Below are 136,289 nucleotides of genomic sequence, written 5' to 3'. Positions count from 1 at the left end.
GTTTCATGTTTTAATATTGAATATGGTGCAGGCGGGTTTACTTTAATTTTTTTAGCTGAGTATACAAGAATTGTTTTTATAAGAATATTATTAGCTTTAATTTTTTTAGGTGGTGATTTTTATTCTTTTATATTTTTTATTAAGCTTGCTGTTATGTCCTTTGGGTTTATTTGAGTTCGGAAGACATTACCACGTTTTCGTTATGACAAGTTAATGTACTTAGCTTGAAAAAGTTCTTTGCCTTTATCTTTATATTTTTTATTTTCTTTGTCGGTTTAAAGATTTTATTTATTTCATTTATTTAGTGAAATTTTTTAAGAAAAGTTAATAGAAGAGTTAAACTTCTAGTTTTATGTTTTCAAAACATATGCTTTTCCTAAGCTAATTAACTTATTATTCCTTAATTAGTTTATCTCATGCATTTGCAATATGTACATTAATTAAGAAGTGTGTAAAGTAGATAATTGTTAAGATTTGTCCTGTTATAATGTAAGGTTCTTCAACAGGTCGTTTACCAATTCATGTTAATAAGCATACAACTACTATAATTCAGAATAAAATCTGATGAATAGGATAGAATTGAATACCTCGAAATGGTGTTTTATTATAAAATGGTAAAATTATTAAGATTCTAATTGATAAGAATAATGCAATAACACCTCCTAGCTTATTAGGGATTGATCGTAGAATTGCAAATGCAAATAAGAAATATCATTCTGGTTGAATATGGACGGGAGTTACTAATGGGTTAGCAGGTACAAAATTATCTGGATCCCCTAGGAGGTAAGGATTAATCAAGCACAATATAATTAATAATGATGTTATTAATACAAATGTAATAGAGTCCTTGAAAGTAAAGTATGGGTGAAAAGGGACTTTTTCAATATCTCCATTTAGGCCTAAAGGGTTATTAGACCCTGTTTGGTGAAGGAAGAATAAATGAATTGCTGCCATTGCAGCAATAATAAACGGTAGTACAAAATGAAATGTAAAGAATCGGTTTAATGTTGCATTATCAACAGCAAACCCTCCCCATACTCATTGAACTAAATCTGTTCCTAAATATGGAATTGCTGATAATAAATTAGTAATTACTGTCGCACCTCAGAATGATATTTGACCTCAAGGTAAAACGTATCCTATAAATGCGGTTACTATAACTAAGAATAGAATTACTGTACCAATTATTCAGTTGTGCATGTATATGTAAGATCCGTAGTAAATCCCTCGTCCTACATGTAAATAAATACAAATAAAAAATATAGAAACTCCATTTGCGTGTAAGGTTCGAATAATTCAACCATTATTTACGTCTTGGCAGATGTGAACTACACTACTAAATGCTATTTCAATATTTGATGTATAATGTATAGCTAAAAATAGTCCGGTAACAATTTGAATTACGAAACATAACCCTAGTAGGGACCCAAAATTTCATCAAAATGAAATATATGTTGGTGCAGGTAAATCAACTAAAGAGTTATTAATGATTTTAATTAAAGGATGTCTTAATCATAAGGGTTTATTCATTAGTAAATTATCTTATTTTACGAATAGGCCCCTGGTTAATATTGGTGATTTTAACAACTGCTAATAGTGCCAAAAATAAATAAATTATTATTATTATTGTAATAATAAATGTTGGGCTATTATATAGTTTTTCTAAAGATATTGTTATTTCTTGATAATTGATTGAATTATCAATATTTATAGTTTCAGTATTTTTGAAAAAGTCTATAAATATTGTTATATCTAGAATAATTAATATTCATATAATAAATACTCATATTGTTAAGGTAATAATTATAGTAATTGATTTAGGTTGAAATATTTCGTTTGATGCAATACTCGTAATATAAATAAATAGAACTAATATACCACCAAGAAACGTAAAAAAAAAATTTATGATAATCAATATCTTTCCATTATTGTTCCTGTTATTAGCCCAACTAGAAAAGTTTGTAGGATAATGAAAAGCATTATTGATATTGGGTGTCCCAATTTAATAAAATTAATATTTATTACGTTTGATAGTGATATAATTATTATTTTGATCATTTTAGGGGTTAGTTTATTAAAAATATCGGTTTTGGGGACCGATGATGGAAAGCTCTTTCACCTTTGAAGTTTTAAAAGTGGGGGCTGGACTTATTTCCGGTTTACAAGACCGGTGTTTTTTTTTTAAACTATTAAAACTAATGTTTATATTCTCTGTCTTTACGTCTTTATTGATTTATTTTGCTGGTGTTTATGTTTTTTCCTCTAAATGTAAACATTTATTAATGGTTCTTTTGAGATTAGAATATATTGTTCTTTCTTTATTTATATTAATTATTGTTTTTCTTATTGAGTTTGATTATGATTATTTTTTTCCTGTTATTTTTTTGGTTTTTTCAGTTTGTGAAGGTGCTTTAGGTCTTTCTATTTTAGTTTCAATAATTCGTTCTCATGGAAATGATTTTTTTAATTCTTTTGATTTATCTTTATGTTAAAGTATTTATTTATAACTATTTTTTTGATCCCTCTTTGTTTGGTTAATAATTGTTGATGGTTGGTTCATTATTTAATGTTTATGTCTAGTTTTGTTTTTATGATTTGTGTTTATTCATATGCAGATTTGAATATGATTAGATATTATTTTGGTATTGATTATTTTTCTTTTAGTTTGATTTTGCTTAGTTTTTGAATTTGTTTTTTAATAATTACTGCTAGAGGTTCAGTTTATTTAAGTTCCTATCATTCTAATTTTTTTGTCTTTATAGTCTTAATTTTAATGATTATGCTTTATTGTTCTTTTGCTAGATTGAGTCTTCTTTCTTTTTATATTTTTTTTTTTGAGGCTAGATTAGTTCCTACTTTACTTTTGATTTTAGGTTGAGGTTATCAACCTGAACGTTTACAGGCTGGTGTTTATTTAATTTTTTATACTCTGGTTGCTAGATTGCCTTTATTATTAGTTTTATTTAGGGTTTATGATTTTTCTAATACTTTATATTTTCCTTAATTGGTTGATTTTGGTTCTTATTATTTTGTATTTTATGTTTTTATAATTCTTGCTTTTTTAGTTAAAATGCCAGTATTTTTGGTTCATTTATGGCTTCCTAAGGCTCATGTTGAGGCCCCTATTTCAGGTAGAATGATTCTTGCTGGTGTTTTATTAAAGTTAGGTGGTTATGGTATTTTTCGTGTTATGAAGATTATTTCTTATTTGGGTTTAAAGTTTTATTATTTTTTATTGTCTTTAGGCTTATCTGGTGGGGTTATTGTTAGATTTATTTGTTTTCGTCAGGTTGATTTAAAGTCTTTAATTGCATATTCTTCTGTTGCTCATATAAGAATAGTTATTGGAGGGTTGATGACTATGAATTGATGGGGTTGTATAGGTTCTCTTTCTTTAATGGTTGGTCATGGTTTATGTTCTTCTGGTTTATTTTGTTTGTCTAATATTATTTATGAGCGTTTAGGTAGATGAAGATTATTAACTAACAAGGGTATAATTAATTTGATACCAAGAATGGCTTTATGATGATTCCTTTTGAGCTCTTCTAATATAGCTGCTCCTCCTTCTTTAAATTTGGTAGGTGAACTTAGATTATTAAATAGAATTATGTCTTGATCTTCTTTTAGATTTTTTCTTTAATTTTTTTGTCTTTTTTTGAGGTGTTTATACTTTATACATGTATTCTTATTCTCAGCATGGTAATTATTATTCTGGTGTTTATACTTGTTCTCTTGGTTATTTTCGTGAATATCATCTTTTACTTTTACATTGATTGCCTTTAAATATTCTTTGTTTAAAGGGGGAGTATTTTTTTGTTTAGGTTGCTTAAGAATTTTAATTAAAAATGTTGTATTGTGGAATCAATGATATAAATTTTTTTCATCTTAGGCCGTGAATTTGTATTCTATTTGTTCTTTGAGTTTTTTTTTTCTTTATTTTTTTCTAGAACTATAATTTTTATTTTGGGTATTTATTATTTAATAATTGATTATAGAGTTTTTGTTGAATGACAACTTTTTAATTTAAATGGTCCTATGGTTGTTATGACTTTAATTTTGGATTGAATGTCTTTTGTTATGTATATTTCATCTTTGGTTATTTATTATAGAGAGGACTATATATCGGGAGAAAAAAATATAAATCGTTTTATTATTATTGTTTTAATATTTATTCTTTCTATAGGTTTTTTAATTATTAGTCCTAATTTGATTAGAATTTTATTAGGATGGGATGGTTTAGGTTTAGTTTCTTATTGTTTAGTAATTTACTACCAAAATGTGAAATCTTATAATGCGGGTATATTAACTGCACTTTCTAATCGTATTGGTGATGTTGCTATTTTAATTTCTATTGCTTGAATATTAAATTTTGGTGGTTGAAATTACATTTATTATTATGATTTTATTTCTAATTCTTTTGAAATAAAGCTTATTACTATATTAATTGTCTTAGCAGCTATAACTAAGAGAGCTCAAATTCCCTTTTCTTCTTGGCTTCCTGCTGCTATGGCTGCTCCTACTCCTGTTTCTGCTTTGGTTCATTCTTCTACTCTTGTTACTGCTGGGGTTTATTTATTAATTCGTTTCAGACCAATATTAGATACTTATAATTGTGGTTGATTTTTGCTGTTAATTGGTTGTATAACTATATTTATGGCTGGTTTAGGAGCGAATTTTGAATTTGATTTGAAGAAAATTATTGCTCTTTCTACTTTAAGACAACTTGGTTTAATAATAAGTATTTTGGCTATGGGTTACCCAAAACTTGCCTTTTTTCATTTATTAGCTCATGCTTTATTTAAGGCTTTATTGTTTATGTATGCAGGTTCAATAATTCATAATTTAAAGGATTCTCAGGACATTCGTTTTATAGATTCTATTGTTAATTATATGCCTTTAACTTCAGTTTGTTTTAATGTTTCTAGTTTGTCTTTGTGTGGTATACCATTTTTAGCAGGTTTTTATTCAAAGGATTTAATTCTTGAAATGGTTTGTTTAAGATGAATTAATTGTTTAATTTTTTTCTTTATTTCTTTTCTACTGGCTTAACTGCTTCTTATTCTTTTCGTCTTTTTTTATTATTCAATGTCTGGTGATAATAATTTTTATTCTAGATTTTCTTTTGATGATAGGGTTTATTATACTTCGTTTGGTATAATTGCTTTATTATTTGTTGCTGTTTTTAGTGGCAGTCTTTTGTCTTGATTAATTTTTCCTATTCCTCATGTGATTGCTTTGCCTTATTATTTAAAGTTTTTAACTATTACTGTAGTTGTTTTGGATGCTTATTTGGGTTATCTTATTTCTAATTTTGATTTTTCGCAAAATTTATTTTCTTTAAGTATACTTTCTTTTGTCAAATTTGCTGGTTCTATGTGGTTCATACCTTTTCTTTCAACTAAGTTTATTAGATATATTCCTTTAAAATTGGGTTATTATTCATCTAAACCATTTGATTATGGTTGGGGTGAATTATTTGGTGGTCAAGGTTTATATAGACTATTTATTTATTTAATTGGTTATATACAAGGTTGATATGATTCTAATTTTAAGATTTATCTTTTAACTTTTATTTTTTGAATGTTTATTTTGGTGATATTACTTTTCGTTTACTTAAATAGCTTATGATTAGAGCATGACACTGAAGATGTTAAGGAAGTATTTTTACTTTTAGGTATTTATAAATATACATATATTATTTTTACAGTGAAAATGTAATGTTTTATTTAAACTATATAAATTTTAGAAATGTTAACGGAATTTAACCGCTAATATAAAAAGTTAGCAGCTTTCATATTGGCTTTACATTTCCTTAATTGGAACTTTATAGTTCAATTAAATTATTAACATTAATATGCCTCTTTTTGGCTTCAATTAATAAGAATAAGGGTATTTTATTTACCAACCTTCCAGGTCGAAACTGACTGCAATATTTCGCTTCTTATTCTATTTAAGCTTGATTGATTATATCAATACTTTTTGAATGCAACCCAAATGTTATAGTTAACTACAACCCTTTATTCTGCTCATTGTAAGGATCCTTGATTTCATTCATGGTATAGTCCTCCTAGTAGTACTATAATAAAAAATATTGTTAATATTGTTCAGGTTATAATGTCTGAAGTTTTAAAAATAATTACAATTGGAAGGATTAGTGCGGTTTCTACATCAAAAATTAAGAAAATTACTGCAATTAAGAAGAATCGAAGTGAGAAGGGTATTCGTGCTGATCTTTTTGGGTCAAATTCACACTCTAATGGTGATCTTTTTTCTCGGACATTAATTAATTTTTTTGATAGTGTTGTTGCAAGGATTATAACAATTATTGGGATAATAAATCTAATAAAAATTCTTGTAGATAAAATTAGGATTGTTTTTCTTGATTAATATCAAGCATTTTGATTGGAAGTTGAAACGTCCCCTTAGAACAATTTGTACAATATGAAACGTCCCCTTAGAACAATTGTACAAGCCTGTGCTTAACCTGACACACAATATTATTTAGCGCAACGCACTCTGACTTTCAATAACCCCTACAAAACAACGGCCCTGACTAACTTTAACCTATACCTTTTACAAATCACTTACCTCACAAAAATCTTCGCTACTCAAGCTACTCCAAAACAGCGAGCGCCACTACTGCCAGCTAAATAAAAGATTCAAACTACTGAAGGTACTAACTACTGATAGGGATAGTTAGCAAATGAAAGATATTAATAGAGAACAAACAATGTATTTACCTTAATATTCATAATTGACATTCAGTCTTACAGATAATCAAAACTCCGCCATCTCTCTCCCCACGTCCACCACTGCTGGCGGCTCACCTCCAACTGCCCAGCGCTACGCGCTGTTCGCATCCAGCTATAGCAGTTCATGACAACAATGGCAGACAACAATTCAAACTTTTCATATAGAGAGTGCTACGTAACGTTGCCAATAAAAAAACATAAACAGCAAACTTACATAAAGAAAACATAAACAGCCTACTTACATAAAAACATAAACAGCAAACTTACATAGCCCCCATGCTCCCCACAAAAAATTTTTACAAATGGTGTTGGGCACTGGCCAATACAGATTTGAAAAAATTTTTCATAATTACAATCACAAAGATATCAAATGCACACACTTATTAATACAATGTTGGTCAACAGCTAAAATTTTCTCACAGTCCATAAAGACAGTCCAGATTGTTCATCATAATAGTAATTACAGTTTCTCATTAGTAAAAGAAATTGCACACAGAAGTAGTGGATTTCCATGTAGTATTGAAGAAGTAGTGTTGTCCTTCCAACGGAAAGACAGTGCTGACTCTTGAAATGCTGACAGGTAATGGGCCACAATGGAGCAAACCCACAGCAGAGTCATTCGAAGTTCTGACGAATATTGGTAGATAGGTCATCACAGAGCAGACCAACTGCAGTCCTGGTAGAGAGTATGGTATTGGTGGGCCACCAGAGGTGCAGACCCACTGCAGTCCTTGTAGAAACTGTGGTACTGGTGAGTCAGCAAAGGTGTAGACCCACTGTAGTCCTTGTAGAAACTGTGGTACTGGTGAGTCAGCAAAGGTGTAGACCCACTGTAGTCCTGGTAGAGATGGCCAGCAGCCATCTGCTGCGACTGTGCAGGTGCACAATCACCATCGAAGAGTCTTGCAGAGAAGATAGCAAGTCCATAAACCACCACTTGTGCACGCACAAAGTTTTTGGGAATTGTCCTTAGAACCAGCAATGCTGTTATCCAGTCCCTTGCTGAATTAGTAACACACGTGCAAACACTAACAGTCCCTACTTCTCACATATTGTCCATATACTATGACCAACAGAATGTGTGCAGTGAAATGAATGCTTACAAGTTAATAATATGATGAACTGGTGTCAATTACAATTATATAACATAAGAATGCAATTACAAAGATACAAAATACATCATTAAAAACATAACAATACAGATAATATTTGTAGTAATAGGGGCTTTACAAAAGAATAGAAATAAACATATACATCAGTGTTACAGGAATGATGACATGAGTACATACATAAAAGATCAGAATAACTTTTGAAACGTCAACTTCACACATGAGCATTAAAACAAAGCAGAATAAATAAAGTCTAAGCATCTTTACAAAGAAAATAACAGAGTATTAGAAAAATTCTACAACATAGCTCTCATCAGCTAAACACATAAAGACAGGAAAAACACAAATACACATGGGTACCCAAACACATAGTGGGATAACACCAAAAGGAAAGGACAACACACAATTACATATTGGGAAAAAACAGCAAAGAGGAAAGGACAGGGTTTGTTTTACTGCAGTATTTTGCTTGGAGATCTCCCTTCATTCCATAGATCGTTCGTCTTATTTCAACCTTTGCTTCCACCAAAAAAATCCTATCTAAGCATGCTTTCTGTATTTATATGTTCACATATTGCTTACCCCATCATTTATTTACAAGAAAATCCTACCTATACCTCGTTCCTGTATTCTATTCATATTTCTTTCAAAATAATTATTTCTGATTGTACAATACTCATTGGGGCCCAAATCTTTCTTCGCAATGCATTCTTTACCTATTCTCCATAGTCAGTTTCTTATATAGTCTACCCCCTCTTAAGCTAACTTAAATCTACTGAGCTCAGATATATATACCAAGGGACGAGGCAATGCAGCAAAAAAAAATAATTAACACAAACATCAATGACAAAAAATAGAAATGACAAAGCAAGCAGCATAAATTAGCAAAGCAAGTGCAATATTACAACTAATATAAGGCAATGCAGGAAACAAGAAAAACTAGCTTAGAAGAGTAACACAAAGTCAAATTCAGTAACACTATGCCTGACAAACAGCAGCAACTTATACCTAAACATGACATAGCTCAAGCAGAAAAAATATTACAGGAAACAACAATGCAGACAAGGGAAATGCATATTCACATCTTAATGTCTATGTAATTAAAGTGGTGCACCATAACAACTGATTGTAAAAAAATATTACCATGTACCTGAAAAGAAAATTAAGTGTTACTGTTACTAGTTACTTCTTATTGTTCTTTCCTTTCCAAGTGCTCCTTTTTTAAAGAATGTGGATTACAAAATTATCATTTAATAGATCTGTTGACAGAAAGAGTTCACATTAGCAAATGCATCTCATTTTATAAAAGCAATGCTGCAACACAGCTGGAAACCAGATATCAAATGAAATAAGCAATTACGCAAACCAAAGCATAAAAATATCATTCAGTAGTCATGTGGCATTTCGTTTCATAAGTTAATGGCTCTCAACTCTCGTAGAAAGACACTTGTCATAATCAGGTGAGCAGATGTACGAATATTTCCCATCAATTCATAAGCATTTCAATAATTAGCACAAAGTGCGAGTAATCATATGTTTTCAAGTAACGAGGGTGTCGCATTAGCGATGAAAGGCACATCCTAATGGCTTATTCTCCAGGTGTTTGACACAGCTGTGTGCCCACAACGCATTACAAAAATCATATGTTTTTAAGTGACGAGGGTGTCGCATTAGCGATGCCCTCTACAAAGGTATGTCAACAGCGAGTTTAATGGCCTCTCTTTGTCCTTCTCTTCCACCTGTGCCTCTGGCACACCCTAATGGCTTTCTTTTCTACCTGAGCGTCTGAAAAGGCTTGTTCTCCAGGTGTCTGACTCACCTGGGTGCCCACGTCACATTATGTGCAGGTGGTCACTTAACTTTCTTACGGAAATATTTACGACAGTAGTTTCCGCTACAGTGACAGTCTCATATAAAAACATTTCACAGGTCAAGAATTTTATTGACATAAACATACCTCAACAGCATAATACACATCGTCGTCGTAAAAATAACATCATAACACCTCAATCAAATGTCAAAAACGTCGTAGCTTCCTCCAATGATTTCAAAACCTAAAGAAAATTCTATGCTCATTTCAGTAGTGTCATCTACCTCAAACGTACTTTAAAAATCATGATCTCATACCAAATACATCATTCAAAGCTCTCATAGTATCACAATGGTACCAAAAAAATATGAACAGTTCACAAAGTACAGACAAAGTACAATTTCTTAAGTGTGAAGTAATCCAACTCTGTAATTGCGTAAACATGTGTCACTGACGTAGTAAAAAAAGTTTGTCTCTCTCAGTTAAATGATCAGATAGCTGTGTAATTTATGTGTTAGAGAAATATGGTACCGATGTGTAAAGTTGTATAAGCAAATACCATATTAGCTAGGGCTCCTTGTGCTTGCCAAACACATGGTACACAAAGTAGGCGTGTACCCCCCTGAGGTTTGTTGTAATTATACCCTCAGGTGTTACAGATTACAGCAATGGAATGAAATGTATCACGAAAAACTTTCTTTGTAATTCAAAAATCTTTAAAAATAAATGTTTTAAGTACAAAATTAATCACTCAAGTACGTGTCCTGTAGCGCTAAATGTGCGTTTTGCTCTAAGATAATCTCTGGGAAGTGTCGTAGTTATTGTCCTCCGAAAGCTAAGTTCTGCAGAAGTCAATGTACTTACCTCATGATAAACAAAAGTGAAATGCTTTGCGTATAGATAACTTAGTTATTATGCTTATTGTTGCGATGAAGAAATTACTGTGCTGTAAAGTATTGTTGTGCTACGGAAAAGGCTGTCTCCTTGTAGCAATAGCACAAAAGTCACCACTAAAACATGTTTTACTTTACAGAAGAATTAAGAAAAACTGTGCAGATATCAAACAGATACACCGCAAAAGCAACATTGTAAATTGTCACTCATTAGTAACGTCGTGATATAATCGTGTAGCTGTCACACAAACCAACCACTGTGTCATCTGGCATTTCACAGAAAGCACCAAATCCAGAATCCACTCGTAAGCAAACCAAAATGTTGCATGAAAATTTCATTAGCAGTGCTGGTAAATGTTCTAATCGTGCAACTAACAAGCAAGAATGTACACACACAATTACACTGTGTCGTCTGTTCGCAATAACAATGAATTCGTAATTTCTGTTTAAATAAGTTCTCTTGGTTCTTACTGGATATTTAACTTCAAACATTGTTGCATGTTAACAGATTCTCAGTGTGACAAATTGTACAAGTAGCGTGAAGTGAAAATTGCAAAGACTAAGTTAAAAAGCAGATTATCTGTCAATAAATGGTTTTACATGAGAAATGTGGTGTAAACCTTTACTCTTCCTAGTACGCAGAGTTTCAACTTCAACGCAATTATCATGTGGTATACGTCGGATTCTGTAAGGTCCATTGTAAACTAGAAAGAATTTGTGACTCAAGTGTTTCTTCTTATGTGACAATGAATGAGCTTTAATGAGAACTTTCTGACCAATATATAATTTCTTTGCATTTGCTTTACCGTGTAGTTTTCTCCTTTTGTCTGCTGCAGATTTTATATTTTTTAGAGCCAAATCAATTATGTCTTTGTGTCGAAGTTTACGTGTATTCGGGAAAGGTACAAGCTCTCTGATTCTGTTCGGAGGTTCTTCATTCTTCAGTACAAGAGTAGGTGGTAAAGCAGTGGAATCATGAGGCATTTCATTCAGCACATTTTGAAATAAGTGTAAATATCTGTCCCAATGCTGATGCTTTCTGTGACAATAAAGTCTGCAAAGCTTATTGATTTCTTTCATAATCCGTTCAGACGGGTTACAATGTGGTGAATACAATGAAATAAAAACAGGTTTGATTTTATGATTCCGAAGCATGCGTGACCAAACAGCAGATCTGAATTGCGGTCCGTTATCTGAAATGACTTTACTAACGTGTCCAACTTCACGTAAGAAATTTTTAACAAAGGCGTTGGATACAGACCGTCCAGTGGCTTTACGTAACGGAGTGAAAGAAACAAATTTTGAAGTAAGTTCAACAGCGACTAGAACGTACGAAAATCCATTCGATGTTCTGACAAGGGGTCCCAAGAGATCAACAGCAGCAAATTCTTTTAATTTAGAAGGAATAATAGGAAATAACGGAGCACGATGTGAGATAGTAGATGGTTTCGCCTTTTGACAAAGTTTACAAATAGACAAGACTCTTCGAATTCGCTTTTCCATATTGTTAAAATAACAAGTCGTTCGAAGAATATGATAACATTTTCGTGGACCAAAATGTGCGTAGCTGAAATGAATGTACCAAATGAGCTTATTAACAAAATCGTCTGGAATGCAAAGTACCCATAGCTTGTCATCAACAGTGCAGCGTTTGAAGAGTATGTTGTTTCTAACCAGGTAATAATGCCAAATCTGAGTGTGTATCTTTTCATGCCATTTACTTTTGATATCTTTCCAAATCGGATCTTTATCTTGTTCATGAGCAATGTCCTTTAAAGATGTGGTGATGAAGTTTTCAAAGGCGACTTTCTGAATGTAAAGAATACTGAAATTTTTCTCGAGGTTGCCTTCTGTGTTACTTTTCTCAAGCCCAGCCGGTGCGCGTGACAGCGCGTCCGCAACAATGTTCTCCTTGCCGGGAATGTAGACTATTGTATGTAAGTTTGCTTTGTTGCATTTGCTAAAAGCTGTTTCGCTAATTACTGAAATGGGACTGCCAGAGTCAAGTACTGCCGTAAATTTTACGTCATGTACAGTAATGTGAATCACAGGATATGCAATGGTGTTATATGTTACGTCGTGTTCCTGGAGTAAGATGTCCCTAATGTCTTCCATTTTTACGTAATTACTAGCTACGGCAGCTGCGTCGTTAGTTTCATACGTACGTCTTGTGGCTGCCAGTGGTGTGAGTCATCGCCTATTGTCTCTTTGTTGGCGCGCGTCGTTATTGGGATTTGGAGACCTAACTTCTACAAATTCATCGTGACGAGAGTGCTCTGCTCTGTTTAAATCTCGCCAGTTCTGATGCAATTCAGGTCTGTCGTTACGATCATATCGTCTGTCGTCATGTCGGTAGGTTCGATAGTTTCTTTCTTGTCGGTCATGTGGTGGAGAATTTCTCCCAGAATCGTAACTACGCGCTGGACCATTGCGTCTAAAGTTATTCTGTCTCCCTTGATAATAGTTATTTTGGTTCCCATATTGTCTGTTTCTCTGATTGTCTCTGTGATAGTCATTACCGCGGAAAGGTGATCTTTCCCTGTAACTATTACTCTGCCAGTGGTTATCATATGGGTGGTGTCTGTTTTGGTCACGATTTACGTTATAAGAATAGGTTTGTCGTGGCCATTTATTGTTTCTGTCGTCACGGAATTGTGACGGATGTGACCTGTAGTGATTGTTTTCCTGTTTTCGCATCCCGCGACTGTCTGTGTCAATTTCCAGTTCTTGTAACAATCCCTGAAAAGCTTCAATGTCGTCTTTGCAACGTCCTGCCAAAATAATATGTCGTAAATGTTCAGGCAGTTTGATTAAGCAAATGCGGATGAGTTCTGAGGGGCTGTATGGGTTTGATAGGTACTGATTCTTGTGCAACATGTCTTCAAAATATTTGACAAGACTGGAAAATTCAGATTGTTCAAAGTGTTTCATCATTATGATGTTATGTTTTACACGGTCTTGTGTAGCTTGAGACCAATATGCCGAGAGGAAGGCATGATAAAAATCTCCTTCACTGTGACAATCGTGAATGACCGATCGCATTCTTACAGCTGGTTCATTCTCCAAATAGCCACACATAAATTCTAATCTGTGTTCTAATGACCAGTTGGGAGGAAAACAATGAGAGAATTGATGGAGCCATGCTTGTGGATGAATGTCGTTGGCAGAATTCTTGAATGTTTTGAATTTACGTGTAGTAATGAACAGCTTATAGTCAAAGTCATCATGTAGGCGAGTCACATATCGCTCATTGTTACGTCGTGTCGGCGGTTCCATCTCAAAATTCGGTGCACCTTGCCAGTTCCTTTCATAATTACCGAAATGCTCTGTGTTATTATTTTGTGGCTTTTCCGTATTTATATGTCCCTCTTCCCTTATTGGGGCGCGAGTGTCCTCTGAAATACGTAATTCTTGTATTACCTGTGTCAGCTGATCTTGTACTTCCCGCATTTCTCTTTTGTATTGCGTATTAATTTGATTCTGATTTTGTTTGAATTTTCTTATTTGTTCATACTCTTCTGTGTCAGTGAAGGCTATGGGTCTTGTGTCATTCAGATCATCATCTACCTTTGTAGATAAGTTAGTGACCTGATCCGAAAGTTCAGCTACTTTCTCCGATAGTGAACACATTTCCTCAGTGTGTTTTTCTGAACCAAGTTTCAGAGTGTCCATTTGTGTTGAAATCGAATCTACTGTGTTCTTTAAGTTTTCCTAAGTTTTTGCCAGTTGCGTAACCGAATCGGTAGATGCAACTGAGTCAATTTTAGCCCACAAGGTCTCATGATTTTCATGAACAATGGTTTGCAGCTCTTTTATGGCTGCTTCGTGATTCTGTAATGCATTTTCATGCCGCGAAAAAATAGGCTGAAAATGCTCACAAATTTGTGTTTTTACGTCATTACAGACTTTTTGACATTTCGATTCAATGTTATGTAATTCAGTAGTTAAATCTTCACGTGTTTGTTCAAGTGTGGTGTCTAACTTCCGAAGATTTTGTTCCATTGTGTCTAACTTTTGCTGTGTTTGTCTCTGGTGTTGTTCCATTGTGTCTAACTTTTGAAGATTTTGTTCCACTGTGTCTAATTTTTTAAGATTTTGTTCCATTGTGTCTAACTTTTGAAGATTTTGTTCCACTGTGTCTAATTTTTTAAGATTTTGTTCCATTGTGTCTAACTTTTGAAGATTTTGTCCCATCTGTCTCTGATTTTGTTCCATTTGTTGCATTAATTGCAATAATAATGTATTAGTGTCTGGAATCTGTTTCTCTATGCTTTTTAGCAGTGCATTTTGACCGGCAACATTCACATTTTGACAAGCAGAAAATGTGTCTTGACTCATTTGAGAAAAAGGTGAGGACCCAAAACCTGAATCTACAGTATTTGCAAAATTGTGTCCTATCATTTCGGATTCCTGAGGCGAGCTGTTGCCGACCGATCGATCGATAATGCTTCCCTGTTCACTACCTGTTTGACTGTCTACGCCATTGTTTGACGCCCGCTCCATTTCCCTATGCACAGTTACCAAATTACTACTTTGAACATTAGTTAACTCATTACACAGTGGCGCTAACACATTGCTTTCGTCTTCACTGTCGTTTCTTAGTTTACTTTGGAGCCGAGTGTTACGTTTTTCACACGCCATTATTGAGACAATATTTCACACGATAACACACGAAAACACAATTTGAAGAGCAAAAATAAGAGAACACATTAACATAGCACTGAAAATAATATGTAGTTAATTACAAGCGCAGCTGCGAAATACTTGTTGCAAATCTACATGCATGCCACAACTGTTTTACATTACAACAATGAAAGACTGCAACTACAAAGGAGATTCTCTCTACAATTACGCGCTAGCAATAAACAAAAGCTACACTAAATACACAAACTACAAGAAAAAATCAGAAGATTCCAGGTTCGAATCCTGGCAGGGTCGCCATATGAAACGTCCCCTTAGAACAATTTGTACAATATGAAACGTCCCCTTAGAACAATTGTACAAGCCTGTGCTTAACCTGACACACAATATTATTTAGCGCAACGCAATCTGACTTTCAATAACCCCTACAAAACAACGGCCCTGACTAACTTTAACCTATACCTTTTACAAATCACTTACCTCACAAAAATCTTCGCTACTCAAGCTACTCCAAAACAGCGAGTGCCACTACTGCCAGCTAAATAAAAGATTCAAACTACTGAAGGTACTAACTACTGATAGGGATAGTTAGCAAATGAAAGATATTAATAGAGAACAAACAATGTATTTACCTTAATATTCATAATTGACATTCAGTCTTACAGATTATCAAAACTCCGCCATCTCTCTCCCCACGTCCACCACTGCTGGCGGCTCACCTCCAACTGCCCAGCGCTACGCGCTGTTCGCATCCAGCTATAGCAGTTCATGACAACAATGGCAGACAACAATTCAAACTTTTCATATAGAGAGTGCTACGTAACGTTGCCAATAAAAAAACATAAACAGCAAACTTACATAAAGAAAACATAAACAGCCTACTTACATAAAAACATAAACAGCAAACTTACAAAGTCAAATGTACTATTTATACTAGAAAAACAATTATCTGCCTCATCAATAAATAGAGATGTATAAGAATAATCACACTACGTCTACAAAGTGTCAGTATCATGCTGCTGCTTCAAATCCAAAGTGGTGTCTTGGTGAGAATTGATTTATTGAATGTCGAAGTAGACATGTTGATAAGAAGATTCTTCCGATAATTACATGTAGCCCATGGAATCCTGTTGAAACAAAGAATTTTGATCCATAAACTGCATCTGCAATGGTGAAGGGTGCTTCTCAATACTCATATGCTTGAAGTATAGTGAAGTATAGTCCTAGTATTACTGTGAAGATTAGTCCTTGTAATGCTTGAGTATGATTAGATTCTATTAAAGTATGATGTGCTCATGTTACTGTTACTCCTGATGCTAAAAGAACAGCTGTATTAAGTAATGGAATTTGTATAGGATTAAAAGGTTGGATTCCTATTGGGGGTCATAATATCCCTAGTTTAATAGTAGGTGCTAGTCTTCTTCTAAAAAATGCTCAGAAAAATGAAATAAAGAATAGTACTTCTGATGCAATAAATAAAATTATTCCTCATCGTAATCCAATTGATACAAATCCCGTATGTAGTCCTTGGTATGTTCCTTCTCGTACTACATCTCGTCATCATTGGATTATAGTTAGTAAGGTAATTCCAAATCCAATTATAAATAAGTTAATGTTAAATAGGTGAAATCATTTTGCTAATCCTGATACTAAAACTATTGCTCCAATTGCTCCTGTTAATGGTCAAGGTCTGTAATCTACTAAGTGGAATGGGTGGTTTGAGTGAGTTGTTAACATAGGTTTAGTATACTTCTCTAGAATGTAAAGTTCTTAAAATTGAGAAAACATAAGCTTGAATTATTGCTACTGCTGATTCTAGAATTAATAGAAGTATTTGTCCAATAATTAATAGTGAAATTAAGTTTATTGCTATAGATGGTCCTGTATTTCCTAGTAATGTTAATAGTAAGTGTCCTGCAATTATATTTGCTGCTAGTCGTACTGCTAATGTACCTGGTCGAATGACATTTCTAATTGTTTCAATTAATACTATGAATGATATTAATGCAGGTGGTGTTCCTTGAGGAACAAGGTGTGTAAATATATGATTGGTATGATTAATTCATCCAAATAACATAAATCTTAATCATATAGGTAGAGCGATTGCAAATGTTAATGCTAAGTGTCTTGTTCTAGTAAAGATGTAAGGGAATAATCGTATGAAATTATTAAATAGTATTATAATAAAGATTGAAATGAAGATGAATGTTGTTCCATTAAATGATTTTGGTCCTAGTAATGTTTTAAATTGATTGTGTAAGGTTAAGTTTAGTTTATTTCAAATAATATTAATCCGTGATGGTGTAAGTCAAAACATTGATGGGATTAATAATAATCCTAAGAATGTTCTAGTTCAATTTAATGATAAATTGAAGATATTAGTTGATGGGTCAAATGTTGAAAATAAATTTGTTATCATTTTCAGTTTAAGTTTTTATATCAATTGTTCTTTTTTCTGCTCTTTTAATAAGATTTGGTTTAAATGAAAAAAAGTTTATTTGATTAAATAAAATTAATGTAGCCGAAAATATAATGAATAGGGAGAATCATATGAGAGGGGATATTTGAGGGATTTGGATTAAATTTCCCCATCAGAAGTAGTCGTTAATTTACTATTTTTTGGTTTAAGAGACCATTACTTACTTTCAGTCATCTGATGTATTTCAAGGTGTACTAATTGTTTAGTTATTTTAGATTGACACTCTAATGTTATATATTTTAACTAACTCCTTAGATTGTCTTAGATAATCACTTGATAAATAAGTTTACTGAAGATCTTTCAATTACAATTGGTATGAATCTGTGGTTCGCTCCACAGATTTCTGAACATTGTCCAAAGAACAGTCCAAGTCGGTTTATTGTAAATGTTCCTTGGTTTAGTCGACCTGGCGTTGCGTCAATTTTAACCCCTAATGCAGGTACTGCTCATGAGTGTAGAACATCTGATGCTCTTGTTAATACTCGTACTTCCGTATTTATTGGTAGAATTGTTCGGTTATCTACATCTAGGAGTCAAAATCCGTCATTTTCTAGGTCTTGTTCTGGTGTTATATAAGTGTCAAATTCTATGTCTATAAAGTCTGAATATTCATATCTTCAGTATCATTGTCGTCCAATTGTTTTAATTGTGATTATTGCATCTACTGAATCATCAAGTAAATATAGTAGTCATAATGTTGGGAGTGCAATAAAAATTAGTGTAATTGCTGGTAGTGCTGTTCACATTGTTTCAATTAAATGTCCGTGAAGTATGTTTCGGTTTGTATAGGCAATAAATAATATATAACTTAGAGCATAGCCTACAATTACTGTAATTAATAATAATACGACTATAGTATGATCATGGAAGAATGATAGTTGCTCCATTAATGGGGAAGCTCCATCTTGAAGGGATAAATTTGATCATGTTGCCATTAATGAATTTTTCTAATAAAAGGTCAAACCTTTATTTGTAGAGCTTAAATCTACTGCACTAATCTGCCATATTAGAATCTAGAAATTAATGGTAGTTCTAAGTAGCTGTGTTCTGCAGGCAGGTTATTTTGTAGTCATTCTGTTGATCTTCTTATATTAGCTCTACATATGATTGCTCGGTTTGTAACCATTCTTTCTCATATAATTACAATAAATATAATGATTCCTACAATAGAAATTGTAGACCCAATTCTTGACACTACATTTCATGATGTATATGCATCTGGATAATCTGAATATCGTCATGGTATTCCTGCTAGTCCTAGGAAGTGTTGAGGGAAGAATGTTAAGTTTACCCAAATAAATATAATTGTAAATTGTATTTTTAATCATGTATTATTTATAGTTAATCCTGTAAATAATGGGTATCATTGAATAACACCTCCTATGATTGCAAATACTGCTCCTATGGATAATACATAATGGAAGTGGGCTACTACATAATATGTATCATGTAATACGATGTCAAGTGATGAGTTTGCTAATACTAACCCTGTTAGCCCACCAATTGTGAATAGAAAAATAAATCCTAAAGCTCATAATAGTGGTGGATTGAATTTGAATTTAGTTCCATATAGTGTAGCTAATCATCTGAATACCTTAATTAATGTACGTACAGCAATAATTTTTGTTGCTGATGTAAAGTAAGCTCGTGTGTCAACGTCTATTCCTACTGTAAATATGTGATGTGCTCATACAATAAATCCTATTAGTCCAATTGATAATATAGCATAAATTATACCTAGTGTTCCAAATGATTCAATTTTTCCTCTTTTTTGACATACAATGTGAGAGATAATTCCAAATCCTGGAAGAATTAAAATGTAAACTTCTGGGTGCCCAAAGAATCAAAATAAGTGTTGATATAGAATTGGGTCACCTCCTCCCACAGAGTCAAAGAATGATGTATTTAAATTTCGATTTGTTAGTAGTATAGTAATATCTCCTGCTAATACTGGAAGCGATAAAAGGAGGAGAAGGGCTGTAATAGCTACGGATCATACAAATAAAGGTGTTTGATCTAGAGTTATACTTTCTGATCGTATATTAATTGCTGTTGTAATGAAGTTTACTGCACCAAGAATAGATGATACACCTGCTAAGTGAAGTGAGAAATAGCCAGGTTTACAGATGCCCCTCCATGTGCGATAGCTCCTGCAAGAGGGGGGTAAATTGTTCACCCTGTACCAGCACCGTTATCTACTATAGAAGATGTAAGAAGAAGGGTTAGTGAAGGCGGTAGTAATCAAAAACTTATATAATTTATTCGTGGGAATGCTATATCTGGTGCACCAATTATTAATGGTACGAGCCAATTACCAAATCCACCAATTATAATAGGTATTACTATAAAAAAAATTATTACAAATGCGTGTGCTGTAATAATAACATTATAGATTTGGTCATCTCCAATTAGAGATCCTGGTTGGCCGAGTTCAGCACGAATAAGTATTCTTATTGATGTTCCTACTATTCCTGCTCACGCTCCAAGTAAGAAGTATAAAGTACCAATATCCTTATGGTTTGTTGAGAATAATCATTTTTGCGGTAAGATGGCTGAATTTAAGGTGGTAGACTGTAAATCTACTTATGAGATGTTTCTCTCTTACCATGTTTTAGGCCTTATATTCAATTATGATTCTAGACTGCAATTCTAGAGGTGTGAAATTTTACTAAGGCCTAAAAGATTATTCTTTTAATTATAACTTTGAAGGTTATTAGTTTAGTTAACTTAAGTCCTTAGTATAATGAGATTAAGGTTGATGTTGAGATTAATCCTATTGTAGAAATTATTACTGTTATAGGGAGAATAATTCTTGATTTTTGAGACTTTATTTTTATTGATCATGAATTTTCTGTGTATGACATAATTAGGGCTGAGAATCTAATACGTATATAATAGTAAAGTGTAATTGTAGTTAATACAACCATAATGGTTAAAATAGTTGTTATGTTATTTTCTATTAATGATTGTATTACAATTCATTTTGGTAGAAATCCAAGGAATGGTGGCAAACCACCTAGGGATAGAAGAGATAAAAATATTATGAATTTAATTTCAGTTTTTATATTTCTGGCTGAATAAATTTGGTTTATAAAAAATAGATTTATTTGCTTAAATAGTAAAACCATAATTAATCTTAATAGTGAGTAAATAATAAAGTATAGTTCTCAGATGTTTTCTCTAACTGTTAGAGATTTAATTATTCACCCTAAATGTCTAATTGAGGAATATGCTAGAAGTTGTCGTAGAGATGTTTGATTTAAACCACCTATTGCCCCAATAATAATTCTTAGAATGATAATTGTTCAAACGAAAGTTCTTAGTTGAATACAATAAGATAACACCATTATTGGGGCAATTTTTTGTCATGTTATTAGTTTAAACAGTTATTTCATCTTGAAGCCCCTATTACTTCTGGAAATCAGAAATGGAAAGGTGCAGCCCCGATTTTTAATAATAATCTAGATCTGATTATTATTGATTGAAAAAATTTTGTTTCTCATCCTATAGGATATTTCATTTGAATCAGCAAAATTTAAAATAATAGTATTGTTGATGCTATTGCTTGGACAATAAAATATTTAATTGATGATTCATTTATTATTATATTTTTATTTCTTGTTAGGAGCGGAATAAATGAAAGTAAGTTGATCTCAAGTCCTATTCAAACTCCAAATCAGGAGTTTGATGAAATGGACAGGATCGTTCCTATCATTAATGTTGATAGGAAGAGAAGTTTTTTTATAGTTGTTGGTCATTAAAAAGGAGAGGATTGATACCTCTATAAATGGGGTATGAACCCATTAGCTTGTTTAGCTTACCTTTTTACATTAAGGTGTGTGGGGCATGTTAGTTTATGATACTAAAGGAGGTATTGTAATTCTGTCTTATGTAATTCTTAATGAAGGTAATTTTTATTTAATTGATTTACCCTATCAAGGTAACCCTTTAATCAAGCACTTCATTTATATTTAATATATAAATTAAAATTTTTTTTAAATTTGTTTATGTATTATTTTGGTTATTTCTAATTAATTTATCTTGGTTCGGATAATTTGAGTATATATTATATATAATAAATAATTTATATTAACATATTACATTTAATTAAATTTAAATACTTATAATGTTATTTTATTATTATTAAGTGATTATTTTAATACATTTATTTACCTAGGATTATAGCTACTTGTGTTTTTAGCTTAAAATAGGTTATTATTTTATAAATTATATAATAAAATGTAAATTAATATTAAATATTATTATAATTGGATATAATAAATATAATTTATATTATTTAATATAAAATATTATATTAATATAGATAATTATATTAATTATAATAATATAATTAGATATATTTTCTATAATTAAATTATTTAACTAATTAATATTTAAGTTACTTAATATAAAGTTAATTTTATATTAATAACATATTACATTAATTTACATAATTGTATAAAATATATTTATTATATTATTTAATTTTTCTTTATTATTAGTGAAAAGAATGATTAAATAAGAAAGAATATAATACATTTATTGGTATACATGTTCCAATTTAATCTTTATTTATATATAATAGAGAAGTTGTTGTGGTCATTTGAGGGTGCGTTTCTTTTTTTGTCACTATTTGTGTTTTTTTCTTTTTTTTCTTTAAATATTTGAATCTTTCATTTTTTCTTAATTTTATAAATTTTTCAATATCTCATTTTGTTTCCAAAAGTTTTATTCTTGCTTATTTATTCACTTTTTCTTTGTATTATATGTAAGTTTTGTTAAACTAAATGTTCTATTTTGCAGTAATTTGATTTAATTATCAAGTGATTTTGGATTTAGCAATTGATTTAGTATCGGCATAATTCGTGCCAGCAGCCGCGGTTACACGATTGATACAAGTTAATATTATTGGTTAAAACAGTTGTTTATATTTTTAGGGTTAAAATATAAATTTGTAAGGTGAAATGTTAAAATTTATTTATAGCTCTTTTTATGAATCTGTGAAATTTAAATAATAAACTAGGATTAGATACCCTATTATTTTAAATGTTAATTATATTTACCAGGGTACTATTAGTTAAGGTCTTTAAACCCAAAGAATTTGGCGGTACCTCATTCCATTCAGAGGAACCTACCCCGTGATTGATAATACACGATTTACTCTACTTAATTTATTTGTTTGTATATCTCCATTATCAGAGAATCTTTTTAGAGATACAATTCTCAAGATTTATAATATAAAATATTTCAGGTCAAGGTGCAGTTTATAGTTAAGAGGAGGTGGGTTACAATAGATTTTTGTTTATAACGGATTTGATGGTGAAATACTATTAATGAAGGTGGATTTGATAGTAATTTAATTTATTTAATTTAACTGATATTGGCTCTGAGTGTGTACACATCGCCTTTCGCTCTCATTATTGATTATTCTATTTTATTGTTTTAATTTAGTTTCAATTTAGATGAGATAAGTCGTAACATAGTAGATGTACTGGAAAGTGTATCTAGTAAGAGTTTCAAGATATAACTTATTAGTAAAGTGTTTCATTTACACTGAAAATTTTTCTATGCAAATCAGGATATCTTGATTATTTATTTTTTTATATTTATTTTTTGTTTATTTAATTATTTCATAAAAATAATTTTGTCGAATATTGACTTAGTATATTTTGTAGAATTGACTTTTTAGATTATAGTTTATTGGTAATGTAATTGTTTTATGAAATATTATTTTAAATTTTTAAAAGTAGATTTTATTTATTGTACCTTTTGTATCAGGGTTTATCAAAATTTTTGTATTTACTTTACTTGTCTCGATTTGGGTTGTTTATAAATAATTTATAGTTAATGTATCATAATTATTATTAAATTATTTATAGAAATGAGATGTTAATCGTTTCCCAAGATATCTAGTTTCTTAAGAAAAAATTTAATTTTTTTGAAGTTAATTGTTTTATTTAATTTTTTAAGTATAAATATAAACATATTTATTCTTTAAGGTATAAGCTTTGAAGTTAATAACCTATAATTTGTTTTATAAAATATAACAGTAAGTTTTAAACCAGCTATCTCTAAGATTACATTTTAGTTCATTATTTTTTATTTTGATTTTATAATTATTTTAGGTTTTTTATTAAGATTATTTATTTATTTTAAAATTTTTGTAATAATGATAGAATTAGTATATTTATTTGTATATAATTTTTACCTTGTGATTTTATTATAAGGAACTAGGCAAAATTGATTTCCGCCTGTTTATCAAAAACATGTCCTCTTGAAAATACTTTGAGGTGTGGCCTGCTCACTGAGCAGATTTTTAAAGAGCCGCGGTATTTTGACTGTGCAAAGGTAGCATAATCATTAGTCTCTTAATTAGTGGCAGGAATGAATGGCTTGACGAGAAATCAACTGTCTCTTAATAAATTTTTGAATTTAACTTTTGAGTCAAAAGGCTTAAATTTTTCTTTAGGACGAGAAGACCCTATAGAGCTTAACATTTTATTTTTATATAGTTTTCTCTTTGTCTTTCTATATTTAATGATGATGTTTTGTTGGGGTGACATGAAGAATAAATAAACTCTTCATTATTATATCATTTATTTATGTTTGTTGTTTTGATCCATAATTTATGATCATAAGATTAAGTTACCTTAGGGATAACAGCGTAATTGTTTTTGAGAGCTCATATCGACAAAGCAGATTGCGACCTCGATGTTGGATTAAGAAAAATTTTGGGTGCAGTAGCCCAATAATTAGGTCTGCTCGACCTTTAAATTCTTACATGATCTGAGTTCAGACCGGCGTGAGCCAGGTCGGTTTCTATCCTAAGATTATTAATTCATATTAGTACGAAAGGACCATATGGTTGAAATATTTTTTATTTTATTGATTAATACTAATTAAATTACTATTTTGACAGATTAATGTGTTGAATTTAGAATTCATTTATGTAGATTTTTTCTACAAATAGTATTGATAATTTATGATTTATTTATGTTTATTTTGAATTTTCTTTTATTAGTTGATTGTGTTTTAATTAGTGTTGCTTTTTTAACTTTATTAGAGTGTAAGGTTTTAGGTTACATCCAAATTAGAAAGGGCCCAAATAAAGTAGGTTTTGCAGGAATTCCTCAACCCTTTAGTGATGCTATTAAGTTAATTTGTAAGGAGCAGCCAATTCCTATTATATCTAATTATTTACTTTATTATTTTTCTCCTGTTTTTATTTTAACAATTTCCTTGGCTGTTTGAGTAATTTTCCCTTGCTTAACTTATATATGTTCTTTTTCTTATGGATTTTTGTTTTTTTTATGTTGTACTAGATTAGGTGTTTATACTGTTATAATTGCTGGTTGGTCTTCTAATTCAAATTATTCTTTATTAGGTTCTCTTCGTTCTGTTGCTCAAACAATTTCATATGAAGTTAGTTTGGCTTTAATTTTATTATCTTTAATTATTTTAATTGGTAGTTGTAACATATTTGATTTTATAAATTATCAGCTTTATTGTTGATTTATTATTATCTCTTTTCCTTTAGCTTTAGCTTGTTTTGCTTCTTGTTTAGCTGAAAGTAACCGTACTCCTTTTGACTTTGCCAAAGGTGAATTTGAGTTAGTCTCTGGTTTTAATATTGAATATGGTGCAGGCGGGTTTACTTTAATTTTTTTAGCTGAGTATACAATAATTGTTTTTATAAGAATATTATTAGCTTTAATTTTTTTAGGTGGTGATTTTTATTTTTTATATTTTTTTTAAGCTTGCTGTTATGTCCTTTGGGTTTATTTGAGTGCGGAAGACATTACCACGTTTTCGTTATCATAAGTTAATGTACTTAGCTTGAAAAAGTTTTTTGCCTTTATCTTTAAATTTTTTATTTTCTTTGTCGGTTTAAAGATTTTATTTATTTCATTTATTTAGTGAAATTTTTTAAGAAAAGTTAATAGAAGAGTTAAACTTCTAGTTTTATGTTTTCAAAACATATGCTTTTCCTAAGCTAATTAACTTATTATTCCTTAATTAGTTTAGCTCATGCGTTTGCAATATGTACATTAATTAAGAAGTATGTAAAGTAGATAATTGTTAAGATTTGTCCTGTTATAATGTAAGGTTCTTCAACAGGTCGTTTGCAAATTCATGTTAATAAGCATACAACAACTACTGAAATTCAGAATAAAATCTGATTAATAGGATAGAATTGAATACCTCGAAATGGTGTTTTATTATAAAATGGTAAAATTATTAAGATTCTAATTGATAAGAATAATGCAATAACACCTCCTAGCTTATTATTGATTGATTGTAGAATTGCATATGCTAATAAGAAATATCATTCTGGTTGAATATGGATGGGAGTTACTAATGGGTTAGCAGGTACAAAATTATCTGGATCCCCTAGGAGGTAAGGATAATCAAGCACAATATAATTAATAATGATGTTATTAATACAAATGTAATAGAGTCCTTGAAAGTAAAGTACGGGTGAAATGGGATTTTTTCAATATCTCCATTTAGGCCTAAAGGGTTATTAGACCCTGTTTGGTGAAGGAAGAATAAATGAATTGCTGCCATTGCAGCAATAATAAACGGTAGTACAAAATGAAATGTAAAGAATCGGTTTAATGTTGCATTATCAACAGCAAACCCTCCCCATACTCATTGAACTAAATCTGTTCCTAAATATGGAATTGCCGATAATAAATTAGTAATTACTGTCGCACCTCAGAATGATATTTGACCACAAGGTAAATCGTATCCCATAAATGCGGTTGCTATAACTAAGAATAGAATTACTGTACCAATTATTCAGGTGTGCATGTATATGTAAGATCTGTAGTAAATCCCACGTCCTACATGTAAATAAATACAAATAAAAAATATAGAAGCTCCATTTGCGTGTAAGGTTCGAATAATTCAACCATTATTTACGTCTCAGCAGATGTTAACTACACTCCTAAATGCTATTTCAATATTTGATGTATAATGTATAGCTAAAAATAGTCCGGTTACAATTTGAATTACCAAACATAACCCTAGTAGGGACCCAAAATTTCATCAAAATGAAATATTTGTTAGTGCAGCTAAATCAACTAAAGAGTTATTAATGATTTTAATTAAAGGATGTCTTAATCGTAAGGGTTTATTCATTAGTAAATTATCTTATTTTACGAATAGGCCCCTGGTTAATATTGGTGATTTTAACAACTGCTAATAGTGCCAAAAATAAATAAATTATTATTATTATTGTAATAATAAATGTTGGTCTATTATATAGTTTTTCTAAAGATGTTGTTATTTCTTGATAATTGATTGAATTATCAGTATTTATAGTTTCAGTATTTTTGAAAAAGTCTATAAATATTGTTATATCTAGAATAATTAATATTGATATAATAAATACTCGTATTGTTAAGGTAATAATTATCGTAATTGATTTAGGTTGAAATATTTCGTTTGATGCAATTCTCGTAATATAAATAAATAGAACTAATATACCACCAAGAAACGTTAAAAATAAAATATATGATTATCAATATCTTTGCATTATTGTTCCTGTTATTAGCCCAACTAGAAAAGTTTGAAGGATAATGAAAAGCATTATTGATATTGGGTGTCTCAATTTAATAAAATTAATATTTATTACGTTTAATAGTGATATAATTATTCTTTTGATCATTTCAGGGGTTAGTTTAATAAAAATATCGGTTTTGGGGACCGATGATGGAAAGCTTTTTCACCTCTGAAGTTTTAAAAGTGGGGGCTGGACTTATTTCCGGTTTTCAAGACCAGTGTTTTTTTAAAACTATTAAAACTAAAGTTTATATTCTCTGTCTTTACTTCATTATTGATTTATTTTGCTGGTGTTTATGTTTTTTCCTCTAAATGTAAACATTTATTAACGGTTCTTTTGAGATTAGAATATATTGTTCTTTCTTTATTTATATTAATTATTGTTTTTCTTATTGAGTTTGATTATGATTATTTTTTTCCTGTTATTTTTTTGGTTTTTTCTGTTTGAGAAGGTGCTTTAGGTCTTTCTATTTTAGTTTCAATAATTCGTTCTCATGGAAATGATTTTTTTAATTCTTTTGGTTTATCTTTATGTTAAAGTATTTATTTATAACTATTTTTTTGATCCCTCTTTGTTTGGTTAATAATTGTTGATGGTTGGTTCATTCTTTAATGTTTATGTCTAGTTTTGTTTTTATGATTTGTGTTTATTCATATGCAGATTTGAATATGATTAGATATTATTTTGGTATTGATTATTTTTCTTTTTGTTTGATTTTGCTTAGTTTTTGAATTTGTTCTTTAATAATTACTGCTAGAGGTTCAGTTTATTTAAGTTCTTATCATTCTAATTTTTTTGTCTTTATAGTCTTAATTTTAATGATTATGCTTTATTGTTCTTTTGCTAGATTGAGTCTTCTTTCTCTTTATATTTTTTTTGAGGCCAGATTAGTTCCTACTTTACTTTTGATTTTAGGTTGAGGTTATCAACCTGAACGTTTACAGGCTGGTGTTTATTTAATTTTTTATACTCTGGTTGCTAGATTGCCTTTATTATTAGTCTTATTTAGGGTTTATGATTTTTCTAATACTTTATATTTTCCTTTATTGGATCTTATTATTTTATATTTTATGTTTTTATAATTCTTGCTTTTTTAGTTAAAATGCCAATATTTTTGGTTCATTTATGGCTTCCTATGGCTCATGTTGAGGCCCCTATTTAAGGTAGAATGATTCTTGCTGGTGTTTTATTAAAGTTAGGTGGTTATGGTATTTTTCGTGTTATGAAGATTATTTCTTATTTGGGTTTAAAGTTTAATTTTTTTTTATTGTCTTTAGGCTTATCTGGTGGGGTTATTGTTAGATTTATTTGTTTTCGTCAGGTTGATTTAAAGTCTTTAATTGCATATTCTTCTGTTGCTCATATAAGAATAGTTATTGGAGGGTTGATGACTATGAATTGATGGGGTTGTAAAGGTTGTCTTTCTTTAATGGTTGGTCATGGATTATGTTCTTCTGGTTTATTTTGTTTGTCTAATAATATTTATGAGCGTTTAGGTAGACGAAGATTATTAATTAAAAAGGGTATAATTAATTTGATACCAAGAATGGCTTTATGATGATTCCTTTTGAGCTCTTCTAATATAGCTGCTCCTCCTTCTTTAAATTTGGTAGGTGAACTTAGATTATTAAATAGAATTATGTCTTGATATTCATTTAGATTTTTTCTTTAACTTTTTTGTCTTTTTTTTAGAGGTGTTTATACTTTATACATGTATTCTTATTCTCAGCATGGTAATTATTATTCTGGTGTTTATCCTTGTTCTCTTGGTTACTTTCGTGAATATCATCTTTTACTTTTACATTGATTGCGTTTAAATATTCTTTGTTTAAAGGGGGAGTATTATTTTGTTTAGGTTGCTTAAGTATTTTAATTAAGAATGTTGTTTTGTGGAATCAATGATATGAATTTTTTTCATCTTAGGCCGTGAATTTGTTTTCTATTTGTTCTTTGAGTTTTTTTTCTTAATTTTTTTCTAGAACTATTATTTTTATTTTGGGTATTTATTATTTAATAATTGATTATAGAGTTTTTGTTGAATGAGGACTTTTTAATTTAATTGGTTCTATGGTTGTTATGACTTTAATTTTGGATTGAATGTCTCTTATTTTTATGTCTTTTGTTATGTATATTTCTTCTTTGGTTATTTATTATACAGAGGACTATATATCGGGAGAAAAAAATATAAATCGTTTTATTATTATAGTTTTAATATTTATTCTTTCTATGGGTTTTTTAATTATTAGTCCTAATTAGATTAGAATTTTATTAGGATGGGATTGTTTAGGTTTAGTTTCTTATTGTTTAGTTATTTACTACCAAAATGTGAAATCTTATAGTGCAGGTATATTAACTGCACTTTCTAATCGTATTGCTTGAATATTAAATTTTGGTGGTTGAAATTACATTTATTATTATGATTTTATTTCTAATTCTTTTGAAATAAAGCTTATTACTATATTAATTGTTTCAGCAGCTATAACTAAGAGAGCTCAAATTCCCTTTTCTTCTTGGCTTCCTGCTGCTATGGCTGCTCCTACTCCAGTTTCTGCTTTGGTTCATTCTTCTACTCTTGTTACTGCTGGGGTTTATTTATTCATTCGTTTCAGACCAATATTAGATACTTATAATTGTGGTTGATTTTTGCTTTTAATTGGTTGTATAACTATATTTATGGCTGGTTTAGGAGCGAATTTTGAATTTGATTTGAAGAAAATTATTGCTCTTTCTACTTTAAGACAACTTGGTTTAATAATAAGAATTTTGGCTATGGGTTACCCAAAACTTGCATTTTTTCATTTATTAGCTCATGCTTTATTTAAGGCTTTATTGTTTATGTGTGCAGGTTCAATAATTCATAATTTAAAGGATTCTCAGGACATTAGTTTTATAGGTTCTATTGTTAATTTTATGCCTTTAACTTCAGTTTGTTTTAATGTTTCTAGTTTGTCTTTGTGTGGTGTACCATTTTTAGCAGGTTTTTATTCAAAGGATTTAATTCTTGAAATGGTTTGTTTAAAATGAATTAATTGTTTAATTTTTTTCTTTATTCCTTTTCTACTGGCTTAACTGCTTCTTATCCTTTTCGTCTTTTTTATTATTCAGTGTCTGGTGATAATAATTTTTATTCTAGATTTTCTTTTGATGATAGGGGTTATTATATTTCGTTTGGTATAATTGGTTTATTATTTGTTGCTGTTATTGGTGGCAGTCTTTTGTCTTGATTAATTTTTCCTGTTCCTCATGTGATTGCTTTGCCTTATTATTTAAAGTTTTTAACTATTACTGCAGTTGTTTTGGGTGCTTATTTGGGTTATCTTATTTCTAATTTTGATTTTTCTCAAAATTTATTTTCTTTAAGTATACTTTCTTTTGTCAGATTTTCTGGTTCTATGTGGTTCATACCTTTTCTTTCAACTAAGTTTATTAGATATATTCCTTTAAAATTGGGTTACTATTCATCTAAACCATTTGATTATGGTTGGGGTGAATTATTTGGTGGTCAAGGTTTATATAGACTATTTATTTATTTAATTGGTTATATACAAGGTTGATATGATTCTAATTTTAAGATTTATCTTTTAACTTTTATTTTTTGAATGTTTATTTTGGTGATATTATGTTTCGTTTACTTAAATAGCTTATGATTAGAGTGTGACACTGAAGATGTTAAGGAAGTATTTTCTCTTTTAGGTATTTATAAATATACATATATTATTTTTACAGTGAAAATGTAATCTTTTATTTAAACTATATAAATTTTAGAAATGTTAACGGAATTTAACCGCTAATATAAAAAGTTAGCAGCTTTCATATTGGCTTTACATTTCCTTAATTGGAACTTTATAGTTCAGTAATATTATTAACAGTAATATGCCTCTTTTTGGCTTCAATTAATAAGAATAAGGGTATTTTATTTACCAACCTTCCAGGTCGAAACTGACTGCAATATTTCGCTTCTTATTCTAATTAAGGTTGATGGATTATATCAATACTTTTTGAATGCAACCCAAATGTTATAGTTAACTACAACCCTTTATTCAGCTCATTGTAAGGCTCCTTGATTTCATTCATGGTATAGTCCTCCTAGTAATACTATAGTAAAAAATATTGTTGATATTGTTCAGATTATAATGTCTGAAGTTTTAAAAATAATTACAATTGGAAGGATTAGTGCGATATCTACATCAAAAATTAAGAAAATTACTGCAATTAAGAAGAATCGAAGTGAGAAGGGTATTCGTGCTCATCTTTTTGGGTCAAATCCACACTCAAAGCGTGATCTTTTTTCTCGGTCATTAATTAATTTTTTTGATAGTTTTGTGGCAAGGATTATATCAATTATTGGGATAATAATTCAAACTCCAAATCAGGAGTTTGATGAAATGGACAGGATCGTTCCTATCATTAATGTTGATAGGAAGAGAAGTTTTGTAGAGTTGTTGGTCATTAAAAATTAGAGGATTGATACCTCTATAAATGGGGTATAAACCCATTAGCTTGTTTCGCTTACCTTCTTACATTAAGGTGTATGATGCACGTTAGTTTTTGATACTAAGGAGGTAGTTTAATACTGTCTTACGTAATTTTTAATGAAGGTAATTTTAATTTACTTGATTTACCCTATCAAGGTAACCCTTTAATCATGCACTTCATTTATATTTAATATATAAATTAAAATTTTTTTTAACAATTTGTTTATGTATTATTTTGGTAATTTCAAATTAATTTATCTCGGTTGGGATAATTTGAGTATATATTATATATAATAAATAATATATATTAATATATTACATTTAATTAAATTTAAATTCTTATAATGTTAATTTATTATTATTAAGTGATTATTTTAATACATTTATTTACCTAGGATTATAGCTACTTATGTTTTTAGCTTAAAATAGGTTATTATATTATAAATTATATAGTAATATGTAAATTAATATTAAATATTATTATAATTGGATATAATAAATATAATTTATATTATTTAATATAAAATATTATATTAATATAGATAATTATATTAATTATAATAATATAATTAGATATATTTTCTATAATTAAATTATATACCTAATTAATATTTAAGTTAACTTAATATAAAGTTCATTTTATATTAATAACATATTACATTAATTTACATAATTGTATAAAATAGATTTATTGTATTATTTAATCTTTCTTTATTATTAGTGAAAAGAAAGATTAAATAAGATAGAATATTAGACATTTATTGGTATACATGTTCCATATTAATCTTTATTTATATATAATAGAGAAGTTGTTGTGGTCATTTGAGGGTGCGTTTCTTTTTTTGTCACTATTTGTGTTTTTTTCTTTTTTTTCTTTAAATATTTGAATCTTTTATTTTTTCTTAATTTTATAAATTTTTCAATATCTCATTTTGTTTCCAAAAGTTTTATTCTTGCTTATTTATTCACTTTTTCTTTGTATTATATGTAAGTTTTGTTAAACTAAATGTTCTATTTTGCAGTAATTTGATTTAATTATCAAGTGATAAAATAACTTTCGTTTGAGTAATTATCACTCTAAGAATTATTATTGGGGCAATAGGTGGTTTAAATCAAACATCTCTACGACAACTTCTAGCATATTCCCCAATTAGACATTTAGGGTGAATAATTAGATCCCTAGGTGGTTTGCCACCATTCCTTGGATTTCTACCAAAATGAATTGTAATACAATCATTAATAGAAAATAACATAACAACTATTATAACCATTATGGTTGTATTAAATACAATTACACTTTACTATTATATACGTATTAGATTCTCAGCCCTAATTATGTCATACACATTAAATTCATGACCTATAAAAATAAGGTCTCAAAAATCAAGAATTATTCTCCCTATAACAGTAATAATTTCAACAATAGGATTAATCTCAACATCAACCTTAATCTCATTATACTAAGGACTTAAGTTAACTAAACTAATAACCTTCAAAGTTATAATTAAAAGAATAATCTTTTAGGCCTTAGTAAAATTTCACACCTCTAGAATTGCAGTCTAGAATCATAATTGAATATAAGGCCTAAAACATGGTAAGAGAGAAACATCTCATAAGTAGATTTACAGTCTACCACCTTAAATTCAGCCATCTTACCACAAAAATGATTATTCTCAACAAACCATAAGGATATTGGTACTTTATACTTCTTATTTGGAGCGTGAGCAAGAATAGTAGGAACATCAATAAGAATACTTATTCGTGCTGAACTCGGCCAACCAGCATCTCTAATTGGAGATGACCAAATCTATAATGTTATTATTACAGCACACGCATTTGTAATAATTTTTTTATAGTAATACCTATTATAATTGGTGGATTTGGTAATTGGCTCGTACCATTAATAATTGGTGCACCAGATATAGCATTCCCACGAATAAATAATATAAGTTTTTGATTACTACCGCCTTCACTAACCCTTCTTCTTACATCTTCTATAGTAGATAATGGTGCTGGTACAGGGTGAACAGTTTACCCCCCTCTTGCAGGAGCTATCGCACATGGAGGGGCATCTGTAGACCTGGCTATTTTCTCACTTCACTTAGCAGGTGTATCATCTATTCTTGGTGCAGTAAACTTCATTATAACAGCAATTAATATACGATCAGAAAGTATAACTCTAGATCAAACACCTTTATTTGTATGATCCGTAGCTATTACAGCCCTTCTCCTCCTTTTATCGCTTCCAGTATTAGCAGGAGCTATTACTATACTACTAACAGATCGAAATTTAAATACATCATTCTTTGACCCTGCGGGAGGAGGTGACCCATTTCTATATCAACACTTATTTTGATTCTTTGGGCACCCAGAAGTTTACATTTTAATTCTTCCAGGATTTGGAATTATCTCTCACATTGTATGTCAAGAAAGAGGAAAAATTGAATCATTTGGAACACTAGGTATAATTTATGCTATATTATCAATTGGACTAATAGGATTTATTGTATGAGCACATCACATATTTACAGTAGGAATAGACGTTGACACACGAGCTTACTTTACATCAGCAACAATAATTATTGCTGTACCTACAGGAATTAAGGTATTCAGATGATTAGCTACACTATATGGAACTAAATTCAAATTCAATCCACCACTATTATGAGCTTTAGGATTTATTTTTCTATTCACAATTGGTGGGCTAACAGGGTTAGTATTAGCAAACTCATCACTTGACATTGTATTACATGATACATATTATGTAGTAGCCCACTTCCATTATGTATAATCCATAGGAGCAGTATTTCCAATCATAGGCGGTGTTATTCAATGATACCCATTATTTACAGGATTAACTATAAATAATACATGATTAAAAATACAATTTACAATTATATTTATTGGGGTAAACTTAACATTCTTCCCTCAACACTTCCTAGGACTAGCAGGAATACCACGACGATATTCAGATTATCCAGATGCATATACATCATGAAATGTAGTGTCAAGAATTGGGTCTACAATTTCTATTGTACGAATCATTATATTTATTGTAATTATATGAGAAAGAATGGTTACAAACCGAGCAATCATATTTAGAGCTAATATAAGAAGATCAACAGAATGTCTACAAAATAACATGCCTGCAAAACACAGCTACTCAGAACTACCATTCATTTCTAGATTCTAATATGGCAGATTAGTGCAGTAGATTTAAGCTCTACAAATAAAGGTTTGACCTTTTATTAGAAAAATTTATTAATGGCAACATGATCAAATTTATCCCTTCAAGATGGAGCTTCCCCATTAATGGAGCAACTATCATTCTTCCATGATCATACTATAGTCGTATTATTATTAATTACAGTAATTGTAGGCTATGCTCTAAGTTATATATTATTTATTGCCTATACAAACCGAAACATACTTCACGGACATTTAATTGAAACAATCTGAACAGCACTACCAGCAATTACACTAATTTTTATTGCACTTCCATCCTTATGACTACTATATTTACTTGATGATTCAGTAGATGCAATAATCACAATTAAAACAATTGGACGACAATGATACTGAAGATATGAATATTCAGACTTTATAGACATAGAATTTGACACTTATATAACACCAGAACAAGACCTAGAAAATGACGGATTTCGACTCCTAGATGTAGATAACCGAACAATTCTACCAATAAATACGGAAGTACGAGTATTAACAAGGGCATCAGACGTTCTACACTCATGAGCAGTACCTGCATTAGGGGTTAAAATTGACACAACGCCAGGTCGACTAAACCAAGGAACATTTACAATAAACCGACCTGGACTGTTCTTTGGACAATGTTCAGAAATCTGTGGAGCGAACCACAGATTCATACCAATTGTAATTGAAAGAACTTCAGTAAACTTATTTATCAAGTGATTATCTAAGATAATCTAAGGAGTTAGTTAAAATATATAACATTAGAGTGTCAATCTAAAATAACTAAACAATTAGTACACCTTGAAATACATCAGATGACTGAAAGTAAGTAATGGTCTCTTAAACCAAAAAATAGTAAATTAACGACTACTTCTGATGGGGAAATTTAATCCAAATCCCTCAAATATCCCCTCTCATATGATTCTCCCTATTCATTATATTTTCGGCTACATTAATTTTATTTAATCAAATAAACTTTTTTCATTTAAACCAAATATTATTAAAAGAGCAGAAAAAAGAAAAATTGATATAAAAAACTTAAATTGAAAATGATAACAAATTTATTTTCAACATTTGACCCATCAACTAATATCTTCAATTTATCATTAAATTGAACTAGAACATTCTTAGGATTATTATTAATCCTTTCAATGTTTTGACTTACACCATCACGAATTAATATTATTTGAAATAAACTAAACTTAACCTTACACAATGAATTTAAAACATTACTAGGACCAAAATCATTTAGTGGAACAACATTCATCTTCATTTCAATCTTTATTATAATACTATTTAATAATTTCATAGGATTATTCCCTTACATCTTTACTAGAACAAGACACTTAGCATTAACATTTGCAATCGCTCTACCTATATGATTAAGATTTATGTTATTTGGATGAATTAATCATACCAATCATATATTTACACACCTTGTTCCTCAAGGAACACCACCTGCATTAATATCATTCATAGTATTAATTGAAACAATTAGAAATGTCATTCGACCAGGTACATTAGCAGTACGACTAGCAGCAAATATAATTTCAGGACACTTACTATTAACATTACTAGGAAATACAGGACCATCTATAGCAATAAACTTAATTTCACTATTAATTATTGGACAAATACTTCTATTAATTCTAGAATCAGCAGTAGCAATAATTCAAGCTTATGTTTTCTCAATTTTAAGAACTTTATATTCTAGAGAAGTATACTAAACCTATGTTAACAACTCACTCAAACCACCCATTCCACTTAGTAGATTACAGACCTTGACCATTAACAGGAGCAATTGGAGCAATAGTTTTAGTATCAGGATTAGCAAAATGATTTCACCTATTTAACATTAACTTATTTATAATTGGATTTGGAATTACCTTACTAACTATAATCCAATGATGACGAGATGTAGTACGAGAAGGAACATACCAAGGACTACATACGGGATTTGTATCAATTGGATTACGATGAGGAATAATTTTATTTATTGCATCAGAAGTACTATTCTTTGTTTCAGTTTTCTGAGCATTTTTTAGAAGAAGACTAGCACCTACTATTGAACTAGGGATATTATGACCCCCAATAGGAATCCAACCTTTTAATCCTATACAAATTCCGTTACTTAATACAGCTGTTCTTTTAGCATCAGGAGTAACAGTAACATGAGCACATCATAGTTTAATAGAATCTAATCATACTCAAGCATTACAAGGACTATTCTTCACAGTATTACTAGGACTATACTTCACTATACTTCAAGCATATGAGTATTGAGAAGCATTATGGATCAACATTCTTTGTTGCAACAGGATTCCATGGGCTACATGTAATTATCGGAACAATCTTCTTATCAACATGTCTACTTCGACATTCAATAGATCAATTCTCACCAAGACACCACTTTGGATTTGAAGCAGCAGCATGATACTGACACTTTGTAGACGTAGTGTGATTATTCTTATACATCTCTATTTATTGATGAGGTAGATAATTGTTTTTCTAGTATAAATAGTACATTTGACTTCCAATCAAAAAGCTTGATATTAATCAAGAAAAACAATCCTAATTTTATCCAAAAGAATTTTTATTAGATTTATTATCCCAATAACTGTTATAATCCTTGGAACAAAAAAATTAATTAATGACCGAGAAAAAAGATCACCATTTGAGTGTGGATTTGACCCAAAGAGATCAGCACGAATATCCTTCTCACTTCGATTCTTCTTAATTGCAGTAATTTTCTTAATTTTTGATGTAGAAATCGCACTAATCCTTCCAATTGTAATTATTTTTAAAACTTCAGACATTATAATCTGAACAATATCAACAATATTTTTTATTATAGTATTACTAGGAGGACTATACCATAAATGAAATCAAGGAGCCTTACAATGAGCAGAATAAAGGGTTGTAGTTAACTATAACATTTGGGTGGCATTCAAAAAGTATTGATATAATCAATCAAGCTTAAAAAGAATAAGAAGCGAAATATTGCAGTCAGTTTCGACCTGGAAGGTTGGTAAATAAAATACCCTTATTCTTATTAATTGAAGCCAAAAAGAGGCGTATTACTGTTAATAATATAATTGAACTATAAAGTTCCAATTAAGGAAATGTAAAGCCAATATGAAAGCTGCTAACTTTTTATATTAGCGGTTAAATTCCGTTAACATTTCTAAAATTTATATAGTTAAAATAAAACATTACATTTTCACTGTAAAAATAATATATGTATATTTATAAATACCTAAAAGTAAAAATACCTCCTTAACATCTTCAGTGTCACGCTCTAATCATAAGCTATTTAAGTAAACGAAAAATAATATCACCAAAATAAACATTCAAAAAATAAAGGTTAAAAGATAGATCTTAAAATTAGAATCATATCAACTTTGTATATAACCAATTAAATAAATAAATAGTCTATATAAACCTTGACCACCAAATAATTCACCCCAACCATAATCAAATGATTTAGATGAATAATAACCCAATTTTAAAGGAATATATCTAATAAACTTAGTTGAAAGAAAAGGTATAAACCACATAGAACCAGCAAATCTGACAAAAGAAAGTATACTTAAAGAAAATAAATTTTGAGAAAAATCAAAATTAGAAATAAGATGACCCAAATAAGCACCCAAAGCAACTACAGTAATAGTTAAAAACTTTAAATAATAAGGCAAAGCAATCACATGAGGAATAGGAAAACTTAATCAAGACAAGATTGCCACGAAAAACAGCAACAAATAATAAACCAATTATACCAAACGAAATATAATAACCCCTATCATCAAAAGAAAATCTAGAATAAAAATTATTATCACCAGACATTGAATAATAAAAAAGACGAAAAGAATAAGAAGCAGTTAAGCCAGTAGAAAAGAAATAAAGAAAAAAAATTAAACAATTAATTCATCTTAAACAAACCATTTCAAGAATTAAATCCTTTGAATAAAAACCTGCTAAAATGGTATACCACACAAAGACAAACTAGAAACATTAAAACAAACTGAAGTTAAAGGCATAAAATTAACAATAGAACCTATAAAACGAATGTCCTGAGAATCCTTTAAATTATGAATTATTGAACCTGCACACATAAACAATAAAGCCTTAAATAAAGCATGAGCTAATAAATGAAAAAATGCAAGTTTTGCGTAAACCATAGCCAAAATTTTTATTATTAAACCAAGTTGTCTTAAAGTAGAAAGAGCAATAATTTTCTTCAAATCAAATTCAAAATTCGCTCCTAAACCAGCCATGAATATAGTTATACAACCAATTAAAAGCAAAAATCAACCACATTTCCTGGGGCAGATGTAGATTCTGACCACAATCTATTGGTTATGAACTGCAGATTGAAACTGAAGAAACTGCAAAAAGGTGGGAATTTAAGGAGATGGGACCTGGATAAACTGAAAGAACCAGAGGTTGTAGAGAGTTTCAGAGAGAGCATTAGGGAACAATTGACAGGAATGGGGGAAAGAAATACAGTAGAAGAAGAATGGGTAGCTCTGAGGGATGAAGTGGTGAAGGCAGCCGACGATCAAGTAGGTAAAAAGACGCGGGCTAATAGAAATCCTTGGGTAACAGAAGGAATATTGAATTTATTTGATGAAAGGAGAAAATATAAAAATGCAGTAAATGAAGCAGGCAAAAAGGAATATAAACGTCTCAAAAATGAAATCGACAGGAAGTGCAAAATGGCTAAGCAGGGATGGCTAAAGGACAAATGTAAGGATGTAGCGGCTTGTCTCACTAGGGGTAAGATAGATACTGCCTACAGGAAAATTAAAGAGACCTTTGGAGAGAAGAGAACCACTTGTATGAATAACAAGAGCTCAGATGGCAACCCAGTTCTAAGCAAAGAAGGGAAAGCAGAAAGGTGGAAGGAGTATATAGAGGGATTATACAAGGGCGATGTACTTGAGGACAATATTATGGATATGGAAGAGGATGTAGATGAAGATGAAATGGGAGATAAGATACTGCGTGAAGAGTTTGACAGAGCACTGAAAGACCTGAGTCGAAACAAGGCCCCGGGAGTAGACAACATTCCATTTGAACTACTGATGGCCTCGGGAGAGCCAGTCATGACAAAACTCTACCATCTGGTGAGCACGATGTATGAGACAGGCGAAATACCCTCAGACTTCAAGAAGAATATAATAATTCCAATCCCAAAGCAAGCAGGTGTTGACAGATGTGAAAATTACCGAACTATCAGTTTAATAAGTCACAGCTGCAAAATACTAACGCGAATTCTTTACAGACGAATGGAAAAACTGGTAGAAGCCGACCTCGGGGAAGATCAGTTTGGATTCCGTAGAAATGTTGGAACACGTGAGGCAATACTGACCTTACGACTTATCTTGGAAGAAAGATTAAGAAAAGGCAAACCTACGTTTCTAGCATTTGTAGACTTAGAGAAAGCTTTTGACAATGTTGACTGGAATACTCTCTTTCAAATTCTGAAGGTGGCAGGGGTAAAATACAGGGAGCGAAAGGCTATTTACAATTTGTACAGAAACCAGATGGCAGTTATAAGAGTCGAGGGGCATGAAAGGGAAGCAGTGGTTGGGAAAGGAGTGAGACAGGGTTGTAGCCTCTCCCCGATGTTATTCAATCTGTATATTGAGCAAGCAGTAAAGGAAACAAAAGAAAAATTCGGAGTAGGTATTAAAATTCATGGAGAAGAAATAAAAACTTTGAGGTTCGCCGATGACATTGTAATTCTGTCAGAGACAGCAAAGGACTTGGAAGAGCAGTTGAACGGAATGGACAGTGTCTTGAAAGGAGGATATAAGATGAACATCAACAAAAGCAAAACGAGGATAATGGAATGTAGTCAAATTAAGTCGGGTGATGCTGAGGGAATTAGATTAGGAAATGAGACACTTAAAGTAGTAAAGGAGTTTTGCTATTTAGGGAGTAAAATAACCGATGATGGTCGAAGTAGAGAGGATATAAAATGTAGACTGGCAATGGCAAGGAAAGCGTTTCTCAAGAAGAGAAATTTGTTAACATCGAATATAGATTTAGGTGTCAGGAAGTCGTTTCTGAAAGTATTTGTATGGAGTGTAGCTATGTATGGAAGTGAGACATGGACGATAACTAGTTTGGACAAGAAGAGAATAGAAGCTTTCGAAATGTGGTGCTACAGAAGAATGCTGAAGATAAGGTGGGTAGATCACGTAACTAATGAGGAGGTATTGAATAGAAGTGGGGAGAAGAGAAGTTTGTGGCACAACTTGACTAGAAGAAGGGATCGGTTGGTAGGACATGTTCTGAGGCATCAAGGGATCACAAATTTAGCATTGGAGGGCAGCGTGGAGGGTAAAAATCGTAGAGGGAGACCAAGAGATCAATACACTAAGCAGATTCAGAAGGATGTAGGTTGCAGTAGGTACTGGGAGATGAAGCAGCTTGCACAGGATAGAATAGCATGGAGAGCTGCATCAAACCAGTCTCAGGACTGAAGACCACAACAACAACAACAACAATTATAAGTATCGAATATTGGTCTGAAACGAATTAATAAATAAACACCAGCAGTAACAAGAGTAGAAGAAAGAACCAAAGCAGAAACAGGAGTAGGAGCAGCCATAGCAGCAGGAAGCCAAGAAGAAAAGGGAATTTGAGCTCTCTTAGTTATAGCTGCTAAAACAATTAATTTAGTAATAAGCTTTATTTCAAAAGAATTAGAAATAAAATCATAATAATAAATGTAATTTCAAGCACCAAAATTTAATATTCAAGCAATAGAAATTAAAATAGCAACATCACCAATACGATTAGAAAGTGCAGTTAATATACCCACACTATACGATTTCACATTTTGGTAGTAAATAAATAAACGATAAGAAACTAAACCTAAACCATCCCATCCTAATAAAATTCTAATCAAATTAGGACTAATAATTAAAAAACCTATAGAAAGAATAAATATTAAAACAATAATAATAAAACGATTTATATTTTTTTCTCCCGATATATAGTCCTCTCTATAATAAATAACCAAAGAAGAAATATACATAACAAAAGACATAAAAATAAGAGACATTCAATCCAAAATTAAAGTCATAACAACCATAGAACCATTTAAATTAAAAAGTTCTCATTCAACAAAAACTCTATAATCAATTATTAAATAATAAATACCCAAAATAAAAATTATAGTTCTAGAAACAAATAAAGAAAAAACTCAAATAACAATTAGAAAACAAATTCACGGCCTAAGATAAAAAAAATTCATATCATTGATTCCACAAAACAACATTTTTAATTAAAATACTTAAGCAACCTAAACAAAAAAATACTCCACCTTTAAACAAAGAATATTTAAACGCAATCAATGTAAAAGTAAAAGATGATATTCACGAAAATAACCAAGAGAACAAGTATAAACACCAGAATAATAATTACCATGCTGAGAATAAGAATAGATGTATAAAGTATAAACAGCTCTAAAAAAAGACAAAAAAATTAAAGAAAAAAATCTAAAAGAAGATCAAGACATAATTCTATTTAATAATCTAAGTTCACCTACCAAATTTAAAGAAGGAGGAGCAGCTATATTAGAAGAGCTCAAAAGGAATCATCATAAAGCCAGTCTTGGTATACAAATTAATTATACCCTTGTTAATTAATCATCTTCGCCTACCTAAACGCTCATAAATAATATTAGACAAACAAAATAAACCAGAAGAACATAAACCCTGACCAACCATTAAAGAAAGAGAACCTATACAACCCCATCAATTCATAGTCATCAACCCTCCAATAACTATTCTTATATGAGCAACAGAAGAATATGCAATTAAAGACTTTAAATCAACCTGACGAAAACAAATAAATCTAACAATAACCCCACCAGATAAGCCTAAAGACAATCAAAAATAATTAAACTTTAAACCCAAATAAGAAATAATCTTCATAACACGAAAAATACCATAACCACCTAGCTTTAATAAAACACCAGCAAGAATCATTCTACCTGAAATAGGGGCCTCAACATTAGCCTTAGGAAGCCATAAATGAACTAAAAAAACAAGAATTATAAAAACATAAAATATAAAATAACAAGAACCAGAATCAACCAATAAAGGAAAATATAAAGTATTAGAAAAATCATAAACCCTAAATAAAACTAATAATAAAGGCAATCTAGCAACCAGAGTTTAAAAAATTAAATAAACACCAGCCTGTAAACGTTCAGGTAGATAACCTCAACCTAAAATCAAAAGTAAAGTAGGAACTAATCTAGCCTCAAAAAAAATATAAAAAGAATGAAGACTCAATCTAGCAAAAGAACAATAAAGCATAATCATTAAAATTAAGACTATAAAGACAAAAAAATTAGAATGATAAGAACTTAAATAAACTGAACCTCTAGCAGTAATTATTAAAGAACAAATTCAAAAACTAAGCAAAATCAAACTAAAAGAAAAATAATCAATACCAAAATAATATCTAATCATATTCAAATCTGCATATGAATAAACACAAATCATAAAAACAAAACTAGACATAAACATTAAAGAATGAACCAACCATCAACAATTATTAACCAAACAAAGAGGGATCATAAAAATAGTTATAAATAAATACCTTAACATAAAGATAAACCAAAAGAATTAAAAAAATCATTTCCATGAGAACGAATTATTGAAACTAAAATAGAAAGACCTAAAGCACCTTCTCAAACAGAAAAAACCAAAAAAATAACAGGAAAAAAATAATCATAATCTAACTCACTAAGAAAAACAATAATTAATATAAATAAAGAAAGAACAATTTAATCTAATCTCAAAAGAACCATTAATAAATGTTTACGTTTAGAGGAAAAAACATAAACACCAGCAAAATCAATCAATAAAGAAGTAAAGACAGAGAATATAAACATTAGTTTTAATAGTTTAAAAAAAACACCAGTCTTGTAAACCGGAAATAAGTCCAGCCCCCACTTTTAAAACTTCAGAGGTGAAAAAGCTTTCCATCATCGGTCCCCAAAACCGATATTTTTAATAAACTAACCCCTGTAATGATCAAAATAATAATTATATCACTATCAAACGTAATAAATATTAACTTTATTTAATTAAGACACCCAATATCAATAATGCTTTCCATTATCCTACAAACTTTTCTAGTTAGGCTAATTTCAGGAACAATAATGGAAAGATATTGATTATCATATATTTTATTTTTAACGTTTCTTGGTGGTATATTAGTTCTATTTATTTAATTTACTAGAATTGCATCAAACGAAATATTTCAACCTAAATCAATTACGATAATTATTACCTTAACAATATGAGTATTTATTATATCAATATTAATTATTCTAGATATAACAATATTCATAGACTTTTTCAAAAATACTGAAACTATAAATATTGATAATTCAATCAATTATCAAGAAATAACAACATCTTTAGAAAAACTATATAATAGACCAACATTTATTCATTACAATAATAATAATAATTTATTTATTTTTGGCACTGTTAGCAGTTGTTAAAATCACCAATATTAACCAGGGGCCTATTCGTAAAATAAGATAATTTACTAATGAATAAACCCTTACGATTAAGACATCCTTTAATTAAAATCATTAATAACTCTTTAGTTGATTTACCTGCACCAACAAATATTTCATTTTGATGAAATTTTGGGGCCCTACTAGGGTTATGTTTGGTAATTCAAATTGTAACTGGACTATTTTTAGCTATACATTATACATCAAATATTGAAATAGAATTTAGTAGTGTAGTTCACATCTGCCGAGACGTAAATAATGGTTGAATTATTCGAACCTTACACGCAAATGGAGCTTCTATATTTTTTATTTGTATTTATTTACATGTAGGACAAGGGATTTTCTACGGATCTTACATATACATGCACACCTGAATAATTGGTACAGTAATTCTATTCTTAGTTATAGCAACCGCATTTATAGGATACATATTACCTTGAGGTCAAATATCATTCTGAAGTGCGACAGTAATTACTAATTTATTATCAGCAATTCCATATTTAGGAACAGATTTAGTTCAATGAGTATGGGGAGGGTTTTCTGTTGATAATGCAACATTAAACCGATTCTTTACATTTCATTTTGTACTACCGTTTATTATTGCTGCAATGGCAGCAATTCATTTATTCTTCCTTCACCAAACAGGGTCTAATAACCCTTTAGGCCTAAATGGAGATATTGAAAAAATCCCTTTTCACCCATACTTTACTTTCAAGGACTCTATTACATTTGTATTAATAACATCATTATTAATTATATTGTGCTTGATTAATCCTTACCTCCTAGGGGATCCAGATAATTTTGTACCTGCTAACCCATTAGTAACTCCCGTCCATATTCAACCAGAATGATATTTCTTATTTGCATATGCAATTCTACGATCAATCCCTTATCAATTAGAATCTTAATAATTTCACCATTTTATAATAAAACACCATTTCGAGGTATTCAATTCTATCCTATTAATCAGATTTCATTCTGAATTATAGTAGTTGTTGTATGCTTATTAACATGTATTGTTAAACGACCTGTTGAAGAACCTTACATTGTAACAGGACAAATCTTAACAATTATCTACTTTACATACTTCTTAATTAATGTACATATTGCAAACGCATGAGATAAACTAATTAAGGAATAATAAGTTAATTAGCTTAGGAAAAGCATATGTTTTGAAAACATAAAACTAGAAGTTTAACTCTTCTATTATTTTTTCTTAAAAAATTTCACTAAATAAATGAAATAATTAAAATCTTTAAACCGACAAAGAAAATAAAAAATTTTAAAGATAAAGGCAAAAAACTTTTTTAAGCTAAGTACATTAACTTATCATAACGAAAACGTGGTAATGTCCCCCGAACTCAAATAAACCCAAAGGACATAACAGCAAGCTTAATAAAAAATATAAAAGAATAAAAATCACCACCTAAAAAAATTAAAGCTAATAATATTCTTATAAAAACAATTCTTGTATACTCAGCTAAAAAAATTAAAGTAAACCCACCTGCACCATATTCAATATTAAAACCTGAAACTAACTCAGATTCACCTTCGGCAAAGTCAAAAGGAGTACGGTTAGTTTCAGCTAAACAAGAAGCAAAACAAGCTAAAGCTAAAGGAAAAGAAATAATAATAAATCAACAATAAAGCTGATAATTTATAAAATCAAACATGTTAAAACTACCAATTAAAATAATAAATGATAATAAAATTAAAGCCAAACTAACTTCATATGAAACTGTTTGAGCAACAGAACGAAGAGAACCTAATAAAGAATAATTTGAATTAGAAGACCAACCAGCAATTATAACAGTATAAACACCTAATCTAGTACAACATAAAAAAAACAAAAATCCATAAGAAAAAGAACATATATAAGTTAAGTAAGGGAAAATTACTCAAACAGCCAAGGAAATTATTAAATTAAAAACAGGAGAAAAATAATAATGTAAATAATTAGATATAATAGGAATTGGCTGCTCCTTACAAATTAACTTAATAGCATCACTAAAGGGTTGAGGAATTCCTGCAAAACCTACTTTATTTGCGCCCTTTCGAATTTGGATGTAACCTAAAACCTTACACTCTAATAAAGTTAAAAAAGCAACACTAATTAAAACACAAATAACTAATAAAAGAAAATTCAAAATAAACATAAATAAATCATAAAGTATCAATACTATTTGTAGAAAAAATCTACATAAATGAATTCTAAATTCAACACATTAATCTGTCAAAATAATAATTTAATTAGTATTAATCAATAAAATAAAAAATATTTCAACCATATGGTCCTTTCGTACTAATATGAATTAATAATCTTAGGATAGAAACCGACCTGGCTCACGCCGGTCTGAACTCAGATCATGTAAGAATTTAAAGGTCGAACAGACCTAATTATTGGGCTACTGCACCCAAAATTTTTCTTAATCCAACATCGAGGTCGCAATCTGCTTTGTTGATATGAACTCTCAAAAACAATTACGCTGTTATCCCTAAGGTAACTTAATCTTATGATCATAAATTATGGATCAAAACAACAAACATAAATAAATGATATAATAATGAAGAGTTTATTTATTCTTCATGTCACCCCAACAAAACATCATCATTAAATATAGAAAGACAAACAAAAAACTATATAAAAATAAAATGTTAAGCTCTATAGGGTCTTCTCGTCCTAAAGAAAAATTTAAGCCTTTTGACTCAAAAGTTAAATTCAAAAATTTATTAAGAGACAGTTGATTTCTCATCAAGCCATTCATTCCAGCCACTAATTAAGAGGCTAATGATTATGCTACCTTTGCACAGTCAAAATACTGCGGCTCTTTAAAAATCTGCTCAGTGAGCAGGCCAGACCTCAAAGTATTTTCAAGAGGACGTGTTTTTGATAAACAGGTGGAAATCAATTTTGCCTAGTTCCTTATAATAAATTCACAAGGTAAAAATTATATAAAAATAAATATACTAATTCTATCATTATTACAAAAATTTTAAAATTAAATAAATAATCTTAATAAAAAACCTAAAATAATTATAAAATCAAAATAAAAAATAATGAACTAAAACGTAATCTTAGAGATAGCTGGTTTAAAGCTTACTATTATATTTTATAAAACAAATTATGGGTTATTAACTTCAAAGCTTATCCCTTAAAGAATAAATAAGTTAATATTTATACAAAAAAAATTAAATAAAAACCATTAACTTCAAATAATTAAATTTTTTCTTAAGAAACTAGATATCTTGGGAAACGATCAACATCTCATTTCTATAAATAATTTAATAATAATTATGATACATTAACTATAAATTATTTATAGTTATATCAACCCAAATCGAGACAAGTAAAGTAAATACTAAAATTTTGATAAGCCCTGGTACAAAAGGTACAATAAATAAAATCTACTTTTAAAAATTTAAAATAATATTTCATAAAACAATTACATTACCATTAAACTATAGTCTAAAAAATCAATTCTACAAAATATACCAAGACAAAATTCGACAAGATTATTTTTATTAAATAATTAAATAAACAAAAAATAAATATAATAAAATAAATAATCAAGATATCCTGATTTGCAGAGAAAAATTTTCAGTGTAAATGAAACACTTTACTAATAAGTTATATCTTGAAACTCTTACTAGATACACTTTCCAGTACATCTACTATGTTACGACTTATCTCATCTAAATTGAAGCTAAATTAAAACAATAAAATAGAATAATCAATAATGAGAGCGACGGGCGATGTGTACACACCTCAGAGCCAATATCAGTTAAATTAAATAAATTAAATTACTATCAAATCCACCTTCATTAATAGTATTTCACCATCAAATCCGTTATAAACAAAAATTAAATTAAATAAATTAAATTACTATCAAATCCACCTTCATTAATAGTATTTCACGATCAAATCCGTTATAAACAAAAATCTATTGTAACCCACCTCCTCTTAACTATAAGCTGCACCTTGACCTGAAATATTTTATAATTATAAATCTTGAGAATTATAACTCTAAAAAGGTTCTCTGATAACGGAGATATACAAACAAATAAATTAAGTAGAGTAAATCGTGTATTATCAATCACGGGGTAGGTTCCAAAAAATTAATATAATAAAATAAATAATCAAGATATCCTGATTTGCACAGAAAAATTTTCAGTGTAAATGAAACACTTTACTAATAAGTTATATCTTGAAACGCTTACTAGATACACTTTCCAGTACATCTACTATGTTACGACTTATCTCATCTAAATTGAAGCTAAATTAAAACAATAAAATAGAATACTCAATAATGAGAGCGACGGGCAATGTGTACACACCTCAGAGCCAATATCAGTTAAATTAAATAAATTAAATTACTATCAAATCCACCTTCATTAATAGTATTTCACCATCAAATCCGTCATAAACAAAAATTAAATTAAATAAATTATATTACTATCAAATCCACCTTCATTAATAGTATTTCACCATCAAATCCGTTATAAACAAAAATCTATTGTAACCCACCTCCTCTTAACTATAAGCTGCACCTTGACCTGAAATATTTTATAATTATAAATCTTGAGAATTATAACTCTAAAAAGATTCTCTGATAACGGAGATATACAAACAAATAAAATAAGTAGAGTAAATCGTGTATTATCAATCACGGGGTAGGTTCCAAAACATAAATATAATAAAATAAATAATCAAGATATCCTGATTTGCACAGAAAAATTTTCAGTGTAAATGAAACACTTTACTAATAAGTTATATCTTGAAACTCTTACTAGATACACTTTCCAGTACATCTACTATGTTACGACTTATCTCATCTAAATTGAAGCTAAATTAAAACAATAAAATAGAATAATCAATAATGAGAGCGACGGGCGATGTGTACACACCTCTGAGCCAATATCAGTTAACTTAAATAAATTAAATTACTATCAAATCCACCTTCATTAATAGTATTTCACCATCAAATCCGTTATAAACAAAAATCTATTGTAACCCACCTCATCTTAACTAGAAGCTGCACCTTGACCTGAAATATTTTATAGTTATAAATCTTGAGAATTATAACTCTAAAAAGATTCTCTGATAACGGAGATATACAAACAAATAAATTAAGTAGAGTAAATCATGTATTATCAATCACGGGGTAGGTTCCTCTGAATGGAATGAGATACCGCCAAATTCTTTGGGTTTAAAGACCTTAGCTAATAGTACCCTGGTAAATATAATTAACATTTTAAATAATAGGGTGTCTAATCCTAGTTTATTATTTACATTTCACAGATTCATAAAAAGAGCTATAAATAAATTTTAACATTTCACCTTACAAATTTATATTTTAACCCTAAAAATATAAACAACAGTTTTAACCAATAATATTCACTTGTATCAATCGTATAACCGCGGCTGCTGGCACGAATTATGCCGATTCTAAATAAATTGCTAAATCCAAAATCACTTGATAATTAAATCAAATTACTGCAAAATAGAACATTTAGTTTAACAAAACTTACATATAATACAAAGAAAAAGTGAATAAATAAGCAAGAATAAAACTTTTGGAAACAAAATAAGAAATTCAAAAATTTATAAAATTAAGATAAAATAAAAGATTCTAATATTTAAAGAAAAAAAAGAAAAAAACACAAATAGTGACAAAAAAAAGAAACGCACCCTCGAATGACCACAACAACCTCTCTATTATATATAAATAAAGATTAATATGGAACATGTATACCAATAAATGTATTATATTCTTTCTTATTTAATCATTCTTTTCACTAATAATAAAGAAAAATTAAATAATATAATAAATATATTTTATACAATTATGTAAATTAATGTAATAGCCCGCATCTCGTGGTCGTGCGGAAGCGTTCTCGCTTCCCACGCCCGGGTTCCCGGGTTCGATTCCCGGCGGGGTCAGGGATTTCTCTGCCTCGTGATGGCTGGGTGTCGTGTGCTGTCCTTAGGTTAGTTAGGTTTAAGTAGTTCTAAGTTCTAGGGGACTGATGACCATAGATGTTAAGTCCCATAGTGCTCAGAGCCATTTTTTTAATGTAATATGTTATTAATATAAAATTAACTTTATATTAAGTTAACTTAAATATTAATTAGTTAAATAATTTAATTATAGAAAATAAATCTAATTATATTATTATAATTTATATAATTATCTATATTAATATAATATTTTATTTTAAATAATAAAAATTATATTTATTATATCCAATTATAATAATATTTAATATTAATTTACATATTACTATATAATTTATAATATAATAACCTATTTTAAGCTAAAAACGTAGGTAGCTATAATACTAGGTAAATAAATGTATTAAAATAATCACTTAATAATAATAAAATAACATTATAAGTATTTAAATTTAATTAAATGTAATATATTAATATAAAATATTTATTATAAATAATATATACTCAAATTATCCAAACCGAGGTAAATTAACTAGAAATAACCAAAATAACTCATAAAAAAATTTTTAAAAAAATTTAATTTTTATATTAAATATAAATGAAGTGCCTGATTAAAATGTTACCTTAATAGGGTAAATCAAGTAAATAAAAATTACCTTCATTAAAATTACATAAGACAGAATTAAACTACCTCCTTTAGTATCAAAAACTAACATGCATCATACACCTTAATGTAAAAAGGTAAGCTAAACAAGCTAATGGGTTCATACCCCATTTATAGAGGTATCAATCCTCTCCTTTTTAATGACTAACAACTCTACAAAACTTCTCTTCCTATCAACATTAATGATAGGAATGATCCTGTCCATTTCATCAAACTCCTGATTTGGAGTGTGAATAGGACTTGAGATCAACTTACTTTCATTTCTTCCGCTCCTAACAAGAAATAAAAATATAATAATAAATGAATCATCAATTAAATATTTTATTGTCCAAGCAATAGCATCGACAATACTATAATTTTCAATTTTGCTGATTCGAATAAAATATCCAATAGGATGAGAAACAGAATTTATTCCATCAATAATAATCAGATCTAGATTATTATTAAAAATCGGAGCTGCACCTTTTCATTTCTGATTTCCAGAAGTAATATGGGCTTCAAGATGAAATAACTGTTTAACAGTAACAACATGACAAAAAATTGCCCCAATAATGGTGTTATCTTATTGTATTCAACTAAGAACTTTCGTTTGAACACTTATCATTCTAAGAATTATTATTGGGGCAATAGGTGGTTTAAATCAAACATCTCTACGACAACTTCTAGCATATTCCTCAATTAGACATTTAGGGTGAATAATTAGATCTCTAACAGTTAGAGAAAACATCTGAGAACTATACTTTATTATTGACTCACTACTAAGATTAATTATGGTTTTATTATTTAAGCAAATAAATCTATTTTTTATAAACCAAATTTATTCAGCCAGAAATATAAAAACTGAAATTAAATTCATAATATTTTTATCTCTTCTATCCCTAGGTGGTTTGCCACCATTCCTTGGATTTCTACCAAAATGAATTGTAATACAATCATTAATAGAAAATAACATAACAACTATTATAACCATTATGGTTGTATTAAATACAATTACACTTTACTATTATATACGTATTAGGTTCTCAGCCCTAATTATGTCATACACAGAAAATTCATGACCTATAAAAATAAAGTCTCAAAAAGCAAGAATTATTCTCCCTATAACAGTAATAATTTCAACAATAGGTTTAATCTCAACATCAACCTTAATCTCATTATACTAAGGACTTAAGTTAACTAAACTAATAACCTTCAAAGTTATAATTAAAAGAATAATCTTTTAGGCCTTAGTAAAATTTCACACCTCTAGAATTGCAGTCTAGAATCATAATTGAATATAAGGCCTAAAACATGGTAAGAGAGAAACATCTCATAAGTAGATTTACAGTCTACCACCTTAAATTCAGCCATCTTACCGCAAAAATGATTATTCTCAACAAACCATAAGGATATTGGTACTTTATACTTCTTATTTGGAGCGTGAGCAAGAATAGTAGGAACATCAATAAGAATACTTATTCGTGCTGAACTCGGCCAACCAGCATCTATAATTGGAGATGACCAAATCTATAATGTTATTATTACAGCACACGCATTTGTAATAATTTTTTTATAGTAATACCTATTATAATTGGTGGTTTTGGTAATTGGCTCATACCATTAATAATTGGTGCACCAGATATAGCATTCCCACGAATAAATAATATAAGTTTTTGATTAGTACCGCCTTCACTAACCCTTCTTCTTACATCTTCTATAGTAGATAATGGTGCTGGTACAGGGTGAACAGTTTACCCCCCTCTTGCAGGAGCTATCGCACATGGAGGGGCATCTGTAGACCTGGCTATTTTCTCACTTCACTTAGCAGGTGTATCATCTATTCTTGGTGCAGTAAACTTCTCTACAACAGCAATTAATATACAATCAGAAAGTATAACTCTAGATCAAACACCTTTATTTGTATGATCCGTAGCTATTACAGCCCTTCTCCTCCTTTTATCGCTTCCAGTATTAGCAGGAGCTATTACTATACTACTAACAGATCGAAATTTAAATACATCATTCTTTGACCCTGCGGGAGGAGGTGACCCAATTCTATATCAACACTTATTTTGATTCTTTGGGCACCCAGAAGTTAACATTTTAATTCTTCCAGGATTTGGAATTATCTCTCACATTGTATGTCAAGAAAGAGGAAAAATTGAATCATTTGGAACACTAGGTATAATTTATGCTATATTATCAATTGGACTAATAGGATTTATTGTATGAGCACATCACATATTTACAGTAGGAATAGACGTTGACACACAAGCTTACTTTACATCAGCAACAATAATTATTGCTGTACCTACAGGAATTAAGGTATTCAGATGATTAGCTACACTATATGGAACTAAATTCAAATTCAATCCACCACTATTATGAGCTTTAGGATTTATTTTTCTATTCACAATTGGTGGGCTAACAGGGTTAGTATTAGCAAACGCATCACTTGACATCGTATTACATGATACATATTATATAGTAGCCCACTTCCATTAAGTATTATCCATAGGAGCAGTATTTGCAATCATAGGAGGTGTTATTCAATGATACCCATTATTTACAGGATTAACTATAAATAATACATGATTAAAAATACAATTTACAATTATATTTTTTGGGGCAAACTTAACATTCTTCCCTCAACACTTCCTAGGACTAGCAGGAATACCACGACGATATTCAGATTATCCAGATGCATATACATCATGAAGTGTAGTGTCAAGAATTGGGTCTACAATTTCTATTGTAGGAATCATTATATTTATTGTAATTATATGAGAAAGAATGGTTACAAACCGAGCAATCATTTTTAGAGCTAATATAAGAAGATCAACAGAATGACTACAAAATAACCCCCCTGCAAAACACAGCTACTCAGAACTACCATTAATTTCAAGATTCTAATATGGCAGATTAGTGCAGTAGATTTAAGCTCTACAAATAAAGGTTTGACCTTTTATTAGAAAAATTCATTAATGGCAACATGATCAAATTTATCCCTTCAAGATGGAGCTTCCCCATTAATGGAGCAACTATCATTCTTCCATGATTATACTATAGTCGTATTATTATTAATTACAGTAATTGTAGGCTATGCTCTAAGTTATATATTATTTATTGCCTATACAAACCGAAACATACTTCACGGACATTTAATTGAAACAATGTGAACAGCACTACCAGCAATTACACTAATTTTTATTGCATTCTCATCATTACAACTACTATATTTACTTGATGATTCAGTAGATGCAATAATCACAATTAAAACAATTGGACGACAATGATACTGAAGATATGAATATTCAGACTTTATAGACGTAGAATTTGACACTTATATAACACCAGATCAAGACCTAGAAAATGACAGATTTCGACTCCTAGATGTAGATAACTGAACAATTCTACCAATAAATACGGAAGTACGAGTATTAACAAGAGCATCAGACGTTCTACACTCATGAGCAGTACCTGCATTAGGGGTTAAAATTGACGCAACGCCAGGTCGACTAAACCAAGGAACATTTACAATAAACCGACCTGGACTGTTCTTTGGACAATGTTCAGAAATCTGTGGAGTGAACCACAGATTCATACCAATTGTAATCGAAAGAACTTCAGTAAAGTTATTTATCAAGTGATTATCTAAGATAATCTAAGGAGTTAGTTAAAATATATAACATTAGAGTGTCAATCTAAAATAACTAAACAATTAGTACACCTTGAAATACATCAGATGACTGAAAGTAAGTAATGGTCTCTTAAACCAAAAAATAGTAAATTAACGACTACTTCTGATGGGGAAATTTAATCCAAACCCCTTAAATATCCCCTCTCATATGATTCTCCCTATTCATTATATTTTCGGCTAAATTAATTTTATTTAATCAAATAAACTTTTTTTCATTTAAACCAAATCTTATTAAAAGAGCAGAAAAAAGAACAATTGATATAAAAAACTTAAATTGAAAATGATAACAAATTTATTTTCAACATTTGACCCATCAACTAATATCTTCAATTTATCATTAAATTGAACTAGAACATTCTTAGGATTATTATTAATCCCATCAATGTTTTGACTTTCACCATCACGGATTAATATTATTTGAAATTAACTAAACTTATCCTTACACAATGAATTTAAAACATTACTAGGACCAAAATCATTTAATGGAACAACAATCATCTTCATTTCAATCTTTATTATAATATTATTTAATAATTTCATAGGATTATTCCCTTACATCTTTACTAGAACAAGACACTTAGCATTAACATTTGCAATTGCTCTACCTATATGATTAAGATTTATGTTATTTGGATGAATTAATCATACCAATCATATATTTACACACCTTGTTCCTCAAGGAACACCACCTGCATTAATATCATTCATAGTATTAAATGAAACAATTAGAAATGTCATTCGACTAGGTACATTAGCAGTATGACTAGCAGCAAATATAATTGCAGGACACTTACTATTAACATTACTAGGAAATACAGGACCATCCATAGCAATAAACTTAATTTCACTATTAATTATTGGACAAATACTTCTATTAATTCTAGAATCAGCAGTAGCAATAATTCAAGCTTATGTTTTCTCAATTTTAAGAACTTTATATTCTAGAGAAGTATACTAAACCTATGTTAACAACTCACTCAAACCACCCATTCCACTTAGTAGATTACAGACCTTGACCATTAACAGGAGCAATTGGAGCAATAGTTTTAGTATCAGGATTAGCAAAATGATTTCACCTATTTAACATTAACTTATTTATATTTGGATTTGGAATTACCTTACTAACTATAATCCAATGATGACGAGATGTAGTACGAGAAGGAACATACCAAGGACTACATACGGGATTTGTATCAATTGGATTACGATGAGGAATAATTTTATTTATTGCATCAGAAGTACTATTCTTTGTTTCATTTTTCTGAGCATTTTTTAGAAGAAGACTAGCACCTACTATTGAACTAGGGATATTATGACCCCCAATAGGAATCCAACCTTTTAATCCTATACAAATTCCGTTACTTAATACAGCTGTTCTTTTAGCATCAGGAGTAACAGTAACATGAGCACATCATAGTTTAATAGAATCTAATCATACTCAAGCATTACAAGGACTATTCTTCACAGTATTACTAGGACTATACTTCACTATACTTCAAGCATATGAGTATTGAGAAGCACCCTTCACCATTGCAGATGCAGTTTATGGATCAACATTCTTTGTTGCAACAGGATTCCATGGGCTACATGTAATTATCGGAACAATCTTCTTATCAACATGTCTACTTCGACATTCAATAAATCAATTCTCACCAAGACACCACTTTGGATTTGAAGCAGCAGCATGATACTGACACTTTGTAGATGTAGTGTGATTATTCTTATACATCTCTATTTATTGATGAGGTAGATAATTATTTTTCTAGTATAAATAGTACATTTGACTTCGAATCAAAAAGCTTGATATTAATCAAGAAAAACAATCTTAATTTTATCTACAAGAATTTTTATTAGATTTATTATCCCAATAATTATTATAATCCTTGCAACAACACTATCAAAAAAATTAATTAATGACCGAGAAAAAAGATCACCATTTGAGTGTGGATTTGACCCAAAAAGATCAGCACAAATAACCTTCTCACTTCGATTCTTCTTAATTGCAGTAATTTTCTTAATTTTTGATGTAGAAATCGCACTAATCCTTCCAATTGTAATTATTCTTAAAACTTCAGACATTATAATCTGAACAATATCAACAATATTTTTATTATAGTATTACTAGGAGGACTATACCATGAATGAAATCAAGGAGCCTTACAATGAGCAGAATAAAGGGTTGTAGCTAACTATAACGTTTGGGTTGCAATCAAAAAGTATTGATATAATCAATCAACCTTAAATAGAATAAGAAGCGAAATATTGCAGTCAGTTTCGACCTGGAAGGTTGGTAAATAAAATACCCTTATTCTTATTAATTGGGGCTAAAAAGAGGCGTATAACTGTTAGTAATATAATTGAACTTTAAAGTTCCAATTAAGGAAATGTAAAGCCAATATGAAAGCTGCTAACTTTTTATATTAGCGGTTAAATTCCGTTAACATTTCTAAAATTTATATAGTTAAAATAAAACATTACATTTTCACTGTAAAAATAATATATGTATATTTATAAATACCTAAAAGTAAAAATACTTCCTTAACATCTTCAGTGTCACGCTCTAATCATAGGCTATTTAAGTAAACGAAAAATAATATCACCAAAATAAACATTCAAAAAATAAAAGTTAAAAGATAAATCTTAAAATTAGAATCATATCAATCTTGTATATAACCAATTAAATAAATAAATAGTCTATATAAACCCAATTTTAAAGGAATATATCTAATAAACTTAGTTGAAAGAAAAGGTATAAACCACATAGAACCAGCAAATCTGACAAAAGAAAGTATACTTAAAGAAAATAAAGTTTGAGAAAAATCAAAATTAGAAATAAGATAACCCAAATAAGCACCCAAAACAACTACAGTAATAGTTAAAAACTTTAAATAATAAGGCAAAGCAATCACATGAGGAATAGGAAAACTTAATCAAGACAAGATTGCCACCAAAAACAGCAACAAATAATAAACCAATTATACCAAACGAAATATAATAACCCCTATCATCAAAAGAATATCTTGAATAAAAATTATTATCACCAGACATTGAATAATAAAAAAGACGAAAAGAATAAGAAGCAGTTAAGCCAGTAGAAAAGAAATAAAGAAAAAAAATTAAACAATGAATTCATCTTAAACAAACCATTTCAAGAATTAAATCCTTTGAATGTAAACCGGCTAAAAATGGTATACCACACAAAGACAAACTAGAAACATTAAAACAAACTGACGTTAAAGGCATAAAATTAACAATAGAACCTATAAAACGAATGTCCTGAGAATCCTTTAAATTACGAATTATTGAACCTGCACACATAAACAATAAAGCCTTAAATAAAGCATGAGCTAATAAATGAAAAAATGCAAGTTTTGCGTAACCCATAGCCAAAATTCTTATTATTAAACCAAGTTGTCTTAAAGTAGAAAGAGCAATAATTTTCTTCAAATCAAATTCAAAATTCGCTCCTAAACCAGCCATAAATATAGTTATACAACCAATTAAAAGCAAAAATCAACCACAATTATAAGTATCTAATATTGGTCTGAAACGAATGAATAAATAAACCCCAGCAGTAACAAGAGTAGAAGAATGAACCAAAGCAGAAACAGGAGTAGGAGCAGCCATAGCAGCAGGAAGCCAAGAAGAAAAGGAAATTTGAGCTCTCTTAGTTATAGCTGCTAAAACAATTAATATAGTAATAAGCTTTATTTCAAAAGAATTAGAAATAAAATCATAATAATAAATGTAATCTCAAGCACCAAAATTTAATATTCAAGCAATACAAATTAAAATAGCAACATCACCAATCCGATTAGAAAGTGCAGTTAATATACCCGCACTATAAGATTTCACATTTTGGTAGTAAATAACTAAACAATAAGAAACTAAACCTAAACCATACCATCCTAATAAAATTCTAATCAAATTAGGACTAATAATAAAAAACCTATAGAAAGAATAAATATTAAGACAATAATAATAAAACGATTTATATTTTTTTCTCCCGATATATAGTCCTCTCTATAATAAATAACCAAAGAAGAAATATACATAACAAAAGACATAAAAATAAGAGACATTGAATCCAAAAGTAAAGTCATAACAACCATAGAACCATTTAAATTAAAAAGTTCTCATTCAACAAAAACTCTATAATCAATTATTAAATAATAAATACCCAAAATAAAAATTATAGTTCTAGAAAAAATAAAGAAAAAAAACTCAAAGAACAAATAGAAAACAAATTCATGGGCTAAGATGAAAAACATTCATATCATTGATTCCACAAAACAACATTTTTAATTAAAATACTTAAGCAACCTAAACAAAAAAATACTACCCCTTTAAACAAAGAATATTTAAAGGCAATCAAAGTAACAGTAAAAGATGATATTCACGAAAATAACCAAGAGAACAAGTATAAACACCAGAATAATAATTACCATGCTGAGAATAAGAATACATGTATAAAGTATAAACAGCTCTAAAAAAAGACAAAAAGATTATAGAAAAAAATCTAAAAGAAGATCAAGACATAATTCTATTTAATAGTCTAAGTTCACCTACCAAATTTAAAGAAGGAGGAGCAGCTATATTAGAAGAGCTCAAAATGAATCATCATAAAGCCATTCTTGGTATCAAATTAATTATACCCTTGTTAATTAATAATCTTCGTCTACCTAAACGCTCGTAAATAATATTAGACAAACAAAATAAACCAGAAGAACATAAACCATGACCAACCATTAAAGAAAAAGAACGTATACAACCCCATCAATTCATAGTCATCAACCCTCCAATAACTATTCTTATATGAGCAACAGAAAAATATGCAATTAAAGACTTTAAATCAACCTGACGAAAACAAATAAATCTAACAATAACCCCACCAGATCAGCCTAAAGACAATCAAAAATAATTAAACTTTAAACCCAAATAAGAAATAATCTTCATAACACGAAAAATACCATAACCCCCTAACTTTAATAAAACACCAGCAAGAATCATTCTACCTGAAATAGGGGCCTCAACATTAGCCTTAGGAAGCCATAAATGAACCAAAAATATTGGCATTTTAACTAAAAAAGTAAGAATTATAAAAACATAAAATATAAAATAATAAGATCCAAAATCAACCAATAAAGGAAAATATAAAGTATTAGAAAAATCATAAACCCTAAATAAAACTAATAATAAAGGCAATCTAGCAACCAGAGTATAAAAAATTAAATAAACACCAGCCTGTAAACGTTCAGGTTGATAACCTCAACCTAAAATCAAAACTAAAGTAGGAACTAATCTGGCCTCAAAAAAAATATAAAAAGAAAGAAGACTCAATCTAGCAAAAGAACAATAAAGCATAATCATTAAAATTAAGACTATAAAGACAAAAAAATTAGAATGATAACAACTTAAATAAACTGAACCTCTAGCAGTAATTATAAAAGAACAAATTCAAAAACTAAGCAAAATCAAACTAAAAGAAAAATAATCAACACCAAAATAATATCTAATCATATTCAAATCTGCATATGAATAAACACAAATCATAAAAACAAAACTAGACATAAACATTAAAGAATGAACCAACCATCAACAATTATTAATCAAACAAAGAGGGATCAAAAAAATAGTTATAAGTAAATACTTTAACATAAAGATAAACCAAAAGAATTAAAAAAATCATTTCCATGAGAACGAATTATTGAAACTAAAATAGAAAGACCTAAAGCACCTTCACAAACTGAAAAAACCAAAAAAATAATGGGAAAAAAATAATCATAATCAAACTCAATAAGAAAAACAATAATTAATATAAATAAAGAAAGAACAATATATTCTAATCTCAAAAGAACCATTAATAAATGTTTACGTTTAGAGCAAAAAACATTAACACCAGCAAAATAAATCAATAGAGAAGTAGTAACAGAGAATATAAACATTAGTTTTAATAGATTAAAAAAACACCGGTCTTGTAAACCGGAAATAAGTCCAGCCCCCACTTTTAAAACTTCAGAGGAGAAAAAGCTTTCCATCATCGGTCCCCAAAACCGATATTTTTAATAAACTAACCAATGAAATGATCAAAATAATAATTATATCTCTATCAAACGTAATAAATATTAATTTTATTAAATTAAGACACCCAACATCAATAATGCTTTCCATTATCCTTCAAACTTTTCTAGTTGGGCTAATAACAGGAACAATAATGGAAAGATATTGATTATCATCTATTTTATTTTTAATGTTTCTTGGTGGTATATTATTTCTATTTATTTATATTACGAGAATTGCATCAAACGAAATATTTCAACCTAAATCAATTACGATAATTATTACCTTAACAATATGAGTATTTATTATATCAATATTAATTATTGTAGATATAACATTATTTATAGACTTTTTCAAAAATACTGAAACTATAAATATTGATAATTCAATCAATTATCAAGAAATAACAATATCTTTAGAAAAACAAATAATAGACCAACATTTATTATTACAATAATAATAATAATTTATTTATTTTTGGCACTATTAGCAGTTGTTAAAATCACCAATATTAACCAGGGGCCTATTCGTAAAATAAGATAATTTACTAATGAATAAACCCTTACGATTAATACATCCTTCAATTAAAATCATTAATAACTCTTTAGTTGATTTACCTGCACCAACAAATATTTCATTTTGATGAAATTTTGGGGCCCTACTAGGGTTATGTTTGGTAATTCAAATTGTAACCGGACTAGTTTTAGCTATACATTATACATCAAATATTGAAATAGCATTTAGTAGTGTAGTTCACATCTGCTGAGACGTAAATAATGGTTGAATTATTCGAACCTTACACGCAAATGGAGCTTCTATATTTTTTATTTGTATTTATTTACATGTAGGACGAGGGATTTACTACAGATCTTACATATACATGCACACCTGAATAATTGGTACAGTAATTCTATTCTTAGTTATAGCAACCGCATTTATAGGATACGTTTTACCCTGAGGTCAAATATCATTCTGAGATGCAACTGTAATTACTAATTTATTATCAGCAATTCCATATTTAGGAACAGATTTAGTTCAATGAGTATGGGGAGAGTTTGCTGTTGATAATGCAACATTAAACCGATTCTTTACTTTTCATTTTGCACTACCGTTTATTATTGCTGCAATGGCAGCAATTCATTTATTCTTCCTTCACCAAACAGGGTCTAATAACCCTTTAGGCCTAAATGGAGTTATTGAAAAAATCCCATTTCACCCATACTTTACTTTCAAGGACTCTATTACATTTGTATTAATAACATCATTATTAATTATATTGTGCTTGATTAATCCTTACCTCCTAGGGGATCCAGATAATTTTGTACCTGCTAACCCATTAGTAACTCCCGTCCATATTCAACCAGAATGATATTTCTTATTTGCATATGCAATTCTACGATCAATCCCTTATCAATTAGAATCTTAATAATTTCACCATTTTATAATAAAACACCATTTCGAGGTATTGAATTCGATCCTATTAATCAGAATTTATTCTGAATTATAGTAGTTGTTGCATGCTTATTAACATGTATTGGTAAACGACCTGTTGAAGAACCTTACATTATAACAGGACAAATCTTAACAATTATCTACTTTACATACATCTTAATTAATGTACATATTGCAAATGCATGAGATAAACTAATTAAGGAATAATAAGTTAATTAGCTTAGGAAAAGCATATGTTTTGAAAACATAAAACTAGAAGTTTAACTCTTCTATTATTTTTTCTTAAAAAATTTCACTAAATAAATGAAATAAATAAAATCATTAAACCGACAAAGAAAATAAAAAAAATTTAAGATAAAGGCAAAAAATTTTTCAAGCTAAGTACATTAACTTATCATATCGAAAACGTGGTAATGTCCCCCGAACTCAAATAAACTCAAAGGACATAACAGCAAGCTTAATAAAAAATATAAAAGAATAAAAATCACCACCTAAAAAAATTAAAGCTAATAATATTCTTATAAAAACAATTCTTGTATACTCAGCTAAAAAAATTAAAGTAAACCCGCCTGCACCATATTCAATATTAAAACCTGAAACTAACTCAGATTCACCTTTGGCTAAGTCAAAAGGAGTACGGTTAGTTTCAGCTAAACAAGAAGCAAAACAAGCTAAAGCTAAAGGAAAAGAAATAAAAATAAATCAACAATAAAGCTGATAATTTATAAAATCAAACATGTTAAAACTACAAATTAAAATAATTAAAGATAATAAAATTAAAGCCAAACTAACTTCATATGAAATTGTTTCAGCAACAGAACGAAGAGAACCTAATAAAGAATAATTTGAATTAGAAGACCAACCAGCAATTATAACAGTATAAACACCTAATCTAGTATAACATAAAAAAAACAAAAATCCATAAGAAAAAGAACATATATAAGTTAAGTAAGGGAAAATTACTCAAACAGCCAAGGAAATTATTAAATTAAAAACAGGAGAAAAATAATAAAGTAAATAATTAGATATAATAGGAATTGGCTGCTCCTTACAAATTAACTTAATAGCATCACTAAAGGCTTGAGGAATTCCTGCAAAACCTACTTTATTTGGGCCCTTTCGAATTTGGATGTAACCTAAAACCTTACGCTCTAATAAAGTTAAAAAAGCAACACTAATTAAAACACAAATAAATAATAAAAGAAAATTCAAAATAAACATAAATAAATCAAAAAGTATCAATACTATTTGTAGAAAAAATCTACATAAATGAATTCTAAATTCAACACATTAATCTGTCAAAATAGTAATTTAATTAGTATTAATCAATAAAATAAAAAATATTTCAACCATATGGTCCTTTCGTACTAATATGAATTAATAATCTTAGGATAGAAACCGACCTGGCTCACGCCGGTCTGAACTCAGATCATGTAAGAATTTAAAGGTCGAACAGACCTAATTATTGGGCTACTGCACCCAAAATTTTTCTTAATCCAACATCGAGGTCGCAATCTGCTTTGTCGATATGAGCTCTCAAAAACAATTACGCTGTTATCCCTAAGGTAACTTAATCTTATGATCATAAATTTTGGATCAAAACAACAAACATAAATAAATGATATAATAATGAAGAGTTTATTTATTCTTCATGTCACCCCAACAAAACATCATCATTAAATACAGAAAGACAAACAAAAAACTATATAAAAATAAAATGTTAAGCTCTATAAGGTCTTCTCGCCCTAAAGAAAAATTTAAGCCTTTTGACTCAAAAGTTAAATTCAAAAATTTATTAAGAGACAGATGATTTCGCGTCAAGCCATTCATTCCAGCCACTTATTAAGAGACTAATGATTATGCTACCCTTGCACGGTCAAAATACCGCGGCTCTTTAAAAATCTGCTCAGTGAGCAGGCCAGACCTCAAAGTATTTTCAAGAGGACATGTTTTTGATAAACAGGCGGAAATCAATTTTGCCTAGTTCCTTATAATAAATTCAGAAGGTAAAAATTATATACAAATAAATATACTAATTCTATCATTATTACAAAAATTTTAAAATTAAATAAATAATCTTAATAAAAAACCTAAAATAATTATAAAATCAAAATAAAAAATAATGAACTAAAACGTAATCTTAGAGATAGCTGGTTTAAAGCTTACTATTATAATTTATAAAACAAATTATAGGTCATTAACTTCAAAGCTTATCCCTTAAAGAATAAATAAGTTAATATTAATACTTAAAAAATAAAATAAAAACAATTAACTTCAAAAATTAAATTTTTTCTTAAGAAACTAGATATCTTGGGAAACGATTAACATCTCATTTCTATAAATAATTTAATAATAATTATGATACATTAACTATAAATTATTTATAAATCAACCCAAATCGAGACAAGTAAAGTAAATACTAAAATTTTGATAAACCCTGACTCAAAAGGTACAATAATTAAAAATAATATTTCATAAAACAATTACATTACCAATAAACTATAATCTAAAAAATCAATTCTACAAAATATACTAAGACAAAATTCGACAAAATTATTTTTATGAAATAATTAAATAAACAAAAAATAAATATAATAAAATAAATAATCAAGATATCCTGATTTGCACAGAAAAATTTTCAGTGTAAATGAAACACTTTACAAATAAGTTATATCTTGAAACTCTTACTAGATACACTTTCCAGTACATCTACTATGTTACGACTTATCTCATCTAAATTGAAGCTAAATTAAGACAATAAAATAGAATAATCAATAATGAGAGCGACGGGCGATGTGTACACACCTCAGAGCCAATATCAGTTAAATTAAATAAATTAAATTACTATCAAATCCACCTTCAATAATAGTATTTCACCATAAAATCCATTATAAACAAAAATCTATTGTAACCCACCTCCTCTTAAGTATAAGCTGCACCTTGACCTGAAATATTTTATAATTATAAATCTTGAGAATTATAACTCTAAAAAGATTCTCTGATAACGGATATATACAAACAAATAAATTAAGTAGAGTAAATCGTGTATTATCAATCACAGGGTAGGTTCCTCTGAATGGAATGAGATACCGCCAAATTCTTTGGGTTTAAAGACCTTAACTAATAGTACCCTGGTAAATATAATTAAGATTTAAAATAATAGGGTATCTAATCCTAGTTTATTATTAAAATTTCACAGATTCATAAAAAGAGCTATAAATAAATTTTAACATTTCACCTTACAAATTTATATTTTAACCCTAAAAATATAAACAACTGTTTTAACCAATCAAATTCACTTGTATCAATCGTATAACCGCAGCTGCTGGCACGAATTATACCGATACTAAATCAATTGCTAAATCCAAAATCACTTGATAATTAAATCAAATTACCGCAAAATAGAACATTTAGTTTAACAAAACTTTCATATAATACAAAGAAAAAGTGAATAAATAAGAAAGAATAAAACTTTTGGAAACAAAATAAGAAATTCAAAAATTTATAAAATTAAGAAAAAATAAAAGATTCAAATATTTAAAGAAAAAAAAGAAAAAAAAACAAATAGTGCCAAAAAAAAGAAACGCACACTCGAATGACCACAACAACTTCTCTATTATATATAAATAAAGATTAATATGGAACATGTATACCAATAAATGCATTATATTCTTTCTTATTTAATCTTTCTTTTCACTAATGATAAAGAAAGATTAAATAATATAATAAATATATTTTATACAATTATGTAAATTAATGTAATATGTTATTAATATAAAATTAACTTTATATTAAGTTAACTTAAATATTAATTAGTTAAATAATTTAATTATTGAATATAGATCTAATTATATATTAAATAATATAAATTATATTTATTATAACCAATTATAATAATATTTAAAATTAATATACATGTTATTATATAATTTATAATATAATAACCTAATTTAAGCTAAAAACCTAAGTAGCTATAATCTTAGGTAAATAAATGTATTAAAATAATCACTTAATAATAATAAAATAAAATTATAATTATTTAAATTTTATTAAATGTAGTATATTAATTAAAATTATTTATTATATATAATATATACTCAAATTATCCGAACCAAGATAAATTAATTGAAATAACCAAAATTATACGTAATCAAATTTTAAAAAAAAATTTTAATTTAAATATTAAATATAAATGAAGTGCCTGATTAAAGGGTTACCTTGATAGGGTAAATCAAGTAAATAAAAATTACCTTCTAAAAAAATTACATAAGACAGAATTAAACTACCTCCTTTAGTATCAAATACTAACGTGCATCATACACCTTAATGTAAAAAAGTAAGCTAAACAAGCTAATGGGTTCATACCCCATTTAGAGAGGTATCAATCCTCTCCTTTTTAATGACTAACCACTCTACAAAACTTCTCTTCCTATCAACATTAATGATAGGAATGATCCTGTCCATTTCATCAAACTCCTGATTTGGAGTGTGAATAGGACTTGAGATCAACTTACTTTCATTTATTCCGCTCCTAACAAGAAATAAAAATATAATAATAAATGAATCATCAATTAAATATTTTATTGTCCAAGCAATAGCATCGACAATACTATTATTTTCAATTTTGCTGATTCAAATAAAATATCCAATAGGATGAGAAACAGAATTTATTCCATCAATAATAATCAGATCTAGATTATTATTAAAAATCGGGGCTGCACCTTTCCATTTCTGATTTCCAGAAGTAATACGGGCTTCAAGATGAAATAACTGTTTAACACTAATAACATGACAAAAAATTGCCCCATTAATGGTGTTATCTTATTGTATTCAACTAAGAAATTTCGTTTGAACAATTATCATTCTAAGAATTATTATTGGGGCCATAGGTGGTTTAAATCAAACATCTCTACGACAACTTCTAGCATATTCCACAATTAGACATTTAGGGTGAATAATTAGATCTCTAACAGTTAGAGAAAACATCTGAGAACTATACTTTATTATTTACTCACTATTAAGATTAATTATGGTTTTATTATTTAAGCAAATAAATCTATTTTTTATAAACCAAATTTATTCAGCCAGAAATATAAAAACTGAAATTAAATTCGTAATATTTTTATCTCTTCTATCCCTAGGTGGTTTGCCACCATTCCTTGGATTTCTACCAAAATGAATTGTAATACAATCATTAATAGAAAATAACATAACAACTATTATAACCATTATGGTTGTATTAACAACAATTACACTTTACTATTATATACGTATTAGATTCTCAGCCCTAATTATGTCATACACAAAAAATTCATGATCTATAAAAATAAAGTCTCAAAAATCAAGAATTATTCCCCCTATAACAGTTATAATTTCAACAATAGGATTAATCTCAACATCAACCTTATTCTCATTATACTAAGGACTTAAGTTAACTAAACTAATAACCTTCAAAGTTATAACTAAAAGAATAATCTTTAAGCCTTAGTAAAATTTCACACCTCTAGAATTGCAGTCTAGAATCATAATTGAATATAAGGCCTAAAACATGGTAAGAGTGAAACATCTCATAAGTAGATTTACAGTCTACCACCTTAAATTCAGCCATCTTACCGCAAAAATGATTATTCTCAACAAACCATAAGGATATTGGTACTTTATACTTCTTATTTGGAGCGTGAGTAGGAATAGTAGGAACATGAATAAGAATACTTATTCGTGTTGAACTCGGCCAACCAGGATCTCTAATTGGAGATGACCAAATCTATAATGTTATTATTACAGCACACGCATTTGTAATAATTTTTTTATAGTAATACCTATTATAATTGGTGGATTTGGTAATTGGCTCGTACCATTAATAATTGGTGCACCAGATATAGCATTCCCGCGAATAAATAATATAAGTTTTTGATTACTACCGCCTTCACTAACACTTCTTCTTACATCTTCACATCTACATCAGCACAACGGTGCTGGTACAGGGTGAACAGTTTACCCCCCTCTTGCAGGAGCTATCACCCACATGGAGGGGCATCTGTAGACCTGGCTATTTTCTCACTTCACTTAGCAGGTGTATCATCTATTCTTGGTGCAGTAAACTTCATTACAGCAGCAATTAATATACGATCAGAAAGTATAACTCTAGATCAAACACCTTTATTTGTATGATCCGTAGCTATTACAGCCCTTCTCCTCCTTTTATCGCTTCCAGTATTAGCAGGAGCTATTACTATACTACTAACAGATCGAAATTTAAATACATCATTCTTTGACCCTGCGGGAGGAGGTGACCCAATTCTATATCAACACTTATTTTGATTCTTTGGGCACCCAGAAGTTTACATTTTAATTCTTCCAGGATTTGGAATTATCTCTCACATTGTATGTCAAGAAAGAGGAAAAATTGAATCATTTGGAACACTAGGTATAATTTATGCCATATTATCAATTGGACTAATAGGATTTATTGTATGAGCACATCACATATTTATCTAATCAAATTAGGACTAATAATTAAAAAACCTAGAGAAAGAATAAATATTAAAACAATAATAATAAAACGATTTATATTTTTTTCTCCCGATATATAGTCCTCTCTATAATAAATAACCAAAGAAGAAATATACATAACAAAAGACATAAAAATAAGAGACGTTCAATCCAAAATTAAAGTCATAGCAACCAAAGAATCATTTAAATTAAAAAGTTCTCATTCAACAAAAACTCTATAATCAATTATTAAATAATAAATACCCAAAATAAAAATTATAGCTCCAGAAAAAAATAAAGAAAAAAAACTCAAAGAACAAATAGGAAACTAATTCACGGCCTAAGATGGAAAAAATTCGTATCATTGATTCCACAAAACAACATTCTTAATTAAAATACTTAAGCAACCTAAACAAAAAAATACTCCCCCTTTAAACAAAGAATATTTAAAGGCAATAAATGTAAAAGTAAAAGATGATATTCACGAAAATAACCAAGAGAACAAGTATAAACACCAAAATAATAATTACCATGCTGAGAATAAGGATACATGTATAAAGTATAAACAGCTGTAAAAAAAGACAAAAAAATTAAATAAAAAATCTAAAAGAAGATCAAGACATTATTCAATTTAAAATCTAAGTTCACCTACCAAATTTAAAGAAGGAGGAGCAGCTATATTAGAAGAGCTCAAAATGAATCATCATAAAGCCATTCTTGGTTTCAAATTAATTATACCCTTGTTAATTAATCATCTTCGTCTACCTAAACGCTCATAAATAATATTAGACAAACAAATTAAACCAGAAGAACATAAACCATGACCAACCATTAAAGAAAGAGAACCTATACAACCCCATCAATTCAAAGTCATCAACCCTCCAATAACTATTCTTATATGTTGTTGTTGTTGTGGTCTTCAGTCCTGAGACTGGTTTGATGCAGCTCTCCATGCTATTCTATACTGTGCAAGCTTCTTCATCTCCCAGTATCTACTGCAACCTACATCCTTCTGAATCTGCTTAGTGTATTCATCTCTTGGTCTCCCTCTACGATTTTTACCCTCCACACTGCCTTCCAATGCTAAATTTGTGATCCCTTGATGCCTCAAAACATGTCCTACCAACCGATCCCTTCTTCTAGTCAAGTTGTGCCACAAACTTCTCTTCTCCCCAATCCTATTCAATACCTCCTCATTAGTTACGTGATCTACCCACCTTATCTTCAGCATTCTTCTGTAGCACCACATTTCGAAAGCTTCTATTCTCTTCTTGTCCAAACTAGTTATCGTCCATGTTTCACTTCCATACATGGCTACACTCCATACAAATACTTTCAGAAACGACTTCCTGACACTTAAATCTATACTCGATGTTAACAAATTCCTCTTCTTGAGGAACGCTTTCCTTGCCATTGCCAGTCTACATTTTATATCCTCTCTACTTCGACCATCATCGGTTATTTTACTCCCCAAATAGGAAAACTCCTTTACTACTTTAAGTGTCTCATTTCCTAATCTAATTCCCTCAGCATCACCCGACTTAATTTGACTACATTCCATTATCCTCGTTTTGCTTTTGTTGATGTTCATCTTATATCCTCCTTTCAAGACAGTGTCAGGTCCGTTCAACTGCTCTTCCAAGTCCTTTGCTGTCTCTGACAGAATTACAATGTCATCGGCGAACCTCAAAGTTTTTACTTCTTCTCCATGAATTTTAATACCTACTCCGAATTTTTCTTTTGTTTCCTTTACTGCTTGCTCAATATACAGATTGAATAACATCGGGGAGAGGCTACAACCCTGTCTTACTCCTTTCCCAACCACTGCTTCCCTTTCATGCCCCTCGACTCTTATAACTGCCATCTGGTCTCTGTACAAACTGTAAATAGCCTTTCGCTCCCTGTATTTTACCCCTGCCACCTTCAGAATTTGAAAGAGAGTATTCCAGTTAACATTGTCAAAAGCTTTCTCTAAGTCTACAAATGCTAGAAACGTAGGTTTGCCTTTTCTTAATCTTTCTTCTAAGATAAGTCGTAAGGTCAGTATTGCCTCACGTGTTCCAGTATTTCTACGGAATCCAAACTGATCTTCCCCGAGGTCGGCTTCTACCAGTTTTTCCATTCGTCTGTAAAGAATTCGCGTTAGTATTTTGCAGCTGTGACTTATTAAACTGATAGTTCGGTAATTTTCACATCTGTCAACACCTGCTTTCTTTGGGATTGGAATTATTATATTCTTCTTGAAGTCTGAGGGTATTTCGCCTGTCTCATACATCGTGCTCACCAGATGGTAGAGTTTTGTCATGACTGGCTCTCCCGAGGCCATCAGTAGTTCAAATGGAATGTTGTCTACTCCCAGGGCCTTGTTTCGACTCAGGTCTTTCAGTGCTCTGTCAAACTCTTCACGCAGTATCTTATCTCCCATTTCGTCTTCATCTACATCCTCTTCCATTTCCATAATATTGTCCTCAAGTACATCGCCCTTGTATAAACCCTCTATATACTCCTTCCACCTTTCTGCCTTCCCTTCTTTGCTTAGAACTGGGTTGCCATCTGAGCTCTTGATATTCATACAAGTGGTTCTCTTCTCTCCAAAGGTCTCTTTAATTTTCCTGTAGGCAGTATCTATCTTACCCCTAGTGAGACAAGCCTCTACATCCTTACATTTGTCCTGTAGCCATCCCTGCTTAGCCATTTTGCACTTCCTGTCGATATCATTTTTGAGACGTCTGTATTCCTTTTTGCCTGCTTCATTTACTGCATTTTTGTATTTTCTCCTTTCATCAATTAAATTCAATATTTCTTCTGTTACCCAAGGATTTCTATTAGCCCTCGTCTTTTTACCTACTTGATCCTCTGCTGCCTTCACTACTTCATCCCTCAGAGCTACCCATTCTTCTTCTACTGTATTTCTTTCCCCCATTCCTGTCAATTGTTCCTTTATGCTCTCCCTGAAACTCTCTACAACCTCTGGTTCTTTCAGTTTATCCAGGTCCCATCTCCTTAAATTCCCACCTTTTTGCAGTTTCTTCAGTTTCAATCTGCAGTTCATAACCAATAGATTGTGGTCAGAATCCACATCTGCCCCAGGAAATGTCTTACAATTTAAAACCTGGTTCCTAAATCTCTGTCTTACCATTATATAATCTATCTGATACCTACTAGTATCTCCAGGATTCTTCCAGGAATACAACCTTCTTTTATGATTCTTATATGTGCAACAGAAAAATATGCAATTAAAGACTTTAAATCAACCTGACGAAAACAAATAAATCTAACAATAACCCCACCAGATAAGCCTAAAGACAATCAAAAATAATTAAACTTTAAACCCAAATAAGAAATAATCTTCATAACACGAAAAATACCATAACCACCTAGCTTTAATAAAACACCAGCAAGAATCATTCTACCTGAAATAGGGGCCTCAACATGAGCCTTAGGAAGCCATAAATGAACCAAAAATATTGGCATTTTAACTAAAAAAGCAAGAATTATAAAAACATAAAATATAAAATAATAAGAACCAAAATCAACCAATAAAGGAAAATATAAAGTATTAGAAAAATCATAAACCCTAAATAAAACTAATAATAAAGGCAATCTAACAACCAGAGTATAAAAAATTAAATAAACACCAGCCTGTAAACGTTCAGGTTGATAACCTCAACCTAAAATCAAAAGTAAATTAGGAACTAAAGTAGCCTCAAAAAAATATAAGAAGAAAGAAGACTCAATCTAGCAAAAGAACAATAAAGCATAATCATTAAAATTAAGACTATAAAGACAAAAAAATTAGAATGATAAGAACTTAAATAAACTGAACCTCTAGCAGTAATTATTAAAGAACAAAATCAAAAAACTAAGCAAAATCAAACTAAAAGAAAAAGAATCAATACCAAAATAATATCTAATCATATTCAAATCTGCATATGAATAAACACAAATCATAAAAACAAAACTAGACATAAACATTAAAGAATGAACCAACCATCAACAATTATTAACCAAACAAAGAGGGATCAAAAAAATAGTGATAAATAAATACTTTAACATAAAGATAAACCAAAAGAATTAAAAAAATCATTTCCATGAGAACGAATTATTGAAACTAAATTAGAAAGACCTAAAGCACCTTCACAAACAGAAAAAACCAACAAAATAACAGGAAAAAAATAATCATAATCAAACTTAATAAGAAAAAACAATAGTTAATATAAATAAAGAAAGAACAATATATTCTAATCTCAAAAGAACCATTAATATATGTTTACATTTAGAGGAAAAAACACAAACACCAGCAAAATAAATCAATAAAGAAGTAAAGACAGAGAATATAAACATTAGTTTTAATAGTTTAAAAAAAAACGGTCTTGTAAACCGGAAATAAGTCCAGCCCCCACTTTTAAAACTTCAGAGGTGAAAAAGCTTTCCATCATTGGTCCCCAAAACCGATATTTTTAATAAACTCACCCCTGAAATGATCAAAATAATAATTATGTCACTATCAAACGTAATAAATATTAATTTTATTAAATCAAGGCACCCAATATCAATAATGCTTTTCATTAACCTACAAACTTTTCTAGTTGGGCTATTAACAAGAACAATAATGGAAAGATATTGATTATCATATATTTTATTTTTAACGTTTCTTGGTGGTATATTAGTTCTATTTATTTATATTACGAGAATTGCATCAAACGAAATATTTCAACCTAAATCATTTTCGATAATTATTACCTTAACAATATGAGTATTTATTATATCAATATTAATTATTGTAGATATAACAATATTTATAGACTTTTTCAAAAATACTGAAACTATAAATATTGATAATTCAATCAATTATCAAGAAATAACAATATCTTTAGAAAAACTATATAATAGACCAACATTTATTTTTACAATAATAATAATAATTTATTTATTTTTGTCACTATTAGCAGTTGTTAAAATCACCAATATTAACCAGGGGCCTATTCGTAAAATAAGATAATTTACTAATGAATAAACCCTTACAATTAAGACATCCTTTAATTAAAATCATTAATAACTCTTTAGTTGATTTACCTGCACCAACAAATATTTCATTTTGATGAAATTTTGGGTCCCTACTAGGGTTATGTTTGGTAATTCAAATTGTAACCGGACTAGTTTTAGCTATACATTATACATCAAATATTGAAATAGCATTTAGTAGTGTAGTTCACATCTGCCGAGACGTAAATAATGGTTGAATTATTCGAACCTTACACGCAAATGGAGCTTCTATATTTTTTATTTGTATTTATTTACATGTAGTACGAGGGATTTACTACGATTCTTACATATACATGCACACCTGAATAATTGGTACAGTAATTCTATTCTTAGTTATAGCAACCGCATTTATAGGATACGTTTTACCTTGAGGTCAAATATCATTCTGAGGTGCGACAGTAATTACTAATTTATTATCAGCAATTCCATATTTAGGAACAGATTTAGTTCAATGAGTATGGGGAGGGTTTGCTGTTGATAATGCAACATTAAACCGATTCTTTACATTTCATTTTGTACTACCGTTTATTATTGCTGCAATGGCAGCAATTCATTTATTCTTCCTTCACCAAACAGGGTCTAATAACCCTTTAGGCCTAAATGGAAATATTGAAAAAATCCCATTTCACCCATACTTTACTTTCAAGGACTCTATTACATTTGTATTAATAACATCATTATTAATTATATTGTGCTTGATTAATCCTTACCTCCTAGGGGAACCAGATAATTTTGTACCTGCTAACCCATTAGTAACTTCCGTCCATATTCAACCAGAATGATATTTCTTATTTGCATATGCAATTCTACGATCAATCCCTAATAAGCTAGGAGGTGTTATTGCATTATTCTTATCAATTAGAATCTTAATAATTTTACCATTTTATAATAAAACACCATTTCGAGGTATTCAATTCTATCCTATTAATCAGATTTTATTCTGAATTATAGTAGTTGTTGTATGCTTATTAACATGAATTGTACGGTTAGTTTCAGCTAAACAAGAAGCAAAACAAGCTGAAGCTAAAGGAAAAGAAATAATAATAAAGCAACAATAAAACTGATAATTTATAAAATCAAACATGTTAAAACTACCAATTAAAATAATTAAAGATAATAAAATTAAAGCCAAACTAACTTCATATGAAATTGTTTGAGCAACAGAACGAAGAGAACCTAATAAAGAATAATTTGAATTAGAAAACCAACCAGCAATTATAACAGTATAAACACCTAATCTAGTACAACATAAAAAAACAAAAATCCATAAGAAAAAGAACATATATAAGTTAAGTAAGGGAAAATTACTCAAACAGCCAAGGAAATTATTAAATTAAAAACAGGAGAAAAATAATAAAGTAAATAATTACATATAATAGGAATTGGCTGCTCCTTACAAATTAACTTAATAGCATCACTAAAGGCTTGAGGAATTCCTGCAAAACCCACTTTATTTGGGCCCTTTCGAATTTGGATGTAACCTAAAACCTTACGCTCTAATAAAGTTAAAAAAGCAACACTAATTAAAACACAAATAACTAATAAAAGAAAATTCAAAATAAACATAAATAAATCATAAAGTGTCAATACTATTTGTAGAAAAAATCTACATAAATGAATTCTAAATTCAACACATTAATCTGTCAAAATAATAATTTAATTAGTATTAATCAATAAAATAAAAATCATTTCAACCATATGTTCCTTTCATACTAATATGAATTAATAATCTTAGGACAGAAACCGACCTGGCTCACGCCGGTCTGAACTCAGATCATGTAAGAATTTAAAGGTCGAAGAGACCTAATTATTGGGCTACTGCACCCAAAATTTTTCTTAATCCAACATCGAGGTCGCAATCTGCTTTGTCGATATGAGCTCTCAAAAACAATTACGCTGTTATCCCTAAGGTAACTTAATCTTATGATCATAAATTATGGATCAAAACAACAAACATAAATAAATGATATAATAATGAAGAGTTTATTTATTCTTCATGTCACCCCAACAAAACATCATCATTAAATATTGAAAGACAAACAAAAAACTATATAAAAATAAAATGTTAAGCTCTATAGGGTCTTCTCGTCCTAAAGAAAAATTTAAGCCTTTTGACTCAAAAGTTAATTTCAAAAATTTATTAAGAGACAGTTGATTTCTCGTCAAGCCATTCATTCCAGCCACTAATTAAGAGACTAATGAATATGCTACCTTTGCATGGTCAAAATACCACGGCTCTTTAAAAATCTGCTCAGTGAGCAGGCCAGACCTCAAAGTATTTTCAAGAGGACATGTTTTTGATAAACAGGCGGAAATCAATTTTGCCTAGTTCATTATAATAAATTCACAAGGTAAAAATTATATACAACTAAATATACTAATTCTATCATTATTACAAAAATTTTAAAATTACATAAATAATCTTAATAAAAACCTAAAATAATTATAAAATCAAAATAAAAAATAATGAACTAAAATGTAATCTTAGAGATAGCTGGTCTAAAGCTTACTATTATATTTTATAAAACAAATTATAGGTTGTTAACTTCAAAGCTTATCCCTTAAAGAATAAATAAGTTAATATTTATACTTAAAAAATTAAATAAAAGCAATTAACTTCAAAAAATTAAATTTTTTCTTAAGAAACCTGATATCTTGGGAAACGATTAACATCTCATTTCTATAAATAATTTAATAATAATTATGATACATTAACTATAAATTACTTATAAATCAACCCAAATCGAGACAAGTAAAGTAAATACTAAAATTTTGATAAACCCTGATACAAAAGGTACAATAAATAAAATCTACTTTTAAAAATTTAAAATAATATTTCATCAAACAATTACAATACCAATAAACTATAATCTAAAAAATCAATTCTACAAAATATACTAAGACAAAACTCGACAAAATTATTTTTATTAGATAATTAAACATACAAAAAATAAATATAATAAAATAAGTAATCAAGATATCCTGATTTGCAGAGAAAAATTTTCAGTGTAAATGAAACACTTTACTAATAAGTTATATCTTGAAACTCTTACTAGATACACTTTCCAGTACATCTACTATGTTACAACTTATCTCATCTAAATTGAAGCTAAATTAAAACAATAAAATGGAATAATCAATAATGAGAGCGACGGGAGATGTGTACACACCTCAGAGCCAATATCACTTAAATTAAATAAATTAAATTACTATCAAATCCACCTTCATTAATAGTATTTCACGATCAAATCCGTTATAAACAAAAATCTATTGTAACCCACCTCCTCTTAAGTATTATGCTGATACTAAATCAATCGCTAAATCCAAAATCACTTGATAATTAAATCAAATTACTGCAAAATAGAACATTTAGTTTAACAAAACTTACATATAATACAAAGAAAAAGTGAATAAATAAGCAAGAATAAAACTTTTGGAAACAAAATAAGAAATTCAAAAATTTATAAAATTAAGAAAAAATAAAAGATTCAAATATTTAGAGAAAAAAAAAACACAAATAGTGACAAAAAAGAAAGAAACACACCCTCGAATGTCCACAACAACTTCTATATTATATATAAATAAAGATTAATATGGAACATGTTTACCAATAAATGTAATATATTCTTTCTTATTTAATCTTTCTTTTCACTAATAATAAAGAAATATTAAATAATATAATAAATATATTTTATACAATTATGTAAATTAATGTAATATGTTATTAATATAAAATTAACTTTATATTAAGTTAACTTAAAAATCAATTAGTTAAATAATTTAATTATACAAAATATGTCTATTTATATTATTATAATTAATGTAATTATCCATATTAATATAATATTTTATATTAAATAATATAAATTATATTTATTATATCCAATTATAATAATATTTAATATTAATTTACATATATTAAATAATTTATTATATAATAACCTATTTTAAGCTAAAAACATAAGTAGCTATAATCCTAGGTAAATAAATTATTAAAATAATCACTTAATAATAATAAAATAACATTATAAGTATTTAAATTTAATGAAATGCAATATATTAATGTAAATTATTCATTCTATATAATATATACTCAAATTATCCGAACCGAGATAAATTACGAGGGTCGGTCAAAAAGTAATGCCTCCCATTTTTTTTCTACTTAAAGAAATTAAGTTAAGTGAAAAATTTGAATTTGGCGCCATTCCTCAAACCTTCTTCTGCAATCCACTGCAGTAGTAACTTTCTGTGTCAACAGGTGGCAGCACAGCAGAAGTTAGTAAGATGGCCGACATCGATGTTCGTTTGAGACAGCGTTGTGTGATTGAATTCTTGAATGCAGAAGGTGAAACGCCCATACGCAATCATGAAAGACTGTAGAAGGTGTATGATGTTGTGACAGTGGATGTCAGCACTGTTAGACGATGGGTTCGTCGTTGTAAGGAAGCTGAAGGGCAAACACCATTGACTGACGAAAAGCGGAGCGGCAGGCCGGTGAGTGCAGTGACTCCACACAACATTCAGCAAGTTGATGACATCATTCGTGGTGACCGTCGGGTGACTGCAGATGAAGTGTGTCGCATTATTTCTCTTAGTAAAGGCAGTGTGACCACGATTATTAAACAATTGGGGTACTCAAAAGTTTGTGCACGGTGGGTTCCAAGAATGTTAACCGATCAGAATAAAGAGGCAAGGAAAACAATAGCCTCCCAACACTTGCAGCGCTTCCGTTTGGAGGGAGATGAGTTTCTGAAAAAAATTGTGACCGGGGACGAAACATGGGTGCATTTTTTTGAACCCAAATCAAAGAGGCAGTCAATGGAGTGGCGTCACACAAGCTCGCCGAGGAAGAAAAAATTCAAAACTGTGCGATCGGCAGGGAAAGTTATGGCAACAGTTTTCTGGGATACAGAGGGTGTGATTCTGGTTGATTTTTTGGAGCAGGGATGCACAATAAATTCTGTTCAATACGTCACAACCCTCAACAAACTTAAAGCACGTCTTCAGCGAGTTCGCCCAACAAAATCAATGGCAAATGTTCTTCTTTTGCATGACAATGCAAGACCACACACCAGTCGTCACACCTCTGACGAGATTGTCAAAATTGGATGGGAAGTTTTGCCTCATCCCCCATACAGCCCTGACCTGGCACCATCAGACTTCCATCTGTTCGGGCCACTAAAAGAAGCTCATCGTGGGATTCATTTTGAAGATGAGGAGGCCGTCAAAACATCCGTGCGTCAATGGCTTAGGAAGCAGAGCTGTGATTTTTACCGTGCTGGGATACATGCCCTTGTTCAAAGATGGACCAAAACTGTAGAGATGGGCGGAGATTACATTGAAAAATGACAAAATGATCCTCAATGTTGTGGTTTTCAACCTATGTAATTGCATTTAAATTTCCTGACAATTAAACGTAGAAAAAAAAATAGGAGGCATTACTTTTTGACTGACCCTCGTAATTAGAAATAACCAAAATAATACATAAACAAATTTTTAAAAAAATTTTAATTTATATATTAAATATAAATGAAGTGCCTGATTAAAGGGTTACCTTGATAGGGTAAATCAAGTAAATAAAAATTACCTTCATTAAAAATTACATAAGACAGAATTAAACTACCTCCTTTAGTATCAAAAACTAACATGCGTCATACACCTTAATGTAAAAAGGTAAGCTAAACAAGCTAATGGGTTCATACCCCATTTATAGAGGTATCAATCCTCTCCTCTTTAATGACCAACAACTCTACAAAACTTCTCTTAATATCAACATTAATTATAAAAACGATCCTGTCCATTTCATCAAACTCCTGATTTGGAGTTTGAATAGGACTTGAGATCAACTTACTTTCATTTATTCCGCTCCTAACAAGAAATAAAAATATAATAATAAATGAATCATCAATTAAATATTTTATTGTCCAAGCAATAGCATCGACAATACTATTATTTTCAATTTTGCTGATTCAAATAAAATATCCAATAGGATGAGAAACAGAATTTATTTCATCAATAATAATCAGATCTACATTATTATTAAAAATCGGGGCTGCACCTTTCCATTTCTGATTTCCAGAAGTAATACGGGCTTCAAGATGAAATAACTGTTTAACAGTAATAACGTGACAAAAAATTGCCCCAATAATGGTGTTATCTTATTGTATTCAACTAAGAACTTTCGTTTGAACAATTATCATTCTAAGAATTATTATTGGGGCAATAGGTGGTTTAAATCAAACATCTCTACGACAACTTCTAGCATATTCCTCAATTAGACATTTAGGGTGAATAATTAGATCTCTAACAGTTAGACAAAACATCTGAGAACTATACTTTATTATTTACTCACTATTAAGATTAATTATGGTTTTATTATTTAAGCAAATAAATCTATTTTTTATAAACCAAATTTATTCAGCCAGAAATATAAAAACTGATATTAAATTCATAATAGTTTTATCTCTTCTATCCCTAGGTGGTTTGCCACCATTCCTTGGATTTCTACCAAAATGAATTGTAATACAATCATTAATAGAAAATAACATAACAACTATTATAACCATTACAGTTGTATTAACTACAATTACACTTTACTATTATATACGTATTAGATTCTCAGCCCTAATTATGTCATACACAGAAAATTCATGATCTATAAAAATAAAGTCTCAAAAATCAAGAATTATTCCCCCTATAACAGTTATAATTTCAACAATAGGATTAATCTCAACATCAACCTTAATCTCATTATACTAAGGACTTAAGTTAACTAAACTAATAACCTTCAAAGTTATAATTAAAAGAATAATCTTTTAGGCCTTAGTAAAATTTCACACCTCTAGAATTGCAGTCTAGAATCATAATTGAATATAAGGCATAAAACATGGTAAGAGAGAAACATCTCATAAGTAGATTTACAGTCTACCACCTTAAATTCAGCCATCTTACCGCAAAAATGATTATTCTCAACAAACCATAAGGATATTGGTACTTTATACTTCTTATTTGGAGCGTGAGCAGGAATAGTAGGAACATCAATAAGAATACTTATTCGTGCTGAACTCGGCCAACCAGCATCTCTAATTGGAGATGACCAAATCTATAATGTTATTATAACAGCACACGCATTTGTAATAATTTTTTTTATAGTAATACCTATTATAATTGGTGGATTTGGTAATTGGCTCGTACCATTAAAAATTGGTGCACCAGATATAGCATTCCCACGAATAAATAATATAAGTTTTTGATTACTACCGCCTTCACTAACCCTTCTTCTTACATCTTCTATAGTAGATAATGGTGCTGGTACAGGGTGAACAGTTTACCCCCCTCTTGCAGGAGCTATCGCACATGGAGGGGCATCTGTAGGCCTGGCTATTTTCTCACTTCACTTAGCAGGTGTATCATCTATTCTTGGTGCAGTAAACTTCCTTACAGCAGCAATTAATATACGATCAGAAAGTATAACTCTAGATCAAACACCTTTATTTGTATGATCCGTAGCTATTACAGCCCTTCTCCTCCTTTTATCGCTTCCAGTATTAGCAGGAGCTATTACTATACTACTAACAGATCGAAATTTAAATACATCATTCTTTGACCCTGCGGGAGGAGGTGACCCAATTCTATATCAACACTTATTTTGATTCTTTGGGCACCCAGAAGTTTACATTTTAATTCATCCAGGATTTGGAATTATCTCTCACATTGTATGTCAAGAAAGAGGAAAAATTGAATCATTTGGAACACTAGGTATAATTTATGCCATATTATCAATTGGACTAATAGGATTTATTGTATGAGCACATCACATTTTTACAGTAGGAATAGACGTTGACACACGAGCTTACTTTACATCAGCAACAATAATTATTGCTGTACCTACAGGAATTAAGGTATTCAGATGATTAGCTACACTATATGGAACTAAATTCAAATTCAATCCACCACTATTATGAGCTTTAGGATTTATTTTTCTATTCACAATTGGTGGGCTAACAGGGTTAGTATTAGCAAACTCATCACTTAACATCGTATTACATGATACATATTATGTAGTAGCCCACTTCCATTATGTATTATCCATAGGAGCAGTATTTGCAATCATAGGAGGTGTTATTCAATGATACCCATTATTTACAGGATTAACTATAAATAATACATGATTAAAATAACAATTTACATTTATATTTATTGGGGTGAACTTAACATTCTTCCCTCAACACTTCCTAGGACTAGCAGGAATACCACGACGATATTCAGATTATCCAGATGCATATACATCATGAAATGTAGTGTCAAGAATTGGGTCTAGAATTTCTATTGTAGGAATCATTATTTTTATTGTAATTATATGAGAAAGAATGGTTACAAACCGAGCAATCATATTTAGAGCTAATATAAGAAGATCAACAGAATGACTACAAAATAACCCGCCTGCAGAACACAGCTACTCAGAACTACCATTAATTTCTAGATTCTAATATGGCAGATTAGTGCAGTAGATTTAAGCTTTACAAATAAAGATATGACCTTTTATTAGAAAAATTCATTAATGGCAACATGATCAAATTTATCCCTTCAAGATGGAGCTTCCCCATTAATGGACCAACTATCATTCTTCCATGATCATACTATAGTCGTATTATTATTAATTACAGTAATTGTAGGCTATGCTCTAAGTTATATATTATTTATTGCCTATACAAACCGAAACATACTTCACGGAGATTTAATTGAAACAATCTGAACAGCACTACCAGCAATTACACTAATTTTTATTGCACTCCCATCATTACGACTACTATATTTACTTGATGATTCAGTAGATGGAATAATCACAATTAAAACAATTGGACGACAATGATACTGAAGATATGAATATTCAGACTTTATAGACGTAGAATTTGACACTTATATAACACCAGAACAAGACCTAGAAAATGACGGATTTCGACTCCTAGATGTAGATAACCGAACAATTCTACCAATAAATACGGAAGTACGAGTATTAACAAGAGCATCAGACGTTCTACACTCATGAGCAGTACCTGCATTAGGGGTTAAAATTGACGCAACGCCAGGTCGACTAAACCAAGGAACATTTACAATAAACCGACCTGGACTGTTCTTTGGACAATGTTCAGAAATCTGTGGAGCGAACCACAGATTCATACCAATTGTAATTGAAAGAACTTCAGTAAAGTTATTTATCAAGTGATTATCTAAGATAATCTAAGGAGTTAGTTAAAATATATAACATTAGAGTGTCAATCTAAAATAACTAAACAATTAGTACACCTTGAAATACATCAGATGACTGAAAGTAAGTAATGGGTTCTTAAACCAAAAAATAGTAAATTAACGACTACTTCTGATGGGGAAATTTAATACAAATCCCTCAAATATCCCCTCTCATATGATTCTCCCTATTCATTATATTTTCGGCTACATTAATTTTATTTAATCAAATAAACTATTTTTCATTTAAACCAAATCTTATTAAAAGAGTAGAAAAAAGAACAGTTGATATAAAAAACTGAAATTGAAAATGATAATAAATTTATTTTCAACATTTGACCCATCAACTAATATCTTCAATTTATCATTAAATTGAACTAGAACATTCTCAGGATTATTATTAATCCCATCAATGTTTTGACTTACACCATCACGAATTAATATTATTTGAAATAAACTAAACTTAACCTTACACAATGAATTTAAAACATTACTAGGACCAAAATCATTTAATGGAACAACATTCATCTTCATTTCAATCTTTATTATAATACTATTTAATAATTTCATACGATTATTCCCTTACATCTTTACTAGAACAAGACACTTAGCATTAACATTTGCAATTGCTCTACCTATATGATTAAGATTTATGTTATTTGGATGAATTAATCATACCAATCATATATTCACACACCTTGTTCCTCAAGGAACACCACCTGCATTAATATCATTCATAGTATTAATTGGAACAATTAGAAATGTCATTCGACCAGGTACATTAGCAGTACGACTAGCAGCAAATATAATTGCAGGACACTTACTATTAACATTACTAGGAAATACAGGACCATCTATAGCAATAAACTTAATCTCACTATTAATTATTGGACAAATACTTCTATTAATTCTAGAATCAGCAGTAGCAATAATTCAAGCTTTCGTTTTCTCAATTTTAAGAACTTTATATTCTAGAGAAGTATACTAAACCTATGTTAACAACTCACTCAAACCACCCATTCCACTTAGTAGATTACAGACCTTGACCATTAACAGGAGCAATTGGAGCAATAGTTTTAGTATCAGGATTAGCAAAATGATTTCACCTATTTAACATTAACTTATTTATAATTGGATTTGGAATTACCTTACTAACTATAATCCAATGATGACGAGATGTAGTACGAGAAGGAACATACCAAGGACTACTTACGGGATTTGTATCAATTGGATTACGATGAGGAATAACATTATGTATTGCATCAGAAGTACTATTCTTTGTTTCATTTTTCTGAGCATTTTTTAGAAGAAGACTAGCACCTACTATTGAACTAGGGATATTATGACCCCCAATAGGAATCCAACCTTTTAATCCTATACAAATTCCATTACTTAATACAGCTGTTCTTTTAGCATCAGGAGTAACAGTAACATGAGCACATCATAGTTTAATAGAATCTAATCATACTCAAGCATTACAGGGACTATTCTTCACAGTATTACTAGGACTATACTTCACTATACTTCAAGCATATGAGTATTGAGAAGCACCCTTCACCAATTCAGATGCAGTTTATGGATCAACATTCTTTGTTGCAACAGGATTCCATGGGCTACATGTAATTATCGGAAGAATCTTCTTATCAACATGGCTATTCGACATTCAATAAATCAATTCTCACCAAGACACCACTTTGGATTTGAAGCAGCAGCATGATACTGACACTTTGTAGACGTAGTGTGATTATTCTTATACATCTCTATTTATTGATGAGGTAGATAATTGTTTTTCTAGTATAAATAGTACATTTGACTTCCAATCAAAAAGCTTGATATTAATCAAGAAAAACAATCCTAATTTTATCTAGAAGAATTTTTATTAGATTTATTATCCCAATAATTGTTATAATCCTTGCAACAACACTATCAAAAAAATTAATTAATGACCGAGAAAAAAGATCACCATTTGAGTGTGGATTTGACCCAAAAAGATCAGCACGAATACCCTTCTCACTTCGATTCTTCTTAATTGCAGTAATTTTCTTAATTTTTGATGTAGAAATCGCACTAATCCTTCCAATTGTAGTTAGTTTTAAAACTTCAGACATTATAATCTGAACAATATCAACAATATTTTTAATTATAGTATTACTAGGAGGACTATACCATGAATGAAATCAAGGAGCCTTACAATGAGCAGAATAAAGGGTTGTAGTTAACTATAACATTTGGGTTGCATTCAAAAAGTATTGATATAATCAATCAACCATAAATAGAATAAGAAGCGAAATATTGCAGTCAGTTTTGACCTGGAAGGTTGGTAAATAAAATACCCTTATTCTTATTAATTGGAGCCAAAAAGAGGTGTATTACTGTTAATTAAATAATTGAACTATAAAGTTCCATTTAAGGAAATGTAAGGCCAATATGAAAGCTGCTAACTTTTTATATTAACGGTTAAATTCCGTTCACATTTCTAAAATTTATATAGTTTAAATAAAAGATTACATTTTCACTGTAAAAATAATATATGTATATTTATAAATACCTAAAAGAGAAAATACTTCCTTAACATCTTCAGTGTCACACTCTAATCATAAGCTATTTAAGTAAACGAAACATAATATCACCAAAATAAACATTCAAAAAATAAAAGTTAAAAGATAAATCTTAAAATTAGAATCATATCAACCTTGTATATAACCAATTAAATAAATAAATACTCTATATAAACCTTGACCACCAAATAATTCACCCCAACCATAATCAAATGATTTAGATGAATAATAACCCAATTTTAAAGGAATATATCTAATAAACTTACTTGAAAGAAAAGGTATAAACCACATAGAACCAGCAAATCTGACAAAAGAAAGTATACTTAAAGGAAATAAATTTTGAGAAAAATCAAAATTAGAAATAAGATAACCCAAATAAGCACCCAAAACAACTACAGTAATAGTAAAAAACTTTAAATAGTAAGGCAAAGCAATCACATGAGGAATAGGAAAAATTAATCAAGACAAAAGACTGCCACCAAAAACAGCAACAAATAATAAACCAATTATACCAAACGAAATATAATAACCCCTATCATCAAAAGAAAATCTAGAATAAAAATTATTATCACCAGACATTGAATAATAAAAAAGACGAAAAGAATAAGAAGCAGTTAAGCCAGTAGAAAAGAAATAAAGAAAAAAATTAAACAATTAATTCATCTTAAACAAACCATTTCAAGAATTAAATCCTTTGAATAAAAACCTGCTAAAAATGGTATACCACACAAAGACAAACTAGAAACATTAAAACAAACTGTAGTTAAAGGCATAAAATTAACAATAGAACCTATAAAACGAATGACCTGAGAATCCTTTAAATTATGAATTATTGAACCTGCACACATAAACAATAAAGCCTTAAATAAAGCATGAGCTAATAAATGAAAAAATGCAAGTTTTGGGTAACACATAACCAAAATTCTTATTATTAAATCAAGTTGTCTTAAAGTAGAAAGAGCAATAATTTTCTTCAAATCAAATTCAAAATTCGCTCCTAAACCAGCCATAAATATAGTTATACAACCAATTAAAAGCAAAAATCAACCGCAATTTCAACCAACAAAATGTAATATTCAAGCAATAGAATTTAAAATAGCAACATCACCAATACGATTAGAAAGGGCAGTTAATATACCCGCACTATAAGATTTCACATTTTGGTAGTAAATAACTAAACAATAAGAAACTAAACCTAAACCATCCCATCCTAATAAAATTCTAATCAAATTAGGACTAATAATTAAAAAACCTATAGAAAGAATAAATATTAAAACAATAATAATAAAACGATTTACATTTTTTCTCCCGATATATAGTCCTCTCTATAATAAATAACCAAAGAAGAAATATACATAACAAAAGATATAAAAATAAGAGACATTCTATCAAAAATTAAAGTCATAACAACCATAGAACCATTTAAATTGAAAAGTTCTGAAACTTCCTGGCAGATTAAAACTGTGTGCCCGACCGAGACTCGAACTCGGGACCTTTGCCTTTCGCTGGCAGAAGTAAAGCTGTGAGTACCGGACGTGAGTCGTGCTTCGGTAGCTCAGTTGGTAGAGCACTTGCCCGCGAAAGGCAAAGGTCCCGAGTTCGAGTCTCGGTCGGGCACACAGTTTTAATCTGCCAGGAAGTTTCATATCAGCGCACACTCCGCTGCAGAGTGAAAATCTCATTCTGGAAACATCCCCCAGGCTGTGGCTAAGCCATGTCTCCGCAATATCCTTTCTTTCAGGAGTGCTAGTTCTGCAAGTTTCGCAGGAGAGCTTCTGTAAAGTTTGGAAGGTAGGAGACGAGGTACTGGCAGAAGTAAAGCTGTGAGTACCGGACGTGAGTTGTGCTTCGGTAGCTCAGTTGGTAGAGCACTTGCCCGCGAAAGGCAAAGGTCCCGAGTTCGAGTCTCGGTCGGGCACACAGTTTTAATCTGCCAGGAAGTTTCATATCAGCGCACACTCCGCTGCAGAGTGAAAATCTCATTCTGAAAAGTTCTCATTCAACAATAACTCTATAATCAATTATTAAAAAATAAATACCAAAAATAAAAATTATAGTTCTAGAAAAAAATAAAAAAAAACTCAAAGAACAAATAGAAAACAAATTCACGGCCTAAGAAGGAAAAAATTCATATCATTGATTCCACAAAACAACATTTTTAATTAAAATACTTAAGCAACCTAAACAAAAAAATTCTCCCCATTAAACAAAAAATAACCAAGAGAACAAGTATAAACACCAGAATAATAATTACCATGCTGAGAATAAGAATACATGTATAAAGTATAAACAGCTCTAAAAAAGACAAAAAAATTAAAGAAAAAAATCTAAAAGAAGATCAAGACACAATTCTATTTAATAAAATAAGTTCACCTACCAAATTTAAAGAAGGTGGAGCAGCTATATTAGAAGAGCTCAAAAGGAATCATCATAAAGCCATTATTGGTATCAAATTAATTATACCTTTGTTAATTAATAATCTTCGTCTACCTAAACGCTCATAAATAATATTAGACAAACAAAATAAACCAGAAGAACATAAACCATGACCAACCATTAAAGAAAGAGAACCTATACAACCCCATCAATTCATAGTCATCAACCCTCCAATAACTATTCTTATATGAGCAACAGAAGAATATGTAATTAAAGACTTTAAATCAACCTTACGAAAACAAATAAATCTAACAATAACCCCACCAGATAAGCCTAAAGACAATCAAAAATAATTAAACTTTAAACCCTTATAAGGAATAATCTTCATAACACGAAAAATACCATAACCACCTAACTTTAATAAAACACCAGCAAGAATCATTCTACCTGAAATAGGGGCCTCAACATGAGCCATAGGAAGCCATAAATGAACCACAAATATTGGCATTTTAACTAAAAAAGCAAGAATTATAAAAACATAAAATATAAAATAACAAGAACCAGAATCAACCAATAAAGGAAAATATAAAGTATTAGAAAAATCATAAACCCTAAATAAAACTAATAATAAAGGCAATCTAGCAACCAGAGTATAAAAAATTAAATAAACACCAGCCTGTAAACGTTCAGGTTGATAACCTCAACCTAAAATCAAAGGTAAAGTAGGAACTAATCTAGCCTCAAAAAAAATATAAAAAGAAAGAAGACTCAATCTAGCAAAAGAACAATAAAGCATAATCATTAAAATTATGACTATAAAGACAAAAAAATTAGAATGATAAGAACTTAAATAAACTGAACCTCTAGCAGTAATTATTAAAGAACAAATTCAAAAACTAAGCAAAATCAAACTAAAAGAAAAATAATCAATACCAAAATAATATCTAATCATATTCAAATCAGCATATGAATAAACACAAATCATAAAAACAAAACTAGACATAAACATTAAAGAATGAACCAACCTCAACAATTATTAACCAAACAATGAGGGATCAAACAAATAGTTATAAATAAATACTTTAACATAAAGATAAACCAAAAGAATTAAAAAAATCATTTCCATGAGCACGAATTATTGAAACTAAAATAGAAAGACCTAAAGCACCTTCACAAACAGAAAAAACAAAAAAATAACAGGAAAAAAATAATCATAATCAAACTCAATAAGAAAAAAAATAATTAATATAAATAAAGAAAGAACAATATATTCTAATCTCAAAAGACCCATTAATAAATGTTTACGTTTAGAGGAAAAAACATAAACACCAGCAAAATAAATCAATAAAGAAGTAAAGACAGAGAATATAAACATTAGTTTTAATAGTTTAAAAAAACACCGGTCTTGTAAACCGGAAATAAGTCCAGCCCCCACTTTTAAAACTTCAGAGGTGAAAAAGCTTTCCATCATCGGTCCCCAAAACCGATATTTTTAATAAACTAACCCCTGAAATGATCAAAATAATAATTATATCTATATCAAACGTAATAAATATTAATTTTATTAAATTAAGACACCCAACATCAATAATGCTTTCCATTATCCTACAAACTTCTCTAGTTGGGCTAATAACAGGAACAATAATGGAAAGATAATTGATTATCATATATTTTATTTTTAACGTTTCTTGGTGGTATATTAGTTCTATTTATTTATATTACGAGAATTGCATCAAACGAAATATTTCAACCTAAATCATTTACGATAAATATTACCTTAACAATATGAGTATTTATTATATCAATATTAATTATTCTAGATATAACAATATTTATAGACTTTTTCAAAAATACTGAAACTATAAATATTGATAATTCAATCAATTATCAAGAAATAACAATATCTTTAGAAAAACTATATAATAGACCAACATTTATTATTACAATCATAATAATAATTTATTTATTTTTGGCACTATTAGCAGTTGATAAATCGCCAATATTAACCAGGGGCATATTCGTAAAATAAGATAATTTACTAATGAATAAACCCTTACGATTAAGACATCCTTTAATTGAAATCATTAATAACTCTTTAGTTGATTTACCTGCACCAACAAATATTTCATTTTGATGAAATTTTGGGTCCCTACTAGGGTTATGTTTGGTAATTCAAATTGGAACCGGACTATTTTTAGCTATACATTATACATCAAATATTGAAATAGCATTTAGTAGTATAGTTCACATCTGCCGAGACATAAATAATGGTTGAAGTATTTGAACCTTACATGCAAATGGAGCTTCTATATTTTTTATTTGTATTTATTTACATGTAGGACGAGGAATTTAGTACGGATCTTACATATACATGCACACCTGAATAATTGGTACAGTAATTCTATTCTTAGTTATAGCAACCACATTTATAGAATACGTTTTACCTTGAGGTCAAATATCATTCTGAGGTGCGACAGTAATTACTAATTTATTATCAGCAATTCCATATTTAGGAACAGATTTAGTTCAATGAGTATGGGGAGGGTTTGCTGTTGATAATGCAACATTAAACCGATTCCTTACATTTCATTTTGTACTACCATCTATTATTGCTGCAATGGCAGCAATTCATTTATTCTTCCTTCACCAAACAGGGTCTAATAACCCTTTAGGCCTAAATGGAGATATTGAAAAAAATCCCATTTCAAACATACTTTACTTTCAAGGACTCTATTACATTTGTATTAATAACATCATTATTAATCATATTGTGCTTGACTAATCGTTACCTCCTAGGGGATCCAGATAATTTTGTACCTGCTAACCCATTAGTAACTCCCATCCATATTCATCCAGAATGATATTTCTTATTTGCATATGCAATTCTACGATCAATCCCTAATAAGCTAGGAGGTGTTATTGCATTATTCTTATCAATTAGAATCTTAATAATTTTACCATTTTATAATAAAACACCATTTCGAGGTATTCAATTCTATCCTATTAATCAGATTTTATTCTGAATTATAGTAGTTGTTGTATGCTTATTAACATGAATTGGTAAACGACCTGTTGAAAAACCTTACATTATAACAGGACAAATCTTAACAATTATCTACTTTACATACTTCTTAATTAATGTACATATTGCAAACGCATGAGATAAACTAATTAAAGAATAATAAGTTAATTAGCTTAGGAAAAGCATATGTTTTGAAAACATAAAACTAGAAGTTTAACTCTTCTATTAACTTTTCTTAAAAAATTTCACTAAATAAATGAAATAAATAAAATCTTTAAACCGACAAAGAAAATAAAAAAATTTAAAGATAAAGGCAAAAAACTTTTTCTAGCTAAGTACATTAACTTATCATTACGAAAACGTGGTAATGTCCCCCGAACTCAAATAAACCCAAAGGACATAACAGCAAGCTTAATGAAAAATATAAAAGAATAAAAATCACCACCTAAAAAAATTAAAGCTAATAATATTCTTATACAAACAATTCTTGCATACTCAGCTAAAAAAATTAAAGTAAACCCACCTGCACCATATTCAATATTAAAACCTGAAACTAACTCAGATTCACCTTCGGCAAAGTCAAAAGGAGTACGGTTAGTTTCAGCTGAACAAGAAGCAAAACAAGCTAAAGCTAAAGGAACAGAAATAATAATAAATCAACAATAAAGCTGATAATTTATAAAATCAAACATGTTAAAACTACCAATTAAAATAATTAAAGATAATAAAATTAAAGCCAAACTAACTTCATATGAAATTGTTTGAGCAACAGAACGAAGAGAACCTAATAAAGAATAATTTGAATTAGAAGACCAACCAGCAATTATAACAGTATAAACACCTAATCTAGTACAACATAAAAAAAACAAAAATCCATAAGAAAAAGAACATATATAAGTTAAGTAAGGGAAAATTACTCAAACAGCCAAGGAAATTATTAAATTAAAAACAGGAGAAAAATAATAAAGTAAATAATTAGATATAATAGGAATTGGCTGCTCCTTACAAATTAACTTAATAGCATCACTAAAGGGTTGAGGAATTCCTGCAAAACCTACTTTATTTGGGCCCTTTCGAATTTGGATGTAACCTAAAACCTTATGCTCTAATAAAGTTAAAAAAGCAACACTAATTAAAACACAAATAAATAATAAAAGAAAATTCAAAATAAACATAAATAAATCATAAAGTATCAATACTATTTGTAGAAAAAATCTACATAAATGAATTCTAAATTCAACACATTAATCTGTCAAAATAGTAATTTAATTAGTATTAATCAATAAAATAAAAAATATTTCAACCATATGGTCCTTTCATACTAATATGAATTAATAAACTTAGGATAGAAACCGACATGGCTCACGCCGGTCTGAACTCAGATCATGTAAGAATTTAAAGGTCGAACAGACCTAATTATTGGGCTACTGCACCCAAAATTTTTCTTAATCCAACATCGAGGTCGCAATCTGCTTTGTCGATATGAGCTCTCAAAAACAATTACGCTGTTATCCCTAAGGAAACTTAATCTTATGATCATAAATTATGGATCAAAACAATAAACATAAATAAATGATATAATAATGAAGAGTTTATTTATTCTTCATGTCACCCCAAGAAAACATCATCATTAAATATTGAAAGACAAACAAAAAACTATATAAAAATAAAATGTTAAGCTCTATAGGGTCTTCTCGTCCTAAAGAAAAATTTAAGCCTTTTGACTCAAAAGTTTAATTCAAAAATTTATTAAGAGACAGTTGATTTCTCATCAAGCCATTCATTCCAGCCACTAATTAAGAGACTAATGATTATGGTACCTTTGCACGGTCAAAATACCGCGGCTCTTTAAAAATCTGCTCAGTGAGCAGGCCAGACCTCAAAGTATTTTCAAGAGGACATGTTTTTGATAAACAGGCGGAAATCAATTTTGCCTAGTTCATTATAATAAATTCACAAGGTAAAAATTGTATACAAATAAATATACTAATTCTATCATTATTACAAAAATTTTAACATTAAATAAATAATCTTAAAAAAACTTAAAATAATTATAAAATCAAAATAAAAAATAATGAACTAAAACGTAATCTTAGAGATAGCTGGTTTAAAGCTTACTATTATATTTTATAAAACAAATTATAGATTATTAACTTCAAAGCTTATCCCTTAAAGAATAAATAAGTTAATATTTATACTTGAAAAATTAAATAAAAACAATGACTTCAAAAAATTAAATTTTTTGTTAAGAAACTAGATATCTTGGGAAACGATTAACATCTCATTTCTATAAATAATTTAATAATAATTATGATACATTAACTATAAATTATTTATAAATCAACCCAAATCGAGACAAGTAAAGTAAATAATAAATTTTTATAAACACTGATACCAAAGGTACAATAAATAAAATCTACTTTTAAAAATTTAAAATAATATTTCACAAAACAATTACATTACCAATAAACTATAATCTAAAAAATCAATTCTACAAAATATACTAAGACAAAACTCGACAAAATTATTTTTATTAAATAATTAAACATACAAAAAATAAATATAATAAAATAAGTAGTCAAGATATCCCGATTTTCACAGAAAAATTTTCAGTGTAAATGAAACACTTTACTAATAATTTATATCTTGAAACTCTTACTAGATACACTTTCCAGTACATCTACTATGTTACTTATCTCATCTAAATTGAAGCTAAATTAAAACACTAAAATAGAATAATCAATAAAGAGAGCAACGAGCGATGTGTACACACCTCAGAGCCAATATCAGTTAAATTAAATAAATTAAATTACTATCAAATCCACCTTCATTAATAGTACTTCACGATCAAATCCGTTATAAACAAAAATCTATTGTAACCCACCTCCTCTTAACTATAAGCTGCACCTTGACCTGAAATATTTAATAATTATAAATCTTGAGAATTACAACTCTAAAAAGATTCTCTGATAACGGAGATATACAAACAAATAAATTAAGTAGAGTAAATCGTGTATTATCAATCACGGACTAGGTTCCTCTGAATGGAATGAGATACCGCCAAATTCTTTGGGTTTAAAGACCTTAACTAATAGTACCCTGGTAAATATAATTAACATTTAAAATAATAGGGTATCTAATCCTAGTTTATTATTTAAATTTCACAGATTCATAAAAAGAGCTATAAATAAATTTTAACATTTCACCTTACAAATTTATATTTTAACCCTAAAAATATAAACAACTGTTTTAACCAATAATATTCACTTGTATCAATTGTATAACCGCGGCTGCTGGCACGAATTATGCCGATACTAAATCAATTGCGAAATCCAAAATCACTTGATAATGAAATCAAATTACTGCAAAATAGAACATTTAGTTTAACAAAACTTACACATAATTCAAAGAAAAAGTGAATAAATATGCAAGAATAAACCTTTTGAAACAAAATAAGAAATTCAAAAATTTATAAAATTAAGAAAAAATAAAAGATTCAAATATTTAAAGAAAAAAAGAGAAAAAAACACAAATAGTGACAAAAAAAAGAAACGCATCCTCGAATGACCACAACAACTTCTCTATTATATATAAATAAAGGTTAATATGGAACATGTAAATTAATGTAATATGTTATTAATATAAATTTAACTTTATATTAAGTTAACTTAAATATTAATTAGTTAAATAATTTTATTATAGAAAATATATCTAATTATATTATTATAGTTAATATAATTATCTATATTAATATAATATTTTATATTAAATAATATAAATTATATTTATTATATCCAATTATAATAATATTTAATACTAATTTACATTTTATTATATAATTTTTAATATAATAACCTATTTTAAGCTAAAAACGTAAGTAGCTATATTCCTAGGTAAATAAATGTATTAAAATAATCACTTAATAATAATAAAATAACATTATAAGTATTTAAATTTATTTAAATGTAATATATTAATATAAATTATTCATTATATATAATATTTACTCAAATTATCCGAACCAAGATAAATTAATTAGAAATAACCAAAATAATACATAAACAAATTTTTAAAAAAGTTTTTAATTTATATATTAAATATAAATGAAGTGCCTGATTAAAGGGTTACCTTGATAGGGTAAATCAAGTAAATAAAAATTACCTTCATTAAAAATTACATAAGACAGAATTAAACTACCTCCTTTAGTATCAAAAACTAATGTGCATCATACACCTTAATGTAAAAAGGTAAGCTAAACAAGCTAATGGGTTCATACCCCATTTATAGAGGTATCAATCCTCTCCTTTTTAATGACCAACAACTCTACAAAAACTTCTCTTTCTATCAACATTAATGATAGGAGCGATCCTGTCTATTTCATCAAACTCCTGATTTGGAGTTTGAATAGGACTTGAGATCCACTTACATTCATTTATTCCGCTCCTAACAAGAAATAAAAATATAATAATAAATGAATCATCAATTAAATATTTTATTGTCCAAGCAATAGCATCGACAATACTATTATTTTCAATTTTGCTGATTCAAATAAAATATCCAGTAGGATGAGAAACAGAATTTATTTCATCAATAATAATCAGATCTAGATTATTATTAAAAATCGGTTCTGCACCTTTCCATTTCTGATTTCCAGAAGTAATAGGGGCTTCAAGATGAAATAACTGTTTAACACTAATAACATGACAAAAAATTGCCCCAATAATGGTGTTATCTTATTGTATTCAACTAAGAACTTTCGTTTGAACAATTATCATTCTAAGAATTATTATTGGGGCAATAGGTGGTTTAAATCAAACATCTCTACGACAACTTCTAGCATATTCCTCAATTAGACAATTAGGGTGAATAATTAGATCTCTAACAGTTAGGTAAAACATCTGAGAATTATACTTTATTATTTACTCACTATTAAGATTAATTATTGTTTTATTATTTAAGCAAATAAATCTATTTTTTATAAACCAAATTTATTCAGCCAGAAATATAAAAACTGAAATTAAATTCATAATATTTTTATCTCTTCTATCCCTAGGTGGTTTGCCACCATTCCTTGGATTTCTACCAAAATGAATTGTAATACAATCATTAATAGAAAATAACATAACAACTATTATAACCATTATGGTTGTATTAACTACAATTACACTTTACTATTATATATGTATTAGATTCTCAGCCCTAATTATGTCATACACAGAAAATTCATGATCTATAAAAATAAAGTCTCAAAAATCAAGAATTATTCTCCCTATAACAGTAATAATTTCAACAACAGGATTAATCTCAACATCAACCTTAATCTCATTATACTAAGAACTTAAGTTAACTAAACTAATAACCTTTAAAGTTATAATTAAAAGAATAATCTTTTAGGCCTTAGTAAAATTTCACACCTCTAGAATTGCAGTCTAGAATCATAATTGAATATAAGGCCTAAAACATGGTAAGAGAGAAACATCTCATAAGTAGATTTACAGTCTACCACCTTAAATTCAGCCATCTTACCGCAAAAATGATTATTCTCAACAAACCATAAGGATATTGGTACTTTATACTTCTTATTTGGAGTGTGAGCAGGAATAGTAGGAACATCAATAAGAATACTTATTCATGCTGAACTCGGCCAACCAGGATCTCTAATTGGAGATGACCAAATCAATAATGTTATTATTACAGCACACGCATTTGTAATAATTTTTTTATAGTAATACCTATTATAATTGGTGGATTTGGTAATTGGCTCGTACCATTAATAATTGGTGCACCAGATATAGCATTCCCACGAATAAATAATATAAGTTTTTGATTAGTACCGCCTTCACTAACCCTTCTTCTTACATCTTCTATAGTAGATAATGGTGCTGGTACAGGGTGAACAGTTTACCCCCCTCTTGCAGGAGCTATCGCACATGGAGGGGCATCTGTAGACCTGGCTATTTTCTCACTTCACTTAGCAGGTGTATCATCTATTCTTGGTGCAGTAAACTTCATTACAACAGCAATTAATATACGATCATAAAGTATAACTCTAGATCAAACACCTTTATTTGTATGATCCGTAGCTATTACAGCCCTTCTCCTCCTTTTATCGCTTCCAGTATTAGCAGGAGGTATTACTATACTACTAACAGATCGAAATTTAAATACATCATTCTTTGACCCTGCGGGAGGAGGTGACCCAATTCTATATCAACACTTATTTTGATTCTTTGGGCACCCAGAAGTTTACATTTTAATTCTTCCAGGATTTGGAATTATCTCTCACATTGTTTGTCAAGAAAGGGGAAAAATTGAATCATTTGGAACACTAGGTATAATTTATGCTATATTATCAATTGGACTAATAGGATTTATTGTATGAGCACATCACATATTTACAGTAGGTATAGACGTTGACACACGAGCTTACTTTACATCAGCAACAATAATTATTGCTGTACCTACAGGAATTAAGGTATTCAGATGATTAGCAACACTATATGGAACTAAATTCAAATTCAATCCACCACTATTATGAGCTTTAGGATTTATTTTTCTATTCACAATTGGTGTGCTAACAGGGTTAGCTTCCCCATTAATGGAGCAACTATCATTCTTCCATGATCATACTATAGTCGTATTATTATTAATTACAGTAATTGTAGGCTATGCTCTAAGTTATATATTATTTATTGTCTATACAAACCGAAACATACTTCACGGAGATTTAATTGAAACAATCTGAAGAGCACTACCAGCAATTACACTAATTTTTATTGCACTCCCAACATTACGACTACTATATTTACTTGATGATTCAATAGATGCAATAATCACAATTAAAACAATTGGACGACAATGATACTGAAGATATGAATATTCAGGCTTTATAGACGTAGAATTTGACACTTATATAACACCAGAACAAGACTTAGAAAATGACGGATTTCGACTCCTAGATGTAGATAACCGAACAATTCTACCAATAAATACAGAAGTACGAGTATTAACAAGAGCATCAGACGTTCTACACTCATGAGCAGTACCTGCATTAGGGGTTAAAATTGACGCAACGCCAGGTCGACTAAACCAAGGAACATTTGCAATAAACTGACCTGGACTGTTCTTTGGACAATGTTCAGAAATCTGTGGAGTAAACCACAGATTCATACCAATTGTAATTGAAAGAACTTCAGTAAAGTTATTTATCAAGTGATTATCTAAGATAATCTAAGGAGTTAGTTAAAATATATAACCTTAGAGTGTCAATCTAAAATAACTAAACAATTAGTACACCTTGAAATACATCAGATGACTGAAAGTAAGTAATGGTCTCTTAAACCAAAAAATAGTAAATTAACAACTACTTCTGATGGGGAAATTTAATCCAAATCCCTCAAATATCCCCTCTCATATGATTCTCCCTATTCATTATATTTTCGGCTACATTAATTTTATTTAATCAAATAAACTATTTTTCATTTAAACCAAATCTTATTAAAAGAGCAGAAAAAAGAACAATTGATATAAAAACTTAAATTGAAAATGATAACATATTTATTTTCAACATTTGACCCATCAACTAATATCTTCAATTTATCATTAAATTGTACTAGAACATTCTTAGTATTATTATTAATCCCATCAATGTTTTGACTTACACTATCACGAATTAATATTATTTGAAATAAACTAAACTTAACCTTACACAATGAATTTAAAACATTACTAGGACCAAAATCATTTAATGGAACAACATTCATCTTCATTTCAATCTTTATTATAATACTATTTAATAATTTAATACGATTATTCCCTTACATCTTTACTAGAACAAGACACTTAGCATTAACATTTGCAATCGCTCTACCTATATGATTAAGATTTATGTTATTTGGATGAATTAATCATACCAATCACATATTTACACATCTTGTTCCTCAAGGAACACCACCTGCATTAATATCATTCATAGTATTAATTGAAACAATTAGAAATGTCATTCGACCAGGTACATTAGCAGTATGACTAGCAGCAAATATAATTGCAGGACACTTACTATTAACATTACTAGGAAATACAGGACCATCTATAGCAATAAACTTAATTTCACTATTAATTATTGGACAAATACTTCTATTAATTCTAGAATCAGCAGTAGCAATAATTCAAGCTTATGTTTTCTCAATTTTAAGAACTTTATATTCTAGATAAGTGTATTAAACCTATGTTAACAACTCACTCAAACCACCCATTCCACTTAGTAGATTACAGACCTTGACCATTAACAGGAGCAATTGGAGCAATAGTTTTAGTATCAGGATTAGCAAAATGATTTCACCTATTTAACATTAACTTATTTATAATTGGATTTGGAATTACCTTACTAACTATAATCCAGTGATGACGAGATGTAGTATGAGAAGGAACATACCAAGGACTACATACGGGATTTGTATCAATTGGATTACGATGAGGAATAATTTTATTTATTGCATCAGAAGTACTATTCTTTGTTTCATTTTTCTGAGCATTTTTTAGAAGAAGACTAGCACCTACTATTGAACTAGGGATATTATGACCCCCAATAGGAATCCAACCTTTTAATCCTATACAAATTCCATTACTTAATACAGCTGTTCTTTTAGCATCAGGAGTAACAGTAACATGAGCACATCATAGTTTAATAGAATCTAATCATACTCAAGCATTACAAGGACTATTCTTCACAGTATTACTAGGACTATGCTTCACTATACTTCAAGCATATGAGTATTGAGAAGCACCCTTCACCATTGCAGATGCAGTTTATGGATCAACATTCTTTGTTGCAACAGGATTCCATGGACTACATGTAATTATCGGAACAATCTTCTTATCAACATGTCTACTTCGACATTCAATAAATCAATTCTCACCAAGACACCACTTTGGATTTGAAGCAGCAGCATGATACTGACACTTTGTAGATGTAGTGTGATTATTCTTATACATCTCTATTTATTGATGAGGTAGATAATTATTTTTCTAGTATAAATAGTACATTTGACTTCGAATCAAAAAGCTTGATATTAATCAAGAAAAACAATCTTAATTTTATCTACAAGAATTTTTATTAGATTTATTATTCCAATAATTGTTATAATCCTTGCAACAACACTATCAAAAAAATTAATTAATGACCGAGAAAAAAGATCACCATTTGAGTGTGGATTTGACCCAAAAAGATCAGCACGAATACCCTTCTCACTTCGATTCTTCTTAATTGCAGTAATTTTCTTAATTTTTGATGTAGAAATCGCACTAATCCTTCCAATTGTAATTATTTTTAAAACTTTGGACATTATAATCTGAACAATATCAACAATATTTTTTATTATAGTATTACTAGGAGGACTATACCATGAATGAAATCAAGGAGCCTTACAATGAGCAGAATAAAGGGTTGTAGTTAACTATAACATTTGGGTTGCATTCAAAAAGTATTGATATAATCAATCAAGCTTAAATAGAATAAGAAGCGAAATATTGCAGTCAGTTTTGACCTGGAAGGTTGGTAAATAAAATACCCTTATTCTTATTAATTGAAGCCAAAAAGAGGCGTATTAGTGTTAATAATATAATTGAACTATAAAGTTCCAATTAAGGAAATGTAAAGCCAATATGAAAGCTGCTAACTTTTTATATTAGCGGTTAAATTCCGTTAACATTTCTAAAATTTATATAGTTTAATTAAAACATTACATTTTCACTGCAAAAATAATATATGTATATTTATAAATACCTAAAAGTAAAAATACCTCCTTAACATCTGTAGTGTCACGCTCTAATCATAAGCTATGTAAGTAAACGAAAAATAATATCACCAAAATAAACATTCAAAAAATAAAAGTTAAAAGATAAATCTTAAAATTAGAATCATATCAACCTTGTATATAACCAATTAAATAAATAAATAGTCTATATAAACCTTGACCACCAAATAATTCACCCCAACCATAATCAAATGATTTAGATGAATAATAACCCGATTTTAAAGGAATATATCTAATAAACTTAGTTGAAAGAAAAGGTATAAACCACATAGAACCAGCAAATCTGACAAAAGAAAGTATACTTAAAGGAAATAAATTTTGAGAAAAATCAAAATTAGAAATAAGATAACCCAAATAAGCACCCAAAACAACTACAGTAATAGTAAAAAACTTTAAATAGTAAGGCAAAGCAATCACATGAGGAATAGGAAAAATTAATCAAGACAAAAGACTGCCACCAAAAACAGCAACAAATAATAAACCAATTATACCAAACGAAATATAATAACCCCTATCATCAAAAGAAAATCTAGAATAAAAATTATCACCACCAGACATTGTATAATAAAAAAGATGAAAAGAATAAGAAGCAGTTAAGCCAGTAGAAAAGAAATAAAGAAAAAAAATTAAACAATTAATTCATCTTAAACAAACCATTTCAAGAATTAAATCCTTTGAATAAAAACCTGCTAAAAATGGTATACCACACAAAGACAAACTAGAAACATTAAAACAAACTGAAGTTAAAGGCATAAAATTAACAATAGAACCTATAAAACGAATGTCCTGAGAATCCTTTAAATTATGAATTATTGAACCTGCACACATAAACAATAAAGCCTTAAATAAAGCATGAGCTAATAAATGAAAAAATGCAAGTTTTGCGTAACCCATAGCCAAAATTCTTATTATTAAACCAAGTTGTCTTAAAGTAGAAAGAGCAATAATTTTCTTCAAATCAAATTCAAAATTCGCTCCTAAACCAGCCATAAATATAGTTATACAACCAATTAAAAGCAAAAATCAACCACAATTATAAGTATCTAATATTGGTCTGAAACGAATGAATAAATAAACCCCAGCAGTAACAAGAGTAGAAGAATGAACCAAAGCAGAAACAGGAGTAGGAGCAGCCATAGCAGCAGGAAGCCAAGAAGAAAAGGGAATTTGAGCTCTCTTAGTTATAGCTGCTAAAACAATTAATATAGTCATAAGCTTTATTTCAAAAGAATTAGAAATAGAATCATAATAATAAATGTAATTTCAACCACCAAAATTTAATATTCAAGCAATAGAATATATATATCCGGAGATATTGTAACCTAAAGTTGACGCTTGAAACCTCCGACGTTCAGTAGCGTGTTGTAACAAACACAGGCATAAATTGGCCAGCCCTTTCTCCTGATCTTACATCTCTGGACTTCTTTCTGTGGGGTACGTTGAAGGAGAATGTGTACCGTGATGTGCCTACAACCCCAGAGGATATGAAACAACGTATTGTGGCAGCCTGCAGCGACATTACACCAGATGTACTACGGCGTGTACGACATTCATTACGCCAGAGATTGCAATTGTGTGCAGCAAATGATGGCCACCACATTGAACATCTATTGGCCTGACATGTCGGGACACACTCTATTCCACTCCGTTATTGAAAACGGAAACCACGAGTGTACATGTACCTCACCCCTCATGGTAATGTACATGTGCGTCAGTGAAAAAGAACAATAAAAAGGTGTTAGCATGTGGACGTAATGTGCTTTTCCAGTCTCTTCTGTACCTAAGGTCCATTACCGTTACCTTTGGATCCCTACGCAATTCGGTGCTCTCCGATACACACGATCGAACAGCGGAGGAGTGGTACTCAAGCGTCAACTTTAGGTTACAATATCTCCGGATGTAATTAACATTTTACAATGCAACAAATGGCACTGATTACGTATTTGTTTATATGTCCAGATGTGCTAACAAAACTAACGTGGTTCCATTTAAAAAAACGTAGGTTTGTGTTAAAAAACATACTTCCGTGGATTTTTGTATGGTTTGTATTAAACAATTACACTAGCCCCTCTCCTCACGTTCGGTCTGTGGAATCGATTCGGCAGTATTTGATGTGGTTTACGAAATATATTCAGCGGTAATGTAAGGTGACTCACCCTGTATATATATATATATATATATATGTGGGTTTGTAATCTTATGGAACACATCAAATATGGAGCCAAGATTGGGAGACTGCATACAACACTGAATTCATAAAATAACACACGAAGAACGTTGAAACATATGCAAGAGGAAATTAACCACAACCAACCTATTCAATTTTCACCCCAAGAAGTTATGTTCGTAGCGCAATCCACACACTGGTACACTAAATTCATACTAACTCTCTGTGAAATCTTCCCGAAAAGAATAGCTGAGGGCTACTTTGATGATTACACCACATGCTTCACATCGTCAGCTTGGTTTACACAAAGAGTGTAACTCCATAATATTTTTGATAATTAAGATAAATTACATCGAAACGCAATTTACAACAGAAAAACCTCGAACTGGTTACTATCGTCTTACTATTAACCTGATGGGTCAAACAGTTGTATAAGCACGTGGTACTGGTCTCACAAAGTACACCCCACGTGGGTTGAACGTAAGGAAACGTTGCTATATTGAAAAATATTGTCAAGATGAGACATTATAATCTCACACACATTCGCATTTAAGATTGATGATCTTAGTTAAAGTTATGGCTCATCAACATGTGGTTCCACTTTACTCACAAAGTAGTGACAAAGCAACTACTGGAAGATATTCTCAACTTCACACTAGAATTACACTGCATTGCAATTTAAGATAACATAAGATATTTTAGATCTAAACCTGAAATAAAGGTGATTAAATTTTCAGTTAGGCTGAACTTAAGAAATCCATTGTCCTACGGAATTAGCAGAGATGCACTTAGCCGGAGATCTTACCACTTCAGACGCTCGCCACAGACAGGCTGCCGTGGGCCCCTACCGAGGATGCTTCACAGATACAAACGGAAGTGATCAGAGAGGCAGCTTCCTATATGAACATGACAAGGGACGGACAGGACCATACTAAGAATAGAAACCTCTTCGCTTTTAGAAAGCGTAGCTACCTGATCCGACATTGGTCCTACTGTTCTCTAGCAGACAGGCTTGTCAGCTACCATCAAGCATGCAACTAGAAATACATTTGCTCATTCACACTTTCACACAGAAGGGAAGGGGGATGACAGTATCTTATCATATAAGGTATATAAAAGAAAGCGGATGTAGGTTCTGTATGAGACTGTGTGACATGAATTACATATAAACTGTGTTTTAAAGTGTAGTAGTGTGACACATGGTTCTTGATTATGTGTGAAAGTAACACGTTCCACTGCTCAGTCTCCTCCCAGATAGAGTCAGGAACACTACAGTAAAATTAGAAGTGGAATGTATGCCGTAAACGACTACAGATTTAAGAAATTAACATGAAAGGAATCCAACAGAGTCCTTTCAACATAAAATATCATCCGAAATTTTGCTACACGCATTCTCTGAAAATTATTTCGAGCTGTTAGTTCATGAGCCCACACGAATAGTAAACGGTTGTGAAAACACACTTGACCTCTTAGCAACAAATATTCCTGAGTTAATAATGAGCATCAAAACCGATATATTCACTAGTGAACACAGGGTTGTCGTAGCGACATTGAATATTGTAATCCCCTAATCCTCAAAAAATGAGCGAAAAATATACCTAACCAAAAAAGCAGAAAAAAATTCACTTCACGCCTTCCTGAGACAATCTCCACTCATTCCAAATTAATAATATAAGTGTAGACCAGATGTGGCTTAAATTCAAAGAAATAGTATCGGCAGCAATTAAGAGATGTATACCAAATAAACAAACAAACAATGGAGCTGGTCCTCCTTGGTACACAAAACGGGTTAGAACACTGTTGCAGGAACAACGAAACAAACATGGCAAATTTAAACAGACGCGAAATCCCCAAGACTGGCGATCCTTTACACGAGCTCGAAATATAGACTGGAGTTCAGTGCGAGACGCCTATAACAGTTTCCACAACGAGACTTTATCTCGAAACCTGGCAGAAAATCCAAAAAGATTCTGGTCATATGAGAAGTACGTTAGCGGCAAGAAACGATGAATGCCTTCTCTGCGCGATAACAATGGAGATACTATCGAAGACAGTGCTGCCAAAGCAGAGTTGCTAAACACAGCCTTCTGAAATGCCTTCACAAGATAAGACGTAGTAAATATCCCAGCATTCTAATCGAGAACAGCTGCCAACATGAGTAATGTAGAACTAAATATCCTCGAAGTAGTGAAGCAACTCAAACCACTTAATAAAAGCAAGTCTTCTGGTCCAGACTGTATACCAATTAGATTCCTTTCCGAGTATGCTGATGCATTAGCGCCATACTTAACAGTAATATACAACCGTTCGCACCACGAAAGATCCGTACCCAAAGACTGGAAAGTTGCACAGGTCACACAAATATTCAAGAAAGGTAGTAGGAGCAATCCACTAAATTACAGGCCCATATCGCTAACGTCATTATGCAGCAGGATTTAAGAACATGTATTGTGTTCGAACATTATGAATTACCTCGAAGGAAACGGCCTATTAACACACAGTCAACATCGATTTAGAAAACATCGTTCTTGGGGAACTAGCTCTTTATTCACACGAAGTTCTGAGTGCTGAGTGCTGAGTGCTACCATACTAGCTGCTCGTAGTGAAATTGCATGCTTATGGAATGTTGTCTCTGTTATGTGACTGGATTTGCGATTCCCTGTCAGAGAGGTCACAGTTCGTTGTAATTAAAGGAAAGTCATCAAGTGATACAGAAGTGATTTCAGGCGTTCCCCAAGGTTGTGTTATACGCCCTTTGCTGTTCCTTATCTATATAAACGATTGGGGAGACAATCTGAGCAGCCGTTGTTTGCAGATGACGCAGTCGTTTATCGACTAATAAAGTCATCAGAAGATAAAAACAAACTGCAAAACGATTTAGGAACAATATCTGAATGGTGCGATAAGTGTCAGTTGACCATAAATAACGAAAAATGTGAAGTCATCCACATGAGTGCTAAAAGGAACTCATTAAACTTCGGTTACACGATAAATCAGTCTAATCTAAAAGCAGTATATTCAAATGAATACCTAGGTATTACAATCACGAACAACTGAAAATGGAAAGAGCAAATAGAAAATGTTGTCGGGAAGGCTAAAGAAAGGCTGCGTTTTATTGGCAGGACACTTAAAAAATGTAACAAACCTACAGAGGAGGACACTACGCTACAACAGGATACTACGCTTGTCTGTCCTTTTTCAGAATACTGCTGAACAGTGTGGGATCCTTACCAGATAGGACTGACGGAGTACATCGAAAAAGTTCAAATAAAGGCAGCACGATTTGTATTATCACGAAATATGGGAGAGAGTGTCACAAAAATGATACAGGATTTGGGCTGGAAATCATTAAAAGAAAGGCATCTTTCGTTGCGACGGAATCTTCTCACGAAATTCCAATCACCAACTTTCTCCTTTGAATGCGAAAATATTTTGTTGACATCGACCTACATAGGGAGGAATGATCACCACGATAAAATAAGTGAAATCAGAGCTCGTACGGAAAGATATAGATGTTGATTATTTCCGTGCACTATACGATATTGGAATAATAGAGAATTGTGAAGGTGGTTCGATGAACCCTCTGCCAGGCACGTAAATGTGATTTGCAGAGTATCCATGAAGATGTAGATGTACATGTGGAGGTCTAAGTTGAGGTGGTGGTCAGCTGTCGGGATGATGATAGATGGCTGCTCACAAAAATTTCACTATTACTCATACAGTTTACTGAAAAAAACTAGAACATTCTATGTTGCAACGTCCTCCATAACGTGTGCTGAAGACAGCGAGTGTTAATTAACTGATCCAACAAGTGTCCATGGTCTCAAGCGACTGCCTTCAATGGCGGAAGGCTGTTTTCACCTGTTACTTGGCCCGCAGGTGGTCCACTGGCTGGAGGATGCCAAGCCACAGCACTGATCTTAAAACCAGAAGCAGGGGCCCACAATTAGTGGAAGCCAAATCTCCTGGTTGCTGCTTGGAGCATCATGTCGCCTCGTGGAGCGGCATACACCTCTCCTCGTAAATAGTAGCTACCAGACTGAGACCCCTTTGACTGAAAGTAACTAATTTATGTTGTGACAGTGCGTTCTTGCTTTGCAAACCACAGCTCGCAGCTATGTAAACCATAAGAAGTCTGTTGATTGGATGTGTAGCAACCGGCCTACAAACGCCTTTCTGCTGTGTCTTCGTAATGGCAGTGCCAGCCCCTTTCCTCGAACACAATGTGGGAATCTGTCAGTGGCATTGCTGCATCTGACGTAATGGTGTTTTGTCGGATCTGAGCTGGCCCACTAACTAAGTCTTTTGCAACAGCCATGGCAATAACACTTTTGTATCCCGCCAGGAAGGCAGCACGTGGGTCAGCTCCTGTAAAGTGAAAGGTTGGCCGAATGAAGGAAGTGAGTAGAAGCACAAAAAGGTGAAAATCTCTCACAATGCTGTTAGAAATAATTTTACTATATCACAATATTAATTTAATAGATAACTTTGCACTGATATGCGAAGCCTTAGACCCATCATAAGTAGGACATAGTCACAATAGCAAGCAAAGTCTCCCGGCCGTCTTCCCTTCAACAAAATGAGCAGAATCTGTCACGGAGCTGGTAGAGCTCCACAGCACCAGCTAGAGGGCGCTGTCATCGGTGTCCTTTGTAGTACTTAAGATCTTTTACCTACGCCGTGGCATCGTAGCTATCGATACCACATCCCTCCCCCCTGAAACGACCCACCGTCATTGAGTAGGGCTTCCGACGACAGGTGGAGGGACCCAGGGGAGCGCAGTGGATAACGGAACTGCCGGAGCGTGCTGTCCACCCGCGCCCCCGAATTGTTCGCGATGAGGCGAGGAAAACGTCCCGTGTGAAACCAGCCCGGGCCGCGCAACACCACAGGGTATGCTCGGATGAGGAGGCAGAACAACGACCTCTATGGGCCACGGCGGCAGCTGCGTGACGGCAGCCTCAGCGTCCATCAGTTCCGGCACCGTGGAGGAACGCGGCGGCGGCGGCAACGGCGACGGCCGGAGGTGGGGACGTGGCGACGGCGAGAGGCGCCCGTCCCGTGCAGGTGACTGGACCGGCAGTGGCGACGGCGACGACGGTAGGCACGACCGCGACGGGGTCGCAAGCAGCACAGGCGCCGTCAAAGGAGTCGTGGGCTGAGGCGGCGGAATCCGTGAAGCCTCCAATTCTGCCGCACAAAAACCAACGGCAGAAAACCGAGGACGGCACGAACCGATCTGGTTCCGGTGTCGGATGTCAGTGCTGGAGGCACCTGAAATGACAAATAAGGAGCCGCCAAGCTGGCGAAGAATGCGTTCCTGCTCCCAGCGCTGCCTGCCAGAGAAAACGCAATAGAACACTAAATCATGCGGCGCCAAGCCAAAACGAGACGAAGCAGCGGGAGCGCAAGGCGGCGGGCGCAATAGCTGCAGGAGCGACAGATGGGTGCCGCCATGTAGCAGTTCCACTGGGGAACGGATGCCGAGCGGCAGCGAGCAATACGAAGCAACGAAAGTACAGAGCGCGTGTTTGTGAGAGTGTGTGGCGCGCAACTAGCTCATCTGCGACTTAAACGTACGCACAAAGCATTCAGCCTCGCCATTTGACTAGGAGTGGAACGGGGCTGAGGTCAGATGGCGAATGCCGTTAGCAGCACAGAACGCTTCAAACTCTGAGGACACGAATTGGGGGCCATTGTCGGAGACAGTAACTTCAGGGAAGCCCTCCATGCAGAAAATAGTCGTCAAACCCCGAACAGTACTGGCAGATGTAGTAGAAGACATAGGTAGAACAAACGGAAAGTTGCTGTACGCATCAATGTCTATCAAGCGACTGTCGCAGAAACGACCCGCAAAATCAATATGAACGCGCTGCCAAGGCGCAGTAGGAGTCGGACACGCAAAGAAGCGCTGCCGGCGAGCAGATTGATGCTCCACGGAATAGCGACAGTTAGAAAGCAATTTCTCAATACGTTTATCAATGCCGACCCAAGTGCAGTGACGACGCGCTAATTGTTCCATCCGCACTATAAACCAATGACAATGACCAGCGTGCAGCAAGCGGAGAATTTCCGACTGCAACGAACGAGGTAAAACCACACAAGGCTGATCATTGTCAGTTCGTAACAAGATAATACCGTGGTGTACCGGCAAGTTGTGACATTGCGCAAAGTAACGTCGAACATGTGGATCACGAATCTGCGTAGCATATGGAAGCCATTGAGTACGAATATACTGCAAAAGAATCAGCAAAGAAGCATCAGTGGCTGGCGCGGAAGCAATGCAACGAAAATCCACTGGAAAACCAGCAGTTCATTCCTTATCTTGTGAATCAATAAACATGCATGATAATTCGGAAGAATCAAACACTTCGTCAGGACCGATAGGCAGACGAGACAAAGCATCAGCATTGTCATGCTACGCTGTGGACCGAAATAAAATTTCATAAGTGCAGTTAGAGAAAAACAAGGACCAACGTTGCAACTTTTGTGCAGTATGGTCCGGAACTGGCTTTGACGGGTGGAACAACGACGTCAAAGGGTTATGGTCGGTGACCAAATAGAACTTGCGACCGTACAAAAACTCATGAAACTTACTCACACCATAGACAATAGCTAAAGCTTCTTTCTCGATTTGAGAATAGTTTTGCTGGGCACCATTGAGCAACTTAGATGCAAAAGCTATCGGGCGATCGACAGATTTAATGCGGTGTGAGAGAACTGCTCCGATGCTGTGAGAAGATGCATCGACAGCCAAAACAAGCCAAGGTGGGTGTTGATCACAAAATAGCTCTGCGACTGTTAATCGAGCGGAATCTGAAAGTATGCGTCCCGCAAGTCAGTAGTGGAAAAGAATTTTCCGGCATCAAGCTTATCAAAAATATCTTCAGGACGCAGTAAGGGAAATGTAGCTGCCACTGTCTGGGGATTTACTGTAGACTTAAAGTCAGCACAAATATTGAGACGACCGTTTGGTTTCTTCACACACACTATAGGCGAAGCCCATGGCGAAGCAGAAACAGGTTCAATGACACCAATGTCTTGCAAATGCTTAAGTTCAGAAGTTACGGCATCGGGCAGTGCGTGCAGTACTGGGCGCGCACGCTGGAAAATAGACATGGAATTGTCTAATTACAACATGTGCTGCAACGGCTGTGGCACAACCAAGGCCATCAGAAAAGAGTTCAGCAAAATCATCGCATAGTGCGGCAACACTGTCTGCATGGTCAATAGCGTTGATGCAAAGTACATTGTACTGAATTGCGAGGCCAAAAAGTTCAAATGCGTGCATGCCAAAAATATTCGTACCATTACTAAAGCAGAGCACATGGATAGACACTGTACGTGTCGTGGCACCATACGTTGCTAGCAAACTACACACGCCAAGCACTGAGATTTCCTGTCCAGTATGTATAGTCAGCGTGGAATGTGAACGATGAAGCGGGAGTGAATAAAGGAAGTCACACGTCGATTTGTTCAGTAAAGAAACTGACGCACCAGTGTCCAGCTGCATGAGAACAGAACGAACACTAATGAGCAGTCACAAAATGTTTCCTCGCATCGCGCTGAATGCGAGAGGATGTAACTGGCAAAACTTGATCCACACGACGAGCTGTCGAAGCACGTGAAGCAGAAGGCTTTGAATAAATGGCATTAACATCCATAGGCTGATGCGAATAATGATTGTGATGGTTGCCGTTGTGGAGACGCCCACGCGAGTCACGCGAACGCGAGAAAACTCGTGAATTAGAGTTTCTCTTACCACACACAGCTATCACATATCCTTTCTTATTACAAAAATAACACAGTGCTTAGTGGGATGGGCAACTGTCCCGTAGGTGGGTACGAAAGCAGTTCGGACACGATTTCAGTTTCTTAGTGGGTGCCTGGTGTGAAATTAGTTTACTTGCGCGAGGCGGAGCGGCGTGGCTGGCCGTGCTGGCGGGTGGGAGGGCACGAGTTGTCCTCGCTAACAGTACACACACCCGGGGTTACGTCGAACGCGGGAGTAGCCATGTCTAATGTATCTTCTCTGTCTGCCAAGTCCACTACTTCCTGCAAAGACGGCTTTTTAAATCTGAGGATTTGTTCGCGGATGCAATGATACGCCACATTCTGCTCAATAGTGCCTCTAATAATTACATCCGCATATGAGCGTCCACACGAGCAATTAAAGTCACAATCAGGAGTTAGTCCCTGAAGGCCCGCTAACCAAGCTTTATTCGACCGAGTAGAGCCACGCCGGAGTCGAAAGAATTTGTAGCGTGCAGCTACCACATTTACACTATCAGGAAAGTGGGAGTTCAAAGCATCAATTACTTCATCGTAAGTTTTAGTTTCTGGGCGGGTGGTGGGAAACAATTTCACGAGCACACGGTACAACACAACACCCGCATTGACAATGAAAAAAGCAAGCCGCTCTGTACCTGGTATGTTGTAAGCTGCGAAGTGTGCCTCGAGCTGTACGATGAATTCTGGCCAGCGTTCAACGTCAGTATTGAAGGCACGTAATGGCGGTGCCGTCGGCGACGGCATCGGTGCAGGCGGTGGCGTCGGTGGCACCGAGGTAGCTGCCGTTTGTAGTGTGACCAGTCCATCTATGGCAGCAAGCAGCTGCGTCAGTTGGTGAGCCTGAATACGTACAAGATTGGACAGCGAAGCCTGTTCCTGTGGCGAAGCCATGGTATACGCAATTGAAAGTCTTAATAGCGAATGGTGGGAACACCTAAAGACAGTCACTCAGCCACACGGGCATATCACAAAAAAGCTAAATTAGTACCGATCAAAAAAGGAAATGAGAGGAGAGGAAAAAAATATTTAATCCTTGTTCGTCGCCAAGTTTTGTATCCCGCTTGGAAGGCTGCGCGTGGGTCTGCTCCTGCAAACTGAAAGTTTGGCCGAATGAAGGAAGTGAGTAGGAGCAGGAAAAGGTGAAAATCTCTCGGTACTGCTCTTAGAAGTGGTTTTACTATATCACAATATTAACTGAATATATAACTTTGCACTGAGGTGCGAAACCTTAGAACCGTCGTAAGTAGTACATAGTCTCAATAGCAAGCGAAGTGTTCTGGCCGTCTGCTCTTGACGAAAATGGGCAGAATCTGTCGCGGAGCTCGTAGAATTCCACAGCACCGGCTAGAGGGCGCTGTCGTCGGTGTCTGTCGTAGTACCAACATAAGAATTTTCATCTAAGCTGTGGCATCGTAGCTATCGATACCACAATCACAATTTTAATCAGTAGCGCCGAAAAGTAGTGGTGGCGCTTCATATCGAATAACTGATAAGAAGGTACTGAGTCGGAAAACAAGTAACTTATGGCACGCCTTCGTTCCATAGGGCATATCCTAAGGCACCAAGGAATTGCCAGTTTGATAATGGAGAGAGATGTGTATATGTGAGTGTTGGGCAGAGGCGGGGTATTAAAATTGTCATGGGAGACAAAGTCTTGAATACGGTTAGCAGGTTAAAACTGATGCACATTGCAGTAGCTGTGCCGCCCGCGGTGGTCTCGCGGTTCTAGGCGCGCAGTCCGGAACCCGCGACTGCTACGGTCGCAGGTTCGAATCCTGCCTCGGGCATGGATGTGTGTGATGTCCTTAAGTTCGTTAGGTTTAAGTAGTTCTAAGTTCTAGGGGACTGATGACCGCAGCTGTTAAGTCCCATAGTGCTCAGAGCCATTTGCAGTAGCTGTGCAGCGCTGAACAGGCTTGCACAGAATAGACTAACTTGGGCAGCTGCAGTCTTCAGACTGAACACCACAACAACAACACTTGAGAAGTGGGCGGGAGGGAGAAGTAGGCTTCTGGTCCACAATTTTGCAAGTTCTTGACTGGGAAAACTCATGAGAAAGGTAGGTCTCGTGTGATTCAGCAGCCTCAGCTGTTGACATGGCAAAGGACGTTTCTGTGTTGCTCCAAACTAACGGCGCTGCTCATTGTCGTATGAGAAAAGCTATTTATCTCACGCTATTGGCTGATCCAACGAACTGAGGTAGCGGTTCTTGTATTCTTTTGTTGTTGTAAACAGAAATGTCTCTGGTATGACGTTAAATTGTATACACATGTGGAGTGACCACTGTACAAGCAACAATAGCAGCAACTTCTCTGGAAGGTGGATGAGCGAGTGGAAGTTGTGAGCTCCAACTGTTATCTTCCCTGCTTGCGAAGGTGGAAGGAAGATAGAGAATGTAGAGAAAATAGTGGTGATCACCTCCTACTTACCAGCAGGTAGTCAGAGCAGTACTGTAAATTGAAATTAACCGAGCCGTGCTTGTTGATTCCTGTTGTAATTTCTTATTGCTCCAGGTTGGTGTTCAAGAGAAACGTAAAGATACTGATGTGGATATTATGTAATTTGCATAAGGCAAGTGCATAACGCGATCACTCAATTGCATTATGCTGTGTAGTTAATTGACTATCCGACTTCGTTTCTGAAAGACTGCAGGTTCAGTGGTGCACCATAAAATAACTGATAATTGTTAATCAGTATTTGGATCACACCAATGGAAGACTGGCTCCACGTCAGCAGTTTTGCATTTCTCTCATGAATAGATGTACACAAAGCTGATAAAGTCATTAATACAAAGAGATATGTTTAGTTTGTTAAATTAATACATCTGAAAGGTATTAATTTAAATAGTCTTAAATATATTCATGGTTCTTACGAGCCAACAAGATAGATGCTTACATAGCGAAAGCTGAAGAACAATGGACGATAAGAAACAGGAAGACATTTCCTAGCTGATCGCAGAAAAAAATGTGAAGGCTTCTCTGTTCTTTCTTATCATAGAAAATATTACAAGTACTTATTAACATTTGTGGACTTTCTGCTACACACACATTTCATAAACATACAGAAAGAAAAATTTTCTTGGTGTCTCATATTTGCCTATGATACATTTGATTACGACACTCGCCATTACAAAAGAGGTCATTCAAGTAGTAAGTACAACAAAACTACAAGACTGGTGCATACAAGAAATAACAATACACAAATTGACATGTTTTAAATGAACAGTTTGACAAATCATTTTCATTGGCTATGGAAATATTTGTACAAGATACACTAACTTAAAATTTGAGAGGTATCATTATTCTGAGGAAAGGAGGGTAAGTCAGTTCAGTGACGTGTCTGCCCGTGGGAATTGATGCCGCCACTGCTGGAGAGACGTCGCAGTTGGGTTGTATGATGTCAATCGGTCGGTGACAACAGGCTGAGAGCGGGCACTGGTTGTGCAGTTTGCAGTAGAGATGGACATCGAGGCGCATCCTATGCAGGAGCGTAGCCATGACATTCGTGTGAGCCTTGACTAGCGCTACCGGTTCAGCCGCATCGACATACGACAGGACGCACGGTGTTGAGTCGTGAACAGAGGTACGGTCCGCGTGCTGCGGCCGCAATGGACTGCAGCAGTCTCGGGCCGAGCGAGTCCTTGACGTCACCCCAAGAGCCGAGCAGTGCTATTGCGAAAGAAACTGTATGCCACGGGAGAGACGCGCATGGAGACGTAGCCCATGGGACACGGCCTCACTGATCCACACTGAGCGAGCCCGTGACGTAACTGCAAGAGTGCCGTGTGAAAGCGCCGGTGTGCTGCGGCCTACGGGCTGTTGGTAGTACTGACAACAGTTGCGAGCTACGGCTTAAGAGCGGGGAGTGGAGCAGTGTTTAGTGAAGTGCTGTGATTTCCTCATTTTTGTCGTAACGCACAAAATGAGCGAGGAAACTAATATGGATTGCAGAACAAGGAGCGCATGTCAATAAAAAGGGAACTAAAAGAAAACTAATGAGTGGTGAGTAGAGAATCACACATCCTGCCGGCCGCGGTGGTCTCGCGGTTCTAGGCGCGCAGTCCGGAACCGCGCGACTGCTACGGTCGCAGGTTCGAATCCTGCCCCGGGCATGGATGTGTGTGATGTCCTTAGGTTAGTTAGGTTTAAGTAGTTCAAAGTTCTAGGGGACTGATCACTATAGCTGTTAAGTCCCATAGTGCTCAGAGCCATTTGAACCATTTGAACCACACATCCTGAAGCGAATCTTAAAAGTTCAAATTGGACCGTGTTAAAGCCTATTGTGTATGGCGTTAGGAAAAACGTTCGTTTTGTTTGCTGTTCGCTGTGCGGTGAAATGTACTCTCATGCTGAAGGGTTAAGTATCACTTCACACATTTCTCGCCATCCATGCATGTCTAATAAACAAGGGTCTTGTGTGGACGAGAAACGACTTCCTAAATCTGCTCAGGAGATAACTGTCGTTAAAAGTGTGGCAATGTTTGCACGAGACGTAAGGTCGTACAGAACTATAAGAGATGAAGGTGTTATGGATCTTGTTCAGATGTTAATTGACACTGCAAAGGCCATTATATCTCACCCCACAACTGTGACGCGGTACATGGCAGAAAGTGCTAAAAGCCTACGACATATATTTATGCCTGAGGTAATTGCTCATATAACAGAAGGTGAATACTCAGCAACTAAGACATATGGACATCCACTGCGAGAAGCAACAATTATCTAACATCTACCATCTCCTGTTTCATTGACTGGACACTCAGATTTTGCATTTTTTTACAACTTAGTTTCCAGATGAACCAAAAACGGGCGGTAGCATTCTAAGAGCATTATTTAGACGATTTATATCTCTTGGTATCCACAACTCTACTTTTAGAGACATGCAGCACACGACTGATTCAAGTACCAATATTGCTGTGGCACTGCGTGATATATTCGCGATTGATTTGTTCCTGCCGTATGCTAAATAGAGGGCTAGGAAATAATTTTAATGCGGAGTATATGTGCGCCAATTGTCCATATGTTCGTGGTCTTTTGATGCGGCGAAAGAACATTTCACTTCCGTAAAGGAAAGTGGTCTTCTTAATGCTATTGTTAGAAAAATGAGCCAGTCTAATGATAGTAGCTGGAATAAGCAGCTGACAATGTTAGAATGTCGTTGTGTGAGAAGCTCTCTGAGAAGGGAGAAATAGCCCGAAATGAAGGAAGTGATATCACGCTGACGAAAGAACTTTTCACGGTATGTATGCTATTCTGTTTCTGTAATTCTTATACGCAATCGTTTATTTTATAGATTTTAAAATATAAGGATTTTTATAGCTCTCCAAAGCGGCGTCCATGAAATTAGAAGATCAGAAATCACCTGCACTGCACCTTCTTTTGACATGGACAATGACAATGTTAAAGGATTTGAGTCAGGCGCCCTAGGACAGAGAAGCTTCTGAAATTGGACTTTTACATGTACGCCTCAAATTGTACTTAGATGGAAAGCTATTGTCCAGAGATGCTGTGAGGTAGCAACTTTTCTCTGGCTACCATTAATCATTTAAAAATGATATCTGAAAATAAGAGGCATGAAGTCATGAAAAGGATAGAATAGTTTCCCTTCTTCAATCCCAGAATACACTCTAACGACATTTCCTATTAGTGCATCTCCAACGGTCTTTTCTCTTTGTTCTCGCTAGTGGGTTCGAACGGAACTGACTAACCTTACGATCTAGAGATAGTCATCTCAAGGTACTCTGCTCTTCTGGAAGTTACAAAAATAACGTTTAATGTGAATCTTCAGGTTTTGGCGGCGCAAAGACTGTTCCATTAAGTTTCGGGTGTGCAGGCGCAAGAAATCTCCTTCTTCTTCTAATATTTCTGCTGTATAACGTGCAGCCATCTTCAGAGTGAGCCGCAAGACTGCCGCTCCAGTTTTTTTTTTTAATTGAATTTCAATTCCCCCCGAAGGAGGCGGGCTGGCAGCAGCTTAGTATGCCGCTCTTCAGCCTACAGACTTTGTTAGAAAGATGAAGAGAATAAGTAATAAAAACAGGCGATATAATCGGAGACTTAAAGAGTAACATGGCGAAAAGAAATCGTGGATCTTAAAACAAAGAACAGAGGGATGATGATGCTAATAAAATACATACGAAGCAGACAGGTAAAACAATTGACAGACAATTAAAAAACACGGCGACAGTCTGGATTCTGTTCGCAAAAGACATAAAATTCACACCTAGCGACCGCATGGTATCTGTTCGCAACACGAGAAAGACGAACAACACTGAATAGTCATTGGAACACTGCACTAAAAAGTTGGCAAAAGTGACATACCACAGCCGAGAGCAGGTGGGGGTAAACTGGACAGATGATGGGAAAACAAAAAAAGGGGGGAAACGAGAGTAAAAGCGAAGGGGGGAACCGGGAAAGGAGCTGATGGAGGATGAGGACCAATAAGAGCGGTGGGGGCAGACGCGACAGAGAGTGGGGTAGGCAGAGGAGGGGAATACAAAAGGACTTGGGGGTGGGGGGGGAGAAGGGAGGTAGGGAGAGGTTTATTGGGGAGAAAACAGGAGGGAAGCGGGGAAGAGGGAGCCCAGGGAAAGGACAGAGGAAAGGAGGGGGAGTGAGGATCAGAGTTGATAGGAGGGATAAATGGAGGGAGAGAGGGCATCGTCCGGGAGGGGGAGTTGATGAAAGCCACCTTGGGAAAGGAGCCGCTCCAGTGCTCGCTTCGTCCCTTTATATTGTTGTACCTCGCGACTGCGCATGCGGCCACAGATGCAAACGCACCAGGGACGTTGGTCGGCGGCCGAGACTTGCATAATGCGCGAGTTGTATCTATGACTCCGCTGTTGATCTGTTTTGCACTGTGACGACGTCTTTGTGAGTTTATTACAGCAAGTACTGGATTCCATGATTTATCAGGATTGAAACAACTATCTCTATTAATTAAATTCCTCTTCAAGCGAATTTCATTTGCCACCTTCACTATCGCGTCCCAACAGGATGATGTAGTTGCCAAAATTTCGACGTTGTCATACAACCTACTGTGACCATTATCAATACAGTGCTCTGCCACTGCCGACTTGTTGGGTTGTAAAAGTCGTGTGTATCTCCGGTGTTCTGTACATCTTTCTTGGACAGTAAGAGTTGTTTGTCCGATGTAAGAATGGCCACATTCACATGGAATTTTGTAAACTCCAGATTTTCGGAGCAGCAAATCATCTTTGACAGAGCCCACGAGTGCAGCTGTCTTGGGTAGAGGACGAAAAATCACTTTTACTTTGTGTCTGCCGAGAATGCGTCCTATTTTTGATGAGAGGCTACCCACATATGGCAGGAAGGCCATCGATTTAAAGTTTTCTTCATCTTCTTCTGCTTTCCTTGTGGTCTCTTTCGGTTTCATTTTCAGTGCCCTCTGTATTTGTTGTGGAGAGTACCCACTGCCTTCAAACACTCTTTGTAAGTGGGAAAGTTCATCTTGCAGACTGCTTTCGTCAGAAAAAAATGCGCTCTGTCAGTCAAAGTTCGGAGAACACTCATTGTCTGGGCAGGGTGGTGGCAGCTATTTGCACGTAAATACAGATCGGTGTGCGTCGGCTTCCTATACACTTCATGTGCCAAAGTGCCAACCTCTCTGCGCCAAACTAAAACATCCAAGAATGGAAGGCATCTTTCCTTTTCAGTTTCCATTGTGAACTTTATTTGATCGTGGAGGGAGTTCAGATGTCTTAAGAAGTCTTGCAAGTTGTCTTCACCATGAGGCCAAACTACAAAGGTGTCATCAACATAGTTCCAGAATACCGTGGGTTTCAGGTCAGCAGATTCAAGCGCCTTCTTCTCGAAGTCCTCCATAAATAAATTGGCCACCAGAGGGGATAAGGGACTACCTATGGTGACTACGTCCGTCTGTTCAAAAAATTCGTTGTTAAATAAGAAATATGTGGAGGTCAGAACATGTTTAAATAAAGCTGAAATCTCTTTGCCAAAACCTCTTTCAATAAGCTGTAGAGATTCTGCAAGGGGAACCTTGTTAAATAAAGCACCACATCAAAACTAACTAATATATCAGACGGGTTCATTTTCAATGACTTCAGTTTACTAATGAAGTCACCGAGTTTCTTATGTGGTGAATACATTTTCCCATAAGATGCGTCAACAATGATGCCAGATGTTTGGCAACGTCATAGATCGGGGAGCCTATGTTACTCACTATGGGACGTAGAGGAACATCTTTCTTGTGGACCTTTGGTAGTCCATAAAGTCTAGGAGGCACCGGACCACTTGGTTTCAATCTCCGAACAACTTCTGGTGGAAAGGGAGAATCATTCAGAAGCAAACAGTTTTCTTCGCCACTCGATTAGTGGGATCGCTGCTGACCTTCCGGTACATGCTCTCACTCAATAAATTGTAGATTTTATCAGGTATTCGTTCCCCTTGGAGAATCTTTACAACTTATTGAAGAAGTTTTGACAGAGAGATTTCAGCTTTATTTAAACATGTTCTGACCTCCAAATATTTCTTATTTAACAACGAATTTTTTGAACAGACCGGTCGCCATGGGTAGTCCCTCATCCCCTCTGGTGGCCAATTTATTTAAGGAGGACTTCGAGAAGAAGGCGCTTGAATCTGCAGACTTGAAACCCACGGAAACAAATACAGAGGGCACTGAAAATGAAACCGAAAGAGGCCACAAAGAAAGCAGAAGAAGATGAAGAAACCTTTAAATCGATGGCCTTCCTGCCATATGTGGGTAGCCTCTCATCAAAAATAGGACGCATTCTCGGCAGACACAAAGTAAAAGTGATTTTTCGTCCTCTACCCAAGACAGCTGCACTCGTGGGCTCTGTCAAAGATGATTTGCTGCTCCGAAAATCTGGAGTTTACAAAATTCCATGTGAATGTGGCCTTTCTTACATCGGACAAACAACTCGTACTGTCCAAGAAAGAAGTAGAGAACACCAGAGGTACACACGACTTTTACAACCTAACAAGTTGGCAGTGGCAGAGCACTGTATTGATAATGGTCACAGTATGTTGTATGACAACGTCGAAATTTTGGCAACTACATCATCCTGTTGGGACGCGATAGTGAAGGAGGCAATTGAAATTCACTTGACGACGAATTTAATTAATAGAGATAGTGATTTAAATCTTGATAAATCATGGAATCCAGCACTTGCTGTAATAAACTCGCAAAGACGTCGTCACAGTGCAGCTCACAATGATATATCGATTTGCCAACACAGATCAACAGCGGAGTCATAGATACAACTCGCGTATTATGCACGTCTCGGCCGCCGACCAACGTCACTGGCGCATTTGCATCTGTGGCCGCATGCGCAGTCGCGAGGTACAACAGTATAAAGGGACGAAGCGAGCACTGGAGCGGCAGTCTAGCGGCTCACTCTGAAGTTGGCTGAACGTTATACAGCCGAAATATTAGAAGAAGAAGGAGATTTCTGGCGGCTGGACACCCAAAACGTAATGGAATAACATTTAACGTTCGGAAATAGGAGAGACGCTCATTACTACATGTTCCTCCACAACTGGTAACACGTGAATCCTTGGGAATCCATGCTGTCCTAAATGAAAGTTTGAATTTTTGCCGTATATGCACTGAAATATGAATTTTGCTGTCCTCAGGTAAAAAGAAGAGAGGAGTAATGAAGCTGGACATGTATTTCACAGCCCTACCCCACAAAAGAACTAATCTTGTTGAAGCATATAAATTCTGCTACTCCATCTCCTGGATTTCTAGTTGTGCAGTTTGAAGATGGGAGTGAGACGTTCGGGTAGCCTACACTCGATGTCATTCAACATCTACACCGAACAAGCAGTACAACATACAAGAATAAATTTGTAAACAGAATTAAATATCAGGGAGAAGCAATAAACATTTTGAAGTTTACCGGTGACAATGCTATTCTGTCAGAAACAGTAAAGAACTTGGAATAACAGTTTAATGGAATAGATAGTGCCCTGGAAAGGGATTATAAGATAACCCTCAATGGAACTAAATGAAAAGTAATGTAACGTTTTCGAATTAAACCTAGCAATACCAACGGATTTTTCATAACGTGCACTACAAAAGGGGTTTGTAACATACGACCAACACAAAGATATACGGATTTCGTTAATTTTCGTTGTCTTTTACGCACAGGATACATTTTAATGATACACTCCTGGAAATGGAAAAAAGAACATATTGACACCGGTGTGTCAGACCCACCATACTTGCTCCGGACACTGCGAGAGGGCTGTACAAGCAATTATCACACGCACGGCACAGCGGACACACCAGGTACCGCGGTGTTGGCCGTCGAATGGAGCTAGCTGCGCAGCATTTGTGCACCGCCGCCGTCAATGTCAGCCATTTTGCGTGGCATACGGAGCTCCATCGCAGTCTTTAACACTGGTAGCATGCCGCGACAGCGTGGACGTGAACCGTATGTGCAGTTGACGGACTTTGAGCGAGGGCGTATAGTGGGCATGCGGGAGGCCGGTTGGACGTACCGCCGAATTGCTCAACACGTGGGGCGTGAGGTCTCCACAGTACATCGATGTTGTCGCCAGTGGTCGGCGGAAGGTGCACGTGCCCGTCGACCTGGGACCGGACCGCAGCGACGCACGGATGCACGCCAAGACCGTAGGATCCTACGCAGTGCCATAGGGGACCGCACCGCCACTTCCCAGCAAATTAGGGACACTGCTGCTCCTGGGGTATCGGCGAGGACCATTCGCAACCGTCTCCATGAAGCTGGGCTACGGTCCCGCACACCGTTAGGCCGTCTTCCGCTCACGCCCCAACATCGTGCAGCCCGCCTCCAGTGGTGTCGCGACAGGCGTGAATGGAGGGACGAATGGAGACGTGTCGTCTTCAGCGATGAGAGTCGCTTCTGCCTTGGTGCCAATGATGGTCGTATGCGTGTTTGGCGCCGTGCAGGTGAGCGCCACAATCAGGACTGCATACGACCGAGGCACACAGGGCCAACACCCGGCGTCATGGTGTGGGGAGCGATCTCCTACACTGGCCGTACACCACTGGTGATCGTCGAGGGGACACTGAATAGTGCACGGTACATCCAAACCGTCATCGAACCCATCGTTCTACCATTCCTAGACCGGCAAGGGAACTTGCTGTTCCAACAGGACAATGCACGTCCGCATGTATCCCGTGCCACCCAACGTGCTCTAGAAGGTGTAAGTCAACTACCCTGGCCAGCAAGATCTCCGGATCTGTCCCCCATTGAGCATGTTTGGGACTGGATGAAGCGTCGTCTCACGCGGTCTGCACGTCCAGCACGAACGCTGGTCCAACTGAGACGCCAGGTGGAAATGGCATGGCAAGCCGTTCCACAGGACTACATCCAGCATCTCTACGATCGTCTCCATGGGAGAATAGCAGCCTGCATTTCTGCGAAAGGTGGATATACACTGTACTAGTGCCGACATTGTGCATGCTCTGTTGCCTGTGTCTATGTGCCTGTGGTTATGTCAGTGTGATCATGTGATGTATCTGACCCCAGGAATGTGTCAATAAAGTTTCCCCTTCCTGGGACAATGAATTCACGGTGTTCTTATTTCAATTTCCAGGAGTGTATATTTATGTGTAAGAAGGGTCCTAAATCTGAAATTATGAATGTGAAAATTCGCATCCACTGACAAGACCCAAATTTTTGCGTTAAGTTTTACTGAAAAATTTAAAACAGTTACGGAATCTGGTAGAAGAAATCATTAAAAACACCAATATATTTTTTTCAGAATTTTAAAATACATTGTACATGACGCGATTACTGTGTTCTGAAAAGGTAAGTCTAAAGTACCCCCTCCTTCCCCTTGGTATTGCGAGGGTTATATCAGGTAGAGTTAAGGGAATCTGATTACTAAACGAGACACTAAAAGGACTATCGGGCAGGAAAATAACTGACGATGGCCCAAGTAGAATTGATATAAAATGAAGACTCTCTATAGAGAGAAACGTATTAATGAAAAAGACAGATATGCTAACATCGAATATAAATTTAGTGTTAGGAAGAATTTCTTGAAGCTATTTGTATGGTTTCCCAGATGCTGCTCCAGGTGGGTGTAAAATTGAATGTGCGCAATGCATAATACTGAAAGCAGAAATAAAGATTTGGCCCTGTCTGACTCCGCCCTGAAGCAGATCTTAGGATCTCTTATCAGTGATATTAAATCCTCCTTCATGCTCTTTAAGAGATAAATTACGACATAAAAATAAAAGAATGATTAAGGGATCTAGTAACAGCTAAATAATAAATGTTGCTGCTGCTTATACATTTATTGCAGATTTCTACATCTACATCTACATTTATACTCCGCAAGCCACCCAACGGTGTGTGGCGGAGGGCACTTTACGTGCCACTGTCATTACCTCCCTTTCCTGTTCCAGTCGCATATGGTTCGCGGGAAGAACGACTGTCTGAAAGCCTCCGTGCGCGCTCTAATCTCTCTAATTTTACATTCGTGATCTCCTCGGGAGGTATAAGTAGGGGGAAGCAATATATTCGATACCTCACCCAGAAACGCACCCTCTCGAATCCTGGCGAGCAAGCTACACCGCGATGCAGAGCGCCTCTCTTGCAGAGTCTGCCACTTGAGTTTGTTAAACATCTCCGTAACGCTATCACGGTTACCAAATAACCCTGTGACGAAACGCGCCGCTCTTCTTTGGATCTTCTATATCTCCTCCGTCAATCCGATCTGGTACGGATCCCACACTGATGAGCAATACTCAAGTATAGGTCGAACGAGTGTTTTGTAAGCCACCTCCTTTGTTGATGGACTACATTTTCTAAGGACTCTCCCAATGAATCTCAACCTGGTACCCGCCTTACCAACAATTAATTTTATATGATCATTCCACTTCAAATCGTTCCGCACGCATACTTCCAGATATTTTACAGAAGTAACTGCTACCAGTGTTTGTTCCACTATCATATAATCATACAATAAAGGATCCTTCTTTCTATGTATTCGCAACACATTACAGTTGTCTATGTTAAGGGTCAGTTTCCACTCCCTGCACCAAGTGCTTATCCAATGCAGATCTTCCTGCATTTCGCTACAATTTTCTAATGCTGCAACTTCTCTGTATACTACAGCATCATCCGCGAAAAGCCGCATGGAACTTCCGACACTATCTACTAGGTCATTTATATATAGTGTGAAAAGCAATGGTCCCATAACACTCCCATGTGGCACGCCAGAGGTTACTTTAACGTCTGTAGACGTCTCTCCATTGATAACAACATGCTGTGTTCTGTTTGCTAAAAACTCTTCAGTCCAGCCACACAGCTGGTCTGATATTCCGTAGGCTCTTACTTTGTTTATCAGGCGACAGTGCGGAACTGTATCGAACGCCTTCCGGAAGTCAAGAACAATAGCATCTACCTGGGAGCCAGTATGTAATATTTTCTGGGTCTCATGAACAAATAAAGCGAGTTGGGTCTCACACGATCGCTGTTTCCGGAATCCATGTTGATTCCTACATAGTGGATTCTGGGTTTCCAAAAACGACATGATACTCGAGCAAAAAACATGTTCTAAAATTCTACAACAGATCGACGTCAGAGATATAGGTCTATAGTTTTGCGCATCTGCTCGACGACCCTTCTTGAAGACTGGGACTACTTGTGCTCTTTTCCAATCATTTGGAACCTTCCGTTCCTCTAGAGACTTGCGGTACACGGCTGTTAGAAGGGGGGCAAGTTCTTTCGCGTACTGTGTGTAGAATCGAATTGGTATCCCGTCAGGTCCAGTGGACTTTCCTCTGTTGAGTGATTCCAGTTGCTTTTCTATTCCTTGCACACTTATTTCGATGTCAGCCATTTTTTCGTTTGTGCGAGGATTTAGAGAAGGAACTGCAGTGCGGTCTTCCTCTGTGAAACAGCTTTGGAAAAAGGTGTTTAGTATTTAAGCTTTACGCGTGTCATCCTCTGTTTCAATGCCTTCATCATCCGGGAGTGTATGGATATGCTGTTTCGATCCACTTACTGATTTAACGTAAGACCAGAACTTCCTAGGATTTTCTGTCAAGTCGGTACATAGAATTTTACTTTCGAATTCACTGAACGCTTCACGCATAGCCCTCCTTACGCTAACTTTGACATCGTTTAGCTTCTGTTTGTCTGAGAGGTTTTGACTGCGTTTAAACTTTGAGTGAAGCTCTCTTTGCTTTCGCAGTAATTTCATAACTTTGTTGTTGTACCACGGTGGGTTTTTCCGGTCCCTCACAGTTTTACTCGGCACGTACCTGTGTAAAACGCATTTTACGATTGCCTTGAACTTTTTCCATAAACACTCAACATTGTCAGTGTCGGAACAGAAATTTTCGTTTTGATCTGTTTGGTAGTCTGAAATCTGCCTTCTATTACTCTTGCTAAACAGATAAACCTTCCTCCCTTTTTTTATATTCCTATTTACTTCCATATTCAGGGATGCTGCAACGGCCTTATGATCACTCATTCCCTCTTCTGCGCTTACAGAGTCGAAAAGTTCGGGTCTGTTTGTTATCAGTATGTCCAAGATGTTATCTCCACGAGTCGGTTCTCTGTTTAATTGCTAGAGGTAATTTTCGGATAGTGCACACCTTTATATATTACACATGTTTATATGTCCACGTGCAATGGACATAAAGAGATAGAAGTAAATTTCCTGTCTAATATTATTGATCAACTGCCCAAATGTGCCCTTTTATGGTTACGCGATCTAATATCAATAATGTAAGATGACTGATATCATCTACGTCCCAAACACTGGATGACACTACTACAAAGATGATCTACAGTGGTGTGCAACCTCAGTGGAAATGAAACTCACGTGATCACAGCTGTTCAGCTTTATAGCCCTAATAAGCCGAAGCAATTAGCAATATTTCCGTATGTACTGCGTCCGCTGCGTCGGAGTGATGGTTCTCGTGCACGCCTGCGACGATGGAAGAACTCCACCCACAAAATAAAAAACTCATTAAACACTAGGACGGGAGAAGACGGTCCTCTGACTAGTATAATCTAATACTATCTTCTCCTCTCTGTAACCTACAGACAAGAAACGCGAACTCCCAGCCAGAAGCACAAAATTCAGATAACGTCTCAACGAGAGTATAGACAGGAGAAGTGCTCTGAATCACTGTGCGCTGCGTACTCAACGACGACTCCCTACCCGGAGGCGACGTCCAGAATAATATAAGTTAGCAACACCTTCGGTCACCTAAAGCAACCTCCCAGTGCCTTCTGCCCCTATATCATGCAAATTAAGCCTTTGTGATTGTGCCCGCATTTGTCCTATCATGATAAACGAACCTTGCAACAGTATTTCAAAATGGCTCTGAGCACTATGGGACTCAACTGCTGAGGTCATTAGTCCCCTAGAACTTAGAACTAGTTAAACCTAACTAACCTAAGGACATCACACACATCCATGCCTGAGGCAGGATTCGAACCTGCGACCGTAGCGGTCTCGCGGTTCCAGACTGCAGCGCCAGAACCACGCGGCCACTTCGGCCGGCTGCAACAGTATTTCAATGGTGACAGTTTCCCCCAGCTTGAACAATGTCCACTTGAGTTCCACCGCTCGTCATCGAAAGTCAGTTTTGACATGATGCTTGATGAGAAAGTCTAGCCCTGGGACTGCACAGTAGCCTTTGCCTGCATCACGCTTATACTGCAAGTGTTGTCACTTTTGTCAATGTCCTGATCCACTGCCACAAGCCTTGTCGGCCCGATCATAAACCTTAAAAACACATTTCCTCTTTCTTTTCCTCCTACCTTCTGAGGAGGCAGTGCCGTCAAAGATAGGGCCGAATCTGGGACCTTCGGAATTACTAAATGCGTCTATACCATTTCAGTACCCTAAACGTCTTCAATACCATCAGCCTTATTGATAGCTTTCTGTGTCACCTCCTAAATATCTACAGCAAAATTACTGTCGGCAGTTGCACTCTGCAAGACACAAAAATGATCGCCACATGTAACTCCTTACACATCTCGTCCAGGCTGCAGAAATTCGCAACCTCTCCGCTAGGGTATTCCTCATTAACTATCCAAACAACAAACGAGGAGAACAAAACACTACGACGACAAGGACACTTAATCTAATTCTATCCTAACACTTACTGTAACTTCAGTTCTCCATTTGAGCGGCTACTCATGACTACTACTTCACATGCTTAAACGTAGTGAGCCACATATATTGCTCAAAATTAAATACATTGCCCATTAAAAACTGCGAAAACTACCACAAAACTTCGACTTCTCGACAAAACTCACCTTCCCCTCCTAAGAAGTTACACATGGTTAACACCTTGTACACTTCCAGACAATAAGCCACATTCATTGATGATAGGCAAAAATGACACTCATATTTACACATCCTCAGAACACAGTCTGAGTTACTTGACACATGTCACACATGAAAATAGAACTGAAAAGCTGCTAAAAGGTTCACTGACTCGACGTGATACTAGCAGGAAAAAAAACTGAACAATCAGTGCACTCACCCACTGCACGCTGATGCTGTGTGTTGATGGAACTGCAATCCTGAGGTAGTCGAGTGTCATCGTCTCCAGGGAGAGTGGCTGGTAAGGTTCCCCTGTCACTGAAGTTTAGACGTGACACACACACATCTGACATCAAAATGTGGAGGTCCAGGATAGATGACCTCTACACGTGGAGGTCTGAGTTGAGGTGGTGGATTGTTGTCGGGATGATGATGCATGGCTGCTCATGAAATCTTCTAGTAGTAGAGGTAAGTTCGTGCCGCCCCACTTTCCACTGTTGCCAGATTTATTCAAGATGACATCATCAAAGATAGCGGCATGTATACTTGGCGACAGTGCATGACGTCATCCAAGATGGCCGATTTTTGGGGAAGGTAGGCCAATTGAGCTATGTCCACTAACCTAACCTCCAGAAAAAATGGCGGGAATTTTGACTTCTGTCGGGAAAATAGACCAATTGGGCTACGTCCACTAACATAACCGTCCAGAAGAAATTGGCGCCAAATCCAAATTCCAACAAGATAATGAATGCAAAACCTTACTTTTCTTTATTATTATTCACTATCATATATTAACATTGACCTTCGTTAATTATCATTCATTATAATTCATTATCATTTATTATTATTTATTATTATTGGCCTACCTCCAGTAACATAGAAAATCGCGCCATGCTCAAATTCACACTCCATAATCTCTGAAAGCAGATTCAAAAAGTACTGGGAGATGAAGAAGCTTGCACAGGATAGAGTAGCATGGAGAGCTGCATCAAACCAGTCTCAGGAATGAAGACCACAACAACAACAATCTCTGGAAAACTGTACTTCTATTTATTATTATTATCATTTACTATTATTTATTAGCATTTATTATCATATATTATTATTTATTCAGGATGGTTGATTTTTGCGGCAAGAAAGATAATTCCCTTGCATCCATAACAAAAAATCTCTCGAAAATTCCAATTCAAACAAGATAATCTGTTACTTCACGAAAAAAAAGACACCAATAGGGCCATGTGCACTAACCTAAGTCCACCTCATCCTACGAAGTTTGAATTTTTACCCTCACATATTGTTTCACTCCTAAGCTATGAAAATCGCGTCAAATAGTAATAAAGTGCACTTTTACTAACGTAACTCACCTCCTGTGAATTCGTGGGAAAAGGACTGAAGTCTTTATTTCAAACAGTACCGTCATCACTTGTTCTCCAACAGAGTTAGTACACATCTTATAGATCGCAGTCCAGTCGCCACAAGGCCTACAGTCCAACGGAATTAGTTCATATGGTCGCTGCCGACCCGATCCAGACCGCGCGCCACCGGCAAGCGAGCGATCGCCTCACGTGACGGCCGTCGGATACGTCCGCGTCCGCTGCCCGTCCAGCGGCCGTTCGCGTCACAGCCTATTGGCGCCGACTCGCGTCGCAGGTCTGCGCTGGTCCAGCGATGTAAACATGTTTTCGTGGACAGTGGATCCAGCACCTCGTTGACAAAGAACGTCCTGCCACACGTTTGGCGTCAAAGTTCGCTCGAGAGTGGATCCCGCAATGACGTCACAAAAGGTTGTCCAGCACATGTGCTCACCACGAGGTCCCTTGCTAAGTTAATTCATCACCCAACTCTCATTATTCAAACCACATTCTGCGCTTACCTAATCCAAGATCGTCGCGAAAACACACGTCCGTACACATGAGCCATCGCTCGCGTTAAATTAGTACTTCCGCAAGTGAATGTAACAAAGTTCGCATGACTACTTAATTAAATTGATCAATTAATTACCCTCTCTGATGCAGAAAAGTGATACGTCCACCTAGACTTGGAATCAATTTTCGCCACTACCACGCCCACCTCGACTTGAAATGAAAACACAAGAAAATTGTGGCAAACTAAGCCCCTAACCTAAGTCACCTGTGATGAATCAAAATCGTTTGCTTTGCCTCTCTCACACACCACGAGCGCGAGACTGCCCACGTCGCAACCTGGACCTTTATACTCGCGTCAGACATACACTTCTGTAAATATTCTAGCTGAACTATGACCCGAGTACTGTTGTTACATCCACACGGTCTAGGACACGGCCAGAGCACACCACCAGAACCTAAGCCGAGAACATCGCTCACCGCACCTGTAGTTAACCGCTGAGGCACGGAGATATGCTGCAATCACATCCCTCGCGCTCTCGTAGCTACTTACCTCAGCAATTCCATCTAACAAAACCTCCAAGTAGAAAAAATAAGAACCAACTCGAACTTTCTCATATTCTATATCGTCCCACAAATAATACACGTACATTTTATTTAGACATCGAGTATATCTATCACTCTCATACAAAAAACACTCGCCCTGATGTACCTGGTGTCATGTTGCACAGTCGGCAGACACACAAACAGCTCCTAATTTCAGTGCACAACATCATACTACTCCTAAATAATGCAGTACACATAACTGTAAACACCATCAGTATTCGTAACCTGTCCAAATAACACGTAGCAAAATAACTCAACAGATGCGCTCAATCAACCTGTCCCATACTAAGTCACACGTTCGACAGATCTCAATTTGCTCAAAGGTCTCTGTTCGACCCCTCAAACATGACTTGATGACAGCCGCATTCACACATAACACCCGAGAAATTCATATCACCTACACGGCGAACATGATTATCCAAGCCAGAAAAAATAAGTGCCGAGTAAACCCCTCCGAAATTGTATAGTGCCCCCAGAAATAGTTAACGCTCCCTTTCGTTTTTCTCAGCTTATTTGTAAATTCAAATTCTTACCCTAACAGAACTTGCTTATGAAAATAATACTGAATGCGCTCCTATCCTCCTACCTTTCCAGCTCTCAACATACGCAAATGTTCTCAATCCTCCTATATCCCAGCACAACCGATTAATCATTCTTATTTCTTATTGAATTTACTGGCCTAATTACCTAAGGACCCGCTATCGAGGTACCATCCTGATTTTCTTTCTGAGGCTTTCTGTGCTTACTTTTACAGAGATCGCTAAATTACCTCCACAGCCCCCTCAATCTACAATACCGACTACGTGCCCTAGTTTTCTCCAATCCTAAGGAAGCACTGTGAACCTGCTCTTTCTTTCTACACACATGACACTCAGCGGTAATCAGCCCTTCTACATCAATGGACGGAAGCCCCTCTCAGAACTGTTCCACAAATTCGGCGATCGCTTCCCCTCAACACAAATGCGTTACTTTCTCTTATTCTTCCTTGCCTGCTAACGTTTTTGCTACAAACATCTCCAGACTCATAGACTACAAGAATACACCATAATTTTTGTAAGTACAGCTTCCTGTAAACCACTGAGTAACCAGAAAGAAAGAGACCAAACAATTATTTTCGCACTCTCGAATACCGAGGTCGTTGATGTCATCTACATCTACATCTACATCCATATGCCGCAAGCCACCTGACGGTGTGTGGCGGAGGGTACCCTGAGTACCTCTATCGGTTCTCCCTTCTATTCCAGTCTCGTATTGTTCGTGGAAAGAAGGATTTTCGGTATGCTTCTGAGTGGGCTCTAATCTCTCTGATTTATCCTCATGGTCTCTTTGCGAGATATACGTAGGAGGGAGCAATATACTGCTTGACTCTTCGGTGAAGGTATGTTCTCGAAACTTCAACAAAAGTCCGTACCAAGCTACTGAGCGTCTCTCTTGCAGAGTCTTCCACTGGAGTTTATCTGTCATCTCAGTAACGCTTTCGCGATTACTAAATGATCCTGTAACGAAGCGCGCTGCTGTCCGTTGGATCTTCTCTATCTCTTCTATCAACCCTATCTGGTACGGATCCCACACCGCTGGGCGGTATTCAAGCAGTGCGCGAACAAGCATAATGTCATTATACTTACTGTTAAATCTTACGATCGCGGTCTCAATTGATTGGCTATCCACAATGAGCTAAGTATCTGAAATACACTCTCTTGACCGCTGTTACTCTGGAAATATGTCTACCGTATTTACGACTTCCTCTCTACCCATCACATAACATAAACAATATTAACTTTACAATGCAATATATACAAACGCTACACAATTTAAACCACAGTAACTTTACAATACAGTATATACACATTTGACACAAAACAGTGCATTTATCCAGTATATCGCTACAGCATGCGAAAAAAATACCCTATTCATACAGCCTGTATATACCGCAATGCTCCCCAATCCTAGGAAAGTACCGTCAACCTGCTCTTACTCTCTACAGACCCGACACTCAGAGCTAATCTTCCCTCTTACAGCAGTTGACCTCAGTCACCCTTAGAACTCGTTTTACAAATTCGGTATCGTCCCCCCTCAGCACAAACGCCTTACTGTCTCTCCCTCCTTATCTTTTTGCCTCAGACTCATAGACTGCAAGAACACATGTAATTTCTCCATAATATTACACAGTCTGTGTTAATGTCTGTGCAGGGCAGGTATTCTAGTTAGTCAGAGGTCTATGACACGCTAAAGTACTAGGACTGTGCTTACTATGGACGAGTACGAGGTGAATTTTATAATATTATATTAAAAATATTTTTGGTCTACTAATACGTGAGTCTGGAGATGTCTGTAGAAACGGGAGCCGGCTCTGATCAGAAACACTGACGTGTTTCTGCGAGGGGGAAAAGGCTCTAGAATTAGCTGAACTGTTCTGAGAGCGACTTTGGTCGACTGAAGGTGCTCTGATGTATAATGGTGATTTTGTACGCTATAGGAAAATTAATTATATCTTTATTAAAAGGACAAGGTGCCCATCGGAATATTGTTATCGTTGGTCTGTATTTAAGTATATAATATTAAATGCCCTATCCTCATTGAGAGGGGTGTTTATGTTGGTAAAAATATTTGCTTATTTGACTACATGTATGCGTAATTTAGTACGTTTACTTGTTCACCGAATATGACTATCTGTGGAAAATGGAATTATTATGTTCTATTGAGCTGGGTTGTATGTGGGGGCGTAAATGCTTGTGCAAAATTATTATTATAACAGGGTCGGTGGCATATAAGTGGAACAAGTTCTGTGAAAGCGTGTGTTGGAGGAGCGAGCGAGTGGATGACACAACTCATCTACGACTGTATCAATAGGACATGTAAATAAATGTCGGATAATCTAAATTGAGGTCTTCTTTTTCTTTTTAATCATATGTATGACTTCTGCTTGGAGTTATGTTTGTCTATTTGTTCTAAATGCATACTCATCTATGCTTAGAAAGGGAGAATGCTTTTTTATTATTAAGTGAGTTTTGATAGGAGTGAATAGGCTTTAATATATGAGAGTATTTAAGATTTGTGAGTGGAAATTGCCAGCGCAGCGTCAATGACGTCGGGTTTGCTGGCTGGGGGAGACCATGTTTACATGTCGAGTTGGAGATGCAGGGGAGGATAGAGATCTGCGCTATTCAGGAATCCATTTGTGCAGTGTATGTCATTAGACAATAGCTGGAGAGCAGGTATAGAGAGAGCCCACTTCGGCATGCTCGTCCTGGGGCTGAGCAGACGGCTTGTTTAGATGGACAGATATGTGGCTTTGACATGCCGCTGGCGGCGCTCGCATTTCCGGCGAATGGTCAAGACAAGGTTCTGTTGCACTAACTGAGGTCGTTCTGTTTCTAGACAGGCTGCAGAAGGTAATGGATATGTCTTTTTCCGACTTAAATTGCAGATATCAGATGCTCAAAGATCTGGAAATGGGATCAGCTGCACGATGTGTAGGGTGTGACTAAAGCCAAGTTGGAATTTTACTGTAGCATGCAGGTTCGGGAAAGGTGACACGTTTCGCACTGGGTGCAGCCATCTTGTATAATGGTAACTGCATAATCAACTGACGTGATGACAGAGTGGTCTGGTGGTTGTGATAGAATCTAAACACAGTTGAACTTGGAGCCATTTTTGTTAGGTAAACGAATTGTACGATCTTCTGCTAAAATTCAAACTCCCTACCAAAATCGGACATCTTGAATGACATAACTAAAAAATTATAATAATATTAAATGGTCATAAATGATAATAAATAATAATAAATAACTGGAGCAGCTGTCCGAATTCGGAGACCTGTTGGAGTGTATCGATCTGTAAGAGTTAACTTTGATGTCCTGTAGACGACCTAATAGCGAAGTAATAGTATGTATTGGGCGGCTTTGGTGATCAAGTCAGAATTTGAGAAGATGATTGATTTGGGTTGGAGTGTTCGATGTGATGTAGATTGTTCGGTTGCCTACTTCTGCACATTTGCTTCCTTTATTTAGTTGAGTGAAGATCGATTGTGGTGTGTTGGATATACGCTTGTCTGTGCTCTAGTTCTGGGAGAGACGTTAGTTGACGTGTAAATTATAGCCAAGATCTCGAATATGTTACATGACTGAGAGCGATATTCGAGAGTGGAAATGTCATTTTGCATATGTCTGTTTCTCGTTAGTCAGTGGTTTACAGCATGCTGCACATAGATAAAGTTTGGCGTTTGCAGAGAATTAATTTGAAGTCTATATCTTGGGGATTATGATGAACTATTGATCGGTAGGGTGTAACCTAGTGCATGATATTGAGAAGTACAGCTGAAATGGTGTGATATTATGGAAAAAGTACATGTGTTCTTGCAGTCTATGAGTCTGAGGCAAACAGATAAGGAGGGAGAGACAGTAAGCCTTTTGTGCTGAGGGGGGACGATACCGAATTTGTAAAAAGAGTTCTGAGGGTGACTGAGGTCCACTGATGTAAGAGGGAAGATTAGCTCTGAGTGTCAGGTCTGTAGAGAGTAAGAGCAGGTTGACGGTACTTTCCTAGGATTGGGGAGCATTGCGGTATATAGAGGCTGTAGGAATAGGCTATTTTTTTTCGCATGCTGTAGAGATATACTGGATAAGTGAACTGTTTTGTGTCAAATGTGTATATACTGTATTGTAAAGTTACCGTGGTTTACATTGTGTAGCGTTTGTATACAGGGTGTTACAAAAAGGTACGGCCAACCTTTCAGGAAATATTCCTCACACACAAATAAAGAAAAGATGTTATGTGGACATGTGACCGGAAACGCTTATTTTCCATGTTAGAGCTCATTTTAGTTTGTAATGTATTGTACTTCCTCGATTCACCGCCAGATGGCCCAATTGAAGATAGATAATGTTTACTCCGGTGCTTGTGTTGCCATGCGACTCATTGCTCTACAGTACTAGCATCAAGCACATCAGTACGTAGCATCAACAGGTTAGTGTTCATCACGAACGTGGTTTTGCAGTCAGTGCAATGTTTACCAATGCGGAGTTGGCACATGCCCACTTGAAGTATGGATTAGCACGGGAAAACAACCGTGGCGCCGTACGGTTGTATCGAGACAGATTTCCAGAACGAAGGTGTCCCGACAGGAAGACGTTCGAAGCAATTGATCGGCGTCTTAGGGAGCACGGAACATTCCAGCCTATGACTCGCGACTAGGGAAGATGTAGAACGACGAGGACACCTGCAATGAACGAGGCAATTCTTCGTGCAGTTGACGATAACCCTAATGTCAGCGTCCGAGAAGTTTCTGCTGTACAAGGTAACGTTGACCACGTCACTGTATGGAGAATGCTACGGGAGAACCAGTTGTTTCCGTACCAAGTACAGCGTGTGCAGGCACTGTCAGCAGCTGATTGGCCTCCATGGGTACATTTCTGCGAATGGTTCATCCAACAATGTGTCAATCCTCATTTCAGTGCAGATGTTCTCTTTACAAATGAGGCTTCATTCCAACGTGATCAAATTGTAAATTCTCACAATCAACATGGGTGGGCTGACGAGAATCCGCACGCAATTGTGCAATCACGTCATCAACACAGATTTTCTGTGAACGTTTGGGCAGGCATTGCTGGTGATGTATTGATTGGGCCCCATGTTCTTCCACCTACGCTCAATGGAGCACGTTATCATGATTTCATACGGGATACTCTACCTGTGCTGCTAGAACATGTGCCTTTACAAGTACGCCACAACATGTGGTTCGTGCACGATGGAGCTCCTGCACATTTAAGTCGAAGTGTTCTTACGCTTCTCAACAACAGATTCGGTGACCGATGGATTGGTAGAGGCGGACTAATTCCATGGCCTCCACGCTCTCCTGACCTTAACCCTCTTGACTTTCATTTATGGGGGCATTTGAAAGCTCTTGTCTACGCAAACCCGGTACAAAATGTAGAGACTCTTTGTGCTCGTATTGTGGACGGCTGTGATACAAACGCCATTCTCCAGGGCTACATCAGCGCATCAGAGATTCCATGCGACGGAGGGTGGATGCATATATCCTCGCTAACGGAGGACATTTTGAACATTTCCTGTAACAAAGTGTTTGAAGTTCAAATGGCTCTGAGCACTATGGGACTTAACAGCTGTGGGCATCAGTCCCCTAGGACTTAGAACTACATAAACCTAACTAACCTAAGGACATCACACACATCCATGCCCGAGGCAGGATTCGAACCTGCGACCGTAGCAGTCGCGCGGTTCCGGACTGCGCGCCTAGAACCGCGAGACCACCGCGGCCGGCAGTGTTTGAAGTCACGCTGGTACGTTCTGTTGCTGTGTGTTTCCATTCCATGATTAATGCGATTTGAAGAGAAGTAATAAAATGAGTTCTAACATGGAAAGTAAGCGTTTCCGGACACATGTCCAAATAACATATTTTCTTTCTTTGTGTGTGAGGAATGTTTCCTGAAAGTTTCGCCCTACCTTTTTATATATTGCATTGTGAAGTTAATATTGTTTATGTTATGTGATGAGTAGAGAGGAAGTCGTAAAGACGGTAGAGATATTTCCAGAGTAACAGCGGTCAAGAGAGTGTATTTCCGATACTTAGCTCACTGTGGAATGCCAATCAATTGAGACCGTGATCGTAAGATTTAACTGTAAGTATAATGACATCAACGACTTCGGTATTCGAGAGTGCGAATATCATTTTTTGGTCTCTTTGTTTCTAGTTACTCAGTGG

General features: G+C 33.0%; 2 long non-coding RNA genes across 3 annotated transcripts; both read right to left on the bottom strand.

The window, feature by feature from the left end:
- Positions 1 to 46,732: 46,732 nt before the first annotated feature.
- LOC126184882 (uncharacterized) lies at positions 46,733 to 93,221 on the bottom strand. Of its 2 annotated transcripts, none has more exons than XR_007536897.1 (2): positions 92,859 to 93,221; positions 46,733 to 47,291 (listed from the first exon to the last, which is right to left on the bottom strand). It is a non-coding gene; the product is annotated as an uncharacterized LOC126184882 (long non-coding RNA). The 2 variants fall into 2 exon arrangements; XR_007536896.1 differs by lacking the exon at positions 46,733 to 47,291 and adding an exon at positions 75,731 to 76,047.
- LOC126184884 (uncharacterized) lies at positions 48,126 to 49,159 on the bottom strand. Its single transcript, XR_007536899.1, has 2 exons — positions 48,957 to 49,159; positions 48,126 to 48,307 (listed from the first exon to the last, which is right to left on the bottom strand). It is a non-coding gene; the product is annotated as an uncharacterized LOC126184884 (long non-coding RNA).
- Positions 93,222 to 136,289: the final 43,068 nt, after the last annotated feature.

The sequence above is a fragment of the Schistocerca cancellata genome, chromosome 4, assembly GCF_023864275.1.
Source record: "Schistocerca cancellata isolate TAMUIC-IGC-003103 chromosome 4, iqSchCanc2.1, whole genome shotgun sequence".
Taxonomy (NCBI): Eukaryota; Metazoa; Arthropoda; class Insecta; order Orthoptera; family Acrididae; genus Schistocerca; species Schistocerca cancellata.
This window is presented reverse-complemented; position numbering and strand designations above follow the sequence as displayed.